The following is a 144,179-nucleotide window of genomic DNA, read 5'->3' as shown; positions in this document are numbered from 1 at the left end:
TGTTTTGCTTGTAAGTAGCACAAACGGTGTCTGTTTTCAATAATCAAGTGCTTCATGGAATGAGAAAGAGATTAGCTACACATAGATACTGATAAACTTAAGTTTCGCCCACTTTTGGATTATGACCTATTAGTCTATCGCGACAGCATTAGAGATAGCTAGGGTTCAAATCTGGTGAGATTAGACTTATAGGTAAGTATGTCCTAGTGAGAGGATGGTGCCTAGTAAGTTTGATGCGATTCTGAGTTCATTGGACGTGTAAAATGTGTTGTGAGAGTTAAGGGATAGGGTGGGTTGCATTCTACCAGGGTTAGTGATTGATGCATCATAAAAGTGCGTATGTGTAGATTGGTCTCAGCTTGACAAGCTAACGAGATTGCCTACGTGCACCTACGGGTTAGTCGTGTCATCGGATGATAAGTATGTTGTCTGTGTCGTGCTCGTGAGTATGAATAGGGGAGTAGTTAAGCCCTAAAACAAACACCACATCTCAAGCAACCAAAGTGAAAGGCCAATTTCACAGCCACCAAGCCAAATTTGTGCCGAAATTCTCATTCAATGGTCCTAACACATCCAAGATTGCTTAAGGACCTTATCTTTATGTGTACACCCACCTATCAGGGGCCAAACATCCAACTTTAGTGTAAAGTGTAGTATCACAACACTAAACTATCCTTCACAAGGGGGTGCTTTTCATTGCCAATGGGCTTGCCAATGTTTGTTGAGTCCAAAGAGCAGTTTGAGCCCATTTGGACACATGAATCATCACTAAACACAAAGATTTTCAATTCCAAAGTTTGCAAATTTGTTTTTGGTCTTCTCACCACCAACTTTTATTGCTCCAAATCACTTGAAATTGCTTATAGGTTACCAAGGACACTATGAATATACAAATCATGTGAAAAAAGTATGAGTTATGTGTAAGAGTTTAGTATCACGATACTAAACAAAGAGGGCAAATTTTATCTTTTGAAGTCCAATGCACTATTCTATGCTTGTAGACATGTTTTGCATCAATGAGTTGATTTTGAAATCATTTTCACTAAAACATGGAGAGATTACTCCATTGCAAAAAAAGTCATTAACTTTGAAATTCTAGATTTTTGACATCTAATCAGTATAGGAACAATATCTGGCACTATCAAGAATACACCAAAGAAGAAATCACTCAAGGGAACGATAGCCGGTATATAGCCATATCAACTGACAAAGAGTTTTAAAGCTCCTTATCTAAGGACAAGAAGCCCACATACCAGCTTACAAATAGCCATGTCACAAGATGACATGGGCTACAAAGGTGGGAATGTTAGCTGCTAAGCTAACATAGGCCACTAAAAGTGGGATTCCTTGATTGTATTTATTAGTTTTCCACGGTTGTATATGTGAGATTCTATTGATTAGATCGGGCACAATGGCTTCCAACTTGTAACTCATTTAGCCATGTTGGACTAGATCTTGGCCATTGGCAAATTATAAAGTCCATTTTTTAAGCTTTTTGTAAAATGAATGCAAGCTTTTTGGATAATGATTTGAGCACTTAGCATGCTATGTAGAGCTTGGCCACACATTGCCAGGTGAAAGCTTTACGCATCAACGTAAGTGACTCGTTGCATTTCTACATTTTGGATGTGGCTCTTGACATGCTAGTTTTAGTCATCATTTGTGATTTAAGTAGTCATTTGTGATTTCAAAGTTAGTTAGTGGATAGACCTTGACATTACAAAGCTATAGGGTCAATTAGTTATCAAATTGACCTACTAAATTTAAGCATATTGTTTAATATTGTTTCTACATGTGGCATCCATTTGATGGATTTGAGACCCTAGAGTGGTCCTAAATGGTCTTGCCTATCTCTATGGCAAGTTTGGTTGCAATGGGACATTTGCAAGATGAATTGCATGAGCTATATTAGTGGATGTAGACTGACATTCAATGATTTGGGTTTGCAAAATCAACATCTGATTGTGTCATATCATGATTGGGTTTTTGGAGAGCTTGCCACCCTCTTGTAGCCTCTATGTACTAGTTAGGTCGGCTACGTCCTTCAGATTGGCAATTATGTCTGAGGTTCTCACTATTAGTGCAACAAGATAAGCAGAGTTGGGGAGCCTCGTAACATTTCTCTTGAGCTTCTCCTTCATCTTCTCCATGTTTGTGTGCATCGTTGTAGATATATTTCCAACATAATTTCATAGCACTTTCCTACTTAATCTTGTCATCTAGTAACATAGCCTCATATATGGAAGCAAAATCACCACAATCCATCAGTATAATGTAATCTAGGCATGACACACAAACCTCTCAGGCAACCTAGAAAATCTCCTTGACCTTCTCAATGCACCAAGCTCTACATGAGGAATCGATTATGTCACTAGCATTTGAGCACCACTTGATGTATTTCCCCTACTTTTTGCATGGTAGTGCTACAAGGAGTATCACTTTGCACACTATCTTCACAATGTGGTGCATGAACGGGCTCTTGTCTTCATTTCTGAACTAGTCACATAACACTTCGAAACGTAACCTTCCTCACCTCAACCTCTTTCTAGTATTAGAATAAAAGGTATCAGTGATCGACCTACTTTCTTGATGGTGCATTCCACGGTGTTTCCCACCCGATAGGCTAGCATGAGGAGGGACCCCTGTTCCTATTTCTCGGGGTCAAAATCTTAGTGTTTTGTATTTTCTCTTGCTAATAAATGTGTGACTTCACATATTTATTAGAATCAAGGCCTATATTTATGGGTTTTGGGGTTTTGGGCGTGTAGGTAGGGCATTTTTTGCCAATACCTATATCCGCCACCTCCCCTTGTATGTTTTGGTATATCAACTATATGCAAAGTATCATCATTTGGGCTACAATCTCTCTCTAGTGTTTTCTCTCTCTAGAGTCTTGTAGCATTTTCTTTCTCCTCTCTTTAGCTTTTTGTGCACCAACATTTTTCTCTCTCTACCACTATTGCTAGTGATCTCTATTCTCTCTCCTACTTCTACGTGTTGACACCCCACACGGCAGGTTATCCTATAGTTTGTGCACTGCACCCATGCCCATTCGGTGGTTGACACATGGTAGGAGGTTGTCTACGAGGAATTTTGTCACGACAGATCCAAGATCCATTGGTTGACTAATCCCAAGAGGAGGTTTGCTCACAGTTGCAGACAAGATTGCCACCAGATTCACCCTTTTCTACTGCATCTTTGACAAGCTATCAGAGCCACGATGTGCTTTCGAGTTGGATTAGTGATCTCTGCGAGTTTTTGGTGTTGAAATTTTGTGACAATAGAGATGGTTTATTGTTTTTCACTTATTTGGGTTTGATTTCGACTATAGCGGGAATATTTGAAGGTTTCCCAAGTTCTCTCACAAGATGGAGAGGAGTGATGATTTTGATTGTCATTTCATCTGCAATAAAGAAGCACAACAAGAGAAAGTTTTGGATGGTGGAGCTTTTGTCAATGATGGAGAAATTGTGGACGATGAGAGAGGAGATTGGTCCCATTTCTACTCCACCCTAGGTGATCAACCAATCAAGATCCCGACCCTTCCTACCTTTCCCTCAGATCGGCAATTGAATGGTGACAACTATGCCATTTGGATAGTGGCCATGATGGCGGTCCTTTGACTCTTATGATCTTGGAGGCTTTTTTTTAGCAACTTTCATAAGCCAAGGGATACGCAAGAGCAACATTATGAGAGTTTTTCAATGCTCAAATCTAATCATCTATCATCCTCAATAGGATACCATCGGTCACCAATCACATCCAACTGATGAAGGACGCGAAGTTGATTTGGGATATGCTTTCATCTTCATATAATTGAGTCTCTTTGATGAAGAGGATAGATTTGGAGGTGTATTTGAGTACTGTGGATGCAAACCACTCATCCATGAGGAATCACATCAACAAGATGCAAGAACTCCATGAGAAGATACTTTAAATTTTAACGTATATGTGGTAGTGATGTGTGTGAACACACTTAGGACTGTCGCATCACTTTTTTCCTCACTAGGAGGTTTCTTCCCCTGTGCATTATATATATGCCCATCACTAAATTATTTTTCTACTTTTGCACTAAGTAATATGATCTATGTTGTGTGCCTTGAGCTTTTTCATCTTCACCAAGTTGTGTGTGCATCCCTACAAGCCTAATTTTAACAATTGGTATCAAAGTAGGTTGCATCTTCTTGAGCATAGTTGCTAGCATCACCAAGAACCCCCTACTCACTTTCTTCGATTTGGGTGAGTTTTGGTGACTGTCAGCATGTCGACTAATGCTTCGAGAAAAATCGTAGAGCTTGGTCTGCTCAAAGTTTTGATTTGGGTTCATTTTAGCCTCTGTTGTTGGGGATAAATAAGTGTTGTTAATGAGCCGAGTTCAACACGGGGTTGCCTTATGTGGGAACTGGTGAGTGAAATGACACAAAATAATATTTTGGAGATACAAACCACACTTTAGAACTCAAAATCTTTTTACTATCAAATTAAAGTTTGGTTAGAACACTTAACTACAAGCATTAATAAAGAATCTGCTGACTTTTGCTTAGTCAAGAGCGGAAGAGAAAAGAAACCATGCCCTTTATCACAAGAGCGCGAGAAAGTCTTTATCTCGCCTTGCTCTTCCTTAACACAATCATTCCTGGATCTTTCGACTTCCCTTACTCTGACTCGCACAAATTGCTTTTGCACAGATCACTTCCTTACTGCTTTAAGGACACAAGTCGCCTTCATCAATCAAAACGCTCGTCTTCTCGATCTTGATCCTCTTTATCAGCCTTTCTATGTCAAAACTCTCTCTTGATGTGCCGAGACTCGGAGTGAGAATAACCCCTTGGATTACTTAAAAATTTTGAGTTTTAATTAAAAAGCCTTTTTTTAATTTGTTGTCTCCACCCTGCTGCCTCGTCCGCTCCTTCTACTCCTTGACGGCATTGTACTATGCAGACGTAGATGATGGCGAGGAGAACGTTGCCTGAGAAGATTGTCTCTCGTTTGATTGATTCATCACTTGCCCTTCTCTTCCTCTTTTGACGGCAACTCTGCACAGTTTTTGCTCCTCCCTGGCCGCCCTAGAGTTCCCTTGATTACCTCCCCTTGCTCACGCTCGTGTGCTGCCTTTGCTCGTGCTCGTCTTGCTCTTCTTCTCGACAGCGCCTTGATTCCTTGATTCTCTCTCCTCGCGCTCGCTCTCCGGCATCTGCAACTTGTCCCCCAATTTGAAGTTACAGCAAAAATTAGACCTTGCTTATCACAAGTAACAGAAGACCTACCTTGTACACGGAGCATTCCCTTCTCAAATTGTCGCAAGTCAAAAAGCTTAAATGTCCCCTTCCCTTCTCTGGCCCTGAAGCTTTTCCTTATTCGATGACACTTCTCCTTGCTTTACTCTCCCCGCTACTCGATAATTTTAGCAAGTCGTCAGCTTTTAAATAGTGGCACCCGTATCATATCATTATGGAGCTATCAAACTCATAGCTATTTATCTCTAAATTGCATAGGAGCGTTTTCTTATAAACCAAGGTTGGGTGTTTAATTGTTGAAGCATGTGCTCTACAAAATATGTAGTAGCAATCATCACATCCGTCACAAATGATCCAAGCTCAAGGCTTAAACCTAACTTGTCACTGCACCAAGCTACTATAAGGCAGAATGCTACTACTGCTAATTGATACAATTCATTAGTTTGCTAAGATGAGAGTCGCATCATCAACTTTAAAAAACCGGATGTTATCATTGATAGTGCCAGAAATAAAGCGAGCAAGAGAAGCGAGTGGAGCATTGAAACAAGTCCATGAATCACACCAGTATTGCCTCCAAGCACAGGTAGCAAGGCAAATAGCAATCCATGCTTGTCTCCCATTTCCATGCCTCTTTGGTCATGACCGTGTAGTCAACATTCTCAAACCATGAAGTTTACTGCATTTGGCATACTCTATCTATCATCAATGTTACTTCAGAATACCACTTTGAAAACCCGACATGCTTTTGCCCAAAAACCTAAAAGAATCTTATCAATCTTATGCTTTTCTCCTAATAAACCCAAAAGCATCACGACATCCACCCCCTCTGAACCTGCACATCCTTCGCGGTATGTGCCAACCATCTTCAAAAAACTGTAAGCATAAAATCTAACCACTGCTCACTGAAAGCATGGTTTCAATAACCTCTCTAGATTTTGACTTCAGGTAGGCATAAACCTCCAGGATCGAAGGGAAAGTCAAAAACTTTTCATCATTGAAACACACCCATCCAAAAAAATATAATGCATTGCAAAGCCTGTAAATATCCTTCCATAAGCTATAAGCATGATGAACACCACCGGGATCATACGGTAAGTAGGTCAATTGCCATAGACCGTACACACAAATTTGTCCTCCTAGATCAAAGGGCTTCAAATTCTTTATAAACATGATGATCACATCTTTGTAACATCCTATATAACCACATGTATCACTGCTTGATAGGAGATTAGAAGACTAAAGCAAATTGGTAGTCACCTCAATCTCTGGCATAATTGGTACTAAATCAACATCACCCCCTCTGGCATAAGAGGTATTAGTATGTAGCAAGAAACCATCTCTATTCATCACATCCAAATCATTGTTTAGTACCTAAAAAGTTGTAGGTATGTCATCTTTGGTAATCTTGAAATCCTCTAGAGCTTCATCGAGCATCTTCATGAGTTCTCTATCATTTGCTTCTTTTCGTTGCTCTAAGCTGCCTATGAAATGCAAGCCTCGGACGTCCTTCTCATATGGAACAGAAAACTCTCTTAAAGCATCATCAATGGTTTTCAGATGGGATTCATTATCTACCCATGTTAGGTTACCTGAAGCATGATCCTCTGGTGCTAAATCTGATACTTGTAAAGCTGCATTTGCTTTAGCTTTACTTCTTGCATGAATCTGCTCCCAAAATTCATCATAGTTGATTGTCTGCAATTGATGTCCATCACCATTACTGAAAGTAACCTGCTTTTTCTTATTCATCTCCTCTATTTCCAAGGCTATATGCCAATCACCCACTTGTACAACTGCTTCTTCAAATTATATATAGTTATCTACGTACATACCAATAAGATCTTGTATTTGATCAATAATTATGGAGCTACCAACTGGTCATACTCCTTGATCATATGCTTAGTTAGACTACCCATAAGCTCCATCTCTGACCTATAGCATGCAAAATATTCATCACTATCATAACCGTCGAATGTACCTCTTTCAACATAAACCTTATCCAATGCTTCTTCCACTGCTTCATCCACTTTTACTTGCTTTTATCTCGGCTTTATCTGGTTGAGCAAACCCTTGCAATAAATCTGTTTGGCCCAAACCAAATTGCTAATAACTAACCTACATGTATTCCTGGGTGATCGCCGATGATAGGCGCACGCCACATTTAGTAGAGAAAGAGAGAGAGAGAGAGAGAGAGAGAGAGAGAGAGAGAGAGAGAGAGAGCATACTAACTGTCGGCCAAGTGTGGACGCCCAAGTATGGTTGGGACGACTCACATAAGGGCTTGTAACCCATACTCTTACCTCATTCTTGAATGTATGGTTTGCTTGCTCTCTTTCTCTGCAGCGTAGACCCTTGTTGTGTGTGAGTGTTTGAGAGCGTGTGTGTGCGAGCGAGGGTGAGCAAGCGACCTTATGGTAGCGGCGAGACATTTGAGCAGCGGCGGCGACAACGGCCTCCCTCTTCACGGCGGTGCAAGATTCCTACAACAACAGAAAAACAGAGATGAGTGACACACTATTTGCATTCATGAGCTTCCCCGCACACGGGTTGTGTGTTTGTAGCCTTAGTGACTCACACACAGTGCACAGCAAGTCCCCTACAACACGACATTTTTGGCGTCGTTGTCGGGGAGGCACGACATTTTTGGCATCGTTGTCGGGGAGGCACTGTTTAGCTTGAGATGCAATTGTTTTTTTGTCCTTCTTGCAGTTTTTAATTTTTTGAAGCTTTTGCAGATTTGTTTTTTGGCTGAGGAAAGGTTTAGGGTTAGGACAAATGCTGTGTTTTTGCATTCTTTTATTTTTCAAGAAGTAATTTCAAGTGTTTCTGCAATGTTCAGCACTCTACAACAATTTTTGGATTTTGTTTTCATGTCCTGCATTAAAACCTCTGCATTTTTTGTATTTTGTTGAATTTTTGGTTCAATATCTGCATTTTACAATAATTTCCTGCATTCTCTGCACAAAAGTTGTTTTTCTCCTCTTAAAAAAAAAATCTCAAAAAATAGAAATAAAAAAATCCAAAAATAAATAAAACCGCATATTTAAAGAATGATCAAGATCATTCCCCGAGCCCAAGCACAAGCCTAAGCCCTAGTCCTCAATCTTATGATATAGTATAGACCCAATACTATATATATAGTCTACCCCCACAAGAGGGAGTGAGGGCATGTGGGACAAGTCCTCCACCCTCCCCTTCACACTTGCATCCTTGGACTTTCCCCCCTTTTGCCTACACGCCCAACTAGAATTCGACTATTTTAGGGTTCATGGGAGTTTTTTATAACCAAATCGTGTGTTGTAAAGTATGCCAAATTCCTCTAAAGATATGTTTCGAGCTATCACATGACCTATTCCGTCTCTCGCACGATTTTTCAAAAGAAACAAAAAATACAAAACAAACAAAACCAAGTAAACGACCAAAATCTCTAGTGGCGAGACCTCTTAGAGTACTCATCACTCAACACTCTTGGGATACGCACCTCACATGTATTTGTGCTTTGGACGAGTCCGATCCATCAGAGAGTGCCTCTAATTGCACGGGAACCCATTATCCACCCACATTAGGTTTCAAGCCTTCGGTTGGAACCCAAGGTAGGGCAACTCGAGGCCCTCGTATCGCATCTAGTGACTCTTCCTCTAACTATGACATCATGGAAGGATATCCTACACAAAACCCTGAAATGTCCAGTCAAGATATGCATGCCCACATCCTCGATTGTTTTGACAGCCCACACTCCACAACCACCCTATCCGAGTACTCATCCTAGTGGAGCCATACCAGTTAGTAATAACATGTCATATCCTATGTTTGTTATGCCCAGGGCCACACATATGAACTGGCCACCACATGGCACAACCTTGTACCCAGCTTGGGACCCAAGGATCACCCGTATGCCTAACCCAATGCCAATCCCCATTCCACATGTAGTCATGAGAGCGTCAGCCCCCACTATACCTGCTCACTTGGGTGACTTGGCAACATTTGCTCAAACTATCGGTCGATCTATTGCTTAAAATATGCATAACATGCCTGATAGAGATCCTAGAAGTAAGGCAATACAAGTGGCCAAGCTCACACAAAAATACAGTGGGGACGGGGATGCTAGAAAGCATACAAAGTATTTGAACAAATATGTGATTCCCTGGGAGAATACAAAAAACTACACAAGAGCAATGCTTTAAGCTTGACTTTGAGTGGGAAGGCTAGGGATTGGTATAGGACCTTAAGGATGGAACAGAAAACGATTTACCCTACTCTTCGCAAATTGCTCCTAAAGGAGTATATACGAGAGGGAGTGCTTTGGGGTGTAGCATCTCAGCTCGAATAGGAGCACTGCATATAGCTTTTGATGACCTACCAGATGAAGGCTTGACTGACATTGGAACCGATAACATCTCAAAAGACTATAGACCACACAATTTGGACTCAAACGTCTCAGGATAGAGAATCTGAGTTAAATCTTGGTGCAAATGTGGGGACAAACCATTCAAGACCCAGTGATTTCCTAGATGGCACTCTATTCTGGAGAGGAGAAGACACAAGTAGCGATTTATCTAGCGACCCTACACTAGAGACCAGCCATAATCAAAAATTAGACAAGAGTAATAGGCAATATAAGAGGCGACGATATTGATCCAATGTACGTGATAAGATAAATGAAAAGAAATCTACCACATAATGGCTTAGTTATATGGGGGCATGTGATGCTCATTGGAAGTTGGTAGATAATTGGGATGAATACCTTCTGTGTGCTCTGCCGCACGTGTTGAAGGCTAGGAACTTGCATGTGCACTATGTGCAAGCCCCGAAAGGCTGCAAGCACACAACTAGAGAGTCCCAGCAAGCTCAAAGAAACAATGGTGTGTCACTGATCGCTCAATGCTTCCGTCGTGAAGGATCCTATGCTGCAAACAAGAAGGAGCTGCCGTCGATGCCGCGCTCAACCGCCTCGTTGCCACTATGCTCAATTACTCTCTCTCTCTCTCTCTCTCTCTCTCTCTCTCTCTCTCTCTCTCTCTCTCTCTCTCTCTCTCTCTCTAGCACACACACACACACACACACACGTGAGCACATGAAGGAGAAGGAGACAAAGATGGAGCAAGAGCACTTCTTAGCTTACACCTCTCAGAATCCGGATTTTAGGTCAAAATAAACCTTTTATAAGAGTTTGATCCATTCACACATGGGCGCCCACAATGGCTAGTCAAAGTAAAAATAGTATCAAATGAGATATGCGGTGCACCTCTCATCAGCGATCACCCAAGCACCTATAGGACCAACAAGCCCGGTCCTTGACTCAAAAGAATGTGATATCCGTGGGCTTTAACTGGGTCGACATCCATTTGCCAAGGTCAGCACCAAATGATGGGGAGCGTTGGCAAGCCTCCTATTCGCTCGGTGTTGACTCCACTATCGCTTGTAATGACTTTAACACCAAGGTCAGCACCAAGCGATGGGGAGTGTTGGGCAGTCACCAAGCCTCCTGTTCGCTCGATGCTGACTCCAGTATCTCTCAGCACCAAGCGATGGGGAGCATTGGGCAATCACCAAGCCTCTTATTCGCTCGGTGCTGACTCCATTATCGTTTGTAATGACATCACCAAAAAAGATCTCCATCATCGATTAACATGCCTCCCTACCTGATGTAGATTCCTTCCTGGGAAGTTGTTGAGATGAAACCCGTTCTTCGAGGTGAAAGAGCATTCGAGATTGAATATCCTTAGCCTTCTTCATCACTGCAAAATCAACCAAAATCGGCACAGTAATTGCATTCTCATATACATTTAAAAGGCATATACATTGTAGGCACACAAATTGATTGGTAACAAAATATTAAACAATTTATTAGCAGTAAAACATAAAACTGTAATATAATCAAATGCATAAGCAGTTGTAAAGGTCAAAACATAAATAAGTTTGGGGTCGCTAATTTTATAGTCGAGAGGCACTATAGGTCAACTATTAATATCATGGGAAAGCTTCTCAATTTTCTCTGGTCAATTAAGTTTTTTAATCGCGAGAGCAAAGTATTTCATGTTTGAGGGCTAACTAGAGGCTACACATAAAAGACCTTGTAAGTTAAGCTATGATAAAAGGAATTGCTAAGGAAATCATCGCCTGACTTATTCCCTTTTCTTTGACCCCCCACAGTCTTTTCACATTGATTCAATTTTTATGTGTGTGCTTATTTTGTATGCCTTGGGTTTTTTGCTTTTCAAGGAAAAGCGCCCACAATGGGAACCTTTAAGGCTCTAGTACCGTAGGTGATACATGTGAGTGAAGTACCAAATCAAGCTGGGATTTCTCTTCCAGCTTAAGATTTTACATTGTGGCACTTTTTATTTTTTTGTTTGTTCGTTTTAAGCATTTTAATTTTGTAACTTTGGGGGGTCATATAACATTGTTACCCTCCCCAGGCTCATCACACCAATGGATGTAAGGGCATCTTATCCTTTTGTTGTGTGATCTTGTAACGTTGGCATTCATCACACCCTTTTGCAAAAAGTGATGCATCCTTGAATAAAGGTAGGCCATCGATAGCCTGATTGCAACACCTTTCTAGCAGTTAGTCCCTTGAGAAATGTTCTTCGGCTATACCCATGTGGGCTTCTTGCAGTATGTATAAATACTCATCCTCAGGAGCACAACGTCTAAGAATATCACCCTTCCCTAGCTTGTAGAGAGTTTCAGCAATTAGAGAATAAGGTTCACATTCCTTTAATAGTTTTCAAGCTATATCTTTACGAAGCTCTTTGGGTGGAAGACCATTAACTAAAAAGTTCACAATCTTCTCACTCCGTTCAGGCATGGTCTTGACTAGGAATAGGGAAGTATCAGACAATTCATCATCAATTCCAATAGGCGCTTCACCATTGGGTATGCGAGACAAATGATCCACCATAACATGTCTCTTACCGGGTCTTACCACAACGGTAAAATCAAACTCAATAAGAATTAACAACCATCATGTAATTCTTCTCGTGGAACAAGGTTTATTTACTAGATACAACAATGCTTGATGATCCACATAGAAAACAAACTTGTTGGCAAGAAGGTAGTAGCGAAATTTCTTCACTGTGTAAATCATAGCTAAACCTTCCCACTCTATAGTGGTGTAGTTTCTCTCAGCATCATTTAATTGACACCTTGCAAAGCTAATGGGGTAGTCCAATTTATGTTCTCCTGGTTGAGCTAGAACACACCCAATAGCAAAGCTCGATGCATCAATATGCACATGGAAAATTACAATCCAATCGGGCACTCGTAGAATGGGAGCACTTGTTAAGATCTTTTTTAATAACTCATAAGCATGGTCACACTCCGCACTCCAGTGGAACTCAATAAGAAGTTTGTACAATGGGCAAGCTATCTCGGTAAAGTTTAAAATAAACCGCCGATAATAACCAATGTGGCCCATAAACCTTTGAACTCCTTCATAGTTTGTAGGTGATGGCAAATTGAAAATGAATTTAATTTTGCTCTCATATGTGAAAATCCCATTTTTGGACACTATATGCCCTAAAACGACTCCATGTTTAACCCAAAATTGGCATTTAAAAGGGTTTAAGGAGATGTGATACAATCTGCACTTCTCAAACATTTTTTGCAAACATGATAGATGTTCTTTCCAAGAAGAATAAACACAAAGGTCATCTAAGAAAGCTTCGCAAAACTCCCTCAAATATTCTCTAAAAGCAGTGTTTATTAATCTTTGGAAGGTAGGAGGGACATTGGTTAAGCCAAAAACCATAACACAAAATGAGAACACTCCAAAATCAGTTATAAAAGTAGTTTTAGCTTGGTACTCTAGTGCAATTGTGATTTGATTGTAATCAGGGTACCCATCTAAAAAGCTATAAGCTTCCTTCCCTGCAACTCTTTCAAGCACATGTTCCAAATATGGCAAGGGGTAATGGTCTCTCCTAGTGGCGGCATTGACCTTCTTGAGATCCATGCACTCTCTGAGTTTCCCATTCTTTTTTGGCACAGTAACCATTGGAGACACCCCTTCTAAGTGCACAATAGGGTATATGAATCCGCATTTGTTGACAAGATTTTCAATCTCTTCTTGAACAATTTTTTCATACTTAGGATTCATTGGGTAGGGTTGTTGGTGGACCGGTTTAGCCATGCTATTCATGGGGATTGTGTGTTGCACCACGAAAGGTGGAACACCTTTCATATCATGATATGTCCAAGCAAATATACCCTTGAATTCCTTGAGAAGCTCCTTGAGTACATATTCCTCAGTCTCTGTCAGATCTTGGGCAATGAAAAAAGGTTTGGACTCCTCACCTGGGTCTGCTAACTATATTTTCTTAACTATCGTTGGACCATCATAGACTCCATTACCATTACTTCAATCGATAGGTGTTCTCTGGACCTTTGTATACACAACCTTATGCTCCTTCGTTGTGTAGGATTTGAAGTGCTCAGGTGCAGGATGTAAGCCTGTGGGGTCTTGTTGTTCTGTTGATTGTGATTTCTCTTCCGCTTCCTTTTGTTGTTGAGCTAGCTCTCGATTTTGGTATCTCCTTACAATACGGCTCAACTTTGGCTTCTCTATAGCTTCTAGTTGTGTGATGTCAATTGGTTGTGGATTGCACCACATGACGCTTTGAAGGTATTCACCCCAGTTACTTCCGATGAGTATCACATGCCCCTATATAATTAAGCCATTCAGCGGTAGATTTCTTTTCATTTATTCTAGCATGCACATTTGCTCGATATTGTCGCCTCTTATATCTCTTACTCTTCTTGTCTAATTTTTTATTATGTTCGATCTCCAGTGAAGAGTTACGAGTCACTAGATGAACCACTACTGGTGTCTTCACCTCTCCCAGATAGATTGTCATCTCGGGTACCACTGGGCCCTGAATGGTTTGTCCCCACATTTGCACCAAGATTTATCTCATACTCCTCATCCTCAGAGTCAATTTCAATTGATGATTCTTACTCCAAATTGTGTGGGCTATAGTCTTTTGAGATGCTACTGATTCCAATGTCAATCGAGCCTTCATCTAGTAGGTCATCAAAAGCTATATGCATTGCTCCTATCATATTTGAAGGTACGAGTGGTGGCATTTCATCCTGTTCAGGTGTTAGCCAGGTCATCCCCCTATTTCCTGAAATGTCTATGGCTGCTACTAGATGGACCCAATCCACATTATCAGACTAAGTCATCCCAGGTAGAACATCCATACAAGGAGAATCTTTCCCAACATCAGTGTCCTTTTTACACGTGTAACAATACTGCAATGGGACCGAGTGAATTATGGTGTCGGATCTATGATCAATTATAACTCTGTTCCCTAGAGGATGTGTCTGACCAATTACAAGATCAACTCGAATGACAGAGTCTTAAAACTGCAAGTAGACATGGTTTTTAGACCAGTCATGCACCATTTTTTCTTCCCTCATGAAAGGACGTCATAAGATCATCTCAGATGACATAGTGTGCTTGGAAAAATCCATAACAATGAAGGTATGCCTTATTTTGTGTCCAAAGACCTTGATCTTGAGATCTTCTAGCATCCCAATAGGTTTAACAATAGTCCCACTGGCCATCTTTACCACTATGTTTGTAGTCCCAAGGTGAGGTCTTCCCATAGATTCCCAACAATTCTTAGGTACAATGATAACCCCAGCGCCACCATCAAGGAATTCCCTTCATTGTTAATCCCTTGGTAGTGATTGGTATGGTCGCATTGGATTCATCGTCTTCAAAGTACTGTCCCAACTTGTTAACAGGTATTTCAACAATAAAGTTCTCATCTAGGTTGGGTTGTGGATCTAAGTGTTCCTCCTCTATTGGCACCTCCTTAGCTCCATCCATATGTGCAAATTGTGGTAGCCCGACTTTCAGTTCTCCATTGAGGAAAGATCAAAGAGCTAAAAATAGCTCAGGGTCTCCATATAGTTTAGACATCATGATGGTTCTAACTTCTAAAGCCATGAAATCCATTGATTTGGCAATATGTAACAGCACTTTTTGGGCTTCAGTCCCTTGACATGAGGAAGATGGGATCTCCATTTTCTGCGATAGGGTCAAGTAATCCCTCTGTAAACATTCTCTCCAACAAGAAGGGAGTACGCCCACTTTCCCATGACTTAAAGTCACCTTCTTCTTGGATGACACTAGGTATGGCTAGTGGTCTATGGACTTTGTGAGGTTGCTTTTGCGTAGGGAACACTGTGTCTTAAATATGGATCTACCTAGGTGCTGGTTCTAGATCCCTTTGGGTCTCTTCTACCAGACTCATTAATTTGCTTGACTCGTTCAATCTCCTCTGTAGGGTTTTCGTTAGTTCCTATCTTTTTCTTAGGTTCCTGGGTCCTGGCCATTGTGGCTCACGATGATCTTCCTTGTTTTTTTCTTTTCTAATGGTCGTTTTAGTCTCCATGGTTCACCTGAATCATAATCCTCTTCATGGTCGTTCATATATACGGGGTTGTCACCAGTCCCTATGTTCATCTTTGAACTAGGGTCTGACTTCGCTGCTTTTTGTGATCTCTTCCTTCGTGTTTTCTTCTTCTTAGATTGGGCAATTGATGTTGTGTCTCTTTTTTCAAGAATATATTTTGGTTTTGGAGCATTGATCGTGTGAGTACATTTACTGGTACCACAAGTGTACTTTGTGATGGCTCTTCGGTAACCTGTTCAATGGCATGATCTTTGGCGCATTTGGATTGATTGGACATTGGGCAATCAAATGATCTATGCCACATTGATTACACACAAGTATCGGCATTGTAGATGTGCTCGCTTGATTGGTTTGCATTAGTGTGGCATTCTTTTGTAGTCTAATGGGACACTCGGCTACACATTGTGGACCTCCATACTCATAGCATTGAAGAGGTGGTCTCTTGGTAGTGAAATTGATATTTCAGACTCTTGCCGCAAGAGCAGCTACTTGATAGACAGGTTTGACTTGTCCCCAATAGTCCTCCATGTAGTATTGTGGACTTTCTTCGAGTGCATCAATCCCATAGGCAATATTAGGGTCTATATCTTCCTCATAACCTTCCAAACAAGCAATAGATGGCTCACAACCCACTTGATTTGCAGAAGCAATTCTCACATGTGGGGGTTGCAGTCCTAGCACTGGAGGTGGTAAGGGTGATGTTTGAACAACATTTTGGGCCCTAGGGACCATGTGTTGTGACGGTTGTTCAAGAGGTGGGACAGACATCAATGTAGGCACTCGAGGTGTATCCGTCCATGCTAAGGTCAGTCTATTGGGCAGCGCATGTTTAAATACTATGCAATCCTTAGCTTGATGAACATATCTCCCACATGCATTGAAATTCCCATTAAATTTTACTCTAATCGTAGGGCATTCACTGGTACTATGTGGACCATAGCAGACCGAGCACCATTGTTGCTCCCTTCTTGGATACATATTTTGTTGTTTTGTGGAGCATGATTGTCTCTAAGACTTTCTTGAATGGCCTTGGTGAGATCTGCTAAAGTCATCTCAGATACCTTTGGCTCTTTAGCAATAGGCTTTATGGTCATTGGCTCATGCCCCGATGCTTGCGAGCTAGTAGATTTAGGCTCAACAGACACTCTTTCTCCTTGAATCATTAAGTTGTCCTCCAATTGGATCACATTGGTGGTGACTGCTTCCCAAGTGGTGATACCTCTAATGACTAGGTCATTGTAGATATCCTCATACCGTAGTCCCCTAATGAATCTATCGAGCAATTGGTTATTATTGAAGCTCTCATTAGGATTACAATGAGAATTCAAATGCTTCAAGTGACTAATAAACTCTCTCACGGACTCTCCTTTCTCTCGTTGGACTTTTGGAGGTGAGATGCTACACCCCAAAGTAATCACTCTCATATGTACTCTTTCAAGAACAGTCTCCTAAGAGTAGGGTAAATCATTTTCTCCTCCACCCTTAGGGTTCTATACCAATCCCCAGCCCTTCCACTCAAGGTGTGGCTTAAAGCATTACTCTTATGCAAGTCATTGTGTTCTTCTAGGGAATCGCATATTTGTTCAAATACTTTGATATTCTTTCTCACATCCCCGTCTCCACTAAATTTTTGTGTGAGCTTGGCTATTTGTATTGCCTTACTTCTAGACTCTCTATTAGGCATGTTACGCATGTTTTCAGTAATAGATCGACCGATAGCTTGAGCAAATGTTGCCAAGTCACCTAAGTGAGCAGGTATAGTGAGGACATGCGCTCTCGGAACTACATGTGGAATGGAGGTTGGCATTGGGTTTGGCGTATATGCAGCCCTTGGGTTTCAAGTTGAGTATGATGTTGTGCCATGTGGTGGCCCAAAGTTCATATGTGTGGCCCTAGGCATAGCATACGTTGGATGTGACATGCTAACGCTAGCTGGTATGGTCCCATTAAAATAAGGGCTTGGATATTGTGGTCGTGGAGTATAAGTTGTTGAAACAATGGGAGGGGTAGGAGCTACATGAGCACAAGGGCCTATAGGTGTATATGATTGATACACACTTGTAGGTACCGTTGTAGGCATTGGGCCACCATGTAGCGGCACTTTACTAATACATGAGGGCCATGGCGTGTTTTTTTGGCATGCCCATCACGGGGGTAGGCATGGTAGTCGTGGTGTCATCAAGAGAAAGATGAGCTAAACTTGGAAAGGTAAAGCTATCACTTGTGGGCTCAGATTGTACTAAGACCCCTGGTGAAACAACATATGGAGGATCCATCGGGCTTATTGAGGGAGTCTCCATTTGCGATAAAGTTGGTTGCTTAGCCTTCCCTGTATCCAAGAATCTCATGAGACCCTTTGAAGACATGTGGATCCCTTTGTTCTGCCTCTCCAGCTCAATAACCCTATGGATGACATCACAAACTCTTTGTTGTTGCTCCTCTACGCTAGTAGCACCCGATGTGGATTGTAGGACATCTAACCAACCCATGTGATAGGTGTGACTTGTCTATAGGGCGGTTAAAGTCTCCATTTGTAGTTCATACTGCCAGTTTTCATTTAGAAATGCTCCATCCAGAATTGAGGTGATATGGTTGTCCTTTGAACTAGATGCAATGTGGCTCTCTATGGGTTGACCCTTAGTGGTTGCTAATTCAGGAGCACTCAATTGCTCACCTAGCATGGATGTTGACATAAAGGCCTTCACTTTTAACACTCTCTGTTGCTCTGCCTTGCGTAGGCTCTCGATTTCCTTTTCCCTAGACGCAATGATATATCGCTCAACCTCTTGCACTTCGGCAAGACTTCTACCATCAGGTAATATAACCTCGGAGGGGAATAGATCTAAAGAGTTAGGGAGTGCAGTGAATGGAGTATTCACAAGCACACTCTCCAAGAGCATGGGGTCTAAGTTGGTCATGAATGGTGAATTTACTTCCCCACCCCCTTCATTCACATCGTTAGCTCCATGTTCGGAGTGAGTGGCTCTACTAAAAGTCTCCTTCAAGCGGCTAAGCACGCTTGGCCCGGACCGTGGGCCCATGGCATGCATGTCTTGGCTTGAACTATCGGGATTAGGCATCGGGTAACCTTCCACGACGTCATAGTTAGAGGAAGAGTCACTAGATGCAATATGTGGATCTTGAGTGGTACTACCTTGGGTTCCCGTTGAGGGCCTAGAGCCTAATGTGGAGAAATAATGAGTGCTCGCGTAAATGGAGACACTCTCTATGTGATCGTCCTCTGGCACATGACCAGAGTGTAGGTGCATGTGACCTCAACACTCTAGAAGTGTTGGTGAGTGCCCATGAAGGCCGCTCACCTAGTTTTTTGGGCATTTGCAACCCAAATTTACTTTTTTTTTTTTTTTTTTTTTTTTAAGGTCCTTTTTTCCAACCAAGCCATAGAATATGGCATGTGATAGCTCAAAATGAGCGTCTTAGTTAAAGGAACATGTCTTGCTTTACAGCCCCCAATTCGGTCACTTGAAGCCATTGAAATCTCAAAAATATTATTTTCCTAGTCTGGAGGAAGGCTAAAAGGCATATGGTGTTGCTTCAATGCTTTGGTGAAGCATTAACGAGGTGTTGGTTGTGTAGCTTGGAAAGTTGGTAGGCTACAAGCTGAGTTCGTGAGCTGTAAAAGATATGGCAAGAGGCTTGAGAGAAAAAGAGAGAACCGACTCAGGCTTTGATACCAGTATTGTGAAGCAGGTCTGATAGCTCGCCACATAAATACATGAGCAAATATGGCCTCACCGTGCCGCCTTTGAATGGATCCATTATTTTTTTATTCAACACATGTGACCCCTTTATAGTTAAAATACTAAAGGGCGATTCACATGCGACCATGTCCCCTAGCTCCAAGTCTGAGTGCCTTGTGCAATGCCCCAATATAGGGTATGTCACACTTTCATCCACGCAACACTTCAGGCACATGAGGAAAGGATTTTGGGAAGATAGTGTACCAAGTATCATCTCTCACTTGTTACTTTCCTTATTGAAACGGTTATAGACCTACAAAGTAGGGTTTCATTTGGCACATGTTGTTAGTCACAAGGTGTGCAACATGGTCTAGGAACTCATGGAGTTTGGTTTAGCCAGTGCAGAGCAAGGTTTATGAGGGTCTCTCTCACTCATGTCGCTGATTGTTTTCAGTTACCTTCACACATAAATACTTGACATCACTATATGAGACATATTCCACATGTGAAGAATATGAGTCTCTAGGACTGACCCTTGCACATGTTTCTTTGTTGCAATAGAGTCCCTAAGTGTTGATCAAATCCATTTATTTGGGCCATTTCAAGCACATGGTATCGATAAACAATTTTAGTGGCCAAAAATTGTAGGCTGCAATTTTACATATCTATTAAGCATATAGCAAGGCTATGTCTTGTTAATGAAAATGTTTCATTTTTTGTACCTAAATGTGATTTATCTTCACATTCTATTATGGTCCAAATGTTTTAGCAAGGCTATTGAGTAATTGCAGTGAGAAGTATTTAGTTTCTTTTCATAGAGCTATTTACACCTTTTATTCTCTAATCTTCCATGTATGCTATGAGCATAACGTCCGCCATAAACATTGGCAACTAGAAATCATTAGCAATGGAAATGTAGGCTCAAATACATTTTTGCTAATTGCATGCACACTAGGTGTCATGGGCCCTAGTGTTTGGCAAAATCATATTTGCAACGACATGCAACTTCATGAATTTGCTAGCTTGTAAAGCTTTTTAGCACCACAAGTACAATACCTCAATGGGATTTATTGTGGGTCTACTAACCACCATACTAGGTCATGGGTTGGTATGGGTACTTGTAGATAGGTTGTCTAAACTTTGTACAGTTTATTCCAACTCCGTCCGCTATTCAATATCTAAAGTTCACCAAGTTTGTTGTTAACAATTTGTATAGATTATATGGATTTACCCCACAACTTTGTGAGTGATAGTGAACGCATCTTTACTAGTCATTATTGGAACACTGTCTATAAATGGTCAATCATCTAGAAACAGATAATTAATCTAGTGCTAAAGGATATGCTAAGAGCATACATTGGAAAGGAACGAACCAATTGGAAAGATTACCTTTCTAGTCTTCATTTTTCTTTTCATGATACAAAGCATGTTACGACTAGGTTTAGTCCTTTCATGCATGCACACTAGGTGTTATGGGCCCTAGTGTTTGGAAAAAGCATATTTGCAACGACATGAAACTTCATAAATTTGCTAGCTTGTAAAGCTTTTTAGCACCATAAGTAAAATACCTCAATGGGATTTATTGTGGGTCTACTAACCACCATACTAGGTCATGGGTTGGTATGGGTACTTGTAGATAGGTTGTCTAAACTTTGTACAGTTTATTCCAACTCCGTCCGCTATTCGATATGTAAAGTTCACCAAGTTTGTTGTTAACAATTTGTATAGATTATATGGATTTGCCCCACAACTTTGTGAGTGATAGTGAACGCATCTTTACTAGTCATTATTGGAACACTGTCTATAAATGGTCAATAATCTAGAAACAGATAATTAATCTAGTGCTAAAGGATATGCTAAGAGCATACATTGGAAAGGAACGAACCAATTGGAAAGATTACCTTTCTAGTCTTCATTTTTCTTTTCATGATACAAAGCATGTTACGACTAGGTTTAGTCCTTTCATGCATGCACACTAGGTGTTATGGGCCCTAGTGTTTGGAAAAAGCATATTTGCAACGACATGAAACTTCATAAATTTGCTAGCTTGTAAAGCTTTTTAGCACCATAAGTAAAATACCTCAATGGGATTTATTGTGGGTCTACTAACCACCATACTAGGTCATGGCTTGGTATGGGTACTTATAGATAGGTTGTCTAAACTTTATACAGTTTATTCCAACTCAGTCCACTATTCAATATCTAAAGTTCACCAAGTTGGCTGTTAAAAATTTGTATAGATTATATGGATTTACCCCACAATTTTATGAGTAATAGTGAACGCATCTTTACTAGTCATTATTGGAACACTGTCTATAAATGGTCAATCATCTAAAGACAAATAATTAATCTAGTGCTAAAGGATATGCTAAGAGCATACATTGGAAAGGAACAAACCAATTGGAAAGATTATCTTTCTAGTTTTCATTTTGCTTTTCATGATACAAAGCATGTTACTACTAGGTTCAGTCCTTTCATGCTTGTGTCAATGTAAGGACATGGGTCCTACGGGCAAGGCCACTGGCATGGTCAGATAGTGTGTACGCTAGGGGGAGGCTATAAGACAGCACGGTTGGGTGGAGACTAGCAAACGCATTACCACCGCCCTTTCACTGGTATCTGAGCTATTTTTGGGAGGAGACGAAAGGCGGGTTGCATGTGCGTGCAACACGTTGCTTCTCTCCCACGTTCCATAGACAGCGACGTCTCCGTTGTGCAACAAAAAGAAGACAAGCACAGTTTCATGTGCGAAGCGCGCACGGACAGACAGCAACAACGCACGTCCCACCTACGCCGTCCACAACGGGCGACTAAGGCAAACTCGACCGGCACTCGACCGGCAACTCGACGGCACCGAGGCTCCGAAGGCTTCCTTTGGCGCCGTTGGTTGCACGCATAGGAAGGACCAACATAACAAGAAAGATTGTCCTCTTTTGAAAAGGCCATGCACACGGTGCAACGCCTCACATTAGATTCATCTCCTAAATATTGTGATGTAGAGGTTCTTCATATGGAAGAAAAGCACAAGTGTTGTGTGTCTGCTTCAATGTGGCAACCCACCTTTGGCCCCATGATTTGATTCGCATGCATGGCACTATTAACGGACAAAACGTGTTCATAATTTAGTGGATGATGGTGCAACTCATAACTTCTTGAACTATAAGTTAGTCAAGAAATTGAAGCTTACACAGACTCCCTGCTCTCACAAGTATGTGGTGGAGCAGATGTATGGGAATGATAAAGAAGTATGGGACAGTAGTTCAAGGGGTTGAGCTTATTGTTCAAGATCATATGATGACCCTTGACTTCCAAGTTATGAACATGGACCATGCTGATGTAGTTTTAGGACGGGAGTGGCTGCATGGTTTAGGAAACACATTGCACACTAGTTATGAACACAACTCCTTATCCTTTATGGACAATGGTAAACATGTGCTTTTGCTTGGTGATAAAAATATACCATCTGTACCTCTTATATGTACAACCGAGATTTCTATTTTGCAAAAAGCAGATTTAATAGATGAAGTCTTTTTGTGTTACTGCTTGTCTCCAAGTCTTGTGAATTCTCAAGAACAAAGCGCAGTGAATTCTAATAATGATATGCAAAGTGCAATGAATTCTATTGATAAACAAAGTGTTAACAAATCTAACGAGCAAAGTGCTCTCAATTTTAATTCTATAGAGCAACATGTAACTTTTGTAAAACAAACATTACAGGAATTACAAGATTCTCCATCCAGCATAACTCTAGTTTACTTTCTCCTTTTGCACGACAAACACTAACTCACTTACTCATGGAGTATAGTGACGTGTTCTCAAGTGATTTACCACCGGGTTTACCCCCTACATGTGATGTGCAGCATGGCATAGATGTCTTGCCAGGCACTAAACCGGTGAGTAAACCACCTTATCGTATAAGTGCTAGAAAAGCCAAGGAGGTTGAGAGTCAGTTGACTGACTACCTCGCTCATGGTTTCATTAGACCTAGCACTTCGCCTTGGGAATCCCCAATTCTATTGGTAAAAAAGAAAGATGGTACTATGCGCATGTGCGTAGATTATCGCGGATTAAATGCAATAACCATCAAGAACAAGTATCCTTTGCCTCAAGTGGATGAGTTGTTTGATCAACTCCACGGGGCAAGATACTATACAAAGATAGATCTTCGTTCAAGATACCACCGGGTGCATATCCTACTACAAGATATCTCCAAAACTGCCTTTAGAACACAGTTCGGGCATTTTGAATTTTTGGTTTTGCCTTTTGGTCTAACCAATGCTCCAACTACATTTATGACACTCATGGATAGTGTCTTACGTCCCTATCTTGGAAAATTTGTTGTGGTTTTCCTTGATGACATTCTCATTTACAATAAGACTGAAGATGAACACATAGAACACTACATTAGTGTTCGAACAGCTACGAGCTCACGCGCTGTATGCTATGCAAAGCAAGTGCAATTTCTTTAAAATAGAGATACATTACCTCGGTCATGTGATCTCTTATTCTGGCATCAAAATGGACACTAACAAGGTCACTGCCATTCTTTGATGGCCACATCCCAACACGGTTGAGGAGCTTCAAATATTTTTAGGCATGGCTGGATTTTATCAACAGTATATCCGTGATTATGCCAAAGTTTTTGTTCCTATGATGGATCAACTTAAAGCAAAAGGTAAGACCTTTTCTTGGGAAGAAGCCCAAAAACGCAGATTCGAACAACTCAAGGTAGCTATAGCCACTGCTCCCATCCTAGCAATCGTCGACCCACTTAAGTCGTTTGTGGTAGAGACTGATGCTAGTGATAAAGCAATTGGTGCGGTACTTCTCCAGGAGGGAAGACCTATAGCCTTTGAAAGTTAAAAATTAGATATAGCTGAACAAAATTATTATGTCTATGAGAAAGAGCTCTATGCCATAATTCACGCTTTACGAAAGTGGCGACACTATTTATATGGTGCCGAGTTTGAAGTAGTTTTTGACCATGAGAGTATCAAATGGTTTACTACTCAAATGGACTTGAAGGACCGTAAAGCTAGACGGGCCAAAATCCTTCAAGATTATGATTGTAAGCTACGATATCGCAAGGGGCGATATAATGTAATAGCGGATGCACTAAGTCGGATGCCTCATATTAATTCACTTGGTTTCACGGAAATAAAGAGTGGATTTTTAGAGTCATTACGTGGCAAGTGTGCACAAAATCAATCATATGCTAAAGTGTGGAGTGCAGTTTTAAAAAGGGATCCCTGACACTCACATGTCTCTGAACAACCAGATCAACGTGTCTCTGCACGCGCAGATAGAGACTCCAACACACAAAGCTCCACCCCTACTCAGGAAGAGCTTAAGCGGTGGAAGAATTTTTCCATTGATGATGGCTACTTACTCCACAAAGGTAGAGTATGTGTGCCAAAGGACTCTTATTTGAGTGTCACAATAGTCCAAGAGCTGGTCATCAAGGTATTCGTAAGACGTATGCTTTACTTCAACGGCAATTTTATTGGCCGGGCTTACATCATGATGTTCAAGAGTACGTACTAAACTGCCAACAGTGCCAAGTTAATAAGGCAGAGCACCTCAAGGTAGGTGGCCTTTTACATCCTTTAGAGATTCCACAAGGTAAGTGGGAGAGTATCTCTATGGATTTTGTAGTAGGACTACCTAATACAAATCGTGGCCATGATGCCATATGGGTAATTGTAGACCGTCTCAACAAGATGGGTCAATTCATTCCCACTAAGACTATGGTTAAGACACCAAAATTAGCACGGCTATTTGTGGAGCATATATATAAACTCTACGTTCTACCAGCTAGTATCATTAGTGACAGAGATTGAAAGTTCGATAATCACTCCTGAAGAGCTGCATTCCAAAATTTGGAAACTAAACTTAGTCTAAGTACGGCTGATCATCAAGAAATGGATGGTCAAACAGAAAGAGTTAATCAAGTGCTAGAGGATATGCTATGAGGTGTACGTTAGCAAGAAGCAAACCAATTGGGAAGACTACTTACCTATATTGGAATTTTCTTATAATAGTTCAAAGCATGTGACTACATGGTTTAGTCCATTTATGCTTTTGTATGGATTTCAACCTAGATCACTCGTTACGATGGGGTTGGCTAAGGAGAAGATACAACAAGCGAAAGATTTTCTCCAAGATCATTTTGACATGTTTCAAGTTGCTCAACAAAATGTTAAGCAAGCTCAAGATAGATATAAGAAGTACACAGATGAGCATCGTCGTCTTGCTACTTTCGAAGAAGGAGCAAGGTTTTCCTCAAAGTTCCGGAGCATTCAAAAAGTCTGAAGACGGAAAAAGTTGCTAAACTTTGACCACGCTGTTGTGGACCGTTTTACCATTCTCAAACGTATAGATCAAGTGGCCTATAAGTTAGCTCTTCCAGAGCACTGACCAGCATCCCGTTTTTCATGTTAGCCGTTTACGAAAACAACTAGGGCAGAATGATAATGTCATTGACACAGGTGTGTTAGTTGACCTTATCGAACCGCCAATCATCCCTCATGAGCCCAAAAAGTTTTTGGATTTTCATGAGCTTTGCACCAGACATCATGTCAGACGACAGGTGTTGGTAAAATGGCTAGATAGACTTGAAGAAGGTTCTACATGGGAGAATGTCTCCGCACTTAAGAAACGTTTTCCTACGTTCGTTTTCGAGGACGAAAACGATTCTCCAAGGGGGGGGTAATGTAAGGACATGGGTCCTACGGGCAAGGCCACCGGCACGGCCGGACAATGTGTACGCTAGGGGGAGGCTATAAGATAGCACGGTTGGATGGAGACTAGCACACGCATTACCACTGCCCTTTCAGTCAGGTTTTCAAACTCGATCACCAGTTATGGTGGGGTTGGCTACTGTAGGAATGACAACAAGTCAAGGACTTAATCTGTGCTAATGAGATACATTCATACGTTATGTTCAAGGAAAGTTCATGCGAGGCATTCTTATGTCTTCTAGTATCTTCAAAAAGTCTAAAATTAGATTCTTCATTTAGCTACCTCTTAGTTGTGGTACCTCGTTTAAAATATTCAAGTGAGTTATAAATGGAAACTACACACTATTGTATTCATCCGGTTTTGGATAAAAGCCGTTTACAAAAACTCTTACAAAGGGACAACAATGTAGATAATCAAGATGTTCGTATTGGTTTCATTAAACCTCCTACTAAACCATGTATCGATCAAGTGGACAATTGGACCCGAGGGAGGTGCCACTGTGGAAAACATTAGTGTCTTTAAGAAAAAAAATTCACTTTTGTTTTTGAGGATGAAACTCTTCTCCAAGGGGAAAGTAATGTCTTGCCGAGGGTAGAACTAAGAGAACACGACCCTGGCAAAGTGACGGCTACACATGTAGTAGAGGGATCTATATTTAGGTATGAGCTAGGGGACTAGGGGCCTAAATATAATAAGGAGGGGTGGTTATTCACATGTCTAAGTCCCTCCAGCCTTTCAATTTTGGATTTGGTTCACACCGACCTTTGTGGACCTATGCAGAATCCTTCCCTAGGCGGAGCTCTATATTTCATGTTGTTGGTAGATGGTTTCAACCACTTTCTACAGCACAAGTAAGAGATATTTGATCTTTTTTGGAATTGGTGTGCTCTTATGGAGAATGAGACCAATGAAGTGTTAAAGACAATTCGATCGGACAAAGGTGGGGAGTTTACCCCCAAAGCATTCGTTCAGTTACGTGTGGACCATGGCATCAAGCGAGAGCTTGTGAATACGAGATCACCCTCAAAGAATGGAGTCGTGGAGAGGAAGAATAGGACAATGGTTGAGATGGCGCGGACTATGCTTGAGCATTGAAATTTACCAAAGTGTTTGTGGGCGGAGACAATTACAATGGCATTCATACCATAAACTGATCTTTGACCTCTTTAGTTCCAGGGAAGACTCTGTTTAAGGCTTACTTTGGTAGAAAGCTCGATGTCTCATGATTGTCAAATATTTGGGAGCGATGCATGCATCCATGTACTAAAGGAGCGGAGGGGGAAGATTGACCCCAAGTCCAAAAGAATGCTCTTTGTTAGCTACAATAGTCTTTCTTAAGGATATTGACTCTATGATCTAGTTGTTACCATATACATGTGGTAGTGATGTGTGTGAACACACTTGGACCGCCGGGGCATTTTTTCCCTCTTTAGGAGGTTTTTTCCCCCGTGCATTGTATATACTCTAGGGCTATCTATCTTTCCATTGCACACTAAGTAACACACTCTCTATTGTGTGCCTTGAGCTTCCTTCGTCTTCTCCAAGCTGTGTGTGTTTCTCTGCAACCCTAATTCCAACAATTGGTATCAGACCAGGTCACGTCCTCCCAGGCTTAGTCGCCAGCTGCTCCAGCACACGCCTGCTCACTTTCTCCGATTTCAGTGAGCTTTGGCGAGTGTTCGCAGGTCGACAAAATTTTTGGGTAAGCTCGAAGAGCTTGGTCTGCTCAGAATTTTGATTTGGGCTCATTTCGGCCTCCGTTTCCACTACAGGCAATACTGCACAAGCTATTTCGTCATTTTGTGCAGAATTTCTGTCAATGCCATTTTCTGCATTACAGGTGCCTTATAGTCTTCTACGGTTTGCGCTATATAGCACAGGTTGTTCCCACTCCATTTCTCCTATTTTCGGGCAGTTTTCACATCAGGTGCAGCATTTACCATGGCTGACAACAACAACACAGACGTGTTCAAGATGTCTGCTGTTGAGGACAGGTTGGATGGGGACAACTACCCTATGTGGGCTTATATGATGCAACATGTTCTTGTGTCAAAGGGTGTTTGGAACATTGTGCAGGGCATTGATGTACACCTGGTTCTGATGATGTAGGCGATGTTGAGGATGTTGCAGGTCTTGCTGCAAGGATTGCAGCTGTTAGAGTTGTTTTGCCTACGGCAGAACAAGCTCATTGGGATGTTAAGGATGTGCAGGCTCATGCATTGATTGCGTTGTCTGTGAAACGCACCATTGTTCCTCACATCCATTCAGCAAAATCTGCAAAACAGGCTTGGGATATTTTAGCAGGTCTTTATGCAAGCCGCAATGAGGCTAAAATTGCTTTGTTGCGTAAAGAGCTGGAGTCAAAGATTATGTATGAGGAAGATGATATGGACACTTTCCTTGCTAGTGTCAAGGATATCAATGAGCAGCTTATTTCTGCAGGTGAAGTCATTTCAGACAATTCCCTTGTGCAGACTGTTCTTGATGCCTTACCAGATTCCTACCAGACTTTTGCTAGTACTTGGAGACTGATGACCCAAGGAAATCCTGAAGTTGTCAAGTTTGATGCATTATGCACATTGCTGTTGCAAGAGTCACTTTCTAGAAAAAAACAGGACTAGGCAGCGTGCAGTTAAACAGGCTTTTATTGCATCTCAAAGAAAGGGTGGTAACAGTAATGCAGCCACTTCTTATGGTTCTGCTGCGAGTAGCAAAAATTATGTTCCTAATTCTTCTGCTGGCAGTACTTCGTCTGGCAATTCTGGTGATAAGGGCAAAAAGAAGATGCGTTGCCATTATTGTAAAGCCAATGATCACTTGATCAAGTCGTGTCCTAAGTTGAAGGCCAAAGAGGCTAAGAAGAAAGAGGGTGGTTCCACTGCAAATGCTGGTTCCACTACAAATGCAGCCATTGTTGAGTCTTCTGTGAAAGGAGACTGTGTTGTTGATGTTGATGCAGAATGGGCTTTTAGCGCAAAGTGCACTTACAATCCTGCTGTCCATGATGCATGATTGTCAGTTGCTTCAGATTCACATGTGTGGTATTTCGACAGTGGTGCTACAAAGCACATTACCTCACATCGTGAATTGTTTACCTCTCTTGAGTCTGTCCCTCATGGGAATTCAGTCACTTGTGCCAACAACGCCTCTTATCCAGTTCAGGGAGTTGGAAAGATTGTGCTCACTGTTGCTAATGGCAGTTCCTTCACACTTGTTGATGCACTTTATGTACCTGGGATCAAGAAGAATCTCTTGTCTGTATCCGCACTTGCTAGACTTGGACTTGTAGTCAAATTTGTGGATGACAGATGTACAGTTCATGATCTCAGTTTTGGTGATGAAATTGTTGCATCTGGGCTTTTGTGCCATGGGCCGTATAAGCTCACTTTGTATGAAGAGTGTGGACACAATTTTGCAAATGCTGTTGCAGATTCAAGGGCTATTTCAGATGCAAAACTTTGGCATGCACGTTTTGGTCATCTGAATTTTGCCAGTTTGCTGTGTTTGCAAAAATCTGATATGGTTGCTTCTTTACCACCTCTTGAAGCACCTGTCAAACATGCTTGTGAAGGCTGTATTTTGGGTAAGATGCAGCGTTCTAAGTTTCCAAAGGATGGTTCAGTTCGGGCCACGTGCAGGTTGCAGCTTGTGCATAGTGATGTTTGTGGCCCATGCAAACTCCGTCCTTGGGCAATTACCTGTACTTCGTGACTTTCATTGATGATTACTCCAGGCATGCATGGGTATTTCCGCTTAAAGCGAAGTCCGAAGTTTTTATGTACTTCAAACAATTTCTGGCTATGGTTGAAAATGTCTCGAAATGTACTATGGGCACCGTCCGTTCTGATCGAGGGGGGGAGTATATGTCTCATGAATTTAATGCATTTCTGGCTAGTCGTGGGATAAAACACCAATGTACAGTGCCTTATACACCTCAGCAAAATGGTGTTGCTGGGAGGAAAAACAGGTCACTGACGGAAATGGCACGATGTATGGTCAAAAGTCAAGCTTTGCCGCATTCTTTTTGGCTCGAGGCCATTATGTGTGCCACTTATGTACTTAACAGGTGTCCTACGAAAGCTTTGCAGTCTATTACTCCATATGAAGCATGGCATGATAGAAAGCCTTCTATTGAGCACATGCGTGTTTTTGGTTGTTTGGCATATGCTTTGGTGCCACAAGTGCAGCGCAGAAAATTGGATGATAAGGCTGTCAAATGTATTTTTGTTGGTTATAGTGCTGAAAGCAAAGGTTACAGGTTGTATGATCCGCAAACAAAACATATTTTGGTTTCTCGGGATGTAGTGTTTGTGGAAGATTCTGTTCAGCCCTTGCTGTCATGTACTAGAGACAGTAATGTAAGCTCACAGGACATTTATGACACTTTGTTGCCTCTTTTCAGTGGTGGAAATACGAATGTAATTTCCAATGAGGCAGATGTACAACCTATGGGGGTTTCTGAAAATGTTCTAGATCAGCCTATTACTGATGCAGATGTACATGATGTACTTGATGAGGAAACGGCTGAAAATGAGCAGGCTAGAGGTATGCCAAAATGGCTGGTGCACACTTTGCGTGACAGTAAATTGGATGCACCTTTGTCTAGTCATACTCGTTCAGGCTCTCGCCATGCATCTTATGCATCAGATTGTTATGCTTTGGCTGTGTCTAGCTTACATGATGTTGAGAAGCCTCTGACTTTTGATGAAGCACAAAATTCAGAAAATTGGATGGCTGCCATGCAATCAGAATATGATGCACTTATAGAGAATGACACATGGACTTTATGTGATTTGCCTCCTGGCAAAAAGGCCATTGGTACGAAGTGGGTTTACAGGTTGAAACGCAAGCCGGATGGTGAGATCGATCGCCATAAGGCTCGACCATTTGCAAAGGGTTATGCACAGCAAAAAGGCATAGATTATGAAGAGACTTTTGCTCCCACTTGTCGTATGACTACTGTGCATTTTCTATGTGCATTGGCAGCTCATTTTGGTTGGGATGTACATCAATCAGACATTGTTACTGCTTTCTTGAATGGTGACATATTTGAGGAAGTTTATGTAACGCAGCCTCGCGGTTTTGTCATAAAAGGACAAGAGGACAAAGTGTGCAAATGTAACAAGGCTTTGTATGGGTTGAAGCAATCTCCTCGTGCTTGGTATGAGAAAGCTGACACTCATTTGGTCAAACAAGGCTTTCGTAACAGTCCAACAGAAAGCACATTGTATGTAAAGCGTGAGGGTGATGTACTTCTCATTGTGGTTCTTTATGTTGATGATTTGCTGATCACTGGACCAAATGAGAGACATATTGCTGAATTTAAGGCTGATTTGAATGATACTTTCAAGATGAAAGATTTGGGGCTGTTGCATCATTATTTGGGTATACAGTTCAAGCAGTGTGATGGTGGTATTACCTTGTGTCAGAAAAGTTACATAGAGACATTGCTATGTAAGTTTGGACTTGAGGATTGCAAACCTATTGCCACTCCCATGGAAACAGGTTTGAAGTTGAGTCTACATGATGCTGGCGATCCTGCTGATGTCACTCTTTACCAAACTGCTATTGGCTACCTCATTTATGTATGCACACAAAGCCAGATATTCAGTTTGCAGTCTCACAGGCCAGCAAATTCATGCATAGCCTAGGGTCTAAGCATTGGCAGGCTGTCAAGAGGATTTTCCGCTACCTTAGTGGCACTTTACATCTTGCCTTGTTTTATCCCAAGGGGGGATCATTGCCGCCAGACTTACATGCTTTTTCGGACTCAGATTGGGCTGGTTGTTTTGACACGCGAGTGTCCACAAGTGGTTTTTGTTTCATGCTTGGTAGTTCATGTATATCATGGTTGAGCAAGAAGCAACCTACTGTGGCCACTTCGAGTTGTGAGGCTGAGTACAGGGCAGTCTTCACAACTACGGTTGAGTGTGTATGGGTCAGACGCCTTATGGCTGATTTGGGTGTTGGACAGGACACTGCCAACACTATCTACACTGATAGTCAGAGCGCATTGGCAGTTGTGAGGAACCCAGTTTTTCATGCTCGCACAAAGCACATTGAGGTGCATTACCACTATGTCAGGGAGAGGCTCTCAGCAGGAGAGATCAGCTTGGCTTATGTGCCAACACAGGACAACCTTGCAGATCTTTTCACAAAGGCATTGTCTCGTGAGAAGCTTGAAGCTTTCTGCAAAGCTTTGGGCTTACTCCCCTTTGTGGACTGATTCTGTCCTCAGGGCATGGCACTTCCCTTTACTCATGTGCCAACTCTCGTTCACCGCATCACTCCAGGGGGGATTTGTTACCATATACATGTGGTAGTGATGTGTGTGAACACACTAGGACCGCTGGGGCATTTTTTCCCTCTTTAGGAGGTTTTTTCCCCCGTGCATTGTATATACGCCCATCACTCTAGGGCTATCTATCTTTCCATTGCACACTAAGTAACACCCTCTCTATTGTGTGCCTTGAGCTTCCTTCGTCTTCTCCAAGCTGTGTGTGTTTCTCTACAACCCTAATTCCAACACGAGTGAAGAAGTACATTGTACTCAATCATGATGTGGTGTTCCATGAGCATATTCCTCTAGAGGGGGCTTCCGCTCCCATGTCTTCCACGACAACCCCAAATTTTCCAATACTTGGAGATCTCTATGTCAATGTTCTTCTTGAGGTCAATGAAACCTCGTCTCCTATTCTTGTTCCTCGGGCTCCGAAGGAGATTACAACCATTCCAGATTATGTAGATGATAGTGGTTCTCACCATAGTCCAAAGATAAAACCATATATACTAGTAGCTCCCCCCCGTGGGGAGCAAGTTAGATAGCTACTTCAGATTTTTCACCAAATTGTGTGATGCCAGCATGACATGAGGCTCTCATCAACTTTGGGTTGCTGACACAGATGGGACTTTATTACAAGTGAACCAATCTTTTATGTCTATAGTGATCAAGGATAGAGATCCTTTGATAGTTGAGGAAGCACTTTCACAACCAAAGTGGAAGTTGGCCATGCAGAATGAGCTTGATTCCATCAAGAAGAATAACACTTGGGAGTTGGTTCCACGGCCTACCAAGCAGAAGGTGATTGGTGTCAAATAGTTCTACAAGAACAAGTACAAATCTAAAGGTTCTTTGGATAAGCACAAGGAACGACTCATTTCCAAGGGCTTCTCTCAGAGACATGGTGTGGACTATGGTGAGACCTTTGCATCCACTAAGGATGGTAAGCATTTAGATAGTTTTTGCCCTTGCTACCTTTTTTAGGTGGCCAATTTACTAGATGGATGTAGTTTCGACTTTTCTCAATGGCAACTTAGAGGAGGAGGTGTATGTGGAGCAACCTCTGGGGTTCTTGAATCAAAATTTCAATGGCATGGTTTTCAAGCTATGGAAGGATCTCTATGGCGTGAAGTAAGCCTCTTTCTTCCCACAACACTCCTTTCAACGTTCTTCTGTAGGCCAAGATTTGTATATTTATAGTGAGGGAGGGTTGGTGACTCTCGTTAAACTCTATGTGGACGATCTTGTGATTACAGATAGCCATGTTGAGCACATCCGCAATATTCTATAGACCTTGGCTAAGGAGTTTGAGATAACAAATCTAGGCTTGCTTCATTACTTTCTTGGATTGGAGATATGATAGATAGAGGGGGGGGCATCTTTATTTCTGCAACGCTATGTCTAAGAATTGTTGGAAGCATTTGGTATGACTGAGTGCAAACCTATCTCATCTCCTATGGATCCTAATCAGAAGTTGTCATATTATGACCCTCATATGTAGCATATGCTACAAAGTATTGAAAGTTGATCGGTTCTCTTATTTGTGTACTCAACACCCGATTTGGTCTCAGTTTCTCGATGAGACTTCTCACCACTTTCATGCAGAGACCCGCCAAGTCACATATGGAGCAAGCTCTTTGGACTTTGTGGTATTTAAAGGCAACCATGTAATGAGGCATTTTCCATGCAACTGGAGGTATGTACTCCAAACTCATTCTTCGAGGATGGAGTGATTCGGATTGGGATGGATATCTAGATGGACAATGGTCAAATACAAGTTACACCTTTTCTTTTGGCTTAGGAGCAGTAAGAAACAACCTATAATTGCCTTATCTTCCATTGAGGCAAAGTATGGAGCTGTTTGCAGTGCTACATGTGAGTCATGGTGGTTACAAAGGTTACTTTTAGAGATTGGCTTGCCACATTAGACAACCACGATTTACTTTGACAATTAGAGTTCTATAGTCATTGTGAGGAACCCAATTTTTCATGCTTGGACGAAGCATAGAGAGATATAGTACCATTTTGTTTGTGAGAAGACCAAGAATGGTTCTATTCAACTAGAGTATGTTCTGACTCAGAGAACCCTACTGATATATTCACCAAACCTCTTTCATAGTCGACATTATCCTCTCATGCTAGCTCCCTTTGACTTGTTTCCTATGTAGGAGTTGAGAGGGGGTGTTAGAGTTCATATTTATATCCGATGGTGGTTCCAGTAACTCCCAGGCTATGCCCAATTGTACCGCCTAAGGTAGACTTACTTTCTCGGCGGTGCATTTCATGGTGTTGCCCACCGGGCAGGCTGGCATGAGGTGGGATCCCTGTTCCTAGTGTTTCCCGTGGTTAGAGTCTCAATGTTTTGTAGTTTTTCCTTGTTAAAAATGTGGGCATTATGTCACTTTAGTGAGTTTACACATTTGTTAGCATCAAGTATTTATGAGTTGTGGGGTTTTGGGCCTATAGATAGGGCAATTTTTGCAAGTACCTATATAGGCAACCCCCCCTTGTATGTTTTGGCATATTAGTTGTTTACAGAGTACCAACGTTTGGGCTACATTCTCTCTCTCTCTCTCTCTCTCTCTCTCTCTCTCTCTCTTTAAAGCAATTTCTCTCTTCTCTCTCTAGCGTTTTGTGCACCAATGTTTCTCTCTCTCTACCACTATTGCCAAAAAATCTCTACTCACCCTACATGGCAGGTTAGCCTGTGGTTTGTGCTCCCAAGCTTGTTCAGTGGGCGACATGTTGTAGGAGGTCTACGAGGAGATTTGTTGCGATAGATCTGAGATCTATTGGCTGCTTGGTCCCGAGAGGACATTTGCTTGTGGTTGTAAACGAGATCGCCACCCGATTTATCCTTTTCCACTGCACCTTTGACACTTTCATCCTCTAATTAAAGAGCATTTTCATAAAGTAAATCTTATATGTAGTAGTTTCATACTACACAACTTTGTTCAAAAGGACTTAATGGTAAATAGTATACTTTGCTAACTCAAGACAATCCTTGTCAGACGTGGTAGCAAGCTTATATGCCAAACTAAACAATGCCTTTAAATGCTTCTTTAGGACAAGAACCTTCTAAATTTTCTCTTTCTACAAGGAAAAATTGCTACCATCAAACTTTTTTATGAAAAGCTCATTGCTTGACGTAGACGCTACCATGGTCAAGCACAAGACTATGGCAAGCTAATGAATTTTTTTGGGTAGTAATTTGGCAATATCTCAAACCAACAATTGCTATAAAAGAACAAATAAAACAAAAAATAAACTATGGTAAAGAATCTAACAAAATTTTGATAGAGTTTTGCCTCAATTTTAGCATAAATCTAAAAAAATAACAATCCAGATAGCAAGAGAACAATGCAACAAAATGTGGCCATCAACAAGACCTGTATTGACTCAACATAGTGTCAATCCAACTTGGTTAGTGAGCACGTGATGCCATGTATACATGTCCTATGACGAGGCTTTGATAAAGGGAACTCCAACCACCTAGTCTACCCCACATTCGGTGACCGATCTCGCAATGCTCGACTTTAGAAAACCCCACCACGACCCTTAGAAAAGGAAATGCAGACACAACTCAAGACAAGTATCATAAACTACCAAAACCAACACCACATGAGCATACAAGGAAATATCCAAAGAGTCATGCATAAACATGAGATAACCTGGCTGCTAACAATAGCAATTATGTACACAAATAAGCACCAGAGTAAAGCAAGCAAATCAAATTTGTTCCCACCTCAATTAAAATATGTCTTAATCACTGCATGAGAGGCATCGATTGGCAAGAGAGAAAAAAACTGCTATATGTGCATCAAATTTTCCGTAAGCTGGAAATTGTGCAAAGACAACTCAAATTGGCATAAAGAGAGCTCGATAGGCTTCAAATAAGAGCATCAAATTGCCATAGGCTGACTCATGGCTTACAACCATAACCCATACACTATCAAGGGGAAACAACTCTAAAAGTAGGATAAATTGTTATCACAACTAGTGCGTAAATAGATAAGGAATGAATGTGTTAATGAGGTTAAAAGTGGGTGGCCGGACATTGGCAACCAGGCATAGTGGCCATTTACCCAAGAAGGACATCAAGCAACATATCGATGCCTTTTGTAAAAATGGATTTTATAGAGCTAGACTATGGAGGCTGGTAATAGATTACTTATATAGGTGTGCCATATTTGAATTCGTTTGTAACCCCTCACTTATAATTGAATGGGTCAAAATTTGTGGGCATTAGGACCCTTTGGGGCCACAAAGGTGTTCTCGTGCCCCTAATTGGTAGTGGGTCTATTGGTGTGGGGTGGAAGGAAGGACACACAACCACTCTACTCCATAAAAATTATCCACAAAAGGGTGATTACCTTAAAAAACTTCATTCCCCTAACTTACAAAGCTTGTCCCTTGGCATGATGTAGGATCTTCATTGCCATGAAAGGCTTATCTACCCCTGGAGAAGAGAGAAGGGGAGAACCCACTGATAATGACGCCCACTAACCCATTTCCAATGAAGCTCTTTAAACACTACACAACGTGCCCCAACATTTCCCCAAGAAGCAAAGAAGTGGATATGGTGCTAGTTGAGCTTTAGAAAAAAAGCTTAGAGCTCAATCGCACTCAGAGGTAGTGGGGGGAGTGGGGGGAGAGAGGAACCCAAATATGGAAAATCCAATTTTCCTTGCTGAATTTGTGAAGCCCTGTTAACATTGCGATAGCCCCTCCATTTTTCAAGAGATTAAGCTATATTTTAGGAAAACAATGCACAAGCGCAGCTCTCTGCAGGTTTGCCGAATGAGAAGCTTCCCTTTTCACCGATATCTTCTCCTCCTTTGTAGCCCAAGCTGCTATTTTCTACTGGTGCGACCAGAGGTGAGCAATCTCTCTCTTACCCATGCAAGATTAGGTGCGACTTGGCCCTTACACTAGAGTACTACTACTATTTAAAAGTGGTCGCTAGAGGCATCCACAAAGGCAGGCACACGGAGAAACTACTCGGTCCCTATCAATACCTCCCAAATCATCGTTCTCCAATAGAGGTCAGATCTCTGGTGGTGGCCTTCAGTCTGCCTTGCAGTCAAGTAGTCATGAAGGCTTGGCCATAGTGCACACCAAAAACTCCTCTTGGTTGAGAGAAACTTGGGGCTAAAGCAAAACTGTCCCGACGGGTATGGAGATTGTTGCTGCCGGAATTTCCCCGAAAGGCGGCTGCTGATGACGTGGCAAAGCCATGCTGGCGACACTGAAGCTGACTGGAATGCTGATGTTGCCTCCTTCCCGCTTCCAATCCTCCCTTCTTCTGCTTCTCGTAAACTGCATTTCCTAACTAGCTCCCCCGCCCCCCCAAGCCTCCCCCAGCCTGCCCTATGCACAGAGTCCGCCATAGCTGAAAAATCGCCGACCTCTACTTGCATAGTCTGTAGCGCCTTTGCAACGCCTTAGCTCTCACCTTCATCTGCAGCTCACGTTCTTTATTCCGAAAACTCCTCTTCCTGCCTTGGAAACCCTAATTTCTTCACATACTAGCTCCAGCATCTTCTTTATTTGCATAAGTTCGTGTATGTTCGGTTGTCAATAAAGCAACAGTAGTATCTTTTTTGGCATCAATTTCAAGTCGAGTGTGCGACTTCCAATTCGATCAGTCCTAAGTATTTGCATGCTGTAGAATCTTTCGCTTGCAGGCCTTGGTTACCCATGGATTAGCAATCATGGTTGTGTTTTTGCTACAATCAAACCTTGACTAGGCAAGGAAAATGTAATCTACTCTGTGTGCTCAGGCCTTCCAATGGAGATTTCCTCCTATGCACAGGAGGATGAGGGCCGATTCACTGCACGAACTCTTTCTGACATCTCCATCGCAAGTAATGCTAGCGGAAAGGTTAGTCTCTTGTTCTCTTCTCGTGTTAGTCTGTACGATATGTGATCAAGGCTGTGATCTTTGGATCTGAGCACATGGATCGATTGGCAGGCTCAGGCTCTTTCAAGCTTGGGAGGTCCTAAACATGTCAAGGACATGAGAGTTAAGTTCTTGTGCAGCCATGGGGGAAAGATCTTACCTAGACCTTCTGACAAGAGGCTTCGCTATGTTGGCGGGGACACTCGCATGATTTCTGTACCTCGGCATATCCAACTGACTGCTTTAAGGGTCAAGTTGGCAGAGGTTTATGGGCATGATGTAACTTTCAAGTATCAGCTGCCAGAGGAAGATCTGGATGCACTCGTCTCGGTTTCTTCAGATGAAGATTTGGAAAACATGATGGAGGAGTGTGACCGGCTGGATGGTATGGGAGGGTCCTCTAGGCTCAGAGTGTTTGTCTTCTCTTCTTCAGATCACGATGCCATTGATTTCAATGATGATACCGATCCCAAAGTTTCTGAGACTCGATACGTGGAAGCAGTAAACACAGTCCAAGGGGACATGTCTTATAGGCAGACTGAGAATGCCATATCTCCAGATTTGTACAAGAATTCTTTGGGGCTTCATGCAAGCTATGTTTTGAACACTGCTGTAATGCAAGAAAGGTTCCCGTTTCCATCAGAAAACCTTCATTCTCAGGTTTATCCGCTTGAGCAGTTTACGCCTGTAGGAAGCTACCCTCTTCATACACTGCCACAAAAGAACAATCTCTTAGGCCACATTGCTCCACCTCCTCGTATAGCAGTCACAAAACAGAGGAACGAGCTTGCATCATCTCTGCATGCCAATAATGTCAGTTCCCATGGTCCTCCAGTAGCTATGGATGATTTTCTTGACCTTGAGTCTGGTGAGTCAGCTAGCTCTTCTGCCTCTTCTCAACATGATTTATACCATCGAACTAGATGGAATTCTAACTCACAGATTCCATTTCATCTAGAACAAACTGCATATCGAATTGATGAAGATCAGATGTTTAGAGCTGAACCAAGGGGCCAAGAAGAAGCATTAATAGACAGCAAAGTACATGCACAGTTCACAGCCCCATTTTTGCCAACTTCTGAGCAGATTTGTTCTGTCAATACTGCTGCTGAGGATAAGAATTCTGTTCATGAGGAACAACCTTTGTCCCCGGGCTCTTTGCTACAAAGGCAATTGCAAGAAGATCAAAATCATCTAGGAACAGACTCTAGTAGAACATTTGGAAAGCAGGGTTCGCAGTCTTCTTTAGATGGAAATCGTATGCAGCCAACGCTAGTATTTCCACTCTCGCATGAGAGGCAACAGATTGAACAGGTGCCAGTTCACCAATCTCCAAGCGATATTATCCAAGAGGGGCTGTTGGCTGGTGTGGACTTGCTGTCTGAACATTTGAAAGTACCTGGTAAGGTTCATCCGCTTCCTCAAGAACCTTGTTTTTCCCTGTTTCCTGCCAGTGATATGCCAACAGTCTCGGTACAAGTAGAGACCGACGAGAAACCAGTGGTATTGCCACAGCAAATCAAGTTGCAGGAGGCATGTGTGTATCCTGCCGTACTTCCTGACGTCGATTATGCCAAAGCTCCTTATAATAATGTTAGTTCTGATTTAACTGTAGTTTCAGGGCTTGTGCAGCAACCATTTACAGAGATTCCATTGGTTTCTGAATTACCAGGCACTACTGTTGATATCAGCAAAATGTATGAGCTGGATGGACTGAAACAACATGTGGCTCCCTCCACAAATGTTTCTATGGAAAACAGCCCCATGACCGCATTGGACTTTGGCATGGGAAGTCAAACTTCATGGCTGGCACCAGATCTGGTGTCTTTTCCTCTTAGAGACAGTTCAGAGGTGGATATGTTAGACCAAATAAGGCATCAATCTAAGATGGCAAATGCTTCAGGTGTCACAACCAACCAGCTGGTTGGGGGAGGCCTGTCACTATTAGATGAACCTGTGAACTACAATGCTGCAGTGTCAGATGCAAAGGTGAATCTTGTCTCTGCGGCAATGAGACACTGCTCCACAATAGACATAATGCCAGATTTACTACCATCTGCTATGACAATGAACTGCTGCTCCTCAACTACGGATACTCTGGTTCCAACATTACTGGACCCTTTGGCAAAGCTAGGTAAAGAAGGAGCCTGTCTGCAGACAGTTACTGATGCTATATCAGGTTTTTCTCTGGGCAGATTATCTGAAGATTCAAGCGGCCGGTTGCATGGTGCAGAGTCTGTGAAACAGCCTGTTTACCAAGAAACTGCAGTTTTTTTACGAACAGATGAAGCAAAAATTGACATTTGCAAGAAAGGGATTGTTGATGAGGGAGGAGCAGCAATAAATGCAGAGGATTTGTTATATAAAGAAGTTAACAACACTGTTGGGCAACGTGAACATGAACAGATACTTCATGTCAATTATGAGCAAGATGCAGTAGAGCTAGAGTCAAGTCTGGTAATGGAAAGTGACCGGACTATTGAGGTCAGAAAGAATAAAACCGAGTTATGGTGATTGTTTCAGAAAGTAATTTTCTCTAATTTTTTTATTATGTGTTGGCCCTCTGCTGCAGAGCTCAAGACTGGAAGTTGAAGAAGAGGATGTATTCAGCTCTACAATGGATAGACCAATGAATGCTGCAGCCATTGCTGAGGCTGAAGCCATAGCCCGAGGTTTGCAGGTGAGTAATCACCGTTTACGCATCACTTGCATGTGGCATTCCTAATACCTTAGTAACAATTGTTTGAGGATCAATAGAGTCGACTTGGAAATTGGAAGCTGGTATGAATGGGGGCCTGATTGAAAGGGAGCACTCTTTCGATATTGACCTGCAACTGTACGAACATGATATTCTCAATCAGATCAGGTTCATGATGTTATGCTATCCGCCTGGGTTGGGTGCACTCCCATGGACAAGAGTCGCACTTACAACACAGATATTATATATTTCACATAAAAGGAATCAAGGCAGTTATCTGTCTAGATGAAGTCATTGCTGCTCTCATGTATAAATAAATACAAGGGGCATTGCTGCTACCATGGCCGGCACAAAATGTAGAAGGCAAGGAGTGAAATGTAGAAGGCAAAGGGCACATTGGATTTTTGAAGGCCTTTTAACGCATCAGAGGGGGTGATACTTATTCTAGTAGTGGTGATAGTAGTGAAGCCACATGCAAGTCATCGAGTCCTCTAGGTAATAAGACTCGTGGAGTAGTACCCTCTAAAATGTCAAAAGACAATCAACGGTCACGAGGCTGCGACAACCACTAACCTTAGTTGTTGGTTTCTTCTCCTTGATTTTTATGTAATTTTTGGGACCCTCTTTTTGAAGTCGCAAATGTCCGGACATTGTATGGCCAGTGTGAAATGGCTGACGGCCGAGATTTTCACCCGCAGTAGTGAAGGTCAGGTCGTCACGAGATGGTTGGGCCGATCGGCATTGAAATCCAAGTAGTAAAAGGTTGGCTAGGTTCAGTTGAAAGTCATTTAGGCCCCACGTGACACTTTATAAGTTGGTGGGTACTAGGAAATTAACTCAAAAGGGGCATATTGGACACTTGGCAGCTCCAGAGTGATCTGCAAGTACACCTCAACTGGGGGCGCCCAAATTTGAGAGAGAAGGCTGTTTGGGGCTGCCTTTTGCTTCACCAACTGCCTACAGTGTGTGTGTGTGTAACCGGCCTGTTCAATCCAAAAAGGGCGGTAGACTTTACTTTAAACCTTGATTTAGCTTTCACCCATTATTAGTCGTCTATTTTACCTGTACTTTCAAGACACAACAAAGGGGAGAGGGATACAGGCTGCTAGATTGCACCTGTATGAGTAGACAGACACCAGATTGGCCCCTAACTTAGGCGCCACTTTCGGTATTTCTTTATTGTTCAAAAGAGGGAATAAATGCTGTGGTTCCCTACAAGCTGCCCCGCACAAACTCGGCTGAATTTCCACTGTTCCAGCCCGATTTCGGCAGCATAACTGTACTAGAACCCTTCACAGTCTGTATTCCCACGCATTGGCCGACTTTCCCGACGCATACGGGCACTTTGCAAAACCTGGCGAGAATCTGCAGCACGCTGAATTCTCTGTTTTCAGCCCTGAAAATGCGCCAGATCACCTGTACAGCGGTCCCCTTGCGTCCCCGAACCTCCTGGGGGTATTAGGGTCCGTTTAGGGCCAAAACCCTAAACCTGCAAAAATACACAGCAGGCTGTAATTTACTGTTTCGGGCTCCGTTTCGCGTGCCGGTCGCATCCGTAGCAAGTCCTCGAGCTCCCGCACTTGTAGGGCTACTTGCCCTATGAATCGGACGAGATTTCTGGCGTGAAACCTCTCCGAATTCACCTGTACCTGCGGGGGGATTAGCCGCTAGCTAATCCAGTACCTGTGCAAGAGGCTCTTGCCTCGGCAATCGCGCATGAACCCACACAACTGTACATTGGTCAAATGAAGAGCCCACTAGAGGGGCATAACATACTGCCAAAGGGGAGAGAGAGGGCAGTGCGTAGCGTGCAGGGCATCACTCCTGGCACCGCACTGTACATAGGAGGGAAAGCAAGCACTCCATAGCTCTTAACCTGTGACAAATCTGAAAATGAGGCTCTCCCCTCTTCAAATTCAGCGCCACTTCTTGTTGCATGAGGCAAGTGCACCAGAATGTGCCACTTGGCACATTTACAAGCATTTTCCCGTTTCGGGGTTGCCGCCTAAAAATATCCCAACCGGTTGCCCAGTTGACTTCACGGCAGAGTAAGAAAATGTTCCCTTTGTCATTCCGGAGGTAATGACGCCAACACATTTTCAGGTCCCAAAATAGCAGTTCCCTAAATTTTAGGAGATACTGCCATTGTATCTTTCTAGGTCATCCGACCCTCTTTGTACACTGCGGCCACATCTAGAACTGAAATGTAGCCTCTGTAGCAAAGGATTCCACTTTGGCTAGTCAATGACCCCACTTGGCTAACCATAGTCCTTGTCCAACCTTAGTGCTCTCTTGCCCTCAGGCCTGGACTCCCTTTGGACAGTTCCACACTAGCTATGCAATGCAGGGCAGTTAGATTTCCCGAGGGGTGTTTCCAAAAAGTGAAAGTAAATAGATAATAAGAAAGAAATCAACAAAAAGGATAGATAGTAGTCACACGCCGGTGACAGTGTGTGAGTAGTGGGTGCAGGTTTACAGCTTAAAGAGAAAGCTTGCCTTCTCCCTTGTTCTATGTAGGACGATGATTCTGCTCTCGTGCACCTCTCTCCCCTTTTGAATATAGAATCGGATGCCTAGCTCAAGGTATACTCATTTGTATTACAGTTTTGTGGGTTCATGCGCGATTGCCGAGGTAAGAGCCTCTTGTATAGGTACCGGATTAGCTAGTTGCTAATCCCTTGCAGATACAGGTTGATTTGGAAGATTTCTCGCGAGAAATCTTGTCCAAATCAAAGTTCAAGTAGCCCTACAGGTTCGGGAGCTCGTGTGCTTGCTGCGGATGCGACCGGTACTCAAAATAGAGCCCGAAACATGGAATCACAGCCTGCTGTGTTTTTCTGCACGTTTAGGGTTTTGACTTTTTTTGAACCCTAATAGTCCCAAGAGCTTTGGGAAACTTAGGGAACTGTGAAGCAGGTGATCCAGTGCATTTTAGAGGTGTCTCAGCAAGGCAAGGATCATTCCCATGTCGCGGAGTCAGTTAGGACTCCAAGAAAAATCTCTTTGGTCCATGAAAAGGTGGCTAGGACGCCAATTCCACTCTCACGTGCACATTTAACCCTATGTGTATGTGGACAAGCTATCCCACACAGTAGGATCATTAGCATGACATTTAGTACCCATCATGAGCATTTTCCAGAGCATAGGACCCTTTTTGCCAAAGTAGACATTTTTCACTTATTTATTAATAAGTGATTTTTGTTGGAAAAGTAGGTAGGGCAAATTGCTAAGGAATTATAAAAGAAACCCAGTGGGCACTCAGTAGAAGTAGAAAACAAAAGACAGGCTCAATGCACAAGTGCAGAGTGCAACCAAACAACTTGCCGAGCGTTTTCTCAGCAGATCAGCCAAGCGTTTGCAAATTCAACAAATTCTGTTTTCGTTTTCAGTTTTCAGCCTTAGCCTCGCGAGAACCCGCATCCTCTGGTTGTACCAGATCAGCCTAGCGTTTTCAAAATTCAGCAGATCAGCCAGCGTTTTCAGATTTCAGCCCTAATCCGACGAAGTAGTTGCAGATTCAGGCCGCAGTACCGCCACAGCTCATATCCCTAGCAGAGCATCTAGCGTTTTTAGTTTTCAGCCTTGAGGCTGTCGTCGTCGATATTGTCATCGTCATCGCAGTCCCTATCTTGACGACGACACCTTCGTCATTGTCATCGTAGATCCCTATCTTGACGACGACACCTACGTCACCATCGCCGCAAATCCCGGACTTGACAACGACACCATCGTCGTCATCGTCATAGTCTCCATCGTCATCGTTGACATTGTCATCAAGCACCACAACATCTAGACCATTGTACCAGATTTGTGCAATCTATAGCATAGACCTCTCACGCCATAGAGAGGGGGGACCCTTGGAGGGAGGTTTGAGAACCGTCTGGTGTCGTATTCTTCTCTCTCTCTCTCTCTCTCTCTCTCTCTCATTCTCAACACTTTTATTCACAGTAGCATTCACTTTGTTTGTGATCATTACACTTGCACTCTCTCTCTAAGAACGGAAGGCTCTCCCTTCCGCAAGTAAAAGGAACCCTTGAGCATAGTTCGGAGCACTCATCCTTCCGCTGCACCTTACATCCACATGCTTTACCAGTTAAGCCAGCCACCTTTCAGAGTCCAAATGTTGCATTAAATGGATAGACAGTTAATGTAATGTGCAACGGAAGTGAATGATGGTGTATGGCTTAGCATGGTGATCAGTGGGTGCTCAAGGTTCCTTTTACTGACGGGAAGGGAGAGCCTTCCTTGACTTAATGAGAGAATGTGCAATGACCAAACACACGAGAGTGGAATGCAACTGTGAGTGGGAGTGCAAGAGAGTGCTAGAGAGAGAGAAAAGAGAGGACACCAGATGGAGTCCCAAACCCCCCTCCAAGGGGGCCTCTCTCTATTGCTAGAGAGGTATTTGCTTTAGATTGCACAAAGTCTGGTACAATGCTTGTAGATGCTATGGTACCTGACGACGATGATGACCATGATGTCGACGACGACGACGACGATGACAAGGTCAATGCTGAAATCTGAAAATGCTAGATAATGTGTTGTGGATCTGTTACTGTGGCGGTACTGTTGGGCTGATCTACAACCTCCGAGTCGTGCTAGGACTGAGAATGCAAAACGCTGGCTATCTTTCTTGAAAACTGAAAACGCTAGGCTGATCTACTGCTGGTTGATTGATGCGGCGAGGATCTGCTACGGATGTGGTGGATCTGCGAAGCTAAGGGCTGAAAACTGAAAACGCTGGTGCTTGTGGCTGAAAACACTGGATGTGATATGAGAAAACGTTGGGGAGCCTGAGGGTGCCTGCCTGTCTGCTGCGGGTGGCTGCCCTTCCTGTGTCCGTGCTTCTTTTTGGTCTTCTACTGGCGCCCAAGCCCTTCCGTATATAGATGAATCAATGTGGGTCGAGCAGTGCAAGGGAAGTCTCCATGATCTTGGATTAATTAAATGAATGTCACTTATTATGAAAGAGACCTATAAGAGGTGTTTCACACGCGAGGTTGCAAACTGCAACCATGCGGTGGAAAATGCTTATGCTAGGTATTGTATCATGATGCTAATGCTATGGATTGTGCAATCAGAGGGTATGCAACTGTCACGTGACACATCCAACTTTTTGTGTCCGTGGACAAGCTACAACATGACCAGGGTTTAGTTCGGTCAAGTCAGTCTAGAATAGGAAGTGATCTGGCACTTTTGTGAGTCTGTTCGTAGACCGTGCATGTCCAGACACTTAAATTAGATGCATATCCTCTGGTTACACACAACATGACCATCAGATTACAGTCAGAACCCATCTGTAGCATTTTTCTAGTGCATTAAACCTATTTTTCCTATTTTTGACATTTTTCACTTATTTATTAAGTGACTTTTTGTTGGGAACTAGGTAGGGCAATTTTGCTAAGACAATATATAAGCAAACCAAAGTTAGCACTTTCTGGCAGAAGAGGGAGCAGGAGCACCTTGCTCAACAGGCATCTTCTCAGTAGAACCCCACAGAGGCCTAGCATTTTGCAAGAGACTGCAACACCTAGCCTTTTTGGACCAGAGCAGCCAGCGTTTTTGCTTATGCATCATCCTGGCGACAGAACCCCATCAGATTAGCCTAGCGCTTTGCATTGCAAGCCACCGGCAGCAGCAGAAGACAAAGATCAGCCCTAGCGTTTTTGCATCTGCATCACACTTCAACGTTTTGCAGATTCATCGCGACGGAACCTCGTTAAGCACCAGCGTTTTCAGTTTTCAGCAATCAGACTCCGCAGTAGAACCCTTGAACCTCACAGATCTCACCTTCCCGCAGCCGCACGGTCAGATCCCGCAAAGTTCGCAGTTTCAGCCCGGAAAACGCAGATTTCAGCATCTGCGTTTTCAGCGCATTGTCGTCGCATCGTCGCTATCGACATCGTCACCGACATAGAGTCAGAATTCAGCAGATAAAGATTTGCAGATTTCAGCCATTAGCATTTTCAGATTTCAGCCCGTCTCGTCGTCGACATCGTCGGCAAGTCCAAGCATTGTAGAGATTTGTGCAATCAATAGTAGACCGCTCTCGCCATAGAGAGTGGGGCCCTTGGAGGAGGGTTTTACGTCTCTGGTGTCGTATTCTCTTCTCTTTCTATCTCTTAGTCTCATGCACCTTCATTCACAGTGTCCATTCACTTTGTTTGTATCCATTGCATTCTCTCACTAAAGGCATGGAAGGCTCTCCCTTCCATAAGTAAAAGGAACCTTGAGCACAGTTCGGAGCGCTCATCTTGAGCAAAGTTCAACATTCATTCCGCTGCACCATACAGCAACTACTCTAAGTGCCTAGACATGCACAGCTTGCGCACAGGCTCACAAAGGTGCCAGAACACTTCCTAGGCTTCCTAAACCCTAGAAGTAGGAACAACTTGTCCACGTACACATAGGGTTAGATGTGCACGTGACATCCCCCCCTTTTCAAGGTGAGATACTGATATTGAGGTGTATGGTGTTTGTGAAGTCCGTCAACAACTTTTGGGATCCTGCGAAGTGCTCCTCGTTGGTCCACTTTGCTATGTGGGTTGAGCCGTACTTGAACTTCATGAAGATAGGCAATGCTTGCTTCTTTGGGCCGCGCCAAAAGCGACAGTTGCGGCTCCAATGCTTCACCTTTGTCTATGGTCGTGGGCACCTTCTTCAAGAATCTGCAAAGAGGAAAATTTCTGAAACCACTTTAAACACAAAACCATAAACGTATCCATGTAGAGTGACTGGAAAAATACTATCCTCTTTAAATGAGTGTGCATGCAATGCAGATGAACAAAATGACTGAGTGCTAAGCCGTTCACCAAACACGTCAAAACTGAGATCGAAACTTGACTTTCCGACCTAAACCTATCAACTGCGGCAAATCACAACAGAAATGCCAATGCTTGATGGACAATCGTGCTCGTGCTTTTTCTGTGAGCGTGTCATGCCAAGGAATGAACATGCAAAAGCGACTGACCAAACGGACAAATTGTGAATCCCTTGAAATCAAAATTTCTTTTTGTTCTAGAGTGATCCGCATACATCCGTGCTCATCCATGAGTCAATCATGTGCATCGTGCAATATGGCATGCCTGTGAAAAGGGAACACATAAAGACGGTGACGAAAATACAAGAGACCGTCATGAATGAGAAACTCGAACAATGTGTACCGACTAATCATGCGAAGATAAAATACTTCCTGAATGGGTTCTTTGGACCGCGACTCGAGAGTCAAGATCGGTCCTGCGAGATGAAGCGTATCTGCAATGAGGTTAGCTTTTCTAGAAACATCATCATCTAAACCAATTTGCTCCTTACGAACAATCACATCCCTATCATGCAAAAAATGCGTGTCGTGCTTCGGAGAAGACATGACAGCAAGAGAGTTCTTTTCATGCAATGACTCATACGTGTCTAGACTGTGGGACTGTGTACTGTGTATTGAGAGAAAATATGGTATTACGTGTTTTAACCTCTTTCGAATCATGAGAGAGAGACTAATGGCAAAGAAGGAATGTTCTTGTCATAGCGAAGAACCATGGGAGGTGCTCCATCAAATGTGTGAGAGATAGTGTTTTGTTTCCAATCAATGCGTGGATTATAACCTTTAAACCACTTAATGCCAAAAATCAAATCACATCCTTTGAGAGGAGAAACCACAAAACGACGACGAAAATCGACATTTTGAACTAACAGTCACATAAGGACATTCATGCATGAAAGAAGAGTGCATGCCAAGAGCAAATTGAGAGATCTCAATGGGATCTATGGGGAGAGCTTCTAAACTTACACTCTTCATGAGAGAGTCACTAATCACATCATGCATACTACGTGAATCAAACAAGATCACAATGTGTGTACTATTCACATGACCATAATACAACATGAGAGACTGATCTACATGATCATGAGAAACTTCACACCATAGTAACAGGGAATGGCCGTTTTCAGGTCTCCGTTCCCCGTTCCCATTTCAAGTTCCCGTTCCGAATCCCCGTTCCCTGTTTCAAACGTGAGTACTCATAACAGGGAATGGCATTTTGTTTCGCGTTCCCGTTCCGCGTTCCCGTTCCTGGTAACTATGCTTCACACACATTAGTGTGGTGTCGACGACGGCGACAAGGTCAATGCTGAAATCTGAAAATGCTAGATCATCTGCTGTGGATCCTGCTATTGTGGCGGTGTTGTTGGGCTGATCTACAACCGTCGAGTCGTGCTGTCACGTGCGCACTTCACTTGCGCCACGTGGACACACTTCTGCCATAGTCTAGCGTCAGTCTTAGCATAGGACCTAGCCTGGCACTTTGTGAGCCTCTAGCAGAATGTGCATGTCCAGGTCGGTCATAGTTGCATACCCTCTCTTGCACAAGAACAATCATTTCATCTTGCAGGCATTTTATCGCGTGAACCACCTCTTATAAGTCATTTGATTAAAAGTGACTTTTGGAATTCTTTTTGTAAGTTTGTTGGAAAAGTAGGTAGGGCAAATTGCTAAAGATCTATAAAAGAAACCCATTGGGCACTCAGTAGAAGCAGGGGCATAGAAAGGGCAGGCACCGTAGCAGACCGGCAGGCACCCTCAGGCTCCCCAACGTTTTCTCAGTAGTTTAGCCCAACGTTTTCAGCCTCAAGCAATTAGCGTTTTCAGCCACTACCACCAGCGTTTTCAGTTCAGCCTTAGCCTCACGAGAACCCGCATCCTCTGGTTGCAGATCCTCGCCAGATTCCCCATCTAGTACTAGATCAGCCTAGCGTTTTCAGAATTCGGCAGATCAGCCAGCGTTTTCAGAATTCAGCCAGATCAACCAGCGTTTTTGCATTTCAGCATTAGTGCGACTCGATGGTTGCAAATCCAAGCCGCAGTACCGCAGTAGTAGTAGATCCCCAGCAAGAAGCCTAGCGTTTTCAGTTTTCAGCCTTGATGCTGTCGTCATCGACACCATCGTCGTCGTCGACATCATCATCATCATCATCATCGTCATCGTCATCGTAGTCCCTATCTTGATGACGACACCTTTGTCATCGTCATTGCAGATCCCTATCTTGACGACGACACCTTCGTCATCGTCATTGCAGTCCGGGACTTGACGATGACATCATCGTCGTCATCGTCACAGTCACCATCGTCGTTGTCGTCGACATCATCGTCTTCGACATAGACCCCGTTGTTGACATCACGATCTTTGACACAGTACCATCATCGACTTCACCGTCTTCGACACAGTACCGTTGTCAACAAAGACCCTTAGTACCTCGTCGTCGACTTCATTGTCTTCGACATAGACCTCGTGGTCGACCTTCCTGTCTTCGACATAGAACCTCTTAGTTTCTTAGAACCCATCAATACTGAGTAGTTCCCAACACCAGTATCCATCAGTTCAGTAGTTCCCAACATCAGTAGTGTCAATACCCATTAGCATCAGCATCATTGTTGTAGCATTTGTGCAAGAATAAAGAAAGTACTTGCTCTGGCAACAGAGCAAGGGGGCCCTTGAGGGTTGGGACCCGACATCCCTGTGTCGTCTCTTTTCTCTCTCTTGTCTCTCTCTCTCTCTCTCTTTCTTTCAGTTCAGTTGAGTTCTTTCAAGAGAAGTAAAGTGTCCCTTGTGTTTGTGTGCGGAGTACTAGATCCGAGCAAATCCTTATTCTCTTTTGCTGCACCTGACACGTGCTAGGGCTGAGAATGCAAAACGTTGGCTGATCTGGGTTGGAATTGCAAAACGTTGGCTGTCTTGGCTGAAAACTGAAAACGCCAGGCTGATCTACTGCTGGTTGATCGATGCGGCGAGGATCTGCTACGAGATGTGGTGGATCCGCGAAGCTAAGGGCTGAAAACTGAAAACGCTGGTGCTTGTGGCTGAAAACACTAGATCTGTTCTGAGAAAACGCTGGGGAGCCTGAGGGTGCCTGCTGCTGCGGGTGTCTGCCCTTCTTGTGTCCCTGCTTCTTCTGGTCTTCTACTGGCGCCGAAGCCCTTCCTTATATAGGTGCATCAATGTGGGTCAAGTAGTGCAAGGGAAGCCTCTACGATCCTGGATTAATTAAATGAACAAGTCACTTATTATGAAAGTGACCTATAAAAGGTGTTTCACACGTGAGGTCGCAAACTGGAACCATGCGGTGGAAAATGCTCATGCTAGGTACTGTATCATGATGCTAATGCTATGGGTTGTGCAATCAGAGGGTATGCAACTACTCTAGACATACACGGCATGCGCACAGGCTCACAAAGGTGCCAGAACACTTTCTAGGCTTCCTAAACCCTAGAAGTAGGAACAACTTGTCCACGTACACATAGGGTTAGATGTGCACGTGACCATTAATCTCCAAGCTATGCATCAGGTTTTCCCACCACCCACGGTACATCTTGGGTTTGTTGGGGGTGAATCCGTGTTTCAAAGCATGGCTGGTTATGCGCCCGGAAGCAGTAGTACATGTCAGGAACAATTTTTGGGGGTATGCAAGGCATGATGCCAAACCCCATGTATGGTAACATCGGCTTACAGCCAGTGTTTCAATGTAATCAGGGCCAATTTGGGGTGCCACAGGCTGCTTTTGGTATGGCTTGTTTTTCCGACAAGTAGGCAAATATGGCACCAAGGAACCAAAAGGGGCATAGCCTATTTTCCCTATTTTTGGTATTTTTCACTTATTATTTTAAGTGACTTTCCAACAAAAGTAGGTAGGGCAATTTTGCTAAGTTAATATATAAGCAAACCCAAGTTAGCACTAAATGGCAGAAGAGGCAACAAGAGCACCGCTCAACAGGCACCTTCTCAGCAGGACCCCAAAGGCTTCTAGCGTTTTTGCTCCCCAGCAGCTTGGCTAGCGTTTTTGGACAAGACACAGCAGATCAGCCAGCGTTTTGCCCTTGCAGATCCCTGGCGACAAGACCACAGCAGATCAGCCTAGCGTTTTTGCATTTGCAGAACCTCGGCGCAGAAACACCATTTTCAGCCCTAGCGTTTTCGCATCTGCCAGCAACCTCAGCGTTTTGCAGATCTATCGTGACAGAATCAGCCCTAGGACCAGCGTTTTCAGTTTTCAGCAGTTAGACATCGCAAATCAAGTCCCGAACCTCGCAGAGCAAGTTCCGAACCTCGTAGATCTCACCTTTCCGCAGTAGTTCCTCGTCGCATGGTCAGTTTCCGCAAGGTTTACAATTTCAGCCCGAAAAACGCAGATTTCAGCATCTGCATTTTCAGCGCGTCGTCGTCGCATCGTCGTCATCGACATGGTCATCTACATAGAGTCAGAATTCAGCAGTAGAAAGATTGCAGATTTCAGCCCACAACGTTTTTGGACAGCAGTAGAAAGATTGCAGATTTCAGCCCTTAGGTCGACTTCGTCATCCCCGTCGTCATCGTCGACATAGCCCAGACTTGCATCAGTCTCATGCATACCATTTGTACCAGATTGTGCAATCATAAGTAGACCACTCTCGCCGACGAGAGTGGGGCCTTCGGATGAGGGTTTTACAATGTCTCTGGTGTCGTATCTCTCTTCTCTCTTTCTCTCAGTCTCATACACTTGCACACACAGTGTCCATTTACTTTGTTTGTGATCATAGCACTTTCCATTAAGAACGGAAGGCTCTCCCTTCCATAAGAACTAAAAGGAACCTTGAGCACAGTTTGGAGCACTCATCTTGAGCAAAGCGCAAACAATCATTCCACTGCACCTAACATTGGTATCAGAGCTTTGGCATTGTTCTGTATCACTCAAGGAAAGAACCACAAGAATCACAAGATTTTTTTTGCTTGTTGCGGTCACACGAACCCAAGTTCGCTTGGGCGTGTCGATTCCTAATCGTGTTTTTTGAAGAGTGACAGGAAACCCAAGAAAGAAGGGCTTGTCCAGTCTCCCCTTGTGTCTCTTTTCACTCATTGAGAGCGGTCCGTGTACTTAGCGGCCGGCCAATCGACGTGAGGTGGAAAAAAGCAACCTTGGTGTGAGCGCAAGGCTGCCAAGGGGTGCGCCCGCAGAAAGGAGTAGAACTCGGGTGAAGAGAAGATCCTTCTTTAACGCAGATTGCAAGCAAAAGAAGAACCTTAAGAACCTCAAGATCCGCAACAACCTCAAGAACTCAAGAACCCCAAGAACCAAGACTCTCAAGAATCCAAGTTCCTCGTGAACTTAAGAACCAAAGACCCCAAGAACCCACAAGAACCCACGACTTCAGAATGATCATCACTCGAAGCGGAATGGATACTTTGCTTGGAGGTGATGAGCATGAAAGAGGCGAAGAAGAATTTTCCCCACTAGGAGTTTTTTCCGACCCTCCCCCTTCAACATCTACGACAAAGATTGCACTAACTCCTTTGGAGGTTTTCGACAAGAGGATGATGGACAGGAAGTTAGAAAGCGAGCAGCCATAGAGCGCAAATACCAAGAAAGAATGGCAGCCATAGCTCGTGAGAGCGAGCAAGCACGCACTCATAAAGGTCTGCAACGCTTGCTTCTTTGGGCCGCGCCGAAAGCGACAGTCTCCTGTGGCTCCTTCGATTCTTCAACTTCGTCTAGAGTCATGCTTCTTCCGTCTTCAAGAATCTCCACGGCTGAAAATTTCTGAAATCACTTCCAACACAAAAACATGAACATACCTATTCCATGTAAAGTGAGTGGAAAAAATCTTGTCTTCCTCAAAGACCGTGCATGCAATGTAGATGCAATGTAGATGAACAAAGAGACTGAGTGCTAACCCATTCACCACACACACGCAAACAATGAGATCGAATCTTGTCGTGCTGATCTAAATCAATCAACTGTGGCAAAACACAATGGAAATGCCCACTCTTGGTGCTCATACTTTCATGTGCTCTTTCTACAACTCTGTCGTGCCAAGGAAGAGACATGAAAGGTGACTTCCTTGAATGCATACTTTTCAACTTTTCATGAAAAATCCGCATATATGCGTGCTCATCCATGAGTGAGACGTGCTCAACGTACAATATGTCATGCCTAGGAAAAGGGATCACATAAAGGCGCTGGCTAAAATACAAGAACCGATCACGAATGAAACACTCGTACAATGCGTGCTGATTAATCATTCATACACAGAATACTTCCTGCGAGGGTTCTTTGGACCTAGGCTCGAGAGCCAAGATCGGTTCTTCCTGAAGGGGTTCTTTGGACTTAGGCTCGAGAGCCAAGATCGATCCTTGGTGATTGATCGAATCTGCAACGTGGTTAGCTTCGCTAGAAAAAGCATCAACTAACACATCATCCTTGTGAAAAATCACATCATCTTCATGCAAATCATCATGCTTGTGAGAAATCACATCTTGATCATGCAAATCATCATGCTTGTCATTATCATTCAAATCATCATGCTTATCATCATGCTCGTGAGAAATCACACCTTGCTCATCATGCAAATCATCATGCTTGTCCTTATCATCCAAATCATCATGCAAATCTTGTGTAGCATGCAAATCCTGTGTATCATGCTTTAGAGAAGAAGAGACTGAGAGAGTCTCCTTCTCCCGAATCTTTTCAATTTTCGCCTGCATATTAGAAATGAGAGATGGAGAATCAACAACTTGCTCTCCACGAATGACAATGGGAGAGTCACTTTTGGCATTGAAAGTGAACGTATTTTCTACCCAATCAATGAGAGGGTTATGCTCACGAAACCATCGAATGCCCAAAATCATATCACATCCTGAGAGAGGAGAGACAAAAAATTTTCGACGGAAAGCAGCTTGTTGAACTGTAAACAACACATCAAGGCACTCTTTCGTGATGAGAGAGTCCGTACCGGGAGCGAAGCCAGAAACCCCAAGAGGAGATTTGTGACTAACCTCTAGGCGGGCTCTCTGAACAAGAGAGGGACTGATCACATCATGCATATTGCCTGGGTCAAACAATATGACAAAACGTTGCCGTGTCATATGACCATAACATTTAATGAGAGACTCATCAATGGGAGGGTCAGGAGAAACTTGGGGCATACTCGTGTTGTCATTGATTGCATTGATAGAGGAAGTGGGTTCTGTGGATTCTTTAGATTCATTAGAGTCAAGCTCAGGACATGTTCTTTTTATGTGACCCTTAATGTGACAATGAAAACAACGACCTTTCTTAGAATAAGTGCTTTGCTCTTCCGACGTGATGTATCCTCCTAAAGTTCCTTGTGCTACCTTTTCATGTAGAGTGAGCTTAGGTTTAGCAATTGTGTTAGCCTTACCCTTAGGTTCATTGGAAAAGTTCTTTTCTGAGAGACTGTTGGAAGATTGGTTAGAAGAGTTACCGTTCTCACCATTCTGAGGGTTCTCAGAAGTCTGGGAGGTACTTGTCGAAGTCTTGTTCTCCTTAGGCTTTCCCTTGTTGTGCTTCATCTCCTGTGCGAGAGCAATCGTTACCGCCTTGTTGAGATTGATTGGATCGAGCACCTTGACATCATACTTGATATACTCGTCTAATCCATAAAGGAAAAACCTCTTGGTGGGGAAAATTCTTCGTCGCCTCTCTCATGCTCATCACCTCCAAGCGAAGTATTCATTCCGCTTCGAGTGATGACCATACACTGTGATCTTGAGTTCTTAAGTTTATGAGGAACTTGGGTTCTTGTGGGTCTTGGGTTCTTGAGGGTCTTGAGGTTCTTCTTTCGCTTGCAATCTGTGTTCGAGAAGGATCTTCTCTTCACCTGAGTTGTGCTCTTTTTCTCGGGCGCACCCCTTGGCGGCCTTGCGCTCACACCAAGGTTGCTTTTTCCCACCTCACGTCTATTGGCCGGCCGCTAAGTGCACGGTCCGCTCTCATTGAGTGAAAAGAGGCACAAGGGGAGGCTGGACAAGCCCTTCTTTCCTGGGATTCCTGTCACTCTTCAAAAACACGATTAGGAATCGACATGCCCAAGTGAACTTGGGTTCGTGCGACCACAACAAGCAAAAAAAATTCTGTGGTACTTGTGGTTCTTTCCTTGAGTGATACAGAACACTGCCAAAGCTCGATACCAATGTAAGGTGCAGCGGAATGAATGTTGAACTTTGCTCAAGATGAGTGCTCCGAACTGTGCTCAAGGTTCCTTTTACTTATGGAAGGGAGAGCCTTCCGTTCTTAATGGAGAGTGCAATGGACACAAACAAAGTGAATGGACACAATGCATGGACTCGCCGACGATGTCGACGACGATGAGGACGTCGACGAGACAGGCTGAAAAGTGAAAATGCTAAGGGCTGAAATCTGCAAATCTTTATTTGATGAATTCTGACTCTATGTCGGTGACGATGTTGATGGCGACGACAGATAGAGAAGAGAATACGACACGAGAGGCGTAAAACCCTCCTCCAAAGGCCCCACTCTCTATGGCAAGAGCGGTCTACTTATGATTGCACAAATCTCTACAATGCTTGGACTTGCCGATGATGTCGACGACGATGAGGACGGCGACGAGACGGGCTGAAATCTGAAAACTCTAAGGGCTGAAATCTGTAAATTTTTATCTGCTGAATTCTGACTCTATGTCGGGGACGATGTCGATGGTGAGATGCGACGATGACGCACTGAAAATGCAGATGCTGAAATCTGCGTTTTCTGGGCTGAATCTGTAAACCTTGCGGAATCTGACCGTGCGGCAAGGATCTGCTGTTGGAAGTTGAGATCTACGAGGTTCGGGGGTTCTTCTGCGAGTCTAAAGGCTGAAAACTGAAAACGCTGATTCTATGACTGATTTTGTCGCGATGATCTGCAAAAATGCTAGGGTTGTTATGCAAACCAAAAACGCTAGGGCTGTTTCTTGTCTTGCTGCAAAAACGCTAGGGAATCTGCAGAGTCTGAGGTCGCCAAGCTGATGCAAAAGCAAAACGCTAGGCTGATCTGAGTCCTTGTCCAAAAACGCTAGCCAGTCCGGTGTGGAGCAAAAACGCTAGGCTATTCGGGGTATCCTGTTGAGAAGTAGCCTGTTGAGCAAGGTGCTCCTGCTGCCTCTTCTGCCAGAAAGTGCTAGCGCTAGGTTTTTATTTATACAAACTTAGCAAAATTGCCCTACCTACTTTCCAACAAAAGTCACTTAAAAATAATAAGTGAAAAATGTCAAAAATAGGGAAAATTGGTTTTACTGCACTGGAAAATGCTCCTGATAGATTTTGTTGGATTTTGATGGTAATGCTGATGATCATGCTGTGTGCAACCAGAGGATATACATCTACTCTAAGTGACTGGTCATGCACGTTCTGCGAACAGACTCACAAAAGTGCCAGATCACTTCCTATTCTAGACTGACTTGACGGAACTGGACCCTGATCATGCTGTAGCTTGTCCACGGACACATAGGGTTGGATGTGTTACGTGACAATTTTAGTCGATCTATGGACAAGAGAGTGGATTGGCTCTCCTCTTCATGCATAAGTGGGGGCACCTTTGAAAAAAAAGCAACATCAGCATCAAATATGCCATGTGATGTCACAAGACGGGCACCACGTGCCAATAGAAAAGAAACTGAAGAGACTTTTAGCACTTCAATAACAACTGAACTGAGAGAGAGAGAGAGAGAGAGAGAGAGAGAGAGAGAGAGAGAGAGAGAGAGAGAGAGAGAGAGAGAGAGAGAGAGAGAGAGAGAGAGAGACGACATTCGACACGGAGTGGCAGAATTCCACCCCAGAGAGTGTTGGCCCCAAACCTTGGCGCCCCTTTCGGTATTTCTTTATATTGCATCAACACAGTACAAGCCGGTACTCGAGACTCTGCACCTTTTGCAGGAAGCATGCCAAAGAATGAGCCCTTAGCACATATTTAAAGGCCCTTGGCTTGAAAAGCAGTTTACATGAAACGCCTTCAAACTCAAAAGCTTCTGGTCCCAAAAGCAATGCCAAAAAGCTGCCAACGTAATTTATGGAAATCTATACAGCTTGCCACGTCATCAGCCAGCGCAAAACGTGGAAATCCGTATAGCCTGCCACGTATCAACTAGCGTAATTTTCTAAAACCTGCCACGTCATCAGCAGTTACGCAATTTCTTGTGTGTGTGTGTGTGGGTCTTGCTTTATTTTCTTTATGTCACTTGGGGCCCCATCGGACGGGGTCCCCATAAGTTGGTAGGACTTCTTCTTCTGTTACTTGTTCTTCTTAGGGTTTAGGCCCCTCGGCCGACATCTGCAAGTTGGCTCCATTCTTTAGGGCTTTGACATGTCAGCAGTTTGTGACATGTGACACTTTTATGCCACTTCACCACTAGGTGACACATGATTGAAATCTAGGTACCACGTTAGAACCCGCGAAATGTGCTGCATTTTTTGTTGGGTTCATGCTGTTCCCAGCATGCCATGTCATCGCTTGTGGCCTTATACCCCCCCTTCAAAAAAAAAAGAAAACCCCACCCAAACTCTCTTTCTTTAAAGAAGATTAATTGCCCTTGATTACACATGCAATGTCACGTGCACATCTAACCCTATGTGTACATGAACAAGCTACTTCATGACATGGGTTCAGTTCAGCTAGATTAGGAAGTGATCTGGCACTTTTGTGAGTCTGTTTGCAGATCGTGCATGTCTAGACACTTAGATTAGATGCATATTCTCTAGTTGCACACAACATGATCATCATATTTCCATCAAAACCCATCAAGAGCATTTTTACGGTGCATAGACTTATTTTCCCTATTTTTGACAATTTTCACTTATTATTTTTAAGTGACTTTTGCTGGGAACTAGGTAGGGCAAATTTGCAAGTGAAGTATATAAGAAAACCTAGCACTAGCACTTTCTGGTAGAAGAGGCAACAGGAACTTCGGTTCAACAGGCACCTTCTCAGCAGGACCCCTAGTAGACCTAGCGTTTTTGCATCACAGCAAGGACCTAGCGCTTTTCATCCACAGACCAGCCTTGGCGTTTTTGCATGGCAGATCAGCCTCGGCGACAACAAGACACAGCAGATCAGCCCTAGCGTTAGCAGATTTCCTCAGCAAGGATAGTTTTCAGTCCTAGCGTTTTTTGTTTGCAGACAAGCCTCGGCGTTTTGCAATTCCATCGCGACAGAATCAGCAGTAGCACCAGCGTATTAAGTTTTCAGCATCGAGACACCTTAGTAGAAGCCTAAAACCTTGCAGATCTCACCTTCCCGTAGTAGATCCTCGCCGCACAGTCAGATCCAGTGCAATTTGCAGATTCAGCCCGGGAAACGCAGATTTCAGCATCTACGTTTTCAGCGCGTCGTCGTTGCATCGTCATTGTCATCACCTACATAGAGTCAGAATTTAGCAGATAAAGATTTGCAGATTTCAGCCCTTAGCATTTTCAGATTTCAGCCCGTCTCGTTGTCGTCCTCATCGTCGTCGACATCGTTGGCAAGTCAAAGCATTGTATAGATTTGTGCAATCAATAGTAGACCGCTCTCGCCATAGAGAGTGGGGCCTTTGGAGGAGGGTTTGACAACATTCTGGTGTCGTATTCTTCTTTCTCTATCTCTCAGTCTCAGTACCTTCATTCACAATGTTCTCCACTTTGTTTGTGACCATTGCACTCTCTCACTAAAGAAACGAAAGGCTCTCCCTTCCGTAAGTAAAAGGAACCCTTGAGTACAGTTCGGAGCACTCATCTTGAGCAAGATTAACATTCACTTCCGCTGCACCTTACATTGGTATCAGAGCTTTGGCAGTGTTTTGTATCACTCAAGGAAAGAACAACAAGTACCACATAAATTTTTTTGCTTGTTGCGGTCGCACATAACCCAAGTCCTCTTGGGCGTGTCGATTCCTAATCGTGTTTTTGAAGAGTGACAAGAAACCCAAGAAAGAAGGGCTTGTCCAGCCTTTCCTTGTTTTCTCTTTTCACTCATTGAGAGCGGACCGTGTACTTATCGGCCGGCCAATCGACGGGAGGTGGGAAAAAGCAACCTTGGTGTGAGCGCAAGGCCGCAAAGGGGTGCGCCCGCGAGAAAGAGAAGAACTCGGGTGAAGAGAAGATCCTTCTATAACACAGACTGCAAGCTAAAGAAGAACCTCAAGGACTCAAGAACCCAAGAACTCAAGAACCTCAAGACCCTCAAGAACCCAAGAACCACAAGAACCCAAGTTCCTCGTGAACTTAAGAACCCAAGACTTCAGTAGATGGTCATCACCCGAAGCGGAATGGATACTTCACATGAAGGTGGTGAGCATGGGAGTGGCGAAGAAGAGTTGTCCCACCAAGAGGTTTTTCCGACCCTCTTTCCCCATCTACGTCAAGGATTGCACTAATCCCTATGGAGGCTTTGGACCAGATGTTTATGGAAAGGAAGTTAGAGCGCACAGAAAGAATAGCAACCATAGCACGTGAAAGGGAAGAACGAATGGCAGCCATAGCGCGTGAGCGCGAGCAAGCACGTTTGGAAGCCAAAGTAAGAGAAGCAGAATTTGATCGCGAGAACAGAGCAAGAAAAGCATTGAACGATTGACACATGAAAGAGATGTTGCGACTCTTTTCTCAAGTGCAGGCACAGATGCAAAGATTCGGGAAAAAGAGACTCTCTCTGTCTCTTCTTCTCCCAAGCATGACACACATGATTTGCATGATTATGATAAGCATGATGATTTGAATGACAATGATAAGCATGATGATTTGAATGATAATGACAAGTATGATGAATTGGATGATAATGACAAGCATGATGATTTGCATGATCAAGATGTGATTATTCACGAGCATGATGATTTGCAGGAAGATGACGTGATTGTTCACAAGAATGATGGTTTAGTAGATACTTTTTCTAGTGAAGCTAACCTCATTGCAGATTCGATCAATCACGAAGAACTGATCTTGGCTCTCGAGTTGAGGTCCATAGAACCCCCACAGGAAGATTCGATCAATCACGAAGAACCTATCTTGGCTCTCGAGTCGAGGTCTAAAGAATCCCCTCAAGAAGTATTATGTGTTTGAATGATTAGTCAGCACGCATTGTTTGAGTGTTTCATTCGTGATGCTTTCCTGTATTTTAGTCACTGTCCTTATGTGATCCCTTTTCATAGGCATGACATATTGTACGCTGAGCACGATTCACTCACAAATGAGCACGGGATGTATGCGGATTACTGATAAAAAGATGAAATGTTTGCATCCAAGGAATTCACATTCCATGTCTCTTCCTTGGCATGACACAATATCCGAAAGAGCACACAAAAGATTGAGCATCAAGTATCGGCATTTCCATTGTGATTTGCCACAGTTGATTGATTTAGATCAGAAAGACAAGTTTTGACCTCATTGTTTGCGTGTGTTTGATGAACGGTTTGGCACTCCGTCTATATGTTCATCTATATTGCATACACAGTCTTTAAAGAAGACTAGAATTTTTCCAGTCACTTTACATGGAATGAGTATGTTCATGTTTTTGTGTTGAAAGTGGTTTCAGAACTTTTCATCCTGGGAGATTCTTGAAGAAGGTAGACGCATGACTCTAGACAAAGTTGAAGCATTGAAGGAGCCACATATGACTTTTTATCGCTTTCGGCGCGGCCCAAAGAAGCAAGCGTTGTAGACCTTTATGAAGTTCAAGTATTGCATGACCCACGCATCAGAGTGGGCCGGCGAAGAGTCCTTCCCAGGATTCAGACATTGTTGGCGATCTCCCTCGACGCCATACAGTTCGGTACCAGTCACTCACTTTGAAAAGGAGGGGATGTCACGTCACATCTAACCCCATGTGTACGTGGACAAACTACTTCATGACATGGGTTCAATCTAGTTAGTTTAGGAAGTGATCTGGCACTTTTGTGAGTCTGTTCGTAGACCGTGCATGTCCAGACATTTAGATTAGATGCATATCCTCTGGTTGCACACAGCATGATCATCAGATTTCCATTAGATCCCATCAGGAGCATTTTTACAGTGCATAGACCTATTTTCCCTATTTTTGACAATTTTCACTTATTATTTTTAAGTGACTTTTGTTGGGAACTAGGTAGGGCAAATTAGCAAGTAAAGTGTATAAGAAAACCTAGCGCTAGCACTTTCTGGCAGAAGAGGCAGCAAGAACTTCGGTTCAACAGGCACCTTCTCAGCAGGACCCCTAGCAAACCTAGCGTATTTGCATCACAGCAAGGACCTAGCGTTCTTCATCCACTGACCAGCCTTGGCGTTTTTGCATGGCAGATCAGCCTCGGCGACAACAAGACACAACAAATCAGCCCTAGCGTTAGCAGATTCCACAGCGATAGCAGATCAGCCCTAGCGTTAGCAGATTTCGTCAGCAAGGACAGTTTTCAGCCCTAGCGTTTTTGGTTTGCAGATCAGCCTCGACGTTTTGCAATTCCATCACGACAGAATCAGCAGTAGCACCAGCGTATTCAGTTTTCAGCATCAAGACACCGCAGTAGAAGCCCCAACCCTCGCAGATCTCACCTTCCCGCAGCAGATCCTTGCCGCACGGTCAGATCCAGCGCAGTTTGCAGATTCAGCCCGGGAAACGCAGATTTCAGCATCTGCGTTTTCAGCGCGTCGTCGTTGCATCGTCGTCATCGCCGTCGTCGCCGACATAGAGTCAGAATTCAGCAGATAAAGATCTGCAGATTTCAGCCCTTAGCATTTTCAGGAGATTTGGGAGCTCCACCCCACATCCAGTGTCGTTCTCTCTCTCTCTCCTTCTCACTCTCCGCACACGCACCGCATCCACGCACCCACATCTGGTATCAGAGCTATGGTGACTGCGGAGAGCACGACGGCTTTGAGAGCTTCGAGGCGATGGCTCGCTCGCTCTCGGCGGTGGAGAGATTAAGAAAGCTTGGAAGCTTTGTGAGAATGAAATGGGAGCTTGTGAGCTCAATTGAGAGTGATGTATGCTCTTGTGGAAGCTCAGAAAAGAGTGTGGAAGACTGTGTGTAAGTGAAGGTGCTGCCCTTTCAACCCGTCTCGTCGTCATCCTCATCGTCGTCGACATCGTTAGCAAGTCAAAGCATTGTAGAGATTTGTGCAATCAATAGTAGACCACTCTCGCCATAGAGAGTATGGCGAGAGTGGGGCCTTCGGAAGAGGGTTTGACAACATTTTGGTGTCGTATATTTCTCTCTCTATCTCTCAGTCGCAGTACCTTCATTCACAACGTTCTCCACCTTGTTTGTGTCCATTGCACTCTCTCACTAAAGGAACGGAAGGCTCCCCCTTCCGTAAGTAAAAGGAACCCTTGAGTACAGTTCGGAGCACTCATCTTGAGCAAAGTTCAACATTCACTTCCGCTGCACCTTACATGCAAAAGATAGGACCCAAATCTTCAGTAGGCATGACTCCATGCAGACATGCCAATGACCTAGTCATCTCATCCAATCTAGATTTTTTGATGCACTAGAATTATTATCTAGCCATCTCATACTCTTGATGCACCAGGATCACCATCTAGCCATCTCAGCCAGTGATGCACTAGGTTCTCTAGAGACAGAATGTTGCAATTATTTCCCTAACATATTCAAACAAACAGACAAATTTAAAAGAGTAAACATCAATAGTTGCAATCATGCATAGAATTCTGCATGCAGAATACTTACAACCTTAGTTGCAATGATTACACTAAAAAACAAAAACCAAAATGCTCCCCTTTCCAATCCGGTTGATCTGTTATGGTGGGTGTAGTTGCGTTGTAACGGGATGGCACCACGTGCCAACTGAAAAGAACAGATGAGACAACTTTAAGCACTTCAAAACAACAGAACGGAAGGAGATGCACTACACACGAGGCGCGGAGTGGCGGAGTTCTCACCCAAGAGAGCACTGGCTCCAAAACTTGGCGCCCACCCATGGGTCTTATCTAAAGGCCCTTGGCCTAGGAAAAGCAGTTATATGAAAAGCAAGTCAAAAGCATTTGGTCCAAGAGCGTCTAGTTCAAAAGCTGCCAGCGTTGATTTCTATACAGTCTGCCACGTCATTAGCCTGCAATGCAAAGCGCGAAAACTGTCGTACAGTGCCGCGTCAGCAAGTCAGCAAAAAATCCGGCGTCCGTACTATCTTGCCACGTTATTAGCTGCTACGCGAAGTCTTCTTGGGGGTGGGTCCTACTTTATTAACTTTGGAAACTTGGGTCCTATGGAGTCCCATACATTGGTAAAAACCCTTTTAATAATTTACTCCACTTGGCAAGGATCTGTAAGTTGGTGAGAACTTTTGCTTCTTTTACTACTTCTAGGGTTTAGGGCCCTCGGTCGGGATCTGCAAGTTGGTTGAGGTCTTTAGTGGCTTTGACACGCCAACAATTTGTGACATGCTCTCCTTAATGTAGTAGATTTTGCATCAGACCCAATGACTGAATACTTGTTGAGCTCTAGATAGAGAAGCTCTTCACATTTGCAGATCTTTTCCACTTTGGATGATCTGCCAAGTTGTTTCCCTCCAGTCCAAACTTTCAGGATTTCCACTGCTGTGAATTGATGTACAAGAATCTCTGGTGAGTTGTCGTTGTGCACTCAACAACCTATCTATAGCATATTTAAGTGCAGGCAGTCCGTCGTTAGCCATCGTGTGCACACCAAGAGACTGCTAGAAACTTCAGCGCTAGAAAAATGTAGAAGAGCATTCGGCTGAGAGCACTCACGATGGAGATCGTTCATTGCGGCGAAGTTTGTGGGTGATTGATTTATTATGTTTTACTTGTATCGAAGGGTACCCACTGAACTATGTAGTTGGGCGGCCGATCAAACCTCTTACAGGTCGGCCACTTACCGTTGCTGTTGAAGATTTATTGTGTAGAACGTTTTTGACGAAGGGCTGCCAGTGTGGGTTGCATAGCTTGGTGTGCCAGGTGGAAAGGCATGCTAGGGGAAGGGGCATAAGCCAGGTCGGGTACCGCAAGGGAGTGCGACCCTTCATCGGCCAAGAGGTGCAACCCGTCTATGCAACAGAGACACCACTTGATGAAGAGGCATACATCAAGAATTGCAGCAGGTATGTCGCATACACACATCTCTTGCTGTTGAGTTATTTATGTATTTAGAAGAGAGGGTTTCGGATTACCTCATACTGGTCTTTGTGTATTCCATCTTTGTGTTGTTTCCATACAACTCCGGGAAGGGGATAGAGTGTAGTGGCGAGGGTGAGAGGCTCACAACCTTCGGGTCCCATGAATTTTTTTTGCTATGATACCACTATAAGGATTCTAGGTACTAATCCTTAATTAATTAAGTACTTAAATTTATGATTAAGACTTAAGAAACTTGAACTGAACTCAGAAACAAGACTCAGAAGACTCTGTATTTGATTGCTTGAATGTGTGATACAAGGGCTCCTTATATAGGAGACGAAGAGAGACAAATGAAAAGACACGTCTCCTGGTGACGAGACATGACTTTAGACGTAAAGATGTCCTTTCGGCGAAGAGCTGCAACCATTGGGCGAAGTGTAAGGATTCTAGTTGCTAATCCTTAATTAAGTACTTAAACTCATGATTAAGCCTTAAGAAACTTGAATTGAACTCAGAAATAAGACGCAGAAGACTCTATGTTGATTGATTGAATGAATGTGTGATACAAGGGCTCCTTATATAGGAGACGAAGAGACATAAATGAAAAGACATGTCTCCCGGTGAAGAGACATGACTTTAGAAGACACATCCTTTCGGCGAAGAGCTCCAACCATTGGGCGAAGAGTCGCACCCGTAGAGCGAAGGGGTGTGACCAATCGTCGAAGGAGTGTGGCTTTTGGCGAAGAGGTAGGTCTCTTGGGCGAAGGGGTGTGAGCATCCAAGCGTAGGGGTCCTCCTTGGCATGGCACTTCGCGTAGGGGTCCTCCCATTTAAAGTGAGAGCCCGTGTCAAAGAAACGACTTCTGATGTTGATAGAATTCTGGAAAAGCATTGAATCTTCGAAAATCTTCAATCTTTGAGTTATCGGAAACCTTTTGTCTTGAACCTTTGCTTCTTGCGAAACCTTTTTGCTTTGATTGCTAAATCCCATGTCATTGCATTATTCAAAGACTTTTTAGAAGAATCTGGCTTAATCAGGTTGACTGCAACAAGAGATTGATCTTCAAAATCCTTCATGCGATGTAAGACTTTTGGTTCAAAATCTAACAGTAACTGTGAAATATTTGGGGAAGAGGAAATCTTCTCAAGATACTCTTCAGATGGGGTAACTTTAACTTTATGAATCACTGGAGAGGATTTTGGCTTGAGACTGTAATCATCTTCCAATAATGAATCCCAAAATTCTTCAGAATCACCTTCAGGAAGTGTCACTTCATGACTTGCAATTGGCATATCATCATCTAGCAAAGAATCAAAGAAAGCATAGTCGTCTTCAAACTCAGAATCTGTAACTATCTCCTTATCTTTGTTTGGTAACGAAGTATCACTTGGAAAAATTTCTTGCTTGAAATCATGTGTGTCTTCAACAATTGATTCAGGAGAAGTTAATGAATTCAAGAATTGATCAATAATAATATCTGCATCTGCATCGGAAATCATATTCTCTTCATAATCCACTTTATCATGCTGTTTGACTAGTACACGTGAGGCTTGAATCACTCTTTCCGTATGAGAAAGCACATGTAAAGAATTCATGTTCATCTTTGAACAAATTGATAGTATGTCCTCGAAAGCTAATTGCTGGATCATATAGGAATAACCAATGCTACCAAGAATCATGTCGTGATAAGATAAAGGCATGACTTCAAAATCCAATTGATCTGCATAAGTTTGAATCTCAAACTGCAATTGTCGAACTGTGTGATCATAAGTCAAAATTGATCCATCTGCTAATTTCACATCATATAAGTGAGATGTCTTCTGAGTTGGCAAACCAAGTTGTTGAACTATCCGAGTGCTGACGAAATTATTCGAGCATCCGCTATCCACCAAAATATTGATGGAACTACCGTTGATAGTTCCAAGAAGGCTCAGAACTTGCTTTGAAAGAGGCTCCAAAACTGAAGAATTGCACTGAGCATGCTTCATAAGAATAGTTGTATCCTTTGAGACACGAATCGTATTGACCACAGATTTTCTTTTATCCTTTGCAGAATTTGGTTGTTCAACATTTGATGTTGTTTTCGCGTTCGAATTTCTTTTTAAATTAGACGGATTTGGTTTCTTTGGACATTGATAACATCTATGGTCACCACTGCAAATTGTACATAATCCTTCCTTCTTTGAAGTCGAAGATCCATTTGACGAAGAGCCTTGCTGAGTATTGGAATGCCAATCTTGAGAAAAATCACGTCCTTCACCACGATTAAGTGAAGGAACATTTGAAGAAGGTCTGCTTTGAGATTGTTGATCTTGAAAATAGAACCTTAAAATTGAATAAGGTTGCGTTGCATGCTGTCTGAACTGAGACTAATGTTGCTGACTTTGGCTATAGCTGTCTCTGCGATCGCGCTGTGAAAAGTGAGCGCTGCTCGAAGATCTGTCACTAGGGAGAAAATTCAGTGTAGGGCGCTGATTATCGCCAAGACGCTCCACATAGACAATTGCAGCATCCAAGGTGGTAGGGTTTATTTGTGCACATCGTCCTTCAGGTTGGGTTCGAGTCCGTAGATAAAGCTGTGAAGTATATCAGAGAGACTAAGGGTCTCTATCTCTAGAGTTAATCTTTGGAATTCTGTGATGTACGCGGCCAAGGAACCTGTCTTGCTCAGGTGGCGAAGAGAGAACCGGGCATGAAAGTCCGCATTGGTAGGTTCAAACACCTTGCGAATAGCATGCCGGAATTTATCCCAAGAAGGTGCGTGTGTTTACCATCAGCAATCTGTCGTTGCTACCAAAGAAATGATGTGTCCTTGAGCAGAGAACTAGCAAGTGCAACTTTTTTACTCTTGACCAAGTTCATGTTGGACAAGTAGACCTCCATTTTGAATAGCCATTGATCCAGCACGCGCTTGTCGCGGCGACCAGTGTATGGTTCCGACAGTTTAACATCAAGCTTCTTCTTTTGTGCAACATTAAAAATTTTGTAAAGTAATTGAAGTTCGCGATTGTCTACTTCTTCAGTTGGATCTGGTTCGTTTGGTTCGTCCATTGAAGCTTCGGAAGAAGGTGCTGAAGATACTGCATTAGTAGTCCGAGAAGCAGCAGGACGACTTCGAGAAGTGTTTTGCGTCTGCATCTCATCCAAGCGAGTGTGAAGTGATGCGAGGCTTATGGAAAGTGTGGCCATTTGCTCCTTGATAATGCTCCTTGATGAGAGTAAGGGCATCGTCAGATTGACCACCTCCGTCCTGAGAATTCGGCATGGTTACGCCTCAAAGGGAACTCTCGAACAGGTGCAAGTTCTGGTTTAGGAACAGGTTTTGGGACCGATACAGCTTCTGGGAAGGGAGCACCTGTAGGAATTGGAGCGCCCTCCGGGACTGGTTCTGGCTCTGGTGAATCGGAAATGACGATGACTTCTCGTTCCGGCAAGATTTCGTCGGGAGAGAGTATATCGTTGGTTGTGAATGATCTCTGTAAATGTTCTCTGGAAATGATCGTTGGCTCTTCATTTTTATTTTTATGTTGAAGAGGTATGTTCACATAGGCTTAAAAAAAATGGGTCTTGGGCGGCCACTTAATTCAAGTGCATGGCCGGGGAATTTTTTGATAAAAAAACCTTGCGCTGAATTTGACTGGCTGCCAGCGTAAATTGCCCAGCGTAAAAAAATAAAAGCTAGCGCAAGTCCAGCCAGGGTACGAAAATTGGCTGCCGCTTGGGAAATTGCTACCGCTTGGGTGGATTTGGTGCCCCTTGGTGAAGCGTTGCTTGGGAGATGGGACACTTGGGAGAGGTTGCGATGCAAATTGGCTCCAGCGAAAAGGTGCAATTCAGCCAGCTTTTCAGGATTTCCGCCAAAGGGTGCTCACACTAAGTGGTACTCAGATGAATAGGTATACCTTGGAGCTTGAAAAGGCACATCTCTTCGCACAGACCCATGCAGCATCATGAGCATGACCGGTACGCTTACACACAACCATGTTGCTGTCTCTGGTCTTGTATAACATTAGAACATAAGTAACTTTGGGTTACCTCATGGCGAGATGTGTGTGTACCACCACCTTTCTTCTGCTTCCATGCAACTCCGGGAAGGGGGGAAGAGGATAGCGGCGAGGGTGAGAGGCTCACAACCTTCACATCCCGGGAAAAAAATTTGCTCTGATACCATTGTAACGATTCTAGTTGCTAATCCTTAATTAAGTACTTAAACTCATGATTAAGACTTAAGAAACTTGAACTAAACTCAGAAACAAGACAGAGAAGACTCTGTGTTTGATTGATTGAATGAATGTGTGATACAAGGGCTCCTTATATAGGAGACGAAAACACATAAATGAAAAGATACGTCTCCTGGTGAAGAGACATGACTTTAGACGTAAAGACACATCCTTTCGGCGAAGAGCTGCAACCATTGGGCGAAGAGTTGCACCCGTAGAGCGAAGGGGTGTGACCAGTCGTCAAAGGAGTGTGGCTTTTGGCGAAGAGGTATATCTCTTGGGCGAAGGGGTGTGACCATCCAAGCGTAGGGGTCCTCCTTGGCATGGCACTTCGCGTATCTGCAACTAGGAGTAGATGTATTGCTGTTAACATAGTCACAATCGTGACACGAAGAGTCGCACCCGTAGAGCGAAGGGGTGTGACCGGTTGTTGAAGAAGTGTGGCTTTTGACGAAGAGACACATCTTTTGGGCGAAGGGGTGTGACCATGCAAGCGTAGGGGTCCTCCTTGGCATGACACTTTGCGTATCTGCAACTAGGAGTAGATGTAATACTACAACATAGTCACAATCGTGACACAACTGGCGAGGGGCCAAAGGGACACTTAGGCATCAAAATAAAGCGTAGAACTTGCTGACGTTGTGACGTGTTTTTGAGGAATGGTGCGGGCAACCCCAAAGTCTTTGGGAAGTGTTTTTTTTTTTGTGCTTTTGGGACCGTTGGGTGTAAATAAAGCATGCTTGTACAAAGCGTACAAAGGCGGTGTGTGCTAGCTGTCTCTACGCATGCGGGCCAGTTGTGCGGGGTATATAGTTTTGCTATTTTTGTACATAGAAGTGTCGAGACTTCAAAGAGTGATTAAGTGCTTTAAAAATATGAACAAAAACTGAACTTTTATCAGCTTGGGGTCGAGAGTGACTCGGAGTTTTCAGCTGTGAAGAAGAAACTCTTATGTTGCTGCAGCCTGTGGTGAAGGGTGGGGGTTTTGATGTAGGGGTGCCCCTCTTGCCTTGCGAGAACCTGGGGTGGTGAGTTGAGAGTGTGTCTCTCCTCAATGGGCTGATGAAAGTGGGTGCTTAGCTCTAATATTGACCTCTCTTCATCTTGGTTTGAGGTATGGCAACCATGTTATGTATAGCTCCTTGTGGTGCAGCTAGTCGAGGGTAGACTATGCGCTGCAATTCCTTGCTTGTACATATGCAAAAGGGCAAGGTTTTCCCCAAGTTTTCCATCACTTTTTTTGAGTTTTTTTGCTGAACTTTGTGGATTTTCAAGTAGGGCTTGATTTGGATGGGTTTTGGTCAAACTATGTGTATATATGTGAGCGCCTATGGAGTCTCTACTAGCACATGCAAAAGGGCAAGGTTTTCCCCAAGTTTTCCATCACTTTTTTTGAGTTTTTTTGCTGAACTTTGTGGATTTTCAAGTAGGGCTTGATTTGGATGGGTTTTGGTCAAACTATGTGTATATATGTGAGCGCCTATGGAGTCTCTACTAGCACATGGAAGGGCGTTTGAAAAGAAGTGAAGCCCTTGGTTTCATGAGAAAAAGTACGATTTTCATTTTTTTTTCTTACTTTTTTTCTTTGGTTTTCTTGATCCCTTTGCTTCCTTTAGTGCATCCAAGTATAGTGGGAGTTGTAGCAGTGTTAGAGGGAAGGTAGTCGAGGCTAGTCGAGGTTAAGTGTGAGTAAGGCTGTCAAAATTTGTGAGCGAGGATCAACCCACATTATCTTTAGAGAGCTATTCTCTTTATCCTCTTTTCTTCGTGTTGGTTTGAGGTGTTGTAGAGGCCAGCCCCTCAATCCTTCACAACGTGGCTGCTGTACGGACGACCGCGATTTGCGTTGGACTGTTGTACGGATGGACGTAAAACGCGTTGACTGTTGACGTGGCTGAATTGTACGGAATTCTGCCAGTTGCGTTGATTGCTTTTTGCTGGCAGCTTTTGGATCAAGTTTCTTTTGAGTTTACTGCTTTTGGGGCTCTGCTTTTGGCATCCCTTGTATCAATAAATAAGCCCCAAGGGCCTCACTTCTCAGAGCATTTGGACGCAGAGTCTGAGAGCGAGCACTTGCAGGAGTTGTACTTTGCTCAAAGATTAATATAAAAAGAAATACCGAAAGGGGCGCTAGTCTTTGGGGCCAATCTCTCTTGGCACGGAACTACGCCGGGCCGTGTCGATTCCTTAATCGTGAAGAATTTTAAGTGAATCTCTACTGTGTCGCGACAAATTCTAGACTTGGGGTGTCCAAGTTTGTTACATCCATACCTACACGATTGTCATTAGAATGAAAACAAGTAAAGCCCATCTCTTTTGTGCCCCACATTTTCTGTTTTTTTTTTCCTCGCTTTCCCCCAAGCTATCCATTAATTAACAAAATGATCTGGCCAAATCCACACTTTGCGTTGCTGCCTGGTCCACCCTCACGGGCCCTGCGCTCCAGTTTGAGCTATCTTCCACTAGGAGGATGATAGTGATCCAGGGGGGTCGACCTACACTTCAGCTTGCTACAGAGCTTACCCTCCAGGAGTGGTGCAGTGAGAGAGAGGTGTGTTGGGAGCTCGTCTGTGGCCTGACACTCTAGTTCATTTTGCGGGCCCGTTGCTTCCGCATCTTCGAGGCTCGCCCTGTCCCACCAGCAGAGACTGTGCATGACTTTTGGCTGGAGCTGATCCATACTCTTAGAGGTCAGTTCGAGAGACTTCAGGGCAGCTCCGACCGCATGCGAGAGCGCAAAGAGGCTTTCCTGCAACTCTAGCGCCCAGGGCCCTTCTTCACCATGGTCCAGGATGTGCCCAGATGGCACTATCGGCCACCCGTGTGGCTCTGCCCTCCCATTTTGTGATTTTGCCTCAATGTACATATTTTGTTTACTCACTGGGAGAGTCCCCCCATGCTTTTGATGTAGCCTCTCTAGTAGAGGTGGTTTGTAGCCCTATGGGCAGTTTTTATCAACTAATGGAAGGATCTTTTTCTCAGGAAAAAAAACTTCCACACTTTGCATGCCAGGTGACACGTAGAGGCGTGGATGTCTATCAAGCCTGCCTGTATGTGGCACATCGTCAATCTGCTCTGACTATCCACAAGATCCTCAAAGATCTCAGCTGGCTTCTCTGACTCTCCCAACACAATCATCCTTTGCCTGAGTTGGCTGTCATCAAAAGTAGTGAGTGCAAGAGTGATCCAACCTAAGCCACTGCTTTATCCTCCTTTTTACATAAGGAGTCACCAAAGTGGAAGAAACAAGATTTAAAGGTGTCCTCATATTCCAGACTCCAAACTCCTCACATCTTCAACAGGTCACTTCCTCAAGTCGGTCTGTCCAGTACTACATCTCGTATCGAGTACAACAGAGTCTGCAACATAAGCCACTGTCTACACAACCTTTAAGGAGGCCTCATCTTGTAGACCCCAAACTCGTCATAGCTTCCACATGCCATAGTCTGCCTGTCCTCGACTCGACATTGAAGCTTTCCTCATTACTGGTTCCCTCTATCCTTCCTTCCTCTTCTAACTTCAATCTTTTTTAAATGCAGTCTGTCGTAATTGCTGTTTTTGCATGGGTCTTCTCTTACATACTGTGATTGTATGCCTTCTGAGTTGCCTTCTTAATGACACTTTTTTGTCCTTGTGCCTTGTTGGGACAACAACAGTGTGAATGGAAATGCCGCTTTACCTGTAAATACGTTTTCAAGTATTTTATGTAAGTGGTGTTACTTGTTTGGGATAGACAATAAGAAATTTTGACTTGGAAGAGCTGCGAGAGCTGGGATCTGGCACATTTGGCACCGTCTATCATGGAAAATGGAGAGGGACAGATGTGGCTATCAAAAGAATAAAGTCAAGCTGCTTCACAGGAAGACCATCTGAACGTGAACGTTTGGTAAGCCCTTGTTATTGTTTTTACTCCGCAAGTTCTGTTCATATTTACGTATTGACTGTGCCTTTTTTGCTCATTCTCGGTCAGATTGCAGACTTTTGGCAAGAGGCTTTCATACTTGGACAACTGCATCACCCAAATGTTGTGGCTTTCTACGGAGTCGTTCCCGATGGACCTGATGGAACGCTGGCAACCGTAACAGAATACATGGTTAATGGATCCTTGAAGCAGGCATTACAAAAGAAAGATAGGTGCAGTCTATATTTATTGCGAAAGTGTTCAAACTGGTCTATCTCTGTTTGAGTTTAAGATAGTTGACAGCATAATCACTCATCAGCCATTTTCATTTCCGATTCCATTCCTCTTTTCTTTGCAGAATTTTAGACCGTCGCAAGCGATTGATTATAGCTATGGATGCAGCTTTTGGAATGGAGTATTTACATAAGAAGAATGTGGTTCATTTCGATTTGAAATGTGAGAATCTTCTAGTAAACTTGAGAGACATACAACGGCCAATCTGCAAGGTACCTCTTTTAAAAAACAGCATTGGCTTATGTTCCCTGTTTTGAGAACATGCGCAATTTGCTACTTAATCAACGGCATCAGGGACAGCATGTGCTTTTCTTCTCACAAATTAAACAGGACAGAGTATTTTTTCCAAATTGTGTCAGTACTTAATGTTTTGATGTAGTCACTTACCCAGCCTTTACCTACTTGAAACGTAGGTACTGTATACTAGACTAGGTTCATGTACTTACTTTATTAACTGCTCATGACATCCTTTTTTCTTGGCGTTTCCAATGGAAGACCTTAGCAATTGTTTTGCATTTTAGGTTGACTTTTTATATGTGCCACCAAGGTTTGGGAATTTTGTAAGGCTTTTAGCTAAAACTAGCCAACACGAGGGTTAAAAAAATTACTATGAACTAATATGCATGCAACTTCTCAAATGGTTTTTCAGCTTCATGGTTCCCCCACTTGCCAAACGAGATTCTTTTTCTTTATTTACATTCAAGCATCTATTGAGAGAATGCATTAGTTTTATTTGTTTTTTCATGTGTGTGTGTGCCACAATAGTTTGCTTAAGGTTTATGATAACAAAATATTTATTTCTCTTTCTCTTTGTATATTTGCTCAAGGTTTATGATCGTGCTTGTCTGGTACTGACACTTGCATTTGCTCACATATACGGTAGGGCAGTATGCAAGAGATTTCCAGCTAGCTTGTCAGACCATACTTTTGAATTGATATTCAAAAGTGGAGACCGGTTGGCTCTCAACAATTACAAATTCCATTATGATTGGCCATGGAATGGACCACAAAAAGCAGTGGCAGAGCCAGCACAATTCAAGGCAGATTTTGTGGCGCAAAATCCGGCTGATGACATGGCAGTCGTATGGATAGTGATGTGGAATTTGGGATGCTTAAAGATTTTTGGGCGCATTCCCATGGAGGTCTTAGACATGAACCGTGATCATTATAAATTATCTAGCCATCACATTGAGACCCTATTGATCTCTCACGGATGTCTTGATGCATTAAATCTCGTCACTCCAGATTTACATCAACAAAACAAAATGCTGCAGACATTCCATCTTACACATACTTTGTAAGAGTAGTTGAAATTAAGAAATGCGTAACCATAATCCCAAAAATTATGGTCAACTTTTATGTACATATCATGAAGTCACTCAGCAGAGGACTGTCAGATTGTCACCACCCCCAAAACCTCAAAGAGAAATTGGTCGACTCTATGCACTTCTGGGCAATCCGTGAAAAATGAGTGGTGGCTCCCCTCTTGTGCAGCATGCACCGCCCCAGATTCAGCCCGTTGATTCAACGTGCACTTCTTGAATTGTCGAAGCTAAACCAAAAGCCTCAAGGTAAAGCTCTAGTATCTGAGGAGTAATTGTAAGGTCCTCCTCCTCCAACCACTTTGCATTAGGAGCTGGATAATTTCTGTAGTTGACCAAATATCTGTGGACCAGCTTACCCTTCACTTTCTTTTCCTTGTGTTCTAGGACCTGTTCAGGTATAAGAATCTCCTCGGTTTCTTCTGCCTCTGGTTGCTTCTTTGGCTCCCTGTCCTATAGAACTTTACCTCTGAAAGGTCTCAATAGGCTCGCATGAAATGCATCTTCCAAGTATTTGGCAACTTTAGTCGAAAGGAACACATCATTGATCTTTAGAGAAATCTAGAAGGGCCCATAGTATCTCATACTTAGTTTGGAAAAAGCCTACCCTTCTCCTTTCTAAGGCGTGCCTTCTCAAATCTAAGAAGCACCCAATCACTGTCCTTCAAGTGCAAGTCATGTCGATGCTTGTTTGTTGCTCTCTTATGCTGCTCAAGACTTCTGCAAAGCCTCCTTAACCTTAGCGCAAGTAGTCTCTGGATCCTCTAGAAAATGATTTGCTTGGAATATCTTGTCCTTGGTTTGCCAAATAGATGGAACCTTTTTGCCACCCTCAACAATCTTAAATGGTTCCTTCCTTGTCGAAGTGTCACGGGGACGTGGCAGTTATTAACCATGTCACAAAGATGTGGCAATTGCTAACCTTGGTTGTTGGTTTCTTTCCAATGGGGTTTATTTTATTTGTTTTGAGGCCCTCTTCTTGAAGTAGCAAACAGTCGGACATTGTATGGCCAATGTGAACGGTAGTTTCACCCGCAGACGGGAAGTGGTCGGCACTGGAATTCGTATGGTAAGAGGATGTCTAGGCTCAGAGCAAGATCATATAGGTCCCCTCGTCGCACTTAGCAAGTTGGTGGATACTAGGAAGTGAACTCAATTAAGGCATAAAGTCAAGGTGGGACTACCAACAAAAAGTATCCGACAATTGGGCCACATTGCACTTTTGGATGCGGTCCCAATGAGGATAGATGGTGAGATGACCAGTGGGAGCCCAACGGAAGGATCTCCTAAAATTTAGGGAACTGCTATTTTGGGTCGTGAAATGTGTTCGCGTCATTACCTCCGGTATGACAAGGGGAACATTTTAGTACTCTGCTGCAAAGTCAATTGATGCACCAGTTGAGAGATTTTTAAGCAGGAAGTCCAATGCGGGGAAATTGCATGCATGAGTGCCAAGTGACACTTTTTGGTCAATTTACCAAGTCTTGGAGAACAGAATCCGTAACTGACTTTTTGGAGCAATTTTGGAGGCTAATAACTGTGATTTTCAGCCATTTCTCTCCATTTTTGAGCTTCCCATGACTTTACCTAGGTCCAAGGAGCTCATTTTCAGCATTGGAAGGCATCAAATGCGTGTTTACAGGGTTGTTTTGCTGCATTTTCAGCGATACGCAGGTTTTGGCAGCCATGGAAATCTTCTCCTTTTTGCATCTATTTGTTCACAGATGCATTAGAGGTCAAGGGCAGAAGAGAGGGCGCTCGATTTATGCTGGGGGATGCTTCATTGAGAGCCTGTCACAGGTTAAGAGCTATGGAGTGCTTTCTTTCCCTCTCATGTACAGTGTGGTGCTAGGAGTGATGCCCTGCATGCTACACACTGCTCTCTCTCTCCCCTACGTGCAGTTATGTGATGCCCCACAAGAGGGCTCTTCATTTGACTGATGTACAGCTGTGTGGTTTCATGCTTTTGTGCTGAGGCAAGAGCCTCCTTGAGCAGGAACAGGGGTAGCTAACTGCTACTCCAAATCAGGCACCGGTGAGGGTCATGACCTCACCATACAGGTGCGTTTTCAGCGCTGTGTATGCACTGTAAATTGATTGTTTTTCAGCCATATGGATGCCAGAACCATTGGGAATAGTGTCCCACTGGCAGAGGACAGTTAGGGGACTGTTTGGGGCTGAAAACAGGGCAAAAACCAGTAAATACAGCGTGCTGAATTTACTGTTTTTTGGCAGGAATTAGAGGGTTTATGTCAGTGGAAGTGAGTTCCAGCAGGGGAATTGGTTTCGCGCAAGTTTTGGGGTTGTTATGTTGCCGAAATTTGGCCAAATCATGTGGTATCTAGCTGGATACAGGTAAAGGATTCCCAGGACTCTACTTTGTAAATTTACCCTCTCAAAGAATAAAGAAATAGTGAAAGGGGCGCCAATATTGGGGCCTACAGGTTGTCGGCGTCTGCTCGGAGCATTCTAGCTTCTGAGCCGTGTGTGCAAAGTGCAAAGTGCTCTGTGTGTGTGTCTAAAATAAAGAATTTTCGGGTGAAAGCCAAAGCCTACGCGAACTCTACCAATGATAAATACTTTTATCATTGAGACTTATTTTCAAAGATATAACACTTCAACAAGTCTAAAACCTCGGAGCTGGTAATCTCTAACTCTCCATCGGATTGAGCATGAAATGAAGACGAGAACTTGAACATAGTGCCCACATTCTCTCACATTGCTCTCCAAAACAAATTGGTAAAGCAGGAGTCTCTTTGAAACAATAGACTTAGGGATCCCATTTGATCGAAAGATGTGCAAGACAAACAACTTTGCCAAATGGTCGGCCTTTTTGTCTTCTTCATTGGCACACAATGAACTTGCCTACTAAATCTATCTACTATTGTGTAAATACCATCATGCCCAATCTAAGTTTGGGGAAGATAAAAAATGAACTTCATTGCTATACTCTCCCATTCCTTTTGAAGCGTCTTTCTTGGTAGCCTTGGACATTGGCTTGTCCATAGCATAAGTCAAAGATTTCGACATCATGGAGAAACTGTCCAAAGCATGATCCATTGTAATAGACTTGGACACTCCAAGTCAAAGATCTAATGCAACACACGTGAGAGGAACTGAAACAGCTGAACAAAACTGAGAGAGACGAAACGGCACGGTGAAGTTCCGCGCTTAGAAGCACTGGCCCCTATCACAAGACGGACACCACGTAGCTATAGAAAAGAACAGACTGAACTAACTTTTAGCACAATAACAACTGAACTGAGAGAGAGAGAGACGACACGCGATACGGAGTGGCGGAATTCCACCCCAGAGAGTATTGGCCCCAAATCTTGGCGCCTGTAACAAACTGCTAACGTGTCAAAGCACTAAAGAAGGGAGCCAACTTGCAGATGCTGGCCGAGGGGCCTAAACCCTAAGAAGAACAAGCAACAAAAGAAGAAGTCCTCCCAACTTACGGGGACCTTGTCCGATGGAGCCCCAAGTGACACAAAGGATTAAAATAAAGCAGGACCTGCACACACACACACACACACACACACACACATACAAACTGATGACGTGGTAGATTTTCAAAAATTTCACTGACATGATGACGTGTCAGGTTGTACGGATTTCCGATGACATGGCAAGATTGTACGGATTTTCGTAAATTGCACTGGCAGCTTTTTGGCTTTGGTTTTGGACCAAAAGCTTTTGAGTTTTAAAGGCTTTTTACTGTAACTGCTTTTCAGGCCAAGGGCCTTTAAACATGAGGTTAGGGCTCATTCTTTGGCATGCTTCCTGGAGAAGGTGCAGAGTCTGGAGTACTGACTTGTACTGTGTTGATGCAATATAAAGAAATATCGAAAGGGGCGCCAAGGTTTGGGGCCAAAACTCTCTGGGGTGGAATTCTGCCACTTCGTGTCGCGTTCGTCTCTCTCTCTCTCTCTCTCTCGCTCAGTTCAATTGTTATTGAAGTGCTAAAAGTCTGTTCAATTTGTTCTTTTCTATTGGCACGTGGTGCCCGTCCTGTGACAGTGGTATCAGAGCATCAGGCGTGTGCTTTTCTGAAAGCATGCCGGTCCTACCAAGGAGCAGACAGAGCAAGATTGCACTTTCAAAAGTTCATTGGGAATTTTAGGTTCGTGCTCCGACCCCGGACTTACTAGCCACTCCCACCCTTACTTCATCGCGCATCGGGCGCGCTCCCGTCTTCATCGCTCATGTCTTACAGGGCATAAGCCATTAAGATCACTTGCAAGAGAAGGATCCAAGATTTGTTTCGAGCTATTGTTTTTCTCAGAGACAGTACCATGCAGATGTCTATAGCTACCAAGCCGCACACTTCGAAGGACTTGGCAAGCTTTGAAGAAAATTTTTTGCCCGAAGTTATATGGTTTCTGACATCTTCCTTCGGAGTGCAACTTCTGGCAGAGTGGGGTATCCTGAAATGCTTGCCATGGAAACCCTAGCAGATTATAACTTGAAGTCTCTTGACATCTCCCAGTAGATGTCTCTTCACGATCAGATGACCTTGGAGGTCCAGTGCGATTGCTATCTTGGGACTACCATCGCCGCCAAAGAAACACTGTTCGTCCAAGAGCTTATGGACCATGTTGTGCTCGGCTACGACTCTGTGGAATGAACCTAACCCTAATTTTTTGGTGCAGGTTTCAGGATGGAAAGTCAATCGACTTTTCGAGCTCGACTGATGTCGAGATTGCTTTTTAAGTTTGAGTTGTGTTTGAACTTGTCAGGTAATCCTGTTTGGAATTTGCTTGAAATAGATGGTATCTGTTTTGAACCTGTTGTGGTGCCGATTTGAATTGTTTGACTCTGGTTTGATACCGGTTCAAGGATTGGTGATTTTACTCCTGGGTAGAGAAGTGAGAAATATTGTTTTGGTATTGTTTGAACTTCGGAACGACGCAGGCTGATGCATGGGGAGCGTTTCGTTGTATGTTTCAAAACCTCCGAACGACGCAGGCCGATGCCTGGGGAGCGTTTGGTTGTATGCTTGTAAAATAATTGTTGTTGTGACTCCCGGCCCGGACGTGGATGGTTATGCGGGAGGAGTATTAAGAAGTCTGACAGTGGTTACTCTCAGCACCTCCAAACGACGCAGGCTGTGGTCTGGGAGCGTTTGGTTGTAAAAGGACTATATCTCCTGGCCCGGACCTTTTTAGGTTATGCGGGAGGAGTGATGAGGGAGTCGTTGCATATCTCCCGGCCCGGACCTTGTTAGGTTATGTAGGAGGAGTGTTCATCGGCGGCTTTATGTTTCTATGTCCTGTAACATGCATATGTAAGCATTTGTGTTGCATTGTGATGTGCCAACTACTGAATATTCCTAATTGGATGAGATTGCCTGGGTATGTAATGTTTCAGTGCATCAAGACACCTGTGGGGGATCAATACGGTCTGGGTGTGATGGCTAATTTTACTACGCCGGAATATCAAGAGTTCCGATCTGGACGAAAGGAGAAGCTAACTCCTTGATCAAAAGAGCAGAAAGGAGAAGCTAACTCCTTGATCAAAACAACCAAAAGGAGAAGCTAACTCCTTAATAAAAAGAGCAAACTGATTGTCTCTCGGAAATTTTTGAGCTAACTTGAGTTGTTTTGCAGATATGCTGTAATCGCGGACGATTACTCTCTTTCAAGAAGGGGAGATGTAACAAACTGTTGACGTGTCAAAGCTCTATAGAAGGGAGCCAACTTGCAGATGCTGGCCGAGGGGCCTAAACCCTAATAAGAACAAGTAACAGAAGAAGAAGTCCTCTCAACTTATGGGGACCTTGTCCGATGGGGCCCCAAGTGACACAAAGGATTAAAATAAAGTAGGACTTGCGCGTGCGCGCGCGCACACACACACACACACAAAAACTGATGACGTGGCAGATTTTCAAAAATTGCGTTGACATGTTGACGTGGCAGGTTGTACGGATTTCCGCGTTTTGCGTTGGCTGATCACGTGGCAAGACTGTACTGATTTTCGTAAATTGTGCTGGTAGCTTTTTGGCTTTGCTTTTGGACCAGAAGCTTTTGAGTTTTAAAGGCTTTTTACTGTAACTGCCTTTCAGGTCAAGGGCCTTTAAATATGAGGCTAGGGCTCATTCTCTGGCATGCTTCTTGGAGAAGGTGCAGAGTCTAGAGTACCGACTTGTATTGTGTTGATGCAATATAAAGAAATACCGAAAGGGGCGCCAAGGTTTGGGGCCAATACTCTCTGGGGTGGAATTACGCCACTCCGTGTCGTCTCTCTCTCTCTCTCAGTTCAATTGTTATTGAAGTGCTAAAAGTCTGTGCAATTTGTTCTTTTCTATTGGCACGTGGTGCTCGTCCTGTGACAACGCCCCTTTTGGTATTTCTTTATATTGCATCAACTCAGTACAAGCTGGTACTCCAGACTCTGCACCTTCTCCAAGAAGCATGCCAGAGAATGAGCGCTAACCTCATATTTAAAGGCCCTTGGCCTAAAAAGCAGTTACAGTGAAAAACCTTCAAACTCAAAAGCATCTGGTCCAAAAGCAATGCCCAAAAGCTGCCAGCGTAAATCACGAAAATCCGTACAATTGCCACGTCAACAGTCAGCGCAAAACGCGAAAATCCGTACAATCTGCCACATCATCATGTCAACGCAAAATCAGGGTTTTTTGTACAGCTGCCATGTCATCAGATTCTACGCTGTGTGTGTGAGGGTCCAACTTTATTTTGATTCCTTTGTCACTTGGGCCCCATCGGACGGGGTCCCGTAAGTTGGTAGGACTTCTTCTATGCTGTTACTTGTTCTTCTTAAGGTTTAGGCCCTTTGGCCGGGACCTACAAGTCGGCTCCGTTCTTCAGGTGCTTGACATGTTAGCAGTTTGTGATAGCCCCAAAGACCGACGCCCCTTCTTGGTGTTTCTATATTAAGCTTCCACAAAGTACAAAGTGTGAGGGTCCTCTCTCTCTCTCTGGCAAGCTCCAAGCTAATCTGCCAAGAGAAGAGACCGGGACACTCTTTTAGAGCTTTTAGAGGCCCTTGGCCATGCACAAAAGCAGCTACATGAAAAGCATAGGTTCTAAAAGCATATGGAGCCCCAAAAGCTAATGTCCCCATGGGTTGTCCGTACGGTGTGCCATGTCAGCAGTGTCGGCGCGATTTGCGATGCAATCTTCGGAGATTTGTACGGCTTGCTATGTCATCAACCTTTATGCAATTTGGGTTCTTGCTTTTATTTTAAAGGTTTTAGGCCCCTCGGCGGGGGTACTGTTATGTCCCGCTTATAGGAGAGGGGATCTAGTCTAACACAACGTCAGGATGGGTGTCTAGTGTCCGGGCGGATGTAGTGTGAACCCGGCGAGTGTGGGCGGCAATTTTTATAAAAGGGAGGCCAAGGCCTCATTTGTAGTTATTGACCCCCCATTGGCAAAGTGCCAATGGCTAGCCTGTGAGGCTAGGAGTGCGCAAGGCCACCTCGAGAAGATGAGGCTGGGTGGTATGGGACTTTCGGTCTTACAGGTGCACACCTACGTCCTTGGATGTTGGCCCAACATTGGGGTGCTACCGGATGGTGTCTATGGTCGGGTGGTTCGTTCGACGAGTGTTTGTAGGCGGTCCGTGTAGTCGGGAGATCCTCTCTGAGTGTTCGTTTCATGGTATCAGAGCCGGCTTGGCTGCAGGAAGGACCATGTTCACACCTATGGATCGGTTCGAGTCGGATAACCTCAATTTTGCGTAATTTTTAATGACTAATTGTTGAAATTATCTGTTTTTCTTCTCATAAGTACGAAAATGTATGTTCTTTTTTGCTGATTTTTGATAAAAGTCAGAGATTTCGCATGTGCGATTGCTGATTTTTACCATTTCTGACAAAAATGAGAGGATTCTTTATTTTGCTGATTTTCGGCGACGAAAATCAGAGAATTAAGCTAATTTACAAGTAATTTCAGCATACAATACTTTTTAAAATCTCTATCTGTATCCTTTCTCTATGAGAAGTGCGCGCGCGCGCACACACACACACACACACAGAGAGAGAGAGAGAGAGAGAGAGAGAGAGAGAGAGAGAGAGAGAGAGAGAGAGAGAGAGAGAGAGAGAGAGAGAGAGAGAGAGAGAGAGAGAGAACATTCTACTCATAAGCTACAACACGGCCCCTCCTGCATTAAGACCGCTCCTAGACTGCGACCATACACATCACAAAAAACCCCAAATGGCTTCTGCAAATGTGGTAGTACCAACACTTGACCAGTTGTCAACTTTTCTTTTTTAGTCTTGAATGCTGCAATCTCTGATGGTTCCTAAGAGAAAGGAACCCCTTTCTGTGTCACAATGTGCAACAGAGAAGCAAGCTCAACAAACTTTGGATAAACCACTTGTAATACAAGCACTAGGCCAAAAAGCTACGAACTTCATGTACATTCTTCAAATTTGGCCAATCTCTAATGGTTTCAACCTTGGCTGGGTCCATCTTTACACCCTCCGCAGAGACAATGTGTCTTAAAAAGTGTATCTTTGGAAATAAAAACTCGCTCTTTTTCCCATTAACCACTAGTCGATGTTGTCGTATTCTTGGAAAACCTGTACAGATGGTGTGTGTGCTCTGCCTCACTCTTGGAGAATACGATGATGTCGTCGAAAAAGGTACCCACAAATGATTGGTACTCTCTAAAAATCTTGTCCATCATCTATTGAATGTTGAAGGAGCATTCATGAGACCAAAAGGCATCACCAAATACTCATACAATGCAAAGGACATCCTGAACGCAGTCTTTTATACATTTTCAAGAGCGATTCTGATCTGATGATAGCCACGTTTCAGGTCGATTGTGCTAAAGCATGTAGAACCCTGTAACTTGTCGAGTATGTCATCGATCTTGGGTATTGGAAACCTGTTCTTGATGGTGATTTTGTTGAGAGCTCTATAGTCAATGCACATTCTCCAAGATCCATCTTTCTTCAATACCACCAACAATGGCGATGAACAGTAAGGTGATGTACTGGGCTGAATTAGACCCTTTTCGAAAAGCTCTTTTACTTGCTTCATAATTTTTTGATTCTGTGCTCTGCTAACTCAGTAAGGTGGCCAATTCGGTGGCGTGATGTTGGGAATCAAATCAATTGTGCGATCTTCGGATCGCTGGGGAGGTAACTCTCCTCGGAAGCCTTCAGAGAAACAATCGGCTTGAGCTTGCATAAAATCAAGACTGGACAAATTTGACGTTTTATTGTCATTTACTCATTCAAGTAGCGTAAAAAGCGGAACATCCGTATTGCTGGCCGTACGGCTTGCCACATCAGTATGTCAACGCTTTTTCCGACGGAATTTCCGCTGGCTGCCACGTTAGCCTGTCAGCGCATTTCAAGGGAGTTCGCCACGTCATCAGTTTGTGATATATCCCCCTCTTGAAAGAATTGTAATCTCCCTCGATTACACGTGCAAAACAGACAGAGGCCATAAACTGTCTTAGTAGACACTGACTGTTAGTACCGACGCACTAGATGCAACACATCTAGCACTTGTACAAATCGATAGTCACATCACTGGACATCACATGACAAATCACACACAAATTCATTCCAACTCTCAGACCATGATTAATCGACAACGTATTTAGTAATCTCATCTAGATCTAGTCGGGACCTCACAAATGCCCGGTTAACTAATCCTTATTGCAATCATGTCTATAGAGATTTATGAGACGGAAATGTTGCAGTCATTTCGTCTTTTAGTTCCTGCACTCAAACAAGTCAAGTACAAATCAATCAGTTTCATTTTCATTTTCAGGAATTCCAATTCATAAAGTGATAACTGTCAGCCAATCATGGGTATCCCTCAAACCCAATAGGACATTAGTGACTCTATTCCAAAATCGGGGTAATCTGTTGACAAAGGAGCGGAGTGACTCCCTTCTTGTGCAAGCCCGTTGCACTAGATTCACCCATGCTGAAATCGGGGTTCTATTGGAGTAGACTATGCTAAACCGAATGCTTCAAGGTAAAGTTCCAAAATCTGAGGAGTATCTGCTAGGTCCTCCTCCTCCATCCACTTCGCATCCAATGCAGGATAGTTCTTGAATTTAACCAAGAACCGCCTAATCACTTTACTTTTAATCTTTCTATCCTTGTGTGCCAATATCTATTCTGGAACGAGTATCTCCTCTCTTTTCTCCACTTCAGGCTGCTCATCTGGCTCCCCATCATCGAGCACATCGCCTTTAAAAGTCTTCAAGAGACTCACATGAAAAGCATTGTGAATCTTCCAAGTATCGGGCAGCTTCTGTCTGAAGGAGAGATTATTTATCTTTTCTTTTATCTCGAAAGGGCCATAGTATCTCATGCTAAGCTTTGGAAAAAGCCGCTCCTTCTCAAAACGTAAGAGCACCCAATCGTCTTCCTTTAATTTTAAATCGCGACGGTGTCGATCTGCTGCCTTCTTGTGTCTTTCTTGAGATTTCGCTAAAGCCTCCTTGACCTTGGCAAAAGTAGTGTCCAAGTCTCTCGTGTACTGGTCGGCTTCAAAAATCTTGTCTTTTGTGCTAATTAAGGGTGGAACCTTTGGAGCACCTTCAATGATCTCAAATGGTGCCTTCCTCGTCGAAGAGTGGATCGTTTTATTATAGGCAAATTCCACCAAGGGCAAAGTTTTTTCCCATTGAGTCTTTTGATCAGAAATGTAAGACTTCAATAAATCGAGTATGGCTGAATTTGCAATCTCAGATTGCCCATCTGTCTGCGGATGGAAAGACGATGAGAACTGCAATCTTTGTCCGAGACTATTGTCTCAAGCATGCCATGTAATCTGAAAATCTGAGCAATGAATAGTCTCGCTAAATGATCCGGCTTGACTGTTTTCTTCACTAGAATGAAGTGAGCTTGCTTGCTAAATCTGTGGATGACAGTCCAAATATCATGCCCACATTGTGTCTTCGGGAGATCAAAAATGAAATCCATAGCAATACTTTCCAAGGGGCGGGTGGACATGGGTAAAGGCTGTAACAATCCCTGTGCTTTATGCTTGTCAAACTTGACCTTTTGGCATACCAAGCAATTGCGTACAAAGTCGTCCACATCTTTCTTGAGTCTCGGCCAAAAGAAGTAACGCTCCACACCTTTCAAGGTGGTGTCTGTAACCGGCCGTTAACTTCAAAAAGGGCGGTAGACTTTACTTCAAACCTTGATTTAGCTTTCACCCATTATTAGTCGTCTATTCTACCTGTGCTATAATCTCACAAGAGAGGGGAATGGGATACAGATGCATTCTAGATGCTAGAATGCATCTGTATGCGAGTCAGACACTAGATTGGCCCCTAAATAGGCGCCCCGCCCCTTTCGGTATTTCTTTATTCTTTTACAGTTAAGAGGAAGTACAAAGAGTGCTTATAGCACTAAACCTGTATCCCGTAGTTCTTAACCTGTATCCCACAGTTTCTATCTTGTTTGGAGGAATTTGGGCAGCATAACGGCGCAGAACCCTGCCCAAAACAGTCTGTAAGTAGGGAATCCTAAGGAGACCACTGTCCTTGTCCCAATTCCACCTTTAATTGACCAAAACAGAGCATAACCAGCCTCTGTAATTTTCTGGTTATTGACTGGTTTTTCTCTGTTTTCAGCTCCCTGTAGCCCCTACATTGTTCCCTGCACCTTGGGCTACGTGCCCCTTGATTGTGGCATGATTCCGAGCACAAAACAGTCCCAAAACAGCCCAAAATCAGCAATAAAACAGTGCTGATTTTTGTGTGTTTACTTGAGAGGTTATCACCCTCTCGTTTCCCTGCTTTGGAGTAGCAGTTAACTACTCCTGTTCCTGTTCAGGGAGGCTCTTGCCTCAGCAATAGAGCATCAAACCACAAGACTGTACATGGTCAATCTGATGAGCCCACTAGAGGGGCATTACCATAAAGAATAGGGGAGAGAGAGAGAGCAGTGAGAGGTGTGCAGGTCATGACATCCTGCACCTCACTGTACATAGAGGGTAAGCCAGCACTCCATTGAAGCTCTCCCACCTGTGACAACACTCAAAAACGAGCTCACAGCTGAAAATCACGTTTTTGCCTTCTCTTTAAGTAGTAAATTGGCCTCAGAGTGCCAAGTGTCACTCATTTGTGCATTTTCCCGCTTTAGACCCTCGGGTCTAAAAATACCTCACTTGCAGCCTCTGTTGACTTGGCCACAGAGTAACAAAATGATCCCCATGTCAAACTGCACGTAATGACGCGAAGACATTTTGCCGTCCAAAAATAGCAGTCCCTAAAATTCAGGAGTTTCTGCCATTACATTCTTCTATGTCATCTGACCCTCTTTGTACACTGCAACCACACCCAGAACTGAAATGTAGCCTATGTAGCAAAGGATTCCGCTTTGGCTGGCCAATGACCCCACTTTGGCTAACCATAGTCCTTGTCCAACCTTAGTGCTCTTTAGCCCTCAGGCCTAGACTCTCTCTGAACAGTTCCACACTGGCTATGCAATTCAGGGCAGTTAGATTTCCAGAGGGGTGTTTCCAAAAGGTAAAACAAACAAAATTCCCGAAAGAAAGAGAAAATAAACAAAAATGGAATTGCCACTGGTTGGTGACATACCCCCCTCTTGAAATCTCAAATGTCCTCGTTTGCACCTATGTCGTACATGCTTACAGTCAGCACTCGGGTGTCCGGACACCGTGTCGACACATGTACGACACATACATGCTCACAGTCAACACCTCGTTGACACATGTATTGCCTGCGTGTGAACCCTGCCGTAATGACATAGTGGAAGTGTCACACTCTGCCATTGCTTTGAGTCCATAACTTTCCAATGACAAAATGGAAGCGTCACATTTTGCCACTGTCTTTTAGTACACGTTGGATCCAATAACCTTTCGAGCATACCCAAACCGACAGTTTAAGAATGCAGTTACACATGTACTCTTCAATAGAAATAATTGCTGTACCCTTGACAAACTGACAAGAAATACTCACTTCTATAGCACTAAACAAACTTTTGGACATTCCATAAGAGCAATTGCCAAACTGACAATCTGTATAGCTCTAACATTCATGTAACATGCACTTCATTTGAGCTCACTGTAAGTAACATGTACATTTCTTCTTTCAGAAGCCATTGTCACACTGACAATCCATGTAGCTCTGAATCTCAAGGGGTCAAGGTAGGTTGCAAACCAAGGTTTTAAATTCCCATACTTTTAGTGACTCTGCAAGTTGACTTTTTTCCATCCACTTGACATCTAGAGGTGAATAGCTTTTGAACTTTACCAAACAGCACCTTGCAACCTTGCCTTTTCTTTTCTTTCTTTATGTGCCAAAATCTGTTCCGGGACCAAGATCTCGTCAAGTTCCTCGACTTCCGGTTGATCTTCAGCTGGCATATCTTCTGGCACATCACCCACATAGGGTCTGAGAAGACTCACGTGAAACGCATTGTGAATCTTCCAACTCTCAGGCAATTTCAACCTTTATGCAATATCACTGATTTGCATACTGAGAATCGAAAACAATCTTTCTCTGCTCTTCATTTTGATCTTTGGAGATTAGCCTGTGATCTACCCTTATGCTGTCACTTTTATTGGGTTGAGAATTCTCTTTTTGACCCAATTTTGGCAGCATAACTGTAGTAGAAACCTTCACAACCAAAAATCCACATATCCAAGTGATTATCCACGCATAATAGAGCACTTTTGCAAACCTGTCCTGGAAATTCAGCATGCTGAATTCTCTGTTTTTAGCTCCTAAAATGCTCCAGATCACTTGTATTATTGTCCTCTAGCTTCCCCGAAGCTCTTGGGACAAAAAGGCATCAAATAGGGTCAAAACCCTAAATCTACAAAAAAATTCAGCAAGCTGTATTTTCTTCTTTCGGGCTCTGTTTTGCGTGCCAATCGCACCAATTCGTAGCCTTTGATCTTCTGTATCAGTAGGACTACTTGCCCTTTGATTTACACGAGATTTCTCGCAAGAAATCTTGTTAAATCATCCTGTACCTGTTTTGAATTAGCCTTTAGCTAATTCGGTACCTGTATGAAATCATTCCAAGTGGAAGGAGTCTGTCCTTGTAACAACAGTGTATTCCACCACTGACTTGCAATTTTTTTCAGAAAAGTGGCAGCTTTCTTGACTTTAAATGCTCCTTCCAACAAATGCTTTGTCAAACTGTTCGAGGAAAGAGAAAACCTTTGTCCTCTCATCAAAGCCATTGAATGTGTCAATGGACTCACTGATCATCTTCTTTGTATGACTTTAGCTTATCCATTGACTCCAAATTGTCAAAAGAGACAGTTTGCATAATGGGTACACCTGTGGGAGCCATCTGTACTCCTTGGCCAGTAACATGTTGATGTCCAGGTGTCATATTCACTGATGGGATTGAAAAACCAGCATACCCAAGTTGTCTTGTGACACCCCAAACTGACCTTGTGTGCCCTGAAATCCTGGGTGCAAACCAATGTTTGCATACATGGGGTTGGGCACCATGCCTTGCATACCCCTAAACACTGTTCCTGGCATGCCAAAACTGCCTTGAACTTGATGTGCTATTGATGAAGATTGTATGAACTCCATAAATCTTGGATTCCCCATCAATTGCTTGAACATGGTCACAACAGTAACAACTTGCAAAGCTTTCTCTGCTTGGCCTGAACTCTCGCCAATTTCATGTGCAGTTGGAATAGGCTGTCTATCCTCTGAAGAGGAACCCTCTTCCTTGTTGCCATCCATCCTGTATCCAAAGAAAGACTCGTAGCCTTTCTCACCTGTATCCAAAGAAAGACTCTCCTAGCCTTTCTCCCCTGTAAATCCAAAGAAAGACTCGTAGTCTTTCTCACCTGTATCCAAAGAAAGACTCTCGTAGCCTTTCTCACCTGTAAATCCACTCGATCTACTTTCAAACTCTCTGTGTTTTCAAGGTCATCCCAAACTCTTTCTGTGTCTCTAACCCAAACTGACCAAGACTCACTTTTTGAGGAAAAAGTGATTTAATCACGTCGATGGAACCATGTAACCGGCCCGTTAATTTCCAGAGGGGTGTTTCCAAAAGGTAAAACAAACGAAATTCCCCAAAGAAAGAGAAAATATACAAAAAAGGAATTGCCACTGGCTGGTGACAGTGTCAATGCGCGGTGACCCGTAAAAGGTGGACAATGGCATTCAGTTAGAACCTTTTCCGTCAACGACTGTGTAACGCACATCATTTTCTTCATCAAGTAGCCGTCCCGTATGGAATATCCCGCTACTACCTCCTCATTCTGTATTCGAGTGAATACATCAGAAAAATCTGGATCTGTGGCGTACTGATCGACCATGTCCTTCAAGCTAAGACTAACGGCTTCCGGGACATAGCATTGCCACCAAGTTCTTCTGTCCCTGAACATGGACAATCTGGAAGTGAAACTGTTGACAGGATGTTAGCCCACTGCATCTGCTTTTTTGAAAGCTGCTTCTGTGACAAGAAGTAGCGTAAACTCTGATGATCAGTGAAGACCGTAAAATCGGCTCCGAGCAGGTAATGTCGCCAGTGAGTATGAGCATGGATAACCGCCAAAAGCTCTTTCTCATAAATCTGTGCTGTCAATTCCGGCCTTGAAAACAATCGGCTCTCATAGGCAATGACCTAGCTGTCTTGCATTAAGACCGCACCCAAACTACAAGCATCACAATACACTTCGAATGACTTTTGTAAATCCGGCAAAGTCAATACTGGTCACGTAGTCAATTTCTCTTTCAATGTTTGAAAATGTGGAAAGGGGAAGCTACCTCTGCGAACTTTCGAATGAACAGCCGGTAGTAAGAACATAAGCCCAAGAAGCTTCTAACTTCATGAACATTCTTCAAATCGAGCCAATCACGTATAGTCTCAATCTTGGCCGGGTCCATCTGTACTCCTGCTGTTGAGACGATGTGTCCCAAATAGTGTATCTCCGGCAAGAAAAATTCACTCTTTGTCATTGATAACTAACTTGTGATCTCGCAATGCCTTAGAGACCTGTGGTGGATGGTGTCTATGTTTTGCCTCATCCTTGGAGAAGACTATAATGTCATCCAAGAAAGTGCCGACAAAATCCTATCCATCATTCGGTTGAAAGTCCATCATTCGGTTGAAAGTCGCTGGAGCATAGGTAAGGCCAAAAGGCATCACCAAAAATTTGAAGCTTGTCCGAAAGGTTGTCTTGTAGACATCTCCCGATGCGATTCTGACCTGATGATATCTGCTTTTCAAATCAATCCTGCTGAAACAGGAGGATCCTTGTAGTCGGTCAAGAATATCATCCATCTGTACTCTTTGAAAATCCTATCCATCTTTCGGTTGAAAGTTGTTGGAGCATTAGTAAGTCCAAAAGGCATCACCAAAAATTCATATAAACCGAAGCTCGTCCGAAAGGCTGTCTTGTAGATATCTCTCGACGCGATTCTAATATGATGATATCCGCTTTTCAAATCAATCCTGTTGAAACAGGAGGATCCTTGTAGTTGGTCAAGAATATCATCGATCCTTGGAATCAGAAATCTGTTCTTGATGGTGATTTTATTGAGAGCTCTGTAATCAATGCACATTCTCCAAGATCCGTCTTTCTTTAAAGCCAACAACACTGGAGAGTAGTAGGATGAAGTACTCGGCTGGATAAGACCCTTTTTCAAAAGATCTTTCACTTGGTTCATAATCTCTTCATTCTGGTCTTGGCTAACACGGTAAGGTGGCCGGTTCGGTGGTGTGCTTCTAGGTATCAAATCTAGTGTGACCCGCAGGACGAGATGGTGGCAACTCGCCTGACAGGCCCTCAAAAAAGTAATCCGCATGAGTGTGGAGAAAATTTTGGCGTTCTTTATGAAGTTCATACATATTCGTTCCGTGTTCATCATTTAACTCTTTCAAGTAGATTGAGTAAACAAACAGACTGGATTTTATTAATTTGGAAATGGCCAAAGCAGATACAATAGGGACAGACTCGCCCTTCAATTTTACATCAAGTACAATTTTTCGGCCCTTTTCGTTTGTCAATGTTGCTTTCTTTGCCCAATAATCGACCACAGCGTTGTTCTTATGGTACCAAGGGACTCCTAGGAGGATGTCACAACCTTCCAAGGGCATTATGTAAAAGTCCTCATGCCCCAAATATCCTTGACAATGCAACCAAAGTTTGCCAATTGACAGGCGTAATGGCTATGTCTCTCTGCTGGTGGTCTCATCCTATCGGGTGTAATCTCGAGTCGCGCCGCCAATTCGGGTGAAATGAAGTTGGCCTTGGGCTCCTCCATCAAAGAAAATCAGGGCTTCTTGATCTTTCACTTTGCCCCAAGCTCGGCAAAGTTCTGTACTTCCATCAATCATGCTTGGGTCAGTACCCATGCAATCTCGAACTAGTCTTGCTTTCATCTTGCCTTTTTTGCCACGTTCCCTTGTTGTTCTCGAACTCTCTGGCCTGTTTTCATGTTGTTCTTGCTGTGCCTTTTTGGGGCACTTTGCGGAGACGTGCCCATGTTCCCCGCATTCAAAACACTTCCCTTCTTTGATGTAATTGACCCTCTCTTGAAGAGTGAGCCGGGGTCGTGTATCCTTGTCTTACTTTTCTTGGAAACTCTCTCTCTTTCTACTTTCATTATGAGAGGTCTGTTGGGTTCTCTGAGTCAAGTTCTCATCAGTAGGGTAAGTCAAATTTCCCAAATGTATCGCTAAACCCCGTTTCTCATGACCCATCAATTCTTGAATAGAATTTGACTTTTGTTCCAGGCAATAGTCTTGGATCTCTGTAGGGAATCCGCAACAAAACCGCTCAATCTGTTCCTTAAAAGAGACCTTCTTAAATGAAGAGGTTGGTAGAAAAGAGTTCCAAAATCTCTCGCAATAAGTGTCCAAAGAATCTCCCTTGGTCATCTGAAGATGATTCCAAGCGGTTCGTATATCTCATTCGTACTCCCGAGTCAGCCAAGAAGAAATAAAGAGCCTTTTGAATTTCAGCCATTTAATTGGAGCTTCTTTTCTCCTCGCTCGAGTCAAAAGAGCTAGAACAACTGTCAGAAACTGGGTAGTCCTTCAAATCGTACACGCTTCTTCTGCTTTCTTGCCGATGCAAAAGAAGATTGACGACCCAAATAACCGGGTAAGTCAGTCCCCTTCTTGTGCTTTCTCTTGCTTTTTGGATTTGTTGTTTGCGTCCAAAAGCCGGCTGATCTATGTCTGAACCACCTCTTGTAATTCTTGCTCTGTAAACATCCTCGGAGAAGGAGGTTTCGTGATTGCCGGTTTGATGGGTGGTTCTGTGGCTTTCTGCCACTGGGTGTGCACTTCTGCGATGGATTGCTAAGACAAAAATTTTACAAACTACGGATCCTTCGCAATTTTAATCATCTGCTTTGTGCACTCGTCAACCTGTTGTCAACGTTCCATCTCTTCAAGTTCGTATTGAGTAGGCCGAGGTGGCTCGTACTCCAATGTAACAGGGAATGGGCGGAACACAGCCCAAACGTTCCGAAACGGCGTTCAGAACGAGTCTCGTTCCCAAAATGGAGTCGGGAATGAAACACCGTTCCGGACGGAGTGTAACTAGAACAGTGTTTCGGAACAGGAGGAACATGAGGCGGAACGGCAGAACGCGGAGCGGAACAGGCAAAAGTAGGCATTTGGGGGTAAAAAAGTAGGCTTTTGGGGTTGTTTTGGGAACATATTTGGTGCACTTTGAGGGCAGGTTTGAAGGCAGATTTGGGGGCAGTTTTTGGGTTATTTAGGACTTTATTTGGGACGAAGCTGAATGGAGGTAGTTCAAGCCTTACTTTAGCCGACTGTTCCGGCCCCCCCTCCTCCCCGTTCCCGTCTCGTTCCGGACCCTCCCGTTCTCGTTCCCCATTCCCGTTCCGAGTAACTATGCCGTACTCTTCCTCTGTTTGTTCATCAAAATCTTCTTCGTGATCTCCTCCCGCATTATCAGATGCAGAAGAAGTCGACCGATTCTTGTTGGAATCCATAAGTGTCGCGAGAAAAGGATCGGATTTTCTTGTAGAAGAGAAATCGGCCGCACTTTGATACCACTATAACAAACTTGGACACCCTAAGTCAAGATTCTACCGCGACACAACAGAGATTCACTTCAAAACAATTCACAAAGACGACATGGCCCGCCATAGTTCCGTGCCCAAAGGTATTGGCCCCAAAGACTGGTGCCCCTTTCTGCATTTCTTTTTATATTAATCTGTGTGCAAATTACAAAGAGAGTCTCTGGGATCTCACACTCAGACTCTACGTCCAGATGCTCTGAGTTATGAGACCCAAGAGAGCTATTTATTGTTACAAGGGATGCCCAAAAGCAAAGCCCCAAAAATCTCAAAATCAAAAGCTTTTGAAACTTTAGAAGTTTCTCAAAAATTAAAGCATAGGGCGCAAATAGCTTGTCAGCGTAATTTTCGGAAATCCATACGGTTGTCAGCGTAAAAAGCGGAACGTCCCGTACTGTTGTCCGTACGGCCTGCCACGTCAGCATGTCAGCGCTTTTTCTGTGGCGGAATTTCCGTTGATGCGACGTCAGCCTGTCGGCGCATTTCAAGGGAGTCTGCCATGTCATCAGTTTGTGACAGATACAAGTGGAACGGACTTGCCCTTTAATTTTACATCAAGTACTATATGATATATCTCTACCCTTTTTATTCTTCAATATTGCTTTCCTAGCCCTGTAGTCGACCACAACGCCGTTCTTATGGTGCCAAGGGATTCCCAAAAGGATGTCACACCGTTCCAAAGGCATGATATAGAAGTCATCGTATCCTACATGCCCCTAACAATGCAACTGAAGTTTGCCTATGACAGGTGTAATGGCAATATCCCGTCCTGTTGTGGCTAGAACTGCCTCGGCTGATGGTCCCATCGGTCGACCGTAATTCCAAGTCGAGCCGCCAATTCAAGTTGGTCTTGGCTCCTGCATCAAAGAAGATGAGGGCTTCTTGATCTCGTACTTTGCCCCACGCTCTGCAAAGCTCCGTATTTTCAATCATTTGTTTGGGGTCGGTCCCCACAAAATCTGATACCAGTCCTGCCTTGGTCTTTCCTTTCTTTGCTTGCTCCTCCGTTGCTTTGGAGCTCTCTTGCTTGTCCTCTTCTTGATCATTGGACGCTTTGTTGGGGCACTTGGCAAGCACATGCCCTTGTTCCCTGCATCCATAACATTTGCTCTCTTTGAAGGTTGTAGTACTCGGTGCAGTGCTCTGCTGACAATCTAGGGCCTGCTGGTTTCTTTTTCTATTGTTTCCCCTTCTTGTTACCGCTAGTCGGTTCTTGTCTGGTCCTGACTGCCACAAGTCTGTCTGTAAGGTAGGTGAGTATGCCAATGTGCATAGCAAAACCATGTTTGGCATGCCCCACAATAGAATTGCTCAACCTGTTGAAAAAACAGGTAGAAAAGTAGCCCAAAATCTCTGACAATAGGTGTCCAATGTGTCATCCTTGGTTGTGAGGATTTGTGTCCAATTTCTGATACTTCATACTTATGTTTCTGAACAGAAGTTGAAAAGATAACTCTGACAAGAGATTGTGTGTTTGATTAATTGAATGAAACTGAGTACAATAGGCTCTTTATATAGGAGGCGAAGAGTCACAAATAAAAAGACACGTCTCATGGTGAAGAGACATGACTGTAGACGTAAAGTGACATCCTTTGAACAAAGGAGTGACCAATTGTCGAAGGAGTGTGGCTTTTGGCGAAGAGGTTTATCTCTAGAGCGAAGAGTCGTGACCATCCAAGTGTAGGGGTCCTCCTTGGCATGTCACTTCGTGTATTTGCAACCATGAGAAAGTGTATGATGCAACTAAGTCACAGTCGTGACATTTCCCCCCATTTAAAATGAGAGCCTTGGTTAAAGAAATGACTTCTGATATTGATAGAACGTTGGAAAAGCATTGAATTTCCAAAAATCTTCAACCTTTGAGTTATCTGAAACCTTTGTCTTAAACTGTTGCTTCTTGCGAAACCTTTTTGCTTTGATTGCTAAATCCCATGTCATTGCATTATTCATAGACTTTCCAAAGGAATGTGGTTTAATGAAGTTGATTGCAACAAGAGATTGATCTTCAAAATCCTTCATATGATATAAGACTTGTGGTTCAAAATCTTCCAATAAGTGCGAAACATTTGGTGAAGAGGAAATCTTCTCAAGACATTCTTTAGATGGGGTAACTTCAATTTTACGAATTGAGAGGATTTTGGATTGAGACTGCAATCATCTTTTAATAATGAATCCCAAAATTCTTCAAAATCATCTTCAGAAACTGCCACTTCATGACTTGGAATTGGCACATCATCATCCAACAAAGAATCAAAGAAAGCATAATCATCTTCTGACTCAGAATTTACAACTATGCTTTATCTTTATATGGTAATGAAGTATCACTTAGAAAAACTTCTTTCTCAAAATCATCTTTGTCTTTTGCCAATTAATTCAAGAGAAGTTATTCATGACTTGCAATTGACACATCATCATCCAACAAAGAATCAAAGAAAGCATAATCATCTTCTGACCCAGAATTTGCAACTATGTCTTTATCTTTATCTGGTAACGAAGTATCACTTGGAAAAACTTCTTACTCGAAATCATCTTTGTCTTCCCCAGTTAATTCAAGAGAAGTTAACAAATTTTAAAATTCATCAATAGTAATTTTTGCATCTGCATCGAAAATCATATCCGTTTCATAATCCACTGAATCATGCTGTTTGACTTGTACACGTGAGGCTTGAATCATTGGTTCCACACGATAAAGCCTGTATAAAATCAACTCATGTCCATCTTTGAACAAATTGATAGTATACCCTCTAAAGCTAATAGCTGGATCATATTGGAATAATCTATGCTGACCAAGAATCACGTCGTAGTAAGATAAAGGCATGACTTCGAAATCCAGTTGATCTACAAAATTTTGAATATCGAAGTGCGACTGCCCAATTGTTTCATTGCAAGTTAAAAATGATCCATCTGCTAACTCCACATCATACAAGTGAGGTGTGTCTGAGTTGGCAAGCCAAGTTGTTGAACTATTTGAGTGCTGACGAAATTACTAGAGCATCCATTGTCCACCAAAACATTGATGGAGCGACCATTGAGATTGCTACTGATACCAGTTGTTGCTGAGTAGTGAGTAGCGCGAACACGAGAGAGGAGAGAGTACAGACATAGAGATTGGGGTTGGAACAGCAGCACAGCTGAGTGTTCTCTCTGATAGCCTTATGATAAGGCAATGATGATAGGATAGTTAGCTAGTTAAGGTTAGTGTGGGCGGCCATGTCGGGCCGGACACTTGGCCTGAATACCCAACAATACTGTGGTTTTTATTCATCACGGTCCTCTTTTTTCATAGATGATGGTTTTGTGGTGTTTAACTTACGCATTATTGGTACATGATGTGTGCTCTATATTAAATATGAACTTCAAATGTAATTTGGTTTTGCTCATGATTTCAAACATGGCAGAAAGTTTATTCTTAGCGAAGGTTTCTGCATGCATAATAATCTGGAATTATCAAGGGTTTAGTGTTTATTCGTATTGGGTGCTTGATTGTTCAAGTTTTGGATACTTGTTCCTTGCATTTTCAGACCTTGCCCTCCTTGACTTTCTCAGTATTGTAGAGCTCACATTAATCTGAGAAATGGCTTGTTGCAGGTTGGAGATCTGGGTCTATCAAAGGTGAAGCAGCAGACCATGATTTCAGGAGGCGTACGAGGGACCCTGCCGTGGATGGCACCTGAGTTGCTGAATGGCAGCAGCAGCTTGGTGTGTGAAAAGGTTAGATACAACAAGCGTACAGACCTTGACAGAAGTCCTTGTTTCGGTATCCCACCGTTACAGGTTGAAGATATGTTTGTCCTTTGTCCAGGTGGATGTTTTTTCTTTCGGCATAGTTCTATGGGAGCTTCTCACAGGTGAAGAGCCTTATGCTAGTATGCACTACGGGGCAATCATTGGTAAGACAGTTTACATAAGCTACCCTGGTACTCCCATCCTTTTTAGAGCTTTATTGAATTCAGGTGAAAGCAAGGTAGCGGCTAAGCTTAAGATCATGTATGTTTGAATAATAGGAGGTATTGTCACCAACACATTACGACCACCGGTTCCTCGATGGTGTGATGTGGCATGGAGGTCTTTAATGGAGGCATGCTGGGCAGCTGACCCAGCTGAAAGGCCAACATTCACGGAGATTGCGAATAGCTTGCGAGCAATGGAAGCAACAGTTACTACGAAAGGGCAAGGACAAGCACAGAATGTAGAATAGCTCTCTCCCCCTCTTTTTTCCCTCTATATTTTTTTGATGGCCCAAACAAATTAAAGGTAGGAACAGGTAATACCACGGGGCTTTTTGGAGCTTCTGGGCCAGCAAGGCATCGTGTAAAATTACATATATTTTATGGTGATGGTCTTACAGTCTCCTTCCATGTATCAGAGAACATCACCAAGAGATTTGTTGTTTACATCCCCTGGCATACAGCTCTCTTTTGTTCTCATGTATTGAAGAATGTCATGGTAAAATTCTTTGCGAGCGTTTGACTTCAAATAATCAAACTCTAGCGTCGATGGATTTGTCCTGAAAGCATATAACGATTATAAGTTCTGGGAGCATTATGTATTGTGCCTTAGCATGTCCTGCAAACTTTACACGTGGTTAATGTCTTTATTAATGTCTCAAAACAACCAATGTGCCCAAATTCAAATATTAAGTAAATGTATCTCATTTAAAAATAGTACCAAAAAAATGCCAAAAGCTACGAGGCTAATGGTAAATTTGACAAGATGTCCGAGAAATGGTTTCTCAGGGTATCTTTGCCATGGAAAGTTGTTTTGATTAACATGCCTTGGCAACCTCTTCATGTGGTGCTCAATAATAGCTCTGATTTGTCTAGAAAGCGGGGTGGCTCAACCTACCCTGCAGTGGGCCAAGGGCAACTCCTCTTACCCTGGAAGATGAAGCCTCTTAATGTTGTATCTTGTTGATAATTGGACGTACTCAGTCGTGTAGCGCTTGCAAGCATGGTGTCAATAATTGCACTCGTACTCGGTTGTGTATTGATTGAGTCTTTAGTTATGGTGCTATTCCCACATCGCAAGACTTGATGTAATCCAATGATTTGTTTTGTCTTTTAGTAATTTATTTTCTTATTTGACAAGATGGTTGGTAGGGCAATTCCTCACTTGCGCGGTACTTAAGCTCCCAAGGTAGCATATGAATGCACAACTGTCCCCATTGTGTAATTCATTGCCAAGTTGGTTGCTTTAGCAAACTCTCTCTTTCTTTCTCATGCATTTACCCTAACCCTACGTTTTCGCATCGTCGACTTTGACATGGGATTAGAGCCGTTGGCTTCTTGATTGTGGGAGAGGGTGGCATGGCAAAGAAGAGATAAGGGTTGTTAAGGCATCTTAAAACGTTGCAACCGGAAAAGACATTGCAATTGCATTTTTGGAAAGCTTTGGAGTATGGTGTTTTTTGAGAATGTTGCAAAATGAGGCGTGGGAAAAATTTTTGCCAGCATTCAACGTTTTTGATATGTTGATCAAATGGCGTTAAAAGTCGACGATGCGAAAACGTAGATCTAGGAGAGAGTGCGCGAGAGAGAGAGAGAGAGAGAGAGAGAGAGAGAGAGAGAGAGAGAGAGAGAGTGTGTTCTTGAACCAACCAAGCACAACAATGAATTTATTATATACAATGGGGGGCTCGAGTTTGCTTATATACTACCCGAAGGAAATTGTACTACCTAAAATCTTGTCAAATAAGTAAAATATATACCTAGAGGACAAATTAATATCTAGGATCACATTGGGCATTCACTTGAGATGCATAAATTTTAACACCCTCTCTGTAGCTCATATGTAGGTAGATCAAGTCGATGAAGAAGCTATCATGGACACCCCAGCAAAGGATCCTTTCCGTTGGATACTCGGTCGTGGAACCATTGCCTTGTTCTTGAATATAATGCCATCTTGAGCACTGATTGCCTCATACAAAGTTGAAATGAAGACCACACTACGTCCAAGAATCCCCATTTGTGAAATGTGAACACATTTGTCCAAACTTTCAAGGCAATGAGCTTTGGAACACATCCAATGCATAATCTGACCAACAACAATGTATTATGCGGACAACCATAGTGTTTTGTATACGTCATGTTGGTTCCTTGCCAGATGCAATGTGCCTTGATCTCCAACACCGGGTTCAAAGAGAGCCTTGTACTCCGACACACGACTTCAAATCAAGTATAGGGATCTCCAATTGCCCCTCTCTATTGCTCATGTGCCTCTCCTTGGCTGAAGATGTTCTAACAATCCCCAGATCGGACTAGAAATCTAGCATCGAGGCCACTGTGGCCATCGCTACATGTGCCATGCTAGTCTCCTAGGTGGAAAGGCTATCACTGCTGTCCTCATCAAGCTTGCCTTTGCCTTTGTCCTTGTGCATGCCCTTCTATTTTCCTTTGGCTTTGAATCTTAAAATCAATGGACTCGTACCTCCCTCGAGGTCTTTGTGTGTGCCGAGGTAGCTAATTGAGTGCTAATCCAACCACTTTCTATAGCCAATGGTTGATCTTGGTCCATCTTTGTCGATGGAGCCCGACTTTGCCAAGCATCTCAACTAGTGGCTCCACTACTAGCATTTTCAAACCGCAACCAAGTCGAGCACAAACTTATTGCCGCAGGTGGGATGCCTCTCAAAATGCTCCCATGGATTGCTTTGCGTAATAAGGCCGTCACTAACGCACGGACGACGACACTGCTTGCTGTTAGAGAGAGAGAGAGAGAGAGAGAGAGAGAGAGAGAGAGAGCTTTGAATGGCAATGCAAATGAAAGATCGGCAAAGTCTTTTTTTACGCAAGCTATTTTCATTAAGAAGCCTTAAAAAATAGATTAAAATAAAGTAAAAAAAATTTGTGCAAGATATGATAAACACCACGTCTATATCACTACCTGCAAAGCAAAAGCAGGCATTGCCAACAAAATGCTCCACCTGGCTTAGGGCCAGAAAATCCATGGGCGTCTCAAAAAGCAGCCATAAAAGCCCCCCTGTTGGTAGGTTGATCCCCTAGATTTTCTTACTGTTGCTGCTGCGTCTCAGAACGCTAAAACATGGGCTATCGGTAGTTGCCTCCGTAGCGTGTCTCAAAACATTTGAACCCTCCATTACCTGCCTCGCAAAATGCCGTTGTCAAGGAAAACGTCGATGGAACTACTTTCCCTTCATTTTAAAATGCTAAGGAAAAACGCTGCCGAGGATTTCTTCATCTACACAGTGTTTCAATCTCCATACACTGATGTCGAGGTTTACCACCTTTAGCTACTCCTTTCCTCTTCATGCGCTTCTCCTTTAAAGATTAATAAGCACAGAGTTTTGATACCATGTCAAAGTTGATGAGAGAGAGAGAGAGAGAGAGAGAGAGAGAGAGATGAAAAGAGGTTAGGGCTTTGCGGGCACTCGAAAGCAGTCAGGCGAGGAGTGGGTCAAGGCCATCCCTCAGCTTGGTCTTCAGGATGCAGTTAAGAGAGCTGTTCATACATCCACGGCAACTGATCCGGGAGCTCATCGACACCTCTCGGATTGACAACGGCTTCAAAAGGTCCCTTCTTGTTCTCTTAAGCAATGGCTAGCCTTCCCCCTGCATTCCAATTAGATCCCCGCACTGCAGCATGACATGCAGTGCTAGGGAAGGGTTCTGAGGAGTACGACCCTAATGTGATGGCTCATATTCTCAAAGATGCTCTCACTCTAGAATTTGAAATCATTGGAGAACATAATTTTAGCTTACAATCCTCAGTAGTATGGTCTCCACTGTCTGTCTTTCGAGAGCGTGCTGTGGTACTTCTTTTATTGAAAAGCTACCAGACCTAGCAATAATCGTTAATGAATGTTACCATATACATGTGGTAGTGATGTGTGTGAACACACTAGGACCGCCGGGACATTTTTTCCCTCTTTAGAAGGTTTTTTCCCTCGAGCATTGTATATACGTCTATCACTCTAGGGCTATCTATCTTTCCATTGCACACTAAGTGATACACTCTCTATTGTGTGCCTTGAGCTTCCTTCATCTTCTCCAAGCTATGTGCGTTTTTCTGCAACACTAATTCCAACAATTGGTATCAGAGCAAGTTACGTCCTCCCGGGCTTAGTCGCCAGCTGCTCCAGCACGCGTCTGCTCACTTTCTCCGATTACAGTGAGGTTTGGCGAGCGTTCCCAGGTCGATAAATATTTTGGACAAGCGTCTGCTTAGTTTTTTGATTTGGGCTCATTTCGGCCTCCATTTCCACTACAGGCAGTACTGCACAGGCTATTTCGTCATTTTGTGTAAAATTTCTGTCAGTGCCGTTTCCTGCATAACACATGCCTTATAGTCTTCTACGGTTTGTGCTATATAGCACGTGTTGTTTCCGCTCTGTTTCTCCTATTTTCGGGCAGTTTTCACATGAGGTGCAATATTTACCATGGCTGACAACAACAACACAGATGTGTTCAAGATGTTTGCTGTTGAGGACAGGTTGGATGGGGACAACTACCCTATGTGGCTTATATGATGCAACATGTTCTTGTGTCAAAGGACGCCTGGAACATTGTGTAGGGCATTGATGTACGTCCTGGTTCTGAGGATGTAGGCGAGGTTGAGGATGTTGCAGGTCTTTCTGCAAGGATTGCTGCTGTTAGAGTTGTTTTGCATACGGCAGAACAAGCTCGTTGGGATGTAAAGGGTGCGCAGGCTCATGCATTGATTGCATTGTCTGTGAAGCGCACCATTGTTCCTTACATCCGTTTAGCAAAATCTACAAAACAGGCTTGGGATATTCTAGCAGGTCTTTATGCAAGCCGCAATGAGGGTAAAATTGCTTTGCTGCATAAAGAGCTGGAGTCGAAGATTATGCATGAGGAAGATGATATGGACACTTTCCTTGCTAGTATCAAGGATATCAATGAGAAACTTATTTCTGCAGGTCAAGTCATTTCAAACAGTTCCCTTGTGCAGACTGTTCGTGATGCCTTACCAGATTCCTACCAGACTTTTACTAGTACTTGGACACTGATGACCCAAGGCAGTCTTGAAGTTGTCAAGTTTGATGCATTATACACATTGCTGTTGCAAGAGTCACTTTCTAGAAAAAACAGGACTAAACAGCGTGCAGTTGAACAGGCTTTTATTGCTTCTCAAAGAAAGGGTGGTAACAGCAATGCAGCCACTTCTTATGGTTCTGCTGCGAGTGGCAAAACTTCTGTTCCTAATACTTCTGCTGTCAGCAATTCGTCTGGCAATTCTGGTGATACGGGCAAAAAGAAGATGCGTTGCCATTATTGTAAAGCTAATAATCATTTGATCAAGTCGTGTCCTAAGTTGAAGGCCAAAGAGGCTAAGAAGAAAGAGGGTGGTTCCACTGCAAATGCTGGTTCCACTACAAATGCAGCCATTGTTGAGTCTTCTGTGAAAGGAGACTGTGTTGCTGATGTTGATGCAGAATGGGCTTTTAGCGCATAGTGCACTTACAATCCTGTTGTCCATGATGCATGCTTGTCAGTTGCTTCAGATTCACATGTGTGGTATTTTGACAGTGGTGCTACAAAGCACTTTACCTCACATCGTGAATTGTTCACCTCTCTCGAGTCTGTCCCTCATGGGAATTTTGTCACTTGTGCCAACAATGCCTCTTATCCATGTTCAAAGAGTTGGAAAGATTGTGCTTACTGTTGCAAATGGCAGTTCCTTCACACTTGTTGATGCACTTTATGTACCTGGGATCAAGAAGAATCTCTTGTCTGTATCCGCACTTGCTAGACTTGGACTTGTAGTCAAATTTGTGGATGACAGATTTACAGTTCATGATCTCAGTTTTGGTGATGAAATTGTTGCATCTGGCCTTTTGTGCCGTGGGCTATATAAGCTCACTTTGTATGGCAAGTGTGGACAAAATTTTACAAATGCTTTGCAGATTCAAGGGCTATTTCAGATGCAAAACTTTTGCATGCACGTTTTGGTCATCTGAATTTTGTCAGTTTTCTGTATTTGGAGAAATCGGATATGGTTACTTCTTTGCCACCTCTTGAAGCACCTGTCAAACATGTTTGTGAAGGCTGTATTTTGGGTAAGATGCAGCGTTCTAAGTTTCCAAAGGATGGTTCAGTTCGGGCCACATGCAGGTTGCAGCTTGTGCATAGTGATGTTTGTGGGCCCATGCAAACTCCGTCCTTGGGCAACTACCTGTACTTCGTGACTTTCATTGATGATTACTCCAGGCATGCATGGGTATTTCTGCTTAAAGCGAAGTCTGAAGTTTTAATGTGCTTCAAACAATTTTTGGCTATGGCTGAAAATGTCTCGAAATGTACTACGGGCACCCTCCGTTCCGATCGAGGGGGAGAGTTTATGTCTCATGAATTTAATGCATTTCTGGCTAGTCGTGGGATAAAACACCAATGTACAGTGCCTTATACACCTTAGTAAAATGGTGTTGCTGAGAGGAAAAACAGGTCACTTACGGAAATGGCACGATGTATGGTCAAAAGTCAAGCTTTGCTGCATTCTTTTTGGCTTGAGGCCATCATGTGTGCCACTTATGTACTTAACAGGTGTCCTACGAAAGCTTTGCAGTCTATTACTCCATATGAAGCATGGCATGATAGAAAACCTTCTATTGAGCACATGCGTGTTTTTGGCTGTTTGGCATATGCTTTGGTGCCACAAGTGCAGCGCAGAAAATTGGATGATAAGGCTGTCAAATGTATTTTTGTTGGTTATAGTGTTGAAAGCAAAGGTTACAGGTTGTATCATCCGCAAACAAAACGTATTCTGGTTTCACGGGATGTAGTGTTTGTGGAAGACTCTGTTCAGCCCTTGCTGTCATGTACTAGAGACAGTAATGTAAGCTCACAGGACATTTATGACACTTTGTTGCCTCTTTTCAGTGGTGGAAATACGAATGTAAGTTTCAATGAGGCAAATGTACAGCCTATGGGGGTTTCTGAAAATGTTTTAGAACAGCCTATTACTGATGCAGATGTACATGATGTACTTGATGAGGAAAGGGCTGAAAATGAGCAGGCTAGAGGTATGCCAAAATGGCTGGTGCACACTTTGCGTGACAGTAAATTGGATGCACCTCTGTCTAGTCGTACTCGTTCAGGCTCTCGCCATGCATCTTATGCATCAGATTGTTAGGCTTTGGCTGTGTCTAGCTTACATGATGTTGAGGAGCCTCTGTCGTTTGATGAAGCACAGAATTCAGAAAATTGGATGACTGCCATGCAATTAGAATATGATGCACTTATAGAAAATGACACATGGACTTTATGTGATTTGCCTCCTGGCAAAAAGGCCATTGGTACGAAGTGGGTTTACAAGTTGAAATGCAAGCCGGATGGTGAGATCGATCACCATAAGGCTCGACTTGTTGCAAAGGGTTATGCACAGCAAAAAGGCATAGATTATGAAGAGACTTTTGCTCCCACTTGTCGTATGACTACTATGCGTTTTCTATGTGCATTGGCAGCTCATTTTGGTTGGGATGTACATCAATCAGACATTGTTACTGCTTTCTTGAATGGTGACATATTTGAGGAAGTTTATGTAACGCAGCCTCGCGGTTTTGTCATAGAAGGACAAGAGGACAAAGTGTGCAGATGTAAGAAAGCTTTGTATGGGTTGAAGCAATCTCCTCGTGCTTGGTATGAGAAAGCTGACACTCATTTGGTTAAACGAGGCTTTCGTAACAGTCCAACAGAAAGCGCATTATATGTCAAGCTTAAGGGTGATGTACTTCTCATTGTGGTTCTTTATGTTGATGATTTGTTGATCACTGGACCAAATGAGAGACATATTGCTGAATTTAAGGCTGATTTAAATGCTACTTTCAAGATGAAAGATTTGGGGCTGTTGCATCATTACTTGGGTATACAGTTTAAGCAGTGTGATGGTGGTATTGCCTTGTGTCAGAAAAGTTACATAGAGACATTGCTATGTAAGTTTGGACTTGAGGATTGCAAACCTATTGCCACTCCCATGGAAACAGGTTTGAAGTTGAGTCTACATGATGCTGGCGATCCTGCTGATGTCACTCTTTACCAAACTGCTGTTGGCTGCCTCATTTATGTATGCAACACGAGGCCAGATATTCAGTTTGCAGTCTCGCAGGTCAGCAGATTTATGCATAGCCCAGGGTCTAAGCATTGGCAGGCTGTCAAGAGGATTTTCCGCTACCTTAGTGGCACTTTACATCTTGGCTTGTTTTATCCCAAGGGGGGATCATTGCCGCCAGACTTACATGCTTTTTCGGACTCAGATTGGGCTGGTTGTTTTGACACGCGAGTGTCCACAAGTGGTTTTTGTTTCATGCTTGGCAGTTCATGTATATCATGGTTGAGCAAGAAGCAACCTACTGTGGCCACTTCGAGTTGTGAGGCTGAGTACAGGGCAGTCTTCACAGCTACGGTTGAGTGTGTATGGCTCAGACGCCTTATGGCTGACTTGGGTGTTGGACAGGACACTGGCAACACTATCTACACTGACAGTCAGAGCGCATTGGCAGTTGCGAGGAACCCAGTTTTTCATGCTCGCACAAAGCACATTGAGGTGCATTACCACTATGTCAGGGAGAGGCTCTCAGCAGGAGAGATCAGCTTGGCTTATGTGCCAACACAGGACAACCTTGGAGATCTTTTCACAAAGGCATTGTCTCGTGGGAAGCTTGAAGCTTTCCGCAAAGCTTTGGGCTTGCTCCCCTTTGTGGACTGATCATGTCCTCAGGGCATGGCACTTCCCTTTACTCATGTGCCAGCTCTCGTTCACGGCATGACTCCAGGGGGATTTGTTACCATATACATGTGGTAGTGATGTGTGTGAACACACTAGGATCGCCGGGGTAATTTTTCTCTCTTTAGGAGGTTTTTTTCCCCGAGCATTGTATATACGCCCATCACTCTAGGGCTATCTATCTTTCCATTGCACACTAAGTAATACACTCTCTATTGTGTGCCTTGAGCTTCCTTCGTCTTCTCCAAGCTGTGTGCGTTTCTGCACCCCTAATTCCAACCTCTATTTGGGCTCATTTCGGCCTCCGTTTCCACTACAGGCAGTACTGCACAGGCTATTTCGTCATTTTGTGCAGATTTTCTGTCAGTGCCGTTTTCTGCATAACAGGTGCCTTATAGTCTTCTACGGTTTGTGCTATATAGCACGTGTTGTTTCCGCTCTGTTTCTCCTATTTTCGGGCAGTTTTCACATCAGGTGCAGCATTTACCATGGCTGACAACAACAACACAGATGTGTTCAAGATGTTTGCTGCTGAGGACAGGTTGGATGGGGACAACTACCCTATGTGGGCTTATATGATGCAACATGTTCTTGTGTCAAAAGGTGTCTGGAACATAGTGCAGGGCATTGATGTACGTCCTGGTTCTGAAGATGTAGGCGATGTTGAGGATGTTGCAGGTCTTGCTGCAAGGATTGCAGCTGTTAGAGTTGTTTTGCCTACGGCAGAACAAGCTCGTTGGGATGCTAAGGATGCGCAGGGTCATGCATTGATTGCGTTGTCTGTGAAGCGCACCATTATTCCTCACATCCGTTCAGCAAAATCTGCAAAACAAGCTTGGGATATTCTAGCAGGTCTTTATGCAAGCCGCAATGAGGCTAAAATTGCTTTGCTGCGTAAAGAGCTAGAGTCGAAGATTATGCATGAGGAAGATGATATGGACACTTTCCTTGCTAGTGTCAAGGATATCAATGAGCAACTCATTTCTGCAGGTGAAGTCATTTCGGACAGTTCCCTTGTGCAGACTGTTCTTGATGCCTTACCAGATTCCTACCAGACTTTTGCTAGTACTTGGAGACTGATGACCCAAGGAAATCCTGAAGTTGTCAAGTTTGATGCATTATGCACATTGCTGTTGCAAGAGTCACTTTCTAGAAAAAACAGGACTAGGCAGCGTGCAGTTGAACAGGCTTTTATTGCTTCTCAAAGAAAGGGTGGTAACAGTAATGCAGCCACTTCTTATGGTTCTGCTGTGAGTGGCAAAAATTCTGTTCCTAATGCTTCTGGTGGCAGCACTTCGTTTGGCAATTCTGGTGATAAGGGCAAAAAGAAGATGCGTTGCCATTATTGTAAAGCCAATGATCACTTGATCAAGTTGTGTCCTAAGTTGAAGGCCAAAGAGGCTAAGAAGAAAGAGGGTGGTTCCACTGCAAATGCTGGTTCCACTACAAATGCAGCCATTGTTGAGTCTTCTGTGAAAGGAGATTGTGATGCTGATGTTGATGCAGAATGGGCTTTTAGCGTAGAGTGCACTTACAATCCTGCTGTCCATGATGCATGCTTGTCAGTTGCTGCAGATTCACATGTGTGGTATTTCGACAGTGGTGCTACAAAGCACATTACCTCACATCGTGAATTGTTTACCTCTCTCGAGTCTGTCCCTCATGGGAATTCAGTCACTTGTGCCAACAACGCCTCTTATCCAGTTCAGGGAGTTGGAAAGATTGTGCTCACTGCTGCTAATGGCAGTTCCTTCACACTTGTTGATGCACTTTATGTACCTGGGATCAAGAAGAATCTCTTGTCTGTATCCGCACTTGCTAGACTTGGACTTGTAGTCAAATTTGTGGATGACAGATGTACAGTTCATGATCTCAGTTTTGGTGATGAAATTGTTGCATCTGGGCTTTTGTGCCGTGGGCTGTATAAGCTCACTTTGTATGACAAGTGTGGACAAAATTTTGCAAATGCTGTTGCAAATTCAAGGGCTATTTCAGATGCAAAACTTTGGCATGCACGTTTTGGTCATCTCAATTTTGCAAGTTTGCTGCGTTTGCAGAAATCTGATATGGTTGTTTCTTTGCCGTCTCTTGAAGCACCTGTCAAACATGTTTGTGAAGGCTGTATTCTGGGTAAAATGCAACGTTCTAAGTTTCCAAAGGATGGTTCAGTTAGGGCCACATGCAGGTTGCAGCTTGTGCATAGTGATGTTTGTGGGCCCATGCAAACTCCGTCCTTGGGCAACTACCTGTACTTCGTGACTTTCATTGATGATTACTCCAGGCATGCATGGGTATTTCCGCTTAAAGCGAAGTCCGAAGTTTTTATGTGCTTCAAACAATTTTTGGCTATGGCTGAAAATGTCTCAAAACGTACTATGGGCACCCTCCGTTCCGATCGAGGGGGGGAGTATATGTCTCATGAATTTAATGCATTTCTGGCTAGTCGTGGGATAAAACACCAATGTACAGTGCCTTATACACCTCAGCAAAATGGTGTTGCTGAGAGGAAAAACAGGTCACTAACGGAAATGGCACGATGTATGGTCAAAAGTCAAGCTTTGCTGCATTCTTTTTGGCTTGAGGCCATCATGTGTGCCACTTATGTACTTAACAGGTGTCCTACGAAAGCTTTGCAGTCTATTACTCCATATGAAGCATGGCATGATAGAAAACCTTCTATTGAGCACATGCGTGTTTTTGGCTGTTTGGCATATGCTTTGGTGCCACAAGTGCAGCGCAGAAAATTGGATGATAAGGCTGTCAAATGTATTTTTGTTGGTTATAGTGTTGAAAGCAAAGGTTACAGGTTGTATCATCCGCAAACAAAACGTATTCTGGTTTCACGGGATGTAGTGTTTGTGGAAGACTCTGTTCAGCCCTTGCTGTCATGTACTAGAGACAGTAATGTAAGCTCACAGGACATTTATGACACTTTGTTGCCTCTTTTCAGTGGTGGAAATACGAATGTAAGTTTCAATGAGGCAAATGTACAGCCTATGGGGGTTTCTGAAAATGTTTTAGAACAGCCTATTACTGATGCAGATGTACATGATGTACTTGATGAGGAAAGGGCTGAAAATGAGCAGGCTAGAGGTATGCCAAAATGGCTGGTGCACACTTTGCGTGACAGTAAATTGGATGCACCTTTATCTAGTCGTACTCGTTCAGGCTCTCGCCATGCATCTTCTGCATCAGATTGTTATGCTTTGGCTGTGTCTAGTTTACATGATGTTGAGGAGCCTCTGTCTTTTGATGAAGCACAGAATTCAGAAAATTGGATTGCTGCCATGAAATCAGAATATGATGCACTTCTAGAGAATGACACATGGACTTTATGTGATTTGCCTCCTGGCAAAAAGGCCATTGGTACGAAGTGGGTTTACAAGTTGAAACGCAAGCCGGATGGCGAGATCGATCGCCATAAGGCTCGACTTGTTGCAAAGGGTTATGCACAACAAAAAGGCATAGATTATGAAGAGACTTTTGCTCCCACTTGTCGTATGACTACTGTGCGTTTTCTATGTGCATTGGCAGCTCATTTTGGTTGGGATGTACATCAATCAGACATTGTTACTGCTTTCTTGAATGGTGACATATTTGAGGAAGTTTTTGTAACGCAGCCTCGCGGTTTTTTCATAAAAGGACAAGAGGACAAAGTGTGCAAATGTAAGAAGGCTTTGTATGGGTTGAAGCAATCTCCTCGTGCTTGGTATGAGAAAGCTGACACTCATTTGGTTAAACGAGGCTTTCGTAACAGTCCAACAGAAAGCGCATTATATGTAAAGCGTGAGGATGATGTATTTCTCATTGTGGTTCTTTATGTTGATGATTTGCTGATCACTGGACCAAATGAGAGACATATTGCTGAATTTAAGGCTGATTTGAATGCTACTTTCAAGATGAAAGATTTAGGGCTGTTGCATCATTACTTGGGTATACAGTTTAAGCAGTGTGATGGTGGTATTGCCTTGTGTCAGAAAAGTTACATAGAGACATTGCTATGTAAGTTTGGACTTGAGGATTGCAAACCTATTGCCACTCCCATGGAAACAGGTTTGAAGTTGAGTCTACATGATGCTGGCGATCCTGCTGATGTCACTCTTTACCAAACTGCTGTTGGCTGCCTCATTTATGTATGCAACACGAGGCCAGATATTCAGTTTGCAGTCTCGCAGGTCAGCAGATTTATGCATAGCCCAGGGTCTAAGCATTGGCAGGCTGTCAAGAGGATTTTCCGCTACCTTAGTGGCACTTTACATCTTGGCTTGTTTTATCCCAAGGGGGGATCATTGCCGCCAGACTTACATGCTTTTTCGGACTCAGATTGGGCTGGTTGTTTTGACACGCGAGTGTCCACAAGTGGTTTTTGTTTCATGCTTGGCAGTTCATGTATATCATGGTTGAGCAAGAAGCAACCTACTGTGGCCACTTCGAGTTGTGAGGCTGAGTACAGGGCAGTCTTCACAGCTACGGTTGAGTGTGTATGGCTCAGACGCCTTATGGCTGACTTGGGTGTTGGACAGGACACTGCCAACACTATCTACACTGACAGTCAGAGCGCATTGGCAGTTGCGAGGAACCCAGTTTTTCATGCTCGCACAAAGCACATTGAGGTGCATTACCACTATGTCAGGGAGAGGCTCTCAGCAGGAGAGATCAGCTTGGCTTATGTGCCAACACAGGACAACCTTGCAGATCTTTTCACAAAGGCATTGTCTCGTGAGAAGCTTGAAGCTTTCCGCAAAGCTTTGGGCTTACTCCCCTTTGTGGACTGATCCTGTCCTAAGGGCATGGCACTTCCCTTTACTCATGTGCCAGCTCTCGTTCACAGCATCACTCCAGGGGGGATTTGTTACCATATACATGTGGTAGTGATGTGTGTGAACACACTAGGACCGCCGGGGCATTTTTTCCCTCTTTAGGAGGTTTTTTCCCCGTGCATTGTATATACGCCCATCACTCTAGGGCTAACTATCTTTCCATTGCACACCAAGTAACATACTCTCTGTTGTGTGCCTTGAGCTTCCTTCGTCTTCTCCAAGCTGTGTGTGTTTCTCTGCAACCCTAATTCCAACAATGGAAACTGCTTGCATCAGTTGATTTGTCTGCTGGCTTGGTGGATGGGGATTTTAACATGGTATGTAACAGTATTGACACAACTTCTACTGGCACTGTTATATCTAACGTGGACTATCAAGCCTGGGAAGATTTAACAGCTGGACAATGGGTTGACTCATGGACTGCTACCTGTAGTCCTACTCCTGGCTTTACCTTCCACTCACAATCAATCCCATACCTCTTCCTGGTCGATGTTGGTCAAAATCTATTTCATAGGTTCAGACTGGTTGCGTGCATTTGCCCATATGCATGTGGATATTCAAGTTTCTTTATCAGATCACTTTTCTTTGATTTTGTGCTTGAATAATGTTGACGTAAAGTCTTTTAAACAGTGTGGTATTGCCAGGCCATTAATGGTTAATAATCTTTTGTTACACCATGAATCTTTTAAAAATGCTGTGTTAAAATGCTTTGGATGCTTCTATGTCAAAGTTTGGTTTGGAGCAACCTATGCTAGCATGGCATTGCCTTTGTTAAAAAATGCAGAGATGTATCAGACATGTAGGCAAAGATTTGTCCTGACTGAAAAAACTTGATGTAAGACAAGCATTTGATTACATTAAAAACATTATGGCTCAAGATGTATCAAATCTAACTGAGGGAGACATAGATGGGCTGACTGCAGCAAGGCAAGTACTCAGAAATCATGATGCAGAGATGGCTGTAAGAGCTAGGTTCTTATGCAGGCAGCATGAACTTAAGGATGTACATTGCTGTTAAAAGTTCTTTTTTAGCAAACTGAAACCTAAATATGCCAGACAGAGTCTTCATAGGGTAATCAAGGATGATGGGAGTGCGGTGTTAGAACCAGCTGAAATCATGGAGGAAAGTAAACAATATTTTGAGCAAATTTTGAATAAGGAGGTTGATCAGTCTCTTGAGAGGCAGCAGACAATTGATTTGTTATTGTCTATTGTGGATCGATGCATTGAGCCAAGTAATGCCAGTAGATTGAAGGTTCCTTTTGAAGGAAATGAAATTTTGTGGGCTGTCAAGAAATTGGGGAATGCTAAGACCCATGGTATTTGCGGATTGACAAAGGAATTCTTACTGGCTTATTGGGACAGGTTGAGCCAATTGGTTTTAGCAGCTATCAATCAAATCTGGCTAACTCAATGCATGGACTCCCTGTTGAAACAAGGAATCATTAAATTGTTGCCTAGAAAACTTTCCCTGCCTCCTTGTCAGATTGGAGACCAATCACAAGGATGGACATTCGTATAGAGTGCTAGGTAAGGCTATAGCTATCAAAATCTCACCTTTTTTGAGAAAACACATACATGAAGCTCAATTAGGGTTCATTTGGGGTAGATCTATCGTGGATAACATTCTGACAATCATGTTGGGCATAGAGGCTTGCAAAAAACTAATAAAAAATTGGTGCTTCTGCAGTTAGACTTTGCTAAAGCCTTGAATATGTCATTTGGGATTTTGTGGTCAAAGTATGAGTAAGCTTGGTTTTGGAAATAGAATATCTTCATGAATTTTGTTGTTGAGTTTGGGAGAAATCTCCAGAATAATAGTTAATGGGAGAATGTCTGATGCAGCCACACTGGGAAGGTCAGTGAGGCAAGGATGTCCTTTGAGTCCTTTACTGTTTGCTGTTGCTGCTCATCCATTGTTCTACTTTTTAAATGCACAAGCTAATGTGAAAAGTCTCAAAGGGTTACAAATTGGACAGGAACATGTGGTTGCTCTGGGTTTTGCCGATGATACTATTTCATTTTTGTAGTCTGATAATCTAAGTATAGGGAAATGTTTATCTAAGTGTGTATTCTTTGGCAGCTGGTCTAGAGATAAACATGGTAAATCTAATCTCATAGATGACTCAGTTGATAATTCCAACAGTCTCATTTGGAGGGGGAAAAGAATACATCGAGGCACTGCGTTTAGACACCCGGGATACCCTATTGGGTTGGATGTTACCAGTAAACAACTTACAAGTTGGGTGGAGGAAAGAGTGTCTAGTAAAATTTCTAGTTGGCATTGTGATGAGTGGCCTTTTCATGTAAGAGTGAGGATTTTAAAGCTATTATGCTGCCCTACCTATTGTACTTCTTATCATTGCTTGACTGGTCAGATCAGGCATTGAATAATTTTAGATCTATGTTTATTAAATTTTTGTGGGGCTCGTTGGATGGCCTAGGATCTCATTGCTATGCTAGTCAACTTGGATGGTTTAGGAATACTGCATCTGAGGAATCACATGCTGCCAGGAGAGCCACCCTCATCAAAAACATGGTGAGATCTGATACATGCTGGTCTAGACTGCTTTGGTACCTGATAAACAAAGCTGTTGTATATTTCCATGGCACCTGGGATATGGTGTCGTAGGACGAACTGTTTTCTGTTGCTCTTAAACTTTGTGGGAAAACTGGTAATATGATAGTGAGATCATGGAAATGTGTATGCTCTAAACATAAAGTTTTTATGTGGACAGTTTTGACTGGTGCTCTGCGCGTTGGGGAATTGTTGGCTAGGAAGAATCTAATGCAAGGAAAATGTGTAAGATGTAATAAAATGGAAACCATGAAACACCTATTTTTGAATTGCCGGCAAGTACAATTGTGGTGCTAAGCACTTCAAGATATTTGTATGTTGTGTTGGAAGGTTAAAACTACGAATTTTGCACGGGTTTTTGGGATGGTGCATATTGAGAATGTGGGTCTCCAATTATGCTTGTTGTCTATTAGAATCTAGATGCTGTCTTTCATTTGAAATGCTCAAAACTCTACAGTCTTTAAAAGTCTTCATATACTTACTCATTGCCTTGGTGTCTTTTGAAAACTTCTTAAGGACTACCTTGCCTTGCCCCAACATTCGTAAAGACAAATGCAAGAGTACATTGAAGTACTTTGAGGGATGTAAAGATACAAAGATGTTAAACAATGTAATATAGAAGGAAGAGAGAGAGAGAGAGAGAGAGTGTTTCCGAATCAACCAATTATACCATGAGTTTATTATATACAATTGGGGAACTTGGGTTTGCTTATAACCTACCTAGAATCTTGTTGAATAAGTAATATAAATACCTAAAGGACAAATCAATAGCTAGGATCACATTCGGCATTCATGTGAGATGAATAAATTTCAACAAATAGAGCTTGCTTAGAACCTAGTCTCCAATGAATGGGCTTTGAGACTAAATGAGAAACACTCCTAGAACGTACACAAATGCCTCCCTACAGCCCAACATACCATGATCCACTAACAAATATTCTTAGAATCATAAAATTTTCCTCACCCAAAACTCAATCAACCACTACAACTAAGCTTCATTGTGTGCTCCTTATTCACCTATATAGAGATAAGAATAATAGAATGGTTAGTGATGTTAACAATGAGTGTGTCTTTTCTGGGGAGCTTTTCATTTTGAGCTTTTTGAAAAAGTGCATCATTTTTCAAGTTTTTTGGAAACATCTCTTGAATGCTGTGATATTCTTTTAGATAAATCCTCTTGCTAATAAGCTAGTCTATTTTGCAAACAAGTATAGATAACATCTCACTAATTATAGAACTAAGACATTAAGAGAGTACATTAGAGGAGGGAAGAGAGATGTAGCATAATTTTTTTTGATAAAATGGTTTAAATCCAATCCAGACAATAAGCCATAATCTAATTCCATCACACGGGTGATCACTCTACCCTACTCTGGGTGATGCACCTCCAAATTGCAAAACCACTTTAGCACATAACATGGCTGCAAATTTTTTGGCGGTACAACCATAACAAAAAACAAGATGTGTAATCCCACATAGTGAAGCCATCACAATCCATCCTTTGCTCTCTCACAAATTCCCACAAAATCTCTCCCCTTTTCACATACTGTACCAACATGCGGGGATATGTGTGCGTGCTCTCCACCCCCTTAGCTCCTTGCAAACCCATATACTGTATCACAAATTGCTTTGGATAAGATGCACATAATTGCACATAGCCTTCTTTTCTTACTCAATCAAATCTTCTCTCAGTATATACCACACATCTACTACATCCATACCATGAACTTGAACCTGAAGGGAGGTTGCCCCCGTGTGCAAGGAACGGGGAAGGAGATGAAGAGAAGAAGATTGGGGTAAACACACAGTTGAGATACAATCATCCTGGTGTCATTTTATTCTTTAGTATAAGAGATATAAAGGGTTAGTTGAGTTAGTGTATGTAGGGAGAGTTTATGCGGGTCACAATCGTGACCTTCTCCCACTTAAAGGCCAATGCTTGGTGACTAAAAGCTAGTATGTACAACTATGAAGCTCAACAACTTCACCCTTGTACAAAAATTCTCAACCTTCCTCAATGCAGTGTGCAAACCTCTCTATAGCTAGGCTCTTTGTAAGAGCATGTGCTGGGTTGTCTACAATGTGGACCTTGACAAGCTCCAAGTGCTTATCTGTAAATGCATCTTGAATGAAATGATACCTCACCTCAATGTGTTTCAACTTGGAATGAAACACGAGATTCCTTGCCAAAGCAATGGCACTTTGACTATCACAATGCAAAACTGGAACTTGCTGGTTATCTAGATCTCCCACTAAACGTGCCAACCATATAGCTTCTTTGTTGGCATTTGATGCTTCAACATACTTAGTCTTGGTAGTGGAGGAAGATGTACAATCTTGGAGAGAAGATCTCCAAGAAATGGCTCCTCCTACAATTATGAAAATGTAGCTAGACGTAGATCTCCTACTATCTCTGCAACTTGCATAATCTACATCCGTGTAACCATCAATAGATGCATCACGATTGCCAAAGCGCAAACACCTGCTTGCTGTATCCTTCAAATATCTAAGGATGTGTTTCACCGCTATCCAATGCAGCATGCCAGGATTAGCCATATACCAACTAACCACTCTCATTGCAAATGCAATGTCTAGCCTCCTAGCTATCATAACATACATAAGACTGTCTACGACTAAAGAGTATGGCACATTTGACATTTTTGTCTCTCAGCATGTGACTTGGGGTAGTGGGGTACTCACTGCCTTCCCCCCCACGTATTGAAACATTGCAAGACTTTGTGGATATAGGATTCCTGGGATAACTCAAGAATGTCTCATTTCCTATCTCTCTTGATACACATACCAAGAAAATGGTTGCTTCACTCAAATATTTCATAGCAAAGTTTTTGCTCAACATTTGCTTCAATATGGCAATCTCTTTAGTGGACTTTCCTGCAATGAGCATATCTACATATAGAATAAGAATGACCAAAGAACCATCATTGTTTTTTTTTTCTATACAAGCAGTGATCCTCTTGACTCCTTCTAAAACCAAGGACTGCATAAAAGCGTCAAACTTTTGATTCCATAGTCTAGAACCCTACTTTAAGCCATAAAGTGCTTTCATGAGTTTGCATACAAGCTCCTCCTTGCTAGGCTGTTCAAACCTTGAGGTTGCTTCATGTAATCATCCTCTCCTAGATCCTCATGAAGAAAAGCTATCTTCACATCCATTTGGACGAGCTCCATGTCCTCTATGGCTACTAGGTCAAGTACTATACGCAATGTAGTCATCTTGACCACACTGATGAGAAGATTTCATCAAAATCAACTCCTTTTTGTTGCTTGAATTCCTTAGAAACCAATCTAGCCTTGTACTTAGGCTTAGGAATATCAGATGTAAACTTCTTTTTGTAAACCCATTTTCAAGGTAAGGCGTGCTTGCCTTATGGAAATTCAACCAAGTCTAATGTGTCATTGTTCTCAATCGAGTCATACTCAGATTGCATAGCTTGGTCCCACTTCATCCTATCTTCCCTTTGAATAGCTTCTTTGTAACAAGTGGACTCATCGCAGTCAGTGACTAACACATAGTCCAATCCTGGCTCAAACCGCCGAGGAGCACAAGATACATGCATAAATCTCCTCACTGCTAGATTCTGCTCTCTCTGAAGCATTACTAGTGGCATGAACATCACCAGTAGACTGAGTTGGTTCTCCTAATTTGTAGAGGCTACATCCTCAAATATGACTTTTCGATATTCGACCTCTTTAACAGGCTCTCTATGAATTTTAGACTCATTGAATATCACTTGTGAGCAACGAATAACCTTCCCAAATTTCGGGTGCAAGAGACGATATTGCATCTCTCCATCTACACCATAACCAATGAAGATGCACTTGTGTGATTTGGGATCTAGCTTCTTGCGAAGCTCTTTGGGAATGTGTGAGATTGCTTCACACCCAAACACACATAATCTATCATAAGTTGGCTTCTTGCCAATCCACATCTCTTGTGGAATCTTGAAATTCAATGGAGTACTAAGCGATCTATTTATGATGTGTATAACTGTCATAATAGCCTTTCCCCAGAACTCAAGAGGCAAACTCACCATAGATAACATGGCTATGACTCTTTCTTGAATCATGCGATTCATATGCTCAACAATGCCATTCTGAGGAAGTGTGTATTGTGTAGTTAACTGCCACTGAATCGCTCATTTGCTACAAAAATTCTTGAGCTCTGTGGAGATATACTCTCCCACCATTGTCCGTTCGTAAAGCTTTTAGCTTTCTACCAGATTGGTTCTCAACCATGGCTAAGAGTTTTTGGAATGTAGCAAACACTTTGTCTTCCCCCTTCAAGAGATAGACCCACACTTTCAAAGTAGAGTCATCTATGAATGTTAGGAACTACAATGCTGCCCCTAGAGATTTGTGTGGCATAGGCCCTCATAAATCGCTATGAACCAAATCTAGAGGGTTTCCCAACTCTCGATGTAATGGTATAGAAGTTTTCATAGTTTGCTTGCCATAGATACAATACTCACATAAATTGAAATCACAACAGTTTAACATAGGGTGAGTAGCCCAAAAGTTGAAGGATTTTCATTCCTTTTTGGCTCATATGGCCTAGCTGGCTATGCCACAACCCAGTAGAAGGCTCCTCGGCTACATAAATAGAACTCTCTTTGACTGAAGAGACATATAAAGAGTACAATGATCCAAATTTGTGACCTCTTATGACAACCAAATTTTCCTTATGCACCATCCAAGAACCATTGCCAAAACAGTAGTATAGCGTAGAGTATCAAGCTGACCAACCAACACGAAACTCTTCGTCAGTTTTGGAACATGTCTGACTCCACGAAGCATAAATTCAATGCCATTCATCATGCATAACTTAACATCTCTCATACCGGATATATTAAGCTGATAGGAATCTCCAAGCTTGACTAAACCATGCATAGCAGTATATGTAGAGAACCATTTCCTATGGAGAGTAACATAGAAACTGGCACCTAAATTAATGATCCAATTTTGCGCATAACACTCATTAAGAGCCAATAACGCATTTGGACTCAAATCAAAAGTGAGAATAAGCACATTTGACGACTGCTGCATATCAAGAATGGTCGAGATTCAACCACATTGATCTCCTCTATCTTTACACTGCTATTTAGAGTGTCAGACTTCACAATAGCTTTGCCCGTTTCACGTTGCAAAACATGGTAATATTTCCTTAAATGGCCTTTCTTATTGCAATGATAGCATTCTATATTTCTCAAGTCATGGCCTCGACTCTCGTTACAATTGTGGCGATCCTTACTATTGTGTGAATGACCGTGATTGCGACTACATCCACCTCTTTGCCTATGGCAATTATGGACACTTGCCATATATGCATCTCCATGCCCACCAATATCAAGAGATTGACATCTAATCTCTTCGATAAGAAATGCACTAGTAACATCGTCGATTTTAGTTTACCGCTTGGTGTGGAGTTACTATTCGTAGTATTGAATGTATCCCAACAAGAAGGCAAAGAGAATAACAAGAAAATGGCCTTCATTTTATCATCGAAATTGAGGCCCTTTGATGTCAATTGAGAAAATGTACTATGAAATTCATTCAAGTGTGCACTAACACTGCTACCTTACTTCATATGAAAACGCATAAGTTTTTTCATCAAGAAAACTTTGTTAGAAGCAATTTTACCATCCCAAGCTGTGCATAGAGAATCCCAAAGCTCTTGTGCTTTAGTTTTGTCCATAATCGTGAAGAATATAATCTCGCCAAGGTGTAATCTAATCGTGGCCATAGCACAACATCCAACTCTTCCCAATGATCATCAGTGTAAGCATGCTCTCTACGCTCTTTCAATGGCACTACCACGCCCTTGTTGACCAAGACATCAAGCATACATCACTTTCAAATCGTGAAAATGGCGCCATCAAACTTCTTTATGTAGTAGTCGTCCCTTTTCAAAGCACTACAAGTAGCCATAATGCAAGAGAAAATCACCAAAGATTTATGGCAAAAATTAATGAGAGCATTTCGACAGAGTTTCCCCTAGAAAACATACATGAGAAAACGTGCACAAACAGGTTCTAGAAAACTGGTGCATGCATTAGACAAATCCCTGCAGGGATATCTCCTCTTAAAAGATCTCAATTGTCAGTGTAGACTATGGAAGTCGATGTCGATATTCTCCATTGGGCGAAAATGTGCTAGTTGAGTAGCCACCAAAGAAGTCAAAACCAAAGCTATGCTGTAAAGCGTAATCGCTGTGCTTGATGCCGATGCCGAGTGTCACTCCTCTATGACAGAGGTACGTCACTTGCACATGTCATGAACACAATTGTCTGTGGGAAAGCGCTCTTCCACGGGAATGCGGGTGTCAAGGTCAGATGTCAAGAATCCGTCGCGTAATGCGAGATATCGGAAGAATCATCGGGGGTAGTTGCCAATGGGTGCTTATGTTGAACGCTGATGCAAAGTGTCGAGATAGAAAGGGTGCCCTCTCTCTCTCTCTCTCTCTCTCCCCCCCCCCCCCCCCCCCCCCCCTGTGATCAATGTCAAAGATGCCGGATGTCACCGATGGAGGAACTCCTTGTTGTCATCAATGTCGATAGTATCAGAATGTGAGTATGAGCACGATACTCTCTCTCTCTCTCTCTCTCTCTCTCTCAAACCTTCTCTTGGTCAAAATGTGTGTGTGTGTGTGTGGAGAGCCGGCGGAATGCCGAGCCGATGATAGAGTCGGAGGATGTGGTGTGCACCCACCCTTAGGCTCATAAAAAAATATAAAATTCAATTCTATGTCAAATTTGCTATCGAAGCCGGACTCTGTCTAAGAAACCAAATTGAATGCTTCCAGTGTCGAGTCGTGTCAAAACTTGTTGTCTAAGGACTTGGCCAATGCATGCACGTGTGTGTGTGTACACCACCACACACAATCAAAACAATGTTGTGGATTGCGGACTGTTGACTACTCCTTGCTGCCCGATTAAGCTTGCCCAACGCTACCTCTTTGGGCTTTGTTGCTCATTTTTAGCTTCTCGATTCCAAACATCAATTCCTGCTCGTTCTCACTCGGCTTTGCCCGATTTGATGAAAAAAGCTTCAATTTACTCAATCTCCGTGGTCGTTTTGACTGCCTTCAAGCTCTTGATTTGCTTGCTTATCTCCACTGCAACTTCCCCAATTTCCTACATTGCTTGCATTCGACTTGCTCGTTTAACTGCCTTCCGATCCTGCCATGCCTTGCTTCGATTGCTTGTAGATCTGCACTTGGTTCCTCCAAGCTTTGTTGCCAAGACCTGAAGAGATCCAATTCTCTCAAGATTCCATTTCCTTGAGAGAGACTGCACAACACGGTGAAGAGATCCAATTCTCTCAAGATTCCATTTCCTTGAGAGAGACTGCAGAACGCGGTGAAGTGGAGCGAGATGCAGACCATGCTTTGATACCAGTTGAAAGGTGGTTACCTCGTGCGCTTGCGTGAAAGGAAGGGGGAAGGAGAAGAAGAGGAGAAGATTGGGGGAAACGCACATCTGAGATACACCGAGCCTCGTGTCTCTTTATTCTTTAGTATAAGAGATATAAAGAGTTAGTGGAGTTAGGGTATGCAGGGAGAGTTCACATGGGTCACGGCCATGGCCTTTACTCAACAGAACCTACATACCTTTCCTTGCATTGGATGGGTGTACAAAACCTCCAAAGAGGTCTGCATCAATCTTCAAAATATCATCATCACTTTCCTCTTCTTTCAGACTTGTATAGCCTTCATTTTAGGTTGTCTGTGTCTCATACTCATAGCTCATTTATTGAATCTCTAGCATCTTTAGCTTCCATTGGATGAAAATGGCTCTCTTTGGTAATCAAATCTAGTATCACTTACCGCCTGTTCTCTTTATCAAGCAAGATGAACATGTTGCTTCTCTAGTCTTGCTTGGCTCCCATTGCAAGTAGCCACAATCTCCCTAGAAGAGTAGGGTACACTACAAAACGCTGCGTAAAAATCGACATAGATACTGATGACTCAAATCTTGTTTTAAAAGTAAAAAGCGTCGAAATAACCATTGACATCATATCGTTAGTATAGATACCAATATATCTTCTGTCGGAATACGCAATGAAATTTACACCGATATCAGTGTTATAATAGGTGTCGGAAAATAAGTTTCTTGTATCGACTCCTATTCTGAGGTGCATTATAACGCGTATACCAATACCTGTATTGATGGCAAAACCTGCATTTTTTTTTTTTGGACAGAGAGGGATGCTACATGTACTGCAGCACCAAGAAACAACCCTCTCTACCCAAAGGAAGAGTGCAAATGCAACCGCAATCCACCTATAGTTTGACATTGAAGAGCCAGCAAGTATAGATTAGCAAAATTGTAAAGCATAAAAAAACAACAAAATCAAAAGCTTAAACATGACAAGTTTCCAAAAGAATAATTATAATGTCGACTCCCAAACCATAGGCACAAGGACATGGAGATTTTCTAACCATAATTAAAACATGATTTGAAAACCGCAGGTATAACCATAACGTGATTGCCAAACCGTATTTTCAAAACCATAAACATAATCTGCATGCAATACTATAACCATAACCATAACCATAACCATAACCATAACCATAACCATAACCTGCTTGTCATACCATAACCATAGCTTGCTTGTCATACCATAACCATAACAACCATACCATCATTGCAAAACCATAACCATAACCTGATTGCCAAACCATAACCATAACATGATTGCCAAACTGTATTTGAAAAACCATTAACATAATCTGATTGCCATACCATAACCATAACCATAACCTGCTTGCCATACCATAACCATAACAGCCATACCATCATTGCAAAACCATAACCATGACCTGATTGCCAAACCATAATCATAACATGATTGCCATACCATCATTGCAAAACCATAACCATAACTTGATTGCGAAACCATAACCATAACCTCTGTGCCATACCATAACCAAACCATGATTGCCATACCATAATTGTAAAACCATAACCATAACTTGATTGTCATACCATAATCATAATTGTAATTGTCAACGAAATGCAAAACCATAAACATAAGCGTGAAACTGTATGTAACCATAACTTGATTGTCAAATCATAATCATAATCGTAAACGGAATGAAAAACCATAAACATAAGCGTGAAAGTGTACATGTATACAATGAATGAGCACAACTGTATCAAGAAGACCATACCTAATATATATATATATATGTGGAGGATGTCACCCTCATGGTAATGCCTCCTAGTTGACGGCCTCTCCCTCCTCATGTAGCTGGGTCAAAAGGGCCACAAGTCCATGCTTGTACCCATACTTCTCCTCTCGCTGTGTCGGAGGGCACTTCACGGCAACTTCCTGCAAAAGTAACAATTAATCATAAGATAAATCTTCAAATAACATATATAAATTTTTGACAATTTAAAGCATACATATAATAATTATTACAAACTCATGCCGAAGTGTGTCATATCTCCCACTCCCAAGATGTGACGCTCCAACAGACTCCAAACGTGTTGTGGCTGCATCTCTTTGTTGCTGAAATCTCTGAGGATTGTCTTGTGTCTCTCGTGCAATCCCTTCCCACTCCTCTGTGTCCAAACATGCCGTCTTTGGACTGATGTCCCTGTACTTGTTTCTCATCTCTCACGAATGGTGTGACAATGCGGAAATGACCACACTCAAAATCCAATCATTTGAGACTGTATCGTACCCCTCTGTCGGCTTGTACTGTCTGTGAATGGCCTCGGCAATGTAATTCTTTCTATCATCATCTTGACTATCCCAAGTCTCCATCAATCCTTGCACTTGTACACCTTGCTAGGATCATGCTCGTGTGATCCCCAAGGTATACGTGGTGTGCCAATCGGTGAACTATCTACCGAAGAGAGTGGTGGACGCTGTCTTGGTGGTGTGGACGCATTGATAGACCGTTACCACAACAACCACCACCTCCAGAACGATGCCTACCTCGTCTCAAAGATGAACCACCCGTCGGTGTAGGGGGCACACTTGACTGAGGTATAGGGACTGTCAGTGTAGGGGGCACACTGGTCCTATGTGTAGGGGTGGCCGTAGTAGGTCTAGAGGATCCACTTGTCCGAAGGTTCTGTGTGTAAGTAACCTTCTTTGGTGTGAATTATGACAAAAACGAGCCCATCTGCTCGGGTGACATGCCGGCCGGAGTGACATGAAAACTAAAACTAGGAGAGTGTGCATTGTCGTTATCGGCCATGGCTACAGATACACAAAAACACAGATACAATATGCTAGTTTATAAAAGAAAAGCTTAATCAATGCAAATAACAAAAAAATGAAGCTGCAACACAACTCATTAAATCTATCTAGTAATGTAGACTAATTAAAAGAGTTTTACAAAAGAGTTCCTAGCAAAATCACTAGTTAATCTCTCACCCTATGAGAGCTGATGCACCAAAGATGTCTATCTCAATTTGCACTTCTGCATCTTTGTCATCAAAGTCAACTTCTTCGTTTCTCTTCGCATCAACTTCAGTATTTGAAAGCTCATTTCTAAGTTTAAGCATCTTCTCACCACTTACCTCCATCTCAAAATCCAAACTTATATCATCCGTCGGCTGTGCACTTTGTTCATGAAGCTCTTCGACCTCAACTTCCAATCCTTCACACATTTGATTGCTCCGTGGAGCAACTTGAATAACATAGATCCAACGCGGTTTAGACAGATCTTTTTCATCATTTTCTCTCCATAGTCGATCTATTGTGAACACAACTTGTTCACAATGCTGCTGAAGTACGAACATATCTCGCGCATTTATCCACACCCGCCTAGAGTTCACTTGAATCAATCCACTCTTATCTTTGTGCACACTTGCATTACAGCCATTGGTAATAAATTTTGACCACTTGAAATCAAAGATAAAAATATCAAAACTTCCTAAAGCTAATCTTCAAGATGTCTTGGATGTAGACAAAGTATTCAAGCTGACTAGTCTCTGTGTTCTCATCTTGACACTACTCCTACTTTCTTGGTTGAAGCTTTCCCTAATGCCACTATCAAAGGTGACCCTTTGTTTGTCTATTCGTTGCACTCTAAAGTGTCTCGCATGCAACCACAAAGCTCCACATTTGTGATACTGCAGCCACAAAATTGAAACAAACTTAAAGTTACTAAAGTAATGTGATCATGTGGAGCTGGAAAAGGAAGTTGTTAAAATTTACATGTCAATCACAACCCTTTGACATCTCCTCTTTAGTAATCAACACTCCGTTTCTCTTTGCCTCTAAGATTGTCACATCTAGCTACCGCCTAGTTGGAAAGTCATGCAATTTTTGAAGATCATTTGGAAAAGGAAGGTTTCTAGTGGCACGGTTGTGCTTGAATTGCAAGCGATCTGTTAAGCATTGTTGCTTTACCCCTTCATACCTCTCTAGCCACTTTTGCATGATGTCTGAGTTGAGAAGGCAAAATCTCATAATCTTTTCTTGCATTGTGATATCCATCTTCCTAATGATGCCTTGTCCCTACGGCTTGTCCCTTGTCACCTTGACGTTGACCTTAGTAGTCCACATTCGGGGCATCTTTGGATCAATTGAGCCCAAAAATTCATTGATGAGAACAAGAGACTCTTGTACAAGCCATCCTTCGACCATGCTACCCTCGGGGCGAGCCCTTTGACAAACAAACCCCTTTAAAGTCTTCATGAATCTCTCCAAGAAGATAATGCACCTGCTATGGACTACCGTAGCAATTGCAACTTCATTGACCACATGCACAAGTAGATGCATTTGGATGGTAAGAATGTTTGTTGGAAAGTACTTCTCCACCATACACACTGCTTCAATAGCATTTAAGTGTGTTGCATCGATGTTGTCTTTTCTTATCTCTTTTGAACTGATCCAACATACCGACTCACTAATTTTATAGATTGTTCTTCTAATGTCGTCTATAAACAATCCTTTATGGAAATTGGTAAGATAAACTGTAAAAATTTGTGCCAATCGTGGGACTTAAGACCACTAAGATTATCATCTCTAGTAAAGCCATTTTCAAATGTTGCATGCGCCCAGTGGGAGTCTTGAATGAAGATATTTTTTTTTTCCTGTCACTTTTTTGTACGACTCAAAACCCATGGACCTTTTGGTATAGCAAAATTTTCATTGGGTTTAGGTCAAGGCCACATCTCTGGCATTCGACCCAGAGCCTGTAGGTAATCTCTTTGGGCTTTGCTCTCCCTTTTTCTAGTGATGGTTTTCCATATGATCTCCCCAACATTCTTTAATATGTGCATTGGGTCAAGAAGATGATTAATCAGCATGTCACTCCAATACGGGAGTTTGTGGAAAATAGAAAGTCTTTTCATTCCGGATGGCATGGAATGTCTTTCAGTGGATGCATGTCATGTTTGCATATGTTTGATCCACATAGCTCATGTCAGCAGGTATCCGCATCACATCATCTGTCGATCTAGTATTTGAGTGCCATGTCATCAAAGCGGCTATAGAATTGGACTTGAACATGCTCTTTATTCTTGGAATGATAGGAAAGTTTTGAAGGACCTTTATAGGGATAAATTTTCCTTGTGTGTCCTCTCTATACATGTTTGTTCCACAATTAGGACACTGGTCCAAATTTGCATACTCATTGCAAACGAGTATACAATCAGTAGGGCATGCATGCATGTTGCGATAATCCAAGCCCAAGTTAGTAAGAAGCTTTTTAGGGGCTGGAAGGGTAGGGGGCATGTGATTGCCTTCAGACAAGATTTTCTCGTTGAGCAACATGTCATTACATCAACAAGTGAACACAATGATCATATTATTGAACTATAATTTGCACTTTGGTATGCTCAGGATACAATGTATTTACCTGAAAAGCTCTCTGACGGAGGCGTTAGACCACCCATAGACAAACTGCAAATTAAGCATTTCCAAAGCGGTACGAAGAACTGAGATTTTTGCACCATTGAAAAACGGCATAGGTGTAAGAGTTTTCATCATCTCACTCTCTTTATTGTTGCTATCATACCGTCAATATGGATGGGATGAATGAGGTTGGTTCGTAGTGTTGCCTTGAAAAGGCGGCTTTACCTTTTATCACTAGAGGCATAGTGCGTAGCCGCATTCTTTCATCATTGTGCATGCGTAAAGACACCATATACAACTCAAAATATGCTATCCACTCATGAAAAATCTCTTAACCTGTGAAAACAGGTCCATAGCTTTGTGTTGCCATCTCTCAAATCACACAACTAAGCCACAACAATCCCTCCTTTGCTCTCTTAAATTCCCACAAAATATCTCTCCTTTGTGCGCGGGCGCACACACACACACACACACACATACACACTTGGTCACTTCAATTGGCTATGATTGCTTATCCAGATACACACACACTTGCACTTGAGCTACTGATATAACAAATGATTATTTTGTCTTGTGAATGATTACCTTCCTGGTAACTTTTTTATGTGATTGGTGGGACCTCACATGTGTCCCATTTTTTTGATTGATAATGGGATATTTTCCTTGAAAAATCCTCTAATTTCTACTCTAAGATTCATTATTCTATTAGTAGGCTAGAGAAGAGCTGCCTCTTAGTTTTTGTACCGAACTACCTTGCATTATTCTATAGTAGCTTAAACTATATTCATTTTTGAGAAGTGCTTGATGATACCCTGTCGACTATTAAGCTTTAAAAATATATGGGACTTTCCCCTAATAGATAGGGTATTCCTTGTGTGTGATACCCCCCTTGTAAAAGTTTTTTACACTTGACATGGTGGCATAATACTTGACGGGGCATGTATGATTGCCCGCTTCCTCATGCCTTTATTTGACTCCCGTAATACTACTTGCTGCATTATTTTTCTTGATGACAAGATTTGTAGCATTTTTTCCGTACCCTTCTCCTTTCCCCTCTATGCATAGCTATCCCTTGTATCCTCTTATGCCGCGTGATAAGTTAAGAGTCTATACTTGCCCTGCATATGGGTGATCTCCCTTATGCAAATGAGTTGGTAGTAGTACACAACCTCCTGCCTTTGCCTTCATAATCTTGCATACTATGGTAGAATCTGGATTCTCTTGCTGGCTTCTCTACTTCGAGGTTCCTCTTGTTGGTGATGACTTTTGCCTTGCTGGTCTCGATGATGCTAAGGTGGACTCCACTGGCTGATGTGCATATTTAATCAAGGTGAGGGTTTGGTTCCCTCACTTAGCCTTGCAATATTTCTAAAGATGATTGAATACCATATTTGATGTGTATCTTTTCATCCTGCAATGAAAGTGAATGGCTATAAAACCTAAGTTAGAGTGGGCGATGGTGGTGATGGGGGCTTTTCACAAGTCAAGCTCCCATACCCCTCTTCTCTCGTCCCCACCCCATGAAAACCCCCTCTTAGGGAGGGAGTGATAAAAGGCATTGGAAAAAGTAAGAAAAAATAAAGCATGATTATGTAAATATATGAGAAAGGTAAAATAGGCCACCTCATGCCTGCGGGGCAGCCCATCCCCACCTTGCCTCCTTTTTCTTCACTGTTGCCCCGCCGGGTGTCCCTTTTCCTCTCCTCCACTCAAAAGGTCAACCCCTCTCTCTTCCCCTTGTCCTTTCTCCTTTCTCTCTCCCCTCAAGCTACCCCACCTCTCACCAATAATGCATTATAACTCACCAATAATGCACCCTAACTCACATGCAACTTATGCTATCTTCCAAAACAGTATACCCCACCCCCCTTTTCTCTCTCCTACACTCTCCCATGATCCAAATACCCCCCTCTCTCTCTAAAATTCGAAATCTCTCTTGTCTTGTAGCCAGATGGCCTCCCCCACACTCACACACACTTAGTTTCACTGAAAAAGGTGCCCACAGACCCATCCCCACCCAGTGGTTACCTGATTTTCTTGTGTTCACACACATCTGCACACAGATTCACCTCTTAACACACTCCCCTCTCTCCCCTCTTGTAATTACTTTATTCTCCATGTCACCTCTCACTTTTTTTCATTAACCCATCTCTCTCTCTTAGTCTCTCTCTCATGAGACTGCTGTTCTGGCACATATACACACAGCCAGACAAGTGGGGCCCACAGTCACATGGCCTATGTAGATAATGATTTCTTCATTTCTAAATTCTATAATTTCTCCCCCCTCCTCCCCTATATAAAGAGGGGTCACCATCACACTAAACACACACACAACATCACCAAAGAACACACTATGCACTGTGTGTGCCTAGTGCACACACACACACCCACACCCACACCATCACCATCACCGCAATCACCATGCTTGTCTTGAGCATGACCTCTACACCCTTGGCTATGGAAGATGAAGGGCAACTAAATGAAGGATGATGGCCATAACCCTCGTGCGATTCTTCGCCATCAGCTCCCACCTATCATCCATGTGCTCTACCACTCTCTCCCTTCTCTTTCTCCTACCCTATGCCCCCCATTTCATCGCCTTATTCTCTAAATAAAGCTTGAGGTTTTGTGAGTATGTTTTCTTGCAATGTTTTGCCCATGTGAGGTGTGCGGAATCGCCACCTAGTCTTGTGTTTGGAGTGAGCTTGTGTATGTGTGAAGGGTGTGCGGATTCGCCATCCTTCTGTGGTGCCTAAGTACTAAGCCGCTATACTCTCTCTCTCTCTCTCTCTCTCTCTCTCACTCACTCACTTGATCTCATTCCCCTTCCTCTTCATCATTACTCCCAAAGCATCCATCTCTCTTGGATGAAAACTTTGTTATGGTGGTGTGTTGTTTGCGTCCTAGCCGCTGAAGCTAGGTGGTGCCCCCTGTTTGCTTTACCATGACAGGCTCGAGGCGCGCCATTTGGTCCCCGGTGTTTTAGAGGCCGTCGGGGTTCGGGGTTCGCTTTGCTCCCGTCATTTGGTGCCCCCACCGAGGAGGGCTTTCTAAGACCCTTCAGTTTACAATGCTGAAAGTGACGTCCACCATCAATCATGGACGAATGGCTGAAGGAATTTCTTAACTGGAGGACGGAAGAAGAAGAGACGAAGGAGGCACTAGCCGCCTTCATTGAGGTGCTACTGCCAGGCTGCAGTGTCGTCAGCATTCAAGAGGTAAATTCTCCATCTCGTGTCGCTCGTTCTAACTATAAATTGTGAGCATCAGGTGGGAGGTCGGTGAAGTGCCATCACTGTTGTCAACCAAGGCACACTGTCAATGAGTGCCACCAACGAAGGCAGCAAAAGGGCTGAAGTCATCTACATTGACATTCATCGCAAAGAAGTCATTCACATCAAGGAAGGGAAGGAAACGGTGAGACCTCTTTTCCCTAAAGAAACTACAGTCAAAGTTATAACTCCAAAGTGGCCTAAAGGGGCTGCTCGAGCCAAAGGCAAGGAGAAGATAAGCAAGTCTGGAAACACATGACCCCGACGGGAGAAGCATCTGGCCAAGCAAGTGCTTCAAGCTCAGAAAGCCGGGTTGTACCCAGTTTGCCAAAGAGAAAGTCATCCGAAGCTAAGCGGCGAAAGGTCGCCTACCGATTTGCACAACGCATGCGAGTGCTACCAATCCACTTCGACAATCCGGAAGAAGAAGTGGTAAGAAGATTCCCATGTCCTAGAGAAGAGTGGTTCGGCTACTGCTCTCCCTGTTTTGGAAAGAGAGTGGAGGATCTTCCTCCTCTCCCGTACAAACAACCTGAAGAAAGCTCTCTACCCCGGGAGCCCCCAGGGCTGGGGACGAGTTTCTGTTGACTAATGGAGAATTCATGCAACACGTCGACTACGGAAATTACCTGCAATTTTTGTTAGCCAAGAGGCAGGGAGTGGTCAGACGCGTCGCCATCACCCCGTACATGCTGAGCAACGAAGGAAGGTAGAGCCCATGAAAGGCGACGACGTCTTGTGGATGTGCCGACTCATCAACACTGGCACGATAAGAGTATAAATAATTATCATCCTCTGTGCATGATTGAAAACGGGCCAACGGCATTCCCATTCAGATTCTTGCAGCATATGCATGTGAATCTATGTAGATAGGAAAGTCTTCTACCAACAGAAGATCAACCTATTCGGTGCGGTGACTAGGAGAAATCCTCAATTCCCCGAACCCCATCATTCTCCCCATATTAGATTACCATCATTCCTTTAATGTTTCTATCTTTATCTTGTTTTAACACTATCCACCCACCCTTGTAAAAAAGCTGCTATGAGCCGCTATTGTTAATGTAATGTTAAAAAAAAAAAAAAAAAGAGGTTTGTAATTTCCTGAGTCACTACCATGGCAAGTGTTTCTTTCCCCCACGTTCAGTGGAAAGAAGGGAGAGGATCTCACCACCGCCTTTTTGGATGATTTCGACATTGCTTGTATCGTCTCCAACCACAACGATGACGACGGTATCGTCTCCAACAAAGATGACGACGCTTCACGACTTAGAATTTTTCCTCTACTGATGAAAGTAGAGGACAAGTCCTGGTATAATGCATTGCCCCAGGCCACCAAGAATGCATGGGATGTGTTAATGGCTGCTTTTGTAAAGAGGTTTGGTGGAGGCACAACCTCGGAGAGGCTATGGCAATTACTGACAGAATTAAAGCAGGGAGGCCTGCTGGAGTATGCCACCTACGAGTCTAAATTTGTGGACTTATGGGAGAGATGGGTTGTCTCGCTGGAGGAAGGTGAAGGGGCGCCTAGTTTACTAAAGAAGGACCGTTTCATTGCTGGTCTATGGTCGCCACTTAGAGAGAAGGTGAAGAGAAGGTTTCCTGCAACATATGAGTTGGCAGTCGAAGTAGCCCGCCTTAAAGACAAGAAGCTACGCATGCAAGCAAGAGTAAACGAGTCAGAGGAAACAAGCTCGGCCCAACCAACCCCAGTGACTGCAACAACCAATCATAGAGTCCAACCACAGGAGGCATCAGAAGAGCAAGACCTGCTGAGTCGCATCACCACCCAACTAGAGAGTTTATCTGTGCATCTGGTGCAGCAAGGGCATACACCTAGAAGGAACCCAGAACAAGGAAGAGGACAACGAAGACAGAACCCAGAGTACCATTGTTACAACTACGGGGAAGATGTCCGTGGAATTTACTACTGCCCACACCCGAGGAGGGAGAATTTCAATAGAGGGGGGAGACAGAATCAGATCTCTCCACCAAGAACACCACCGCCACTCAGGCAACCAATCCCACCTGTTCAAATCCCACCACCAATTGGTACCCGCACACCAAGTATCATTGGTCTTGCATAAGAGGTCAAGATGAGTGTAACAGAAGAAGGGTCAAGTAAGAAGACTATTCAAAGAACTCAAGCAGTGGAACAAGAGGTTAAAGAATCAAAAGATGCTACCCAGGTGGGGGAGGTAAGTCAAGAAAATTGTGTTACGAATGTGAGTACATCTTTAACCTTGAATGAAATAGGCACCAAAGCGATCAATCGACAGCATTGGGCAGTAAGGATAAGAAGGTGTAAAGTGTTGATTAGGCCTCCTCAGAGTAAGAGGAATGCAAAGGTCATGAAAGATACAAGAGAAGAGGAAAACCAGCCTGCTAGCAAGGCTTCACAGAAGGTGGACAACATATCAAGCAAAGGGGAGGGCTTTGAAAACGGAATCCTGTGCACCACCATGGACCCAGGACAGTGTAGCAAGCTAAAGGAATCTTGCATCAAGGCAGTTTCACTTAAGGACCATAACGAATAGGTAAGTATGACTGAAGGTTTGGAGTTGGCTATTGCTCCAGAGGCTTGGCAACCGAGCAAGACTTTATTGTGTAGTGTTATAGACTTAGAGATGGGTAATGCCTCTAGTCTACTGAAGGGTGTTATAAACTTGGAGATGGGTAATGCCTCTAGTTTATGTGAGGGAGTTCAGAGTAAGTTTGATGATCAATATGCTGCCAACCTTTTAAGGATTTTCCAAACTCCTCCACAACACAGCATTGTGTTTGCATGGGATGCATCAGACCTATGGCTATGGCTAGCTGCTCTAACATATAGAGAGAAGATCAGCATGGAGATAAGAGCAAAGGAGCCATGGATAGACAAAAGCCTGATAGAATGCAAGAATGAAGACCTCCTTCGCAATTTGGTACAATTTTTTACAAATAGTGCATCCTCTCTTTGGAGAAAGGTAAGTGGATTACGCTTGTATTTAAGCCGCAAGGTAGGTGGCTTGCTATTAGCATCAGTAAAGGAAGCTGACATGTTTGAGCACACCCAAAAGAAGCATGATATGCTTGCAGTTTTTTCTAGTCATGGCAGTAAGCAGGATTCTGAAGACAACTTGAGCTCACCACACCAACAAGGCGGCCATATATGGTGGATTCTTGGTACACTATTGGGAATCATAATTTTCAGTTCTGTCTTTGCAGGAGCCAAGATGCTCATTTCCCCTCTCGCTACTGGTGGTTACAAATTTGGTCCAATTTGGCATGCAAATTTTATTGTCGGACACTGCAAACAATGATCCTATTTTTCACTTGGGATCCAGGAGGACATTGGCACAAAGTTCTGGAAGCCATGGGCTTCCCATTTAATCAACCGACACTATTCCAAGGAACAAGTTATCACTCGGACCTGTTACAGATTCATGAATATCCCAGAAATCTCACCAATGGCCAAATGGAATGGCTAATTCAGAAGGCAACTCGATATCGGATCCTACAGCTAAGCGGAAGAAGAAACAGATGAGCTAGAGGCATGAATGCCTCTAGCCAAAAGGGGAGGGCTAATGATGGGGGCTTTTCACAAGCCAAGTTCCCATACCCCTCTTCTCTCGTCCCCACCCATGAAAACCCCCTCTTAGGGAGGGAGTGATAAAAGGCATTGGAAAAAGTAAGAAAAAATAAAGCATGATTATGTAAATATATGAGAAAGGTAAAATAGGCCACCTCATGCCTGCGGGGTAGCCCATCCACCCTAACTCACATGCAACTTATGCTATCTTCCAAAACAGTATACCCCACCCCCCTTTTCTCTCTCCTACACTCTCCCATGATCCAAATACCCCCCTCTCTCTCTAAAATTCGAAATCTCTCTTGTCTTGTAGCCAGATGGGCTCCCCCACACACACACACACTCAGTTTTCACTGAAAGGTGCCCACAGACCCATCCCCACCCATTGGTTACCTGGTTGGGGTGGTTCACACACTATGCACACAGTTTCCCTTAAACAACACTCCCCTCTCTCCCCTCTTGTAATTACTTATTCTCCATGTCACCTCTCACTTTTTTTCATCAACCCATCTCTCTCTCTTAGTCTCTCTCATGAGAGATTGTTGTTCTGGCACATATACACACAGCCAGACAAGTGGGGCCCACAGTCACATGGCCTATGTAGATAATGATTTCTTCATTTCTAAATTCTATAATTTCTCCCCCCTCCTCCCCTATATAAAGAGGGGTCACCATCACACTAAACACACACACAACATCACAAAGAACACACTATGCACTGTGTGTGCCTAGTGCACACACACACACACACCCACACCCACACCATCACCATCACCGCAATCACCATGCTTGTCTTGAGCAATGACCTCTACACCCTTGGCTATGGAGATGAAGGGCAACTAATGAAGGATGATGGCCATAACCCTCGTGCGAGTGAGTCTTCGCCATCAGCTCAATCATGTCCATGGGCTCTACATCTCTCCCTTCTCTTTCTCCTACACGTGGCCCCCCATTTCATCGCCTTATTCTCTAAATAAAGCTTGAGGTTTTGTGAGTATGTTTTCTTGCAATGTTTTGCCCATGAGTGAGGTGGAATCGCCACCTAGTCTTGTGTTTGGAGTGAGCTTGTGTATGTGTGAAGGGTGTGCGGATTCGCCATCCTTCTGTGGTGCCTAAGTACTAAGCCGCTTAACTCTCTCTACTCTCTCTCTCTCTCTCTCTCTCTCTCTCTCTCTCTCTCTCTCACTCACTTGATCTCATTCCCCTTCCTCTTCATCATTACTCCCAAAGCATCCATCTCTCTTGGATGAAAACTTTGTTATGGTGGTGTGTTGTTTGCGTCCTAGCCGCTGAAGCTAGGTGGTGCCCCCTGTTTGCTTTACCATGACAGGCTCGAGGCGCGCCATTCGGTCCCCGGTGTTTTAGAGGCCGTCGGGGTTCGGGGTTCGCTTTGCTCCCGACAGTGACTTCTCTGATGCTTTAACTGTTACAACATGAAGATGATGATAATATCCGCTAATTCACATGTTTATTTCTTTATGATACTTAGTTGATGATTATTCCAAATGTCGTAAATTACTATTGTAAATTTGATGATGGACATGCTAAACTATTGTGATAGAAAAATCTTGCATTCAACATCACTTTTAATCTCATACAAATAGACATTGTGGTTTATGTCACAATCTTATTGCATAACTGGCTATTGTTTTGAATAGCTGTGATTTTGACTTTGATGCATCTGATGCTTTGATGGATAATTATGTAATGTATTTTACTATAGTAATCTCTGGCATAGCATATTGTTAAACTTTTAGGCTATGACTTATGGTTGAATGACTACTATGGCTATTAGCATACGGTCTTACTGACTTTAAATGGGGATTATATCAATCAACCGGAGATCATTTACTGCAGTGTTGAGTTTTTCCATGAAATAGCATGATGAACATAGCATAATGCTATTTGTATTTCATCCGATTCACCTCGGTTTGTGTGTATATCTGTTGCTACCACATGATGTGGCATGATATGTGTATCTATGAAACAAGTACTTTGGGAATCTTTTGATTGCACTTTGAATCTTGGAGTATCTAGCTTTTACCCCATTGGGGGATAGTGCTTTTCTGCTATATTTCTAGCCTTTTGATAGGATTGAGTAATTATGGGCTACATACCTTATGGATGAGATCTTTTCTGCTCATCTAGATGAGCAAATGTTGATATTTTTCTAATGTCCTGGTGTTGCATGATGAGCATGGCATAAATCTAAATGACAGAAATTTGAATCTTGACTTGAGCATTTTTAGGAGTGCAATAGCACTTACAAATGGCATTTGACTTGATACATTTTGGTGTAGTGCCGAGATTGTTTCTAACTGCCTATTTTAATCTATGGATGGTATGTATTAATTAATTTTTGTGAGATCGAGCACATTTGGTTGGATATGGTTCAAAAATTGGGAAATGTTGCTGGTTCTATTACTACTGTCTATTGAAAGTATTTGTACTACTATATTGCGAGCTATTTTTGGGAGTTTTTTGTTCTAATTTCTCTAGATGGAACACATATGGGGGAAGCGCTGCTGATTTCTATTACTAATGGCTACTAAGTGGTTTTGTATAGCTATATTTCAAGCTTGGGAACCACCACAATTATAAAATCTATTGATTGTTCTAGAAGACAAATTGACACTAAAAGAATTCAATATGGCTACAATGAAGAATAGTTAGGATTGTGACTTTGAATTAGGACCATGGATTGTACCTCCTACTATGGCGTGTAGTCTGATTAATATTAAACCAAGTGTAGGTGCTTTTTTCAATGTACCTAGAACTTACCAACTGAATTGTTTATTACTATAGAATTGAAGCTCACTATAGATTATGAACTGATGTAGCTCATTATTGTTTAGGTTTACAATAGCTAACAACTGATAAAACCATATTATTTTTTGTTGAACTATTGGCTCTTTGTTGCCTTTTGTACTATTCAGCTAGCATCACTTGAGACTTTTGAGAAGTAAACTAATGACTCTTGTCCAGACTTTACCTGATAAAACTAACATCCATGCATTCTAATATATAGCTTTAAGTTCATAAACGGGATAATCCAAGAGGAATGATCACTCAAAACAAACTTTAATAGACTTAATTTAATTGATAATGGCTATACCCCTTGAATCAGAAGGGGGTGATGGCCTTTTGATCCACATATTAGTTAAAAATATATTTGTTTGCAGTACAAAAGTTGCATAACTTACCTGCTTACATCATGTTTTGAATACAAAAAAAGGGGGTTCTTTTTGACACTTGGATCAGATGGGGTGGTGGCCTTTTGATCACAATGAATACTCTTTAAATTAAGGGGAACTTTTGACACTTGAATCATAAGGGATGGTGGCCTTTTGATCACTATCAAAACATATGTATATACAATTTTTTAGGATTATATGATTAAATTATTTTAAGGGACCTTTTTGACACTTAGATCAGAAGGGGTGGTGGCCTTTTGATCACAATGAATAACTCTCTAAAATTAAGGGGAATTTTTGACACTTAGATCAAAACGGTTGTGGCCTTCTAATCACTATCAAAACATGTAGTTATACACCTCTTCTGGATTATATACTTACTCTTTGATGGGTTGTTAGTTTCCTAAATATTTTCCACTATTTGATACTCTAATAGGAATAGTAGGTTTAAGTGAAAAATAGGACATGGATAACAAATGATAAGTTCATTTACAACTGTAATATGTATTCAAGGCTAACAAATTTGTTGTTTTGTTTATATGGATGCATGTGAGAATTCTATTTGCATTGAAGAACCTATCTTCCTCCACTTTAAAACCATATTTTTTTAACTATCTCATGTATAGATGCAATGGAATGATACTTCATTCTCATTTTTATGTAAAAAGATGAAGCTAAGACTGAATCATTTTTGTGCTAATCTTTGTCCTTTGTCTAAATCTAGCTTTCTTTTGAACTTTTATGTTATTTTGTGTATAAGTATACGTTTAATACAACAACAACACACACACCCCTGTGGACTTGCACAAAACGGAGAAAAAATATAGAGGAAACTATAGAACAACACTAGAGAGGAAAATCATCTATGGAAAGCTTGCTTGCACAGAACATGAGTGTACAAGGGTGTGGAAGTACTCCCTACTTTGAGAAACTCTGTGTGTGTGTGTGTGTGTGTGTGTTCTCTTCTTCTCTCTCTCTCTCTCTCTCTCTCTCTCTCTCTCTCTCTCTCTCTCTCTCTCTCTCTCTCTCTCTCTCTCTCTCTGTGCTCTCTTTTCTCTACATGCAACCCCCTAATGCTCTCCTTTTTTCTTCATTCTCCTCATTAGATAGACATTTTTTTTAAATAAATCCGCTTGTTTTCATGAGTCTCAAATGCTTGCATGATTTCATGCACACTCGAATCCCCACTTAAAGACAATGTCCACTTTCAGGCACGCTCGAATCCCCACTTAAAAAGCTTTTTATATTGTTCAGGAATGACTACAAGGGCACTGCTCATGTGTGAACACCCCTAAAGAGCACTTTCATGATGGGAAACACTATCAAAAACATCATCAATACCATGTCAACAGAGACAACATGCAAAAATGCGTGCAACCCCCACGAGGGAGGAGATTCCATTCCATAGCTCTCCCCCCCTACTCTTGGAATCCGCCCAAAACTAGATGTAAAGTTCAAAAAGTGTTTCTTCATTGGATATGGAGAAGGTAACTTTGGGTATTGCCTATGGAATCCTAAAGATGGTAAAATCTTTAGAAGTAGGGATGCAATTTAAATGAACAAAATATGTACAAAGAGTACTTGGAAAGAAAACAAACAAAAGCCTACATGTGATGAGTACATGGAGCTTGAGGACGGTGAAGAATCAAGGATTGCAAACATTGACAATGTGCGACAACATCAACTAAATGAGGAGCCTCAACCTATTACTTGAAGATCTACGAGAGCAAGTAGACCTTTAGGAAGGTTTGTTCCTTCCTTCAACCATCTCTTGATCTCAAATTTGGAGAGCCGGAATCATACAAAGAAGCTATGAAACACGAATCCAAAGAAGAATGGATGAAGAGCATGCAAGTGGAGCTGGAATCACTATATCGCAACCAAACATGGGAATTGGTTGAGTTTCCTAAAGGTAAGCAGGCACTACAAAACAAATGGATGTATAAGCTGAAGGAATAAGAAGGTGGAAAGAAATGGTAAAAGTCCAAGCTTGTGGTAAAAGGATTTTCTCAAAATAAAGGTATTGACTTCAGTGAAATATTTTCTCTTGATGTAAAAATGAACTCAATTAGGCTTGGCTTAAGCCTTATGGCTGCTCATGATTTAAATCTTGAGAAAATGGATGTATATTCCCTCATGGTGACTTAGAGGAGGAAATTTACAAGCCTTGACCAAAGGGGTATGAAGTAAAAGGTAAGGAGAAAATGGTTTGCAGATTAAAGAAGAGCTTGTATGGTTCAAAGAAAGCATCAAGACAATGGTACTTGAAGTTTATTCGATGGATGTTGGATCATGGATTCGCAAGATGCAACTCAGATTACCACATCTACACAAAGAATTTGGAATATGGGAAGTTCATTTTCCTAATGCTGTATGTTGATGACATGCTAATTGCAAGTGCTAACATGTAGGACATCAAAGACCTAAAAGAGGAGTTGTCTAAATTCTTTTCAATGAAAGATTTAGGTGTTGCAAAGAGGATACTTGGTATGAAGATATCAAGGGACCTGACAAAGAAGACAATAAAGCTATCTCAAGAGAATTACATCAAGAAGGTACTAGAAAGGTTTGCAATGCAAGATGCAAAATCGGTTTCTACACCTTTGGTTGGTCACTTTAAACTAACTAAGGATATGTGTCTAAAGACACAAGAGGAGATAGCCTATATGTCTAAAGCTCCATATGCTACAGTGGTAGGTTCTCTAAGGTATGCTATGGTCTGGAAAAGGCCATACATTGCATATGAAGTGGGAGTTGTAAGTAGGTTCATGGACAATCCATGTAAAAAAATTTGGCAAGTTGTAAAGTGGATACTTACGTATCTGAAAGGGACAACAACAAATGCTTTATATTTTCAAGGAACTGATATTTTCTTGCAAGGGTATGCTGATGCAAATATGGCAGGTGACAAAGATACTCAAAGGAGCACTATTGCCTATGTCTTCACAATTGGAGGCACAACAATAAGTTGGGCTTCAAAGCTGCAGAAAGTGGTCTCACTTTCTACTACAGAAGCAGAGAATGTAGCAATGGCAGAAGAAAGCAAAAAAATTCTATGGCTTTACAGATTCTTAGAAGAGCTTGGATTCAAATAAGACAATTGTGTCTTGTACAGTCATAGCCAAAGCGCTATCCATCTTGCAAAGAACTCAACCTTTTACTCAAGGACAAAGCACATTGAGATGAGATATCACTTCATACGCACTCTTTTGGGGAAGAGGGACAACTAAAGCTAGGAAAGGTGCATACAAGTGAAAATTCTGCAGATATGTTTACAGAGGTGGTCAACAAGGAGAAGTTGAGCTTTTGCAGCACATAGTCTTTACTTTGGAAGGCCAGAACAAGGGGTAGTGTTGGAATTTTCAACACCCCCCCTCGCGGGTCTAGCCTTGCATATACCTGGAAATTCTTTGGTAGGCCTCCCCTGTGAAATGCGAGCTTATCAAAGTCCCCTTCCCTTGGGATAGATGCTTTGAAATCTAGCATACATTAGGAAGGACAGGATTCTAGAATGCCCTTCAAATACAAATTTTTGATACTCTATAAAAAGTATAGGTAGTATTTATTTATGGTATAGTCTAGAATTTAAAATTGGTTCTATAAAGATTAACAACTCATAATCTTTTTAAAGTGGTTTTTGTTTCATGCTTGGCAGTTCATGTATATCGTGGTTGAGCAAGAAGAAATCTACTGTGGCCACTTCTAGTTTTTTTTGGAGAGGCTAGTGAGGAAGCTGAGATGTTTCTAGCAATTTTCAAGATGGCTTGCGTGGTGGAGGTTACAAAGATGGAATGAGAGGAGATTGAAGCAAATGACATCAAATGTGGGCATGAAAAAAGTAAGAGTAACGTCACAAAGCGACCATGGACGAGGTAAGAAGGTGAAGAAGACCAAGAAGTTGAAGAGAATCCAACATCATATCAAACTCCAAGACTTCCCTCTTTGACATGGTATGGTTCCTTACAATCTTTTGGAAGACATGAGAAGTAAAAGTCTTGGCCTTAATTTCTTGCATTATGTCCACAAGTTAGGAGGGAGTTAACAAAGTCAATTAGCAATAGGAAAAAGACAAAAGATAATGTGCCTATTGTAAAGATTGCACAAGCTAAAATGAATGAGGACATTATACCTGTGCTAGATTGTTACATCAAAAGCAAGTTTATTAGGAAGGGTCTAAAGGATGGGGGTGCACAAATTTGCATCATGACAGAGGACTTCATGCAAAGCCTAGGCATTCACATTCACGAGACACCTAAAATCAAAGTCAAAATGGCAAACAATAGCAACGCTAGGTTCCTAGGGAGTTGTAAAAACGTTTTCATAGAGGCCTTTGAAATTAAGAAGGCTGTTGATTTCTATGTTATGTCTACCAAGGGAAATGGATATCTATTCATCCTAGGAAGACCATGGCTAACGAAATTGCGAGCCTTGAAGGATTGGGAAAGTGACAAGTTGATTTGCAAGAATGACAACCATAAAAAGGTTGTATTTGATATGAAGGAGAATCATCAAGAGGAGCTCCATGAAGAATCATATCAAAGTGAGATGAAGGAAGACTAAACCAAAAGCACCTCATAAGAATAATGCAGCGACAACTGAAGAGGATTTCTCCATTGAAGTCACGAGGGTAAAATCTAGTCCAAGCAACCAAGAGACCTCTTGTCAAGGCTTGGAGGAGGTAGGCCCCCAAGAGAATCAAAGTGTGCGGAATGAAGGGATGCTAGAAGGTATACTTTCAAAAAAATTTCCAAGGGAAGAAAGAGAGGAATTCAAAAGTGTGCTAAGAAAGTTTCCTAGGCTTTATGCTAAGGACTACATAGATATGCATGGAGTGGATTCTATTTAAAACAAGATCCAGCTAAATCCTAAGGCCCCACCTAAAGCACAAAATCTACAAAGGCTAGGAGTCATCAAGGAGCACACTCTACTCAAAGAGTTGAGAAAGCTTCTAGCTGCAAGGTTAATGTATTCGATGGAGAATTCATAGTGGGTCTGTGTGGTTATTGTCACTCCCAAGAAGAATAGAAAGTGGAGAGTATGTGTTGACTATAGGCCACTTAGCAAGGCAACCAAACGGGATCACTTCCCTCTTCCGTTTTAGGATGAGATACTAAATAAGTTAGTTGGCCATGAAAAGTAGAATGTGTGTGATGGCTACTCATGATATTTTCAAATAAGGATTGAATTGGAGCATCAATTGAAAGCAAACTTCATCACTCCTTGGGGTTTCTTTGCTTTTAGAGTCATGCCATTTGGGTGGACAAATGCTCAAGCAAATTTTTCAACGCTTTATGAACACAATGTTTCAAGAATTCTTTGGGAGGTCCATTAGAGTGTTCATTGATGTTTTTTGTATTTATAGCTCTAAATTGTTGCACCTACAGAAGATAGAAGAAGGTTTGAAGAAACTCTATGACATGGGAGGTTTGACCCTTGGAGACTTATAGCTTGCTAAAATATAGCAACCCTTGACCACATGTTTGTCTTGGCCCTTGGCCTACCCGGTCTTATGACATTACTTCCCCCTTGGAGAAGCATTTTTGACCTAAAAAACAAAAGTGGTGATATCTTCATAAGAACACTAATGTTTTTTGCAGTGAAATCCTTCATGGATCAAGCTGTCCATTTGACCAGAACATGGTTTGGTAGGAGGTTCAATGAAATAAAGAAGAGCATATACTCCATTTAGAACTCACTTGAGTATGCTAAACGAGTTATCACAAGTAAGATGTATCTAAAAGAATACCTCTTTGCACTTTCCATTAAAGTAACTGGCTAACATAACTCATCAGCAAAGTATAAATCCTTGACTTAATATCATTCTTCATAAGTAAACAAATCCACCATAACCAGTGTTGAGGTTGAAAACTTGATCTAAACATGAAGAGGCTAAACTTAGTTGCAACATGCTTTGTCTCATGGTAAGCAAACTCCAACTAGAAAGATTACCTTTTTCAATTAGATTCCTGGTGCTAATGTACTCGCTTAGCATATCCTTTAGCATAAGATTAACACTTGTAATCTGCCTATCCTCTTTGGACGACTGACAGTACTGATATGTGTATCCCCACCGTTTACAGACAGTCCTCCAAAATGACTAGTAAATAGGGATCACAATTCCTTGCAACCTTGATGTGATTAATCAACAATGTTAGGAACAATCATCTTGGCTAACTTTAGTGAGCTGATCTGTAAGCACCCAAACTAAGCCATGACCTTGAAGCTCACTTTCCATAAAGGTAGGCAACACCCAATGTCATGAATGTGCATGCCGCTCCAAATCAGCCTTTGCTAAACACTAGGGCCCATAACACCTAGTGTGCATTCATTTAGTAAAAACACATACAAAATTGCATATCCATGACCATACTTGCCAATGCTTATGGCTAACAATATGCTCATAGCTCACTGGGAAAGAACTAAATAGTGTACCTTGCAATTACGTGAAAGCCGTGCTAACTTAGTTGGACCATAATAGAATGTGAAAATTATTCATATCTAGGTGCCAATAATACAGCATGTTCATGAACAAAACATAAATTTTCTACATGTGTAAACAACCATCCGTTAAATTTGTTTAACAACACTTGTAACCTTAACAAGTCTTACTAGGTATCCGACAATTTTCAGCCAACTAAAATTGTTCCTAATATGATGTGCTTAGAATGGTCTAATAAATGGATTTGACCAATATCTAGGGATTGTTGTGACACATAATTGAAATAATGGGCACCAGTGTCAGTCCCAAAGACTCATATTCTCCGCATGTGGAATATGTCTCATATAAGAATGTTAAAAAAGATGACATTTATGAAGTGCTAGAGGTACTTGTGTGTGGAGGTAATTGTAAACACTCAAAAACATAAGTGAGAGGACCCTCATAAACCTTGTTCCACATTGGTTAAACCAAACTCCATGAGTTCCTAGATCATGTTATATCCCATGTGACAACATGTGCCAAACAAAACCCTACATGTACGTCCATAACTACATAATGCAGAAATGTATTTTGGATACTATGACCCAAAATTATTTGCTCCTACATGACCTTGTCATGTCTCTGAAGAGAAAAATGGATGAAAGCACTCAAAGTGACACATCCTACTTAAAATTCAAGCAAAGAAATTAAAAAATGAAATAAAACCAAATCATATATGTACTTGGAGGTTGAACATAGCGTTCACTTACCTGTAGTCAAATGCACATGACCAAATCTCCCACCTAAAAAGGTCTAGCAACACTAGTTGAAAGATTAGTGAAAATCAAGTAGTATCTCTTTGATAATATTGGGTGTTTCCCTTGCAATATAAGCCCCTTGGTTAAAAGATGGAATGTCAAACCCCTTGGTTAGATTTTGTATAAAAATTGCTTAAACTAGCAGCCAACGGTGACCAACACAGTCTATAGTGTCTAATAGCAATTAAAATTGTTTTCACTATCCTTGGCAGATTGCAAAATTTTTTCCTTGAAAGTACAACCATGATGAGATCAAACTGTGACACTCAACACCTATGGAGTGATTGTATAGTAGCTGGATCATACCCCTAAAATTACCACTCCTAGAGATACATTAGTGCTGCAATTAAGCATATACCATCTCAAAGTTGGAACCTTATTCACAACTGAATCTTG

At 42.8% G+C, this 144,179-nt stretch overlaps 1 protein-coding gene and 1 long non-coding RNA gene across 10 annotated transcripts; both read left to right on the top strand.

Moving 5' to 3' along the window:
* The first annotated feature begins 37,394 nt into the window (after positions 1 to 37,394).
* LOC147424217 (RAF-like serine/threonine-protein kinase 20) lies at positions 37,395 to 98,041 on the top strand. Of its 4 annotated transcripts, XM_086502204.1 has the most exons (11): positions 37,395 to 38,270; positions 38,361 to 39,156; positions 39,247 to 39,690; positions 39,961 to 40,772; positions 40,861 to 40,968; positions 72,791 to 72,943; positions 73,028 to 73,191; positions 73,317 to 73,464; positions 97,168 to 97,290; positions 97,382 to 97,469; positions 97,584 to 98,041. In XM_086502204.1, the coding sequence occupies exons 1-11, from the start codon at positions 38,178 to 38,180 to the stop codon at positions 97,775 to 97,777; spliced, it is 3,123 nt and encodes a 1,040-aa protein (XP_086358330.1). In that variant the 5' UTR covers positions 37,395 to 38,177; the 3' UTR covers positions 97,778 to 98,041. The 4 variants fall into 4 exon arrangements, with proteins under 4 accessions (XP_086358330.1, XP_086358328.1, XP_086358329.1 ...); XM_086502202.1 differs by having other exon boundaries at positions 39,247 to 40,772; XM_086502203.1 differs by having other exon boundaries at positions 38,361 to 39,690.
* Positions 98,042 to 100,484: 2,443 nt separating this feature from the next.
* On the top strand, positions 100,485 to 114,123 carry LOC147424216 (uncharacterized). Of its 6 annotated transcripts, none has more exons than XR_015186662.1 (3): positions 100,501 to 100,813; positions 113,543 to 113,637; positions 113,837 to 114,123. It is a non-coding gene; the product is annotated as an uncharacterized LOC147424216 (long non-coding RNA). The 6 variants fall into 6 exon arrangements; XR_015186664.1 differs by having other exon boundaries at positions 100,509 to 101,108; XR_015186667.1 differs by lacking the exon at positions 113,543 to 113,637 and having other exon boundaries at positions 100,485 to 100,813.
* Positions 114,124 to 144,179: the final 30,056 nt, after the last annotated feature.

This window comes from Adiantum capillus-veneris, chromosome 26, assembly GCF_014529385.1.
Source record: "Adiantum capillus-veneris isolate H3 chromosome 26, ASM1452938v2, whole genome shotgun sequence".
Classification (NCBI taxonomy): domain Eukaryota; kingdom Viridiplantae; phylum Streptophyta; class Polypodiopsida; order Polypodiales; family Pteridaceae; genus Adiantum; species Adiantum capillus-veneris.
Note: the sequence above shows the minus strand (reverse complement) of the source record. Positions and strands in the feature narration are given on the sequence as shown.

Excerpts from the sequence above, each read along its gene's own strand:
- LOC147424217 (XM_086502201.1), top strand. The coding sequence starts at position 38,178 with ATGGAGATTTCCTCCTATGCACAGGAGGATGAGGGCCGATTCACTGCA. Across the intron at positions 72,944-73,027 it reads CATCTGAACGTGAACGTTTG|ATTGCAGACTTTTGGCAAGA; the intron begins GTAAGCCCTTGT and ends ATTCTCGGTCAG. Across the intron at positions 73,465-97,167 it reads TACAACGGCCAATCTGCAAG|GTTGGAGATCTGGGTCTATC; the intron begins GTACCTCTTTTA and ends GGCTTGTTGCAG.